The sequence below is a fragment of the Coenobita brevimanus genome, chromosome 45 (assembly GCF_032717465.1).
Source record: "Coenobita brevimanus isolate Jiangsu-jjx chromosome 45, ASM3271746v2, whole genome shotgun sequence".
Taxonomy (NCBI): Eukaryota; Metazoa; Arthropoda; class Malacostraca; order Decapoda; family Coenobitidae; genus Coenobita; species Coenobita brevimanus.
This window is the reverse complement of record NC_136998.1, coordinates 27,781,998-27,926,176: the sequence shown is the minus strand read 5'-3', so window position 1 is coordinate 27,926,176 and position 144,179 is coordinate 27,781,998.

The following is a 144,179-nucleotide window of genomic DNA, read 5'->3' as shown; positions in this document are numbered from 1 at the left end:
GCTATAGAAGGCATCCCTCACTGCTTGGTTTTGAACTTCCATATTATCCTTCTAGGAGCATAGGTTCTCTTGTTCATCAACCACTCCTTAAGTACCATGTCACATTTTAATAATTTGTGCTGCAGCAAACACTCCTCATTCCCTATAACTTTAACATCCCTCACTAACCTCCTATCAGCCCCCCTGACCAGAAAATAGTCTATCTGGCCGCTATTTCCCCCAAGACTCATATGTAGTCAACCTACTCTCTCTCTTCCTAAACTGTGTGTTGCACACAATCATGTTCATTGCCTCCCCAAACTCGAGTATCCTTTCCCCTTCCTTATTACTTGTACCATATGTACATCTCCATGTACTCCTTTATATCCTTGAGCTGCTTCACCTACATGACCATTTAAGTCCTATCCCAAAATTACAGTCTTACTACACGTGTTAGGTCATCCCGGAATTTATCCCACTCTACCTCATCCAAGCCTGCCTGTGGAGCATACGCCGATATAAATGCATATATAATCCCACCGAGCAAAATTTACACTATTATCATCCTTTCACTGATTCTCATTACATTCATGACATATTCCACCCATTTTTCCTTAACCAACACACCCACACCACCATATCCATCTGCCATACCCTGCCAAAACAACTTGTAACGTCCATCCCTCCCGGTAATCATTCTGGCTGATCCTTCCCAATACTTGACTTCCTGCACATATCCCACATCCATCCACCTCCTACTAAATGCCTTAACTACTTCCCCTGCTCTACCCCTCAAACTTCCCACATTCCACGACGCCACTCTGATCCCCTTGGGTGATGTAGTTTCCTGGGGCTTGCCTAAGATTTCTTTCCTTCTAGTCACAATTTGGCAATAAATAATGTGAAGAGAGATACCACAAGCCCCATCCATCTGCACGATCCTAGGCCTAGGCATGAGATCTAGGATCCATAGCCCAACAGTTGTGACCAGTGGCTGTAGCAGTGGCCGCGAGGCACCCTGCCAGGACAACTACAGGGACACCAAGCTTGTCTTGTAACTGCCTCGCCATTATACACTCGTTGACAGGGCAGCCTCCTGGGGCACTACTCCCAGGCTTGGGGCCCTCTCTATTGGGCGGAAACGGAAGCCTGGGAACCGCAATGCCCTGTACGCTCTAACATAAGTTTTGAACCCCAACCCATCCCGGCACCAAAATCTATGCTGGCAAAGCCCTCGTCAAGCCTCTCTACAATACAGTAAGTCCGCCACTAGGTAGCAGGGGCAAAGTTTTCTGGCCACATGCCCTTCTTAGCCTCAACCTTTGTAATGTTGTTGGATACACTGGGGGGTAGGGTTTTTTTTTTCAAGAACACTCCCCCAGTATCCCTGCTTGTCGTAAAAGGCGACTAAAAGGGTTGGCAGAGGGTTAGTGCCCCTCCCAGGAAAACAACTAACTAAAAAGACAAACAATAAGCCTCGGACAAGGACTGACCAAAAGATGACGACCAAGGACCGGACAAAGGACATGGTAATTGGAAATTGGAATGTAAGGGGAGCGAATGATGTGGTGAAAGAGAGAGAGATTGTCCAGGTGCTTGAGGGTGCGAAAGTGGATGTATGCGGAATAACTGAAACTAAATGGCGAGGTGAGAGTGTGAGAGAATGGGAGTATGGATGGGGTATATGTGCAGGAGTAGGTGAGAATGAGAGGGCAAAGGAAGGTGTATGTATAGTTGTGAGTAAAAGATGGAAGAAGAACATAAGAGAGTATGGATCAGTTGGGTCAAGGATTGTGTGGGTAAGATTGAAAGTTGGAATACAAATGTGGGCGATTGTGTGTGTGTATGCACCAACGCAAGATTGTGCAAGCAGAGTGAGAGAAGAGTTCTGGACAAATGTGGAAGTGTGCATGAAAAAGTTTGGAAGGAATGAGAGAGTGTTTTTGATTGGTGATATGAATGGTAAGGTAGGGAATGTGAAGGTGGATGGAATAGTTGGCGAGTGGGGTGTGCCTGCTGAGATAGATGAGAATGGCAGTGCATTAGTGGACATTTGTGCTGGGAGGGAGTTGGTGATAGCCAATACCCTCTTCAGGCACAAAATGATCCACAGGTATACATGGCGAGTGATGAGAAGGGTGGGTGGTGAACTGAATGAAAGGAAGGCAATGACTGATTATGTGTGCGTGGATGAAAGGATGCAACAATGTGTAATGGATGCAAGAGCTTATAGAGGCTGGGGGAGTGGACTTTCTGACAACTACTTGGTGGTGGCCAGAATTAGGATACAAGTAAGATGGAGGAATAGAAGAAGGGAAGGACGGGAAGAAGGAGTATTTGCAAGGAAAGTGGAAAGATTACAAGAGGATGAGAAAAAGGCAGAGTATAAGAGAGAAGTGGAGGAACGATTGGGCAAATATGAATTGGAGCAGATGGGGGACATGGAAGGTGTGTGCAGGATATTTACAGAAGAAATATGTACAGCATGTGATGTGGTGTGTGAGAGGAAGAGAAGACGGAGGAGGGTGCAAGGAACAATGTGGTGGAATGAAGAGGTGAGACAGGCTGTGGCACAAAAGAAGAAAGCATACAATGAATAAATGAGAAATAGGGGCGTGGAAGAAGTTGAGAGGCGGAAGAGAGAGTTATATGTAGAAAGAAAGAGAGAGGTGAAAAGATTAGTAAGAGAGAGTTAGAAGAGAGTGGATGAGGAATTTGGAAGGAACTTGAGTGTAAAGTGGAGGGACTGTAAGAAAATGTTCTGGAAAGAGGTGAAAAGAGTAAGACAGGGTGGAAGTGAAGTTAGCAGGGGGAGTGAAAGATAAAAATGGTAGATTACTAGTGGAGAAGGGAGAAAAAGTGAGCAGATGGGAAGAACACTTCAAGGAATTGTTGAACAAAGAGGATGGAAGTAATGCAAGTATAAGTGGCTGGGGAATGGCTGGGAGAAGGAGGGAGGTGAGAAGACAGGAAGAAATCAGTAGGATAGAAGTTGTGGAAGCAATGAAGAAAGTTAAATCGGGGAAAGCCCCAAGAATTGATGGAGTGTGTGGTGAAATGTTGAAGCATGGGGGAGAGATAGTAGTAGAATGGATGTGGAAGATGTGCAGATTGGCCTGGGAGGAAGGTAGAGTCCTGGAGGATTGGAAGTCAGGTATAATTATTCCCTTGTACAAAGGAAAAGGGGAAAAAGAAGTGTGTGGTAATCATAGTGGCATTTGTCTTCTTAGTATAATAGGAAAAGTGTATGGTAGGATACTTATTGACAGAGTTAGAGAAAGAACAGAGAAATTAGTTGGAGAAGAACAGGGAGGCTTTAGGAAGGGAAGAGGTTGTGTAGATCAGATATTCATTCTTAGATTTTTAGTGGAAAAGTTTCTAGAGAAGGGAAAGAAGTTGTAAGCGGCTTTCATGGATTTGGAGAAAGCATATGACAGGGTGGATAGACAAGGATTGTGGAAAGTGTTAATATATGGAGTAGATGGGAAGTTGTTGAATGCTGTGAAGAGTATGTATGATGGTGCAAAGGCTGCAGTGTGGATGGTGAACTAAGTGAATTTTTCTCTTTGAAAGTTGGGTTGAAACAGGGATGTGTCATGTCTCCATGGTTGTTCAATCTGTACATGGATGGGGTAATGAAAGAGGTACAAGGTAGGGTAGTGGATGTTGGAGTGGCCCTGGTGAGAGAGGATAGTGTTTGGAAACTCCCTGTACTGTTGTTTGCAGATGATACTGTGTTGTTGAGTGAAGACGAAGGGGAGCTGCAAGGCTTGGTGGATGAGTTTGGGAGAGTGTGTAAGAAACGGAATCTAAAGGTGACTGTAGGGAAGAGTAAAGTGATGGTGTTTGAGAGAGGTGAAGTCAGTGAATGTACAGCGAGGCTGGATGGTGAGGAATTGGAAAATGTGACTGTTTAAGTACTTGGGTAGTGTGATGAGTAAGGATGGAGATTTGGAGGGTTAAGTGCTTGAAAGGGTGCAGCAGGGAAGAAAGGTTGCTGGTTCTTTGAAAGCAGTGATAAGAAACAGGGAAGTGAGCACGGAAGTGAAAAAGTTACTACATGACAGTATTGTGATACCAACTCTAACGTATGGAAGTGAAGCTTGGACGTTGTTGGAAGGACACAAGTCAAGAGTGAGAGCAGTGGAAATGAGTTATTTAAGAGGAGCCTGTGGAGTCACATGGAGAGAGAGGCTGACGAATGAGGATATAAAGGAGCGTTGTGGTGTGGACGTGGATGTGATATGAAGCATTATGAGGTACACACTGAGGTGGTTTGGCCATGTGGAGAGGATGAAGGGTGAAAGACTGACGAAGAGAGTGTACGTGAGTGAGGTGGAGGGGGAGGCCGAGGATGAGATGGAGGGATGGGGTGGAGCGGTATATGAGAGAGGGGTGTGTGAGTTGGGAGCAGGGCAGTGAAATGGCGGGGGACAGGGCGACTTGGAGGCAATTTGTTTGTGGCCACCCCAAACGGGATTGAGGCGTCTGGCAATAGATAGATAGATAGATAGACCTCATAAGTATATACTGTTATGAAACTGCAACTTACGCATATACAAGGAAACATTGTGGTTTATTCCGCAAACCTGTTGGAGGCTCCACAACGAGTGAACCCAAAAGAAATAAAAGAATCGCCGTCTAATGCATATTTTCATCAAAATTTTAATATCAGATGCCCGATGTAATATTGCCGACTTAACTAACACACCCTTTTTAGATAATACCTCACGTTCATTTAAATAATATTATACCCATTATTGAACCAAACCATCACTCACTGGACGTTGATACTGTATATTTGTTCCTTCTCCATAGATATTTTTATTCATGTCATTCTCACAACACTCGGCATCTTCACATTTTTACTTACTTCCGATTTCAAGTAGGCGCGTGGTGAGGATGCCATCAGTTAGCCCTTCATCCGATAACGTTTCTTATTCTTTATTTTTGTTGCCGTCATACACATTTCTCCACTCCTGAATATACTACTAAGAGTTGTGTAGAGTGGATTTTCCAGCCAAACCATTCATCACATTGCAATTTCTAAATATTCTCAAGATATTGTATGAGGATTTGAATTGAGCATGCTGTGGAAGCTCGTGGGCTAGCATGGTAACTTGGTAAGTCTCATGGTGTTGCCTGTGGCGGGAGAAAAATGTAAACAGCGTCCATCCATGTGTGGCTGATTGTGTTGTAGTGGGTGACTGCCTAATATAAGCAGCTATGTGCCTCTGTTGGAGGTGCTGTTTAAAGGGAAGGATGTAAGAGGTACTATAGAGTAGGGTGTTAATGATGAGTGGTGGTAGAACTGTCATGAGGCTGTGTCGACGGGAGTTTTGGGGGGTGGCGAAGCAGACGTGGGACCGACAGATATATGGTTGTGCTGAGGCATCTCCTTTGCTCCGGGGATTTTTATCACTGAAGGGTAGGAGCAGGTTCCAGGCATCTTGTGCCTCCAGGAGCTGCCTGGGTGGAGCATAGTCCTGTGAGCCAGCGCAAATGGGCTCCTTGCTGGTGTAGTGGACACTAAGTGACACTGCTGATAAAACGGTGAAAGCATGAAGCCGTGGGACCTTATCAAGCTGACATAAATGTGATGGAGCCCTGAAAGGGGGGTGGGGGCTGTAGTGTGTTCATAATGGGGGCTGCGAAGTTGCTACACGGAGGCATAGCCTGTGGGTGAGGCAGATTGGGATGACACTTGCGGTGCACTGAGGGCAGTGCTGCGACAGTTTGGGCTGACTGGGTAGGGAATGGAAGCATTTCTGTGTTATTGTGTTTATGTTCAACTGAGTGTACGAGGGTTTGAATAGAGCATGCTGTGGAAGCTCGTGGGCTAGCATGGTAACTTGGTAAGCCTCATGGTGTAGCCTGTGGCGGGAGAAAAATGTAAACAGCGTCCATCCATGTGTGGCTGATTGTGGTGTAGTGGGTGACTGCCCACTGAGTGTATGGATCAACATTAAATTGTGAATTATTGCTTGGCATAGTTTATGTTAACCTAAGCAGGAGGTTCAGTAAAATTAGGGGAAGAGTTAGTTGTGTTTCGTTTTTTGTGTGTCTTCTCTAAGTGGGCTATAAGACTAAGACGAGCCCTACGCTAAGGGCAGCTTGGACTGCCTCATTACAGAACTGGTAACAGAGCGAAGTTTTTGTGCCCTTTTGGGTTTTGTGAGAAAACTTCTGCTTGGGTCCAGCTGGGGCAGTTATGGAGAATCTTGTGCTTCCACCAGACTGAGATGAGGGGATAAAAGAGGAATTGAACATAGAAGAGAACAGAGATGCATTTGTGAGGCTGCTAACTGGCAGCTGCTGGATGCTGTGGAATGGTTGTACCTTGTAGTGAATAGCTGTAGGCAGCTCCTGAGTTGTGTGGTCTCATTCGCCCCCTACAACTGCAAATTTTCTGGCAGGTTAAGGAGGGGCAATGAGTTGGAGTGGGTGAAGGACACAGAGGAGAATATAGACTGGTGGGGTTGCAGGGACAGAAGGCTGTGACTTAAAGTGCATTTTTGGAAGGGCCAGCACTTACCAGGGTCAGGAGCAGCCAAGTGGAGTCGGTGCCTGATCTTTTCAAGCGGTTGGAAAGTGCCTTTGGGAGGAAGTTGAGTTATGTGGATTTGGGAAAGCAGTTACATGCCAGGGTACAACAGCAGGAGGAGGGTGTGTGGGAATCTGCTGAAATGTTGGTGGATATTGAGCAAAGGATGCAGAAATTGCAACACGGGGAAGAAGAGGATTGCAGGTGACTTGAATACCTTGCTTTGCAGAAATTAGAGAGAGAAGAAAATTGGTGTGAAGTTACAGAAGTGGTGGGAGGAACATCCACATGTGCAGTGGCAATAGCTGGTGCAATGCACAGTGGAGAAAGTTAATGACGTGTAGCAGATCCACGGGAGGAGGCAGAGTCGAGAAGCTGGCAGAGACCTGAGAGAGTCATGAGAAGAGCCTCTTCCCCCATTCCTTGTTCCATGTGTGGTCAACGGGGCCACTTAGGGTTCCAGTGTGAGAAATTTAAGGACAACGGGCGGGGACAGTCGCAAAACTGGCAACCTTTGAGGAAGAATGGTCAGTCCTCGAGGTCTAGAGCAGACAGTTAGGAGCACAATAAACTCTCAATTATCCATTGTAATTCAGCCAATCCCTATGCCGGTTAAAGCAAATGCCAGATATTGCATACCTGGCTCAACATTCTGCTCTGAGCCGGGTACTGTGATTCTATCCATCTTGACTTTCGATCCTAAACTCTTTACCATGAGTACAAGATGAAACTGTGCATATAAAACAACAGAGTATTGATACAGTACATTAATACAGTACTGTACAGTACCGTACACAGTGTACTATTGTTTGTACTCAAGCATTGGCATCAATGGGGAAAAACAACACTCGGGGGTTCGCACTTGTAAACAGTACAGTACACAATTTATTGGCATTAATATAGTCATAGCACTATATGTAATAGCTATAGGCATTATATAATCATAGCACAATATGTAACACTAGCACAATATGTAATGTCTGGTGCATCAAGAAAAGAAGACACATACATCCCCTGCTCCAGACTACCAACATACGATTAGCTCACGTGTCAGAAGCTTGCCAGACACTATACACACAGGTCAGCCAAGCCAGAAGCCACACCATACTATATACCTAGTATCAGGTGTAGAAAAGTCAGAAACAGAGAAGGAGAGGACGGCAAAAGGAAACTGGGAGGCATTAGAGAAGATGATTGGGCAGAGAAGTAGTAGGAGACTGGGGAGAGTAGGATTAGCTGTCCTTCTGACAATCATGGTCACGTCACTGTCCATCACAAGAACAAAATGACTGTCACAATAAAACCTCTCAGCCCCAGAATGGCTTCACCTCGCCTTCTCTTACGGTACAATCTCTATGTTATCCAATGCCTCACGACTTTATAGTCGTACCAGCCCACATTACTAGTGACAGAGGTACCTCGCCAATCTACAACTACAATCCCACCTCTTATGTTACGACGATTTTCTACATTGGCAGCAGGAGCAGCAGGATTAGTCTATGATCCTCTACAATACCCAACATTGGTGGCAACGATTCTCTACAATACCCACGTTACTGACACTGGTGGCACCTACCTACCTACCTACCTCTCTATCTGCCTATAGACAAATACAGCAAAGGGGTAGTTTACCAACTACAGAAGAGCTCTAGGACATGAGCACTGACAGGCCATTAGCCTTGCACTACCATACAGTACAGTAACTTGAACATAAGATGTCACAGAGTTAGTCAAAGCACCAAAATTTTTGCAACTACATTGTCAGAAGAGTGGGAGTGCACAGACACGTCTCGACTCTACGATATCCACGGGCGAGAGTGAGAAAGCAGGCGTATTCTTGGCTGGCTCGACAAGCCACGCTCATGACGAATTCTGATTAGCTGGCACGTAGCAGTCGTTTTCATTGGCTCCCGAGTTTTGGGATTTTCCCTGACGCCGATTGGCTACCATTAACGAGCCGGTTGAAACCCTCAGTGCCAGATATTGCATTGGACCGCCGGTTATGTCCCACTTCAGTGCTGGATGTTCCATAAAAGTTGCCGGATATTGTCTTAATAGAGCCAAGAGGTGCACTGGATATTGCATTGGGCCAGATATTGTGACACCAAATGATTTAGAGTTTACTGTATAATGAGTGCCGGAAAGACAGGTGGTGAGGGAAGTAGTCAGGTGAAATTGTGTGTAAAACTTTCTCTACTGTGATGTTTATTGGTGGAGTTAAAGTGGAGACTATCACTGAGGTTAGCTTGGTGATCGAGGAGTGGTACACTCGGCATGTGGTGTCAAAGCTGGTAGTGCTTAATGGTATGCAGCTGCAGATTACTGATGCAAGTAGAATGGGAATCCCATGTTTCGGGTATGTTTAGGTTGATTTAGAAGTGGAGGGAAAGGTTATTAATGATTGTGAAGCATACAGCTGGGAAGAATGGTGTGGTCCAGGGATTGATTGATTGATTGACTGAATACAATTTAATCTGGCAACACAACTTCCAGGGTCATATGCGGCCGGACAACAAGGTATAGGATGCCGCAAATAAAATGTGCATATTCAAAATCAAGTTCATCATCATCATCATCATCATCATCCAGACCTCCTTTCCCACCAAAAGGCAGGGTGAGGAGTAGCAATGTCCAGACAGCACAAACTTGCCCAGTCCAAATAGGCCACAATTCCATTCACTCATCATTCAAGCCCCAGGAATCCTGGCTCTACCGGATATGCCAAAAAACATTCACCACATTCTGCAGCTTCACAAAAACATATCCGAATGAGTCAATCCGGACTCTACCATGCTCGCGAGGGGTGCCAAAATCCCAGATCATGCATTTCTCCTCACAACATTCATCCAACCAGCTTGATCTCTTGTCAGTTCCCTAGCCTCACCGACTTCCACACCTCTCTTCCTCAAACACTCATCCACCATATCTTTCCACCTTCTCCTTGGCCTACCTTGCCTCCTCCCTTCTTCAGATTCGCTCAGATATACCTTTTTCACAGCTATTGTTATCCATTCTTTCCACATGACCATACCATCTCAGGGCACTCTCTTCGATTCTGGTGTCCACCGACTTCCTCACTCCACACCTTTCACGAATCACATTATTTCGTATCCTCTCCACTCCCTGTACTCCACATACATTCCTCAACAGTCCCATCTCCATTGCTCTTATTCTTGACTTTGCATTTTCATGCCACACCATAGTCTCACACCCATATGTTAGAGTTGGCACTAACACTCCCTCATGTAAGCCTCGTGCAGCTGCAACACTCAAGCCTCTGTTTCTTATCAAGGCCTTCATTGCACCAGCTACTTTTCTTCCTTGTGTCACTCTGCTTTCAACTTCTTTTGCACATTTTCCTCTCTTTTCTATCACTGTACCCAAATATTTGAACTCTCACACCTATTCCAGTCTCTCTCCATTCACTGACATCACACTGGGAGTCACCTTCTCTCTCAATAACCATCACTTTTCTCTACATTTACTCTCAAGGCACAATGCTCACAGACATCAGCAAAACTCTGCACTAGTCTACCAAGTTCCTGTCCGGTACTTGTAAGCAGTTCTGCATCATCAGCATACAACAAATTTGAGATATTCCATCCAGCACCATTCATTACCACACAGTCCCTCTCTCCATTACTCTTGTTTTCACTTCTCTCATCACCCATCGATATATACACTGAACAACCATGGGAACACCACACAACCTTGTCGCACGCCCACACTGATCGTGAACCATTCACTTAGATGCCCATTAACCCTTGCACATACTTTGCTACCATCATAAAAACTCTTGACAGCACCTAGCATTTTACCACCTACACCACACACACCGAGGCACCGAGAGAGAGCAGATGCATGTCGACACTGCTCTATACCTGGCCAACTTGGCCAGCGGCATTACCTAAATAAGTATCTTTATAAGAGTCAAGTTCTGTACAAGGTTAGACTAAATGGTGTTCTAATATAAAAAAGAAGTTTTAAGTAAGACTTGGTCAAACAGAAAAGTAAACAAGCAGCGCACAATCAGCTGATCGTTCTTTAGTCTACAATCTGCCCCAGGGAATGTAAGTACTATATGCACTTTTAGTACTGCAAAATGACCACATACTTTAGTAAAGCAAATTTGGGAAAGAAAAGGGATAAAGGTAGAAAGCAGGATGATGATTTCTACCAAGAACTGGTTGAAATGGAGACTCACAATAAACTGGTTGAATGAGTACACAGGTTAGAGACAGCTTTTCAAAATGAGATTGATGAAATTAAGAAACAGATGCACTTGCAAAAGGAAGAAATAGAAAAATTAGGAAAGGAAGTCAACAAGAAAGACACAACCATAGATGAGCTAACAGTTGAAGTGGGTACACTTAGGAGGAAAATTAGTGAAATGGCAAGTACAGTAGTCAACCACGAGAGTATTATGGAAGAGTTCAAAAATGATACAGAGACAATTGGGCAAGTAAGCAGTCTGATAGATCAGAGCAGTGATATTGAGGAGAAGATAACACAGGTGAATGAATGATGTGGAAACCACTTATGCTGAAATGGTGAAAGTAATGAAAGACTTGGAAACAAGGGCGGAAGAAAAAAGCATTAAAAAGGAAGTGAAAAGAATAATTCAAAACAATCCTAAGTTAGTAAGAGATTCAGTAGATATTAACAAATCTATAGTAATCACTGGTATAGAAGAGGAAGAAGTAAAAAACAAGATCTCGAGAGACAAAAAGGAGATGGCAAATGTAATGGGCATATTGAAAGATGTATCAGAGGAAATCTGTAGTAAAGACAGAGGAACACAAAAGATTAGGGAAATACGAGAAAAGAAGTCAAGACCCCTAAACGTAACCTTCCAGAGTGTAAACACCGTGGAGGAGATACTAAAAAATGCAAAGAATCTTATGGAAAAAAGAGGAGTTCAAAAATGTATGGATAAAAAGATGCCTAACACACGAGGAACTGGAATTACTGAAAGAGAAGAGGGAGGAAGCAAAAACAAAAAATGAGGGAAGATCAGAGGAGGAGGAGAACACATTTTTTTACAAAGTAATTGGATTGCAGGTACGAAAATGGTACATAAACAGGAGGGAATAAAAAGGAGGAAGGTAGTAGAACCAAATCATGACAAGTATATAAACAAGATGATTAACCCACCCCATCCCGACGTTTTTGGACCTTTTTTTTTTTTTGGCCCAAACATCCTCTTTTGGTGAGAAACATCGAAAATTCATAGAGAAATCGCTCACCTGAGGTTTAAAATACGCGATTTAGGTACGAGTACTTCCTTACCTGACTGGGTTTTCTAACAGGCTGGCACCAAAGAAAACGAGTTCTATGGGAGGGTAACTATTTTATCCACTCATAAACAGTATTTATTTATTTCCTTGGTACGAATTTATATGTAGTACAATAGTATATTGATTTTCAAACAGTAATATGGGCATTATAAGCATTGTTTCACTCACTAACTCATCACCATTCATGACCTTTTTTTTCCCACATTTCCTGATCGTCATTTCTGACTGTTTCTTCCTCTAATGCTATGTAAACTTTGTCCTCCACATTGTCATCGATTGGGGAATCACTCTGGCCCTGAATGTCTTTATTGGCCAGGTCACTGGTAACAGGTGAATTGCCGAGACAATGGCGTGCAGGGGGGGGGGAGAGATTATGCGGTGTAAGGCATTGTTCCTGCTTGGCATCTTGTAGAGGAATAGAGGAAGGTCTCCCATGTATACATGCCAAAAATCACTCGCAAAATCACTCGCAAAAATTGAAAATTGTGCAAATTAGGGACCTTGCAATGTTGCCACGTTAATTCACGTCGCAGGGACGGCGCAGGTTAAGTTGATGTACTCAAATGTGGATGGAATGGTATCTAAATTATTAGAGATGAATGATAATGTCAGGGAAAATGAACCACATATAATATGCCTAACTGAAACAAAATTAACACAAAGGATATCGAATGACATCCTAAACTTAGAGGAATATAATATATGGAGAAGAGATAGGAACTTAAAAAAAGGAGGAGGAATTATAATATTAACTAAGAAAAACCTAAAAGTCAAAGAAATAGAATTGGATATACCCTCACAAGTAGAACTGATTGCAGTAGAGATAAATACACCTGAAGGGAAAGTAATTGTAGCCAATTTGTACATGCCACCCAGATCAAACACATGGGAAAGAGACGAATATGTGGACCTGGCGGAGAGTATAATTCAGAGTTTAACCCGTGGCATCCCATCGACTTTCTTTAACGTCCACATGTTTTGTCACTGCCAATCCCGTCGACATACATAAATGCGAAAAAATTGCAAGGTCTCTAATTTGCACAATTTTCGCGAGTCATTTTTGGTATGTATACACGTGACACCTTCCTCAACAAGATGCCAGGCAGGGACAATGCCCTACCCAGCATGACCTCCTCCCCCCCCCTTCATGCCATTGTCTCAGCAATTCACCTGTTATCAGTGACCTGGCCAGTATAGCCATGTCATGCCACGGTACGAAATTCAGGGCCAGAGTGATTCCCCAATCAATGACAATGTGGAGGACAAACTTTACATAGCATTAGAGGAAGAAACAGTTAGAAATGATGATCAGGTAATGTGGCAAAACAAGGTCAGGTATTAGTGAGTGAAACAATGCTTATAATGCCTATATTACTGCTTGAAAACCAATATACTCTCGTACTACATATAAATTCGTACCAAGTAAATAAATAAATACCGTTTATGAGTGGTGTGAAATAGTTATCCTCCCATAGAACTCGTTTTCTTTGGTGCCAGCCTGATAGAAAACCCAGTAAGGTAAGGAGGTACTCCTACCTGTAATCGTTTTCGTTTTTAAAGGCTCCAACATGCTTGCATGTGTCGGCCTTGGTCACCTAATGGCGGCTCTCCACGCTGCACAATCCATTGCAGCCTCCCTGTTCAGTCCCTTAACCCTAAGGTCACATTTAATGACCTCGTCCCATGTCTTTCTCGGTCTACCCCTCATAACCCCACCCCCAATATTAACACTTCTCACCCCCCTCACCCAGTTATCATCCTCCATCCTTTCCACATGTCCAAACCACCTCAATCTACCTCTCCTCATCACAACATCAATACACTCCAGTCCCATCCTACCTCTCAACTCTTCCATTGTAAACCCAGCCCCTCCAGGCCTTGGACGCAGGGACGCACTGCACATCCACCTAATCATTGTCATTTCTGTACGTCTGAGCCAGCGAATATCTTCCTCCTTCACTGCCCAGGTCTCACTGCCATACAGCATTACACTCCTAACACATGCTGCATACAAAGACCCCTTAGCACGTAGGGAGAGCCCTCTCAATGTCAGGAGAGGCAAGAGCTCCCTGAACTTCTTCCAACCACTTCTCACCCTAGCCACGGAGCTAGCTCCAGCCCCACCTCCAGCACACAACATGTCTCCCAAATAACAAAACTCTTCCACACACTCAAGAGATTCACCAGCAAGTTCAATCTTTTCATGCCTGACAATCTCCACCTGCTCACCCTGGCACGCCGTACACATAAAATCAGCATTATCTCGCAGTCTACCTCTGATACCACTACATCTCTGATACCAATACATCTCTTAAGCACCCATTTATCACACACACCGCACAAGATGGAATTACTTCCCACGCCCTTGTGGCAAACTGCACATGGCCACTCTCCCTCGTCTTTGACAGTACCGCCACCAACCCTAGATATCGTCACTTTTGTTTTATCTGCATTTACCCTTAAACCCTTTTGCTCCATACCATCTCTCCACTTCCTAAACCTTTCCTCCACCTCCCTTTCATTCTCTGCAATCAACACCAAATCATCAGCATACAACAACTCCCACGGGAGTCAGTTTCTAAAGTCACGTGAAAGGGCTTCAAGTACCATGATAAACAACATGGGACTCAAGATTGACCCCTGATGCACACCAACATTCACGGAAAACTCATCACTCAAATCTCCATTCACTCTCACCTGGGTGTGAGCATCCACATACATGGCCATAACCACCCTAACCAACCACTCCTCCAAGCCAAGCTTTCTCATTTGCCCACTTCACCACCTCTTTATGGACTCTGTCAAAGGCCTTTTCCAAATCAACAAAAACAAAATAAAGATCCCTTCTCCTACCAATATATTTTTCCTGAAGCTGTCGAACAATGAATATGGCATCAGTGGTCCCCCTATCTGGCATAAACCCAAACTGCATCTCATCAATATTCACTCTTTCTCTAATCATACCTTCTAAAACTCTCTCCATTACCTTCATTAGCTGATCTAAAAGCTTTATACCTCTATAATTTCCTCTTTCCACATTCCTCTATACACATTTACAATTACACTCTTCAGCCAATCATCTGGGACAACACACTCATAAATAATCCTATTTATCAGGTCAGTGACTAAACTCACCCCTATATCGCCTGAGGCCTTCAACATTTCGGCAGTCAACCCAGACACACCTGCTGCCTTCCCCACCCTCATCCTGCCTATTGCCTCACTCACAGTAGCAGTATCAATCAAAGACCAAGGGCCAGACACTGGATCTGCTGGCTCCAAACCTTCCCTGTCCCAGTCAAACTCCTCATTCAACAACCGGTTATAATGCTCTCTCCATGCATCTTTAATATCCTCACTGTTCACCCCAGATGAGCGATTTCTCTATAAATTTTCGATGTTTCTCACCAAAAGCGAAGGTTTGAGCCAAAAAAAAATTTTCCTAAAATGGTTGGGATTGGGGGGAGTCAGTGGTGGAAAAGTGGTCGGGATGGGGCGGGTTAAGAGCATTACTACATAAAATGGAAGAGAAATCGAAAAGAATTATACTAACTGGAGATTTTAATACAAATATAAATTGGAATACTCTAGATATAATAAGCCAAGAAAGCTGTTGGGACCAAAAGCTCCGGGATCTTGTGCAAGAGTTTTTCCTAACGCAACATGTAAAGGAAAACATCAGAAAAAGAGGACTATGTGCCCTCAATGCTAGATCTCATATTTACTAGGCAAGAGAACGATATTGACAATTTAGTATATCACCCTCCATTCGGCAAAAGCGACCATGCAATACTAAATTGCAATTTCAGGATTGCATATGACAGATAACAGCAATGAAAGTTACAAAAAGAGCCTAACCTATAAAACGGGAAAGTATTATGACCTAAAGAAGTACTTCTTAGAAATTGCTTGGGAAAAGGAGCTTAGAGGACAAGATTTAAATGCTATATATGAAAAATTCTGTGAACTTTATGAAATAGAGTCCAGAAGTACATCCCACAGAACAATGAAGCAGAAAAGAAAAAGAAATGGTTCAATACAAAATGTAAAAAATCAAAGGAAAAAAGCGATTTGTTGTGGAATAGATACAGAAGACACAATAGTGAAAGGGTATAAAATAATTACAAACAGGTAAGAAACGATTATACAAGAATAAGGAGGGAAGCCCAAAAACAGTTTGAGGAGGATATCATAAATAAAAGTAATGATCAACCAAAGCTATTTTACAGCTACATCAGAAGCAAAACCAAAGTAAAAGATAAAATACAATCCATTACGTACGATGGAATCACCGATACACAAGAGAAGGATATTTGTGACGCACTAAACAAGAATTTCCAATCAGTTTTTACAGAGAAAAAAAATTTGAGAGGGATTATGTGGAACATGCATGCCCACACATACTACCAGATATACTGTACAAACACCAGAAAAAGAAATACAGGAGGAGCTAAGTATATTATACAAAGGAAAAGCAAATGGTCCTGATGAAATTTCATGTTGAGTGCTACGTGAATGTACAAAGGCATTAAGTAAACCATTATTTTTAATTTTCAAGAAATCCTTGAGTCAAGGTAAACTACCTGATATTTGGAAGAAAGCAAACATTGTTCCCTTAATCAAGAAAGGGAATAGACAAAATCCGCTTAACTACCGACCAGTATCACTAACCAGTGCTGTAAGCAAGTATTACAAAAGCTTATAAGAAAAGCTCGGGTAAATCACCTAGAAGAGCACAGTATGATAACAAAGACAGTTTGGTTTCAGAAAAGGAAAATCATGTGTTACTAATCTGTTGAGCTACTATGAGAGAGTAACAGACACATTACAGGAAAGAGAAGGATGGGTGGACAATATCTATTTAGATTTCAAGAAAGCATTTGACACAGTACCACACCAAAGACTTTTATGGAAACTGTACCATCAAGGAGGAATTCGAGGCAAACTGTATTGTTGGATGTAAGATTTTCTCATGAAAAGAAAAATGAGAACAGTACTAAGGGGAAAGTACTCATCATGGAAAGAAGTGACTAGTGGAGTACCACAGGGCTCAATGCTGGCACCAATCATGTTTTTAGTGTATATAAATGATATAGACAGTAACAATGGAAATGAAAGCTATCTAAATATGTTTGCAGATTATGCAAAAATACAAAGGATAATTGCTAACACAGACTATTGTAAAGAGCTACAAGAAAAATTAAATAAACTTCATGAATGGAGTAATACATGGCAAATGGAATTCAATGTGGACAAGTGTCATGTAATCAAGTTTGGTAAAAGTGGATATAGACCTGATTGGGATTATACATTAGGAAATAAAACCCTACACACATCAGAAAGAGAGAAGGACCTAGGTGTGATTGTCAATAACAGACCATCTCCGGCTAACCACATCAGTGAGAAGGTACGGAACATGTATACACTGCTTGCCAATATGAGAATAGCGTTTACATACATAAATGAAGACATGCTAAGAAAGATAATAACATCATTCATCAGACCAACCCTGGAGTATGCATCAGTAGTCTGGAGTCCTTATCTCAAAAAACACATAGACAAGATTGAAAACGTTCAAAGGGCCGCTACAAGATGGGTACCAAGCTTAAGGGATCTAAGCTACGAAGAAAGACTAAATAAACTGAATCTACCAACACTACAGGAGAGAAGGAAAAGAGGTGACATGATTATGCTATATAAATGCATGTCAGGGAAGGAGAAAATAGTCATAAATGATTACTTAACGTATGGGGAAGCATCAGCAAGAGGACACTGCAAAAAATTGCATAAAAGAGAGGTGATAAAGACGTAAGGAAATTTAGTTTCCCAAATAGAGCAACTGATCAGTGGAATGCTCTTCCGAATGAAATAGTGTGTACCAAAACAATTCACAAATTTAAGGATATGTACGATAAATATGGTTTAAGACACGGGACAGTACGAGCTTGACTCATTCCTGTAAAGATAAAATTAGGTAAGAACCATACATGCGCAAAACTTTCCACAATCCCTCTCTGTCTACTTTGTTGTACAGTATGGTTTTTCCAGATCTATGAATGCCATAAACACCTTATGGTCCTTCTCACAAGCCTTCTCTGCTATCTGTCTGCAAATACTTGATCCACACATCCTCTGCCACTCCTAAAGCCACCCTGTTCATCACTCACTAGGACTTCTAACATCTCCCTTACTTTCTCAAAATAAAGTTAATATCCATTATTAGATATAAAACACGGAAAATAAAAGAATAGTTTAAAAAATTCTAATTACTTATAAAAGTGGAAGGAGGCCCGCCTCCTGAAAAAAAAAAAAAAAAAAAAAAAAAATCGCTAGAGGCTCCCCCAAGCATCAAGGACAGACAGTAGGCACCATCTGCCCCCTTATACCTCCGGAGGAATCTCTGACATAGGTCCCCCAGACTTGGACACTCGATCTGCAAGTGACGGGCAGTAAGGGGAACAAGGCAATCGTCACAGTATGGTTGAGTCTCACCACTCATCAAGAGTATATGCGGTTAACCACCAGAGGACCTGGGCAAGGGTGACTCCAGGACGACAGGAGCCACCAGGCCCCCCAGTGCCCACTTGACCCTAGCCAACGCATGACCAGCCGATTGATCTGATCAGGCCCAACCAGGCCGCCCGTCTAGACAGAATAAAGGACCAAACAGGTGTATTGCTAGCTGCAGGGCTCATCTTGCAGCATTGCTCAACCCCCAGGACTCCCGTCTCCCAGCATTATGGGACGCCACACACGGCAAACACGTGGGAAGGCAACAGTCCCGCCCTAGATGGCAAATGGGCACGGACTAACATCACCAGCAGGCCTCCTCCTCCAGTGATGCAGGGGGTGTTTGGTCCACGTGGCCGACAAATGCCGAATCCTACAAAGGTAGGCATGCCTCCAGAATAGGTGGCACTACCAGCCTTGCTTCAAGCCCCGCCACCACGTCAAGGTGACCCCCATCAGAAGGGCAAAAGAGAATGAAATGATAATCTTGAAACAATCAGAGGAATGTATGATTATGGCATTACCGATAAGGAGGGATACAACACACGGAAAAACCAATAGCAACAATACACCTGAAAGAAAATATAAAGAAACTAGAAAATAAAGTGGCGGACGGGACACGCAAAAACCAGAGTTATATAAAATCCAAATATAAAGTGTCAGGATAATGGGCACAATGACTGTTTCAATGAAATAATAAGTAAAGGAAAATTATCAAAAGAATGGAAAGTCTAGAACTATTATGGTGCCACAAGCAAGCAAACCAAAAGCTAATGAATTAAGACGAATAGCGTTAACTATCTTTAAATTATTTATGTCAACTGCCATAAAAGATAGAACATCTAAGGAATAATAATGAAACTGAGGAAAATAAATGGATTTACTGAAGGAGGAAGAATTGAAAATAACCTTTCCATATTGCAAGACTGTATACACAAAATTTATGAGCAGAAAGAGACATATCAATAAACTTTGTGAAAGCATATGACTCTAAAAAGGAAGAAAATGATTGAAATACTAAAAGAATATAAGATACATGAAGATATAATAGACGTAATTACATATACGGGTGACTAACAATAGGCTATGGTAAAGAAAATAAAACAGCAATAAATATTAATAGTTGCATAAGGCATGGATGCATAGGCTCAACTACAATATTTAAAATAACCTGCTTTGTAGTAAACAGATTGGAAAAAGAAGGCACAGGGTATAAGGAAATATTTAAAATAGCAACATTATTCTTTGCAGATGACGGGCTTCTACTAGCCCATATAATAGAAGAGGCAGAAAAAATAGTAGACAGTTTAATAACAATGGAAGAATGTGGGCTTGACAAACAAAAAAAGTAAAATCCTAATTAAAAAAAAAAAAAATCAGTGTTTAGGAATTACAATTAATAACCAGAGAAAATGCTTTGAGTACACAAAAGACAGATAATTCAAAAAGCTAAAAAGATGACAAACACAACTTACACAATTATTGACCAAAGTAGTAACAAGGGGCTAAGAGGAAAAACATACTGGAAAAGTGTGGTACTACCAACTACATTGTACGGGACAAATATATTTGAACTGAAAAGAAACGACAGAGAAATCACAAAGAACAGAAAAGAGTGTTTACCGATAGTGAGGCACCAAGATAAGCCCAGACACCAACACTGATAGGAGAAATAGGAGCCTCAAGAATGCAGAGCAGAATAATGGAAGGGTACATCAAATACTTAAAACAGGATTACAAGTAAAAATGACTTAATTAAGGGAATACAAATGATGGAAAATGGAACAGACCAGTGAATATGAGCAGTAAAAACACACATTAGAGAAGTTGGTTTAGAAAGTAAACCAATCAAAAATATAAGTATTAAAGACATCAGTGAAATTAAAATAACTGAAATTCTAATCAATGGAAGAAAGAAATAAGTGAAAAGAAGAGCTTTGAAATTAAAGGAAATTATTAATCAAATGTATGTGCAAAAATATACGATAATAACGCAGCATCCATAACGTTATGTTCAAGTAGAACAAATAATTTACCACAAAATGAGAAAGAGATTTTCAGGAGACAATGTTAAATGTGGTTTGTGTGGGGCACCAGAAGACAAAGCACTATATAGTATGGTGTCCATCCTATCAAGAAGACAGGAATAAGGACGTGTGCTTACAACAGCCTTATATAGAAAATTAAAATTTATTACGACAATTACTGTTTAGTGAAGAAAATACAGGAGGAAACGCGTGAAATTAAGGTAAGAAAAAGAATTAACTTAACAAAAAGCAAAGAAGAATAAAGAAAAAGTAGCACACACGAGTATAACGAGCATCCAATGTAGTAAACCTGATAAGTCGACAAGAGGAGTGCCGATGCTAAGGCAGTACTCCTCGCCTATCAACTGAACTGAACTGGAAATGAGTTATTTGAGAGGAGCATGTGGTGTTACTTGGAGAGACAGACTGCCAATGAGGAAATGAAGGAGCGTTGTCGTGTGGATGTGATAGAAAGCGTTAGTATAAATATACTGAGGTGGTTTGGCCATATGGAGATGGAGAGAGAGACTAACGAGGAGAGTGTATGCGAGTGAGATGGAGGAGGAGGTCGAGGATGAGATGGCGAGATGGAGTGGAAAAATTTAAGAGGGGTGTTAGCTGGGAGCAAGACAATGAAATGGCATTTGACGGGGCAACATGGAGGCAATTTGTTTGTGGCCACCGCTTACGGGAAAGAGGCGTCTGGCAATATAATTATAGTCCAAGGAGTTCTTTATTTTCCTTTATTTCATCTCAACTATTTCCTTCCTGATGGCAATACTCATGTCAGGAAAGTCCGTCTGGTTCACTGGTGGATTCCCCGGGGTCCCACCTCCCTGAATGCAGGTTAAAGTAACTTGCTCAGTCAGGGCCCTAAATGAGGCACAAAGTGCCTCGACTGTCCCGTGTAATTGTTAAATTGCACCATAGCCACCAGCAGGTTTAATTTTTCTTTGTTGGACCCACGTCCATCAATTATTTCAGTGTGCTGTATGAGATTATACCCCTAAATTATGGGAGGGGGTCTTCTCTAGGGCATTTCTGTCACATGTGTATCTATATGGAGATTTCAATTTTGTCTTGTAGCTAAGCATTTTCTCCGTGATGCACGACCTTTCCTCCGTGATAGCTCACATTCTCAGCAGTACCGAGGTGGCTAAAAATCCTAAACTACACCTTCTCCCAAAGGTAAGCTGCTTCTCAAGGTTTGAATGGCTTTCAAGGCTAGATTAAGTTTGGGTTAGTTAATGACACTAACCCAATTAGGTTAGGTTTAATGTGATTATGGTAAATTATGGCAGGGTAGGTTTGATTCGGGTCGATTTTAGCATATTTAGATCGATTCGGATTTTTACTCCGTATCTGACTTCAGGCGACATTGTAATCGATTTTACATTTTTCCGTATCAGACTTTACACCCCTGTAGGGGTAGAGTACTTTGCCACAAAATTAAGTCTCAAAACCGACTGAAATAGGTGAAAAATCGTTATTTAAAAAGTAAAAAACACGGATGCAATAGGGTAAAGAAAAAAAAAAATCCCACCAGCAACCTCACCACCACCACCACTAACCAGAGGCTCTTCGAGATAGCGTCACTCTCAGGTGTACACTCGACAAGAGTTCCACCTGGACCACCTAGCGGCGGGATGTGGCTGACGTGCCGCAGCGCCTGTGTGTGTGTTCGTGTGTGCATGCCCGAGAATTTTTCGTTTCGAATGGCCAAGCGTCATCCTCTGTGTCGTGATGTTATTATGTGGTCATTGTATTATGCTCTGATATTGGCTAATAAATATTGTGTGACTGTTTGGGATAAGGAACTGTAGTGAACTATGCTATTTATAAAATCTGAGTTAAAATAACTCATTGTGTTGCGTGACACGATACAGGTTGAGTTGATTCAGAAACAGTAAGCAAGTTCACCCACAAATGGCGCGATGTAGGGGAAAGGGGAAAGTATGGGAGTGAGCGGGAGCTTGGCAGGTGAAGGGAAGGGGGATGAAGTGGGAGTCACGTCGTTTACTCCAACAGTTAAACATTCTTTGTCATTACAGTATATTTATTAAGGTGTCAGTGATATCCTGTATCCTAAATGATAAACCTATTCATTTTTATTATTATTATGGACAACTGATTACACATTAAATTACACCAAAGGTAGGATACCCCTCTTGTTAACGGACAACATGCATCTTACTCCACCACCTCGACTCTCTCTCTCTCTCTCTAGTCAGCTGCCTATCAGTAGACACACACACTTTATCAGTTTCTGCTGATGAGCAATGACAGCGCATATACTGTAATATGTTTACCCACAATTTAATAGTGTGTCAAAATACAAGTGCAATACATCAACAGCTCACCTTATGGATTACGTTCAGCCTATAAACAATACTTATGTGCATAGCCTACGTTTCAGTAATGGTCATGGGGTAGCCATACTTAGTGATGTTTTTGTAAATGTTTTAGATAATTATGTATTCAGTGGCGGATACCAGTTATAGGGGAGGTGGCCGCTGGAAACCTCCAATCCCAGTAGCTACCCTGGTGCATTACAGTGTCACTGTAGAGGTTCCTCTTCCTCCAGTTATGTCAATTATTAAGGTTAATCTACCGATGGTCAGCCATTTCTTATGAAAAATACAAACAGCCTGTTATGAACTCTCAAAATATATTATGGAGCATATTGTGGGAGCATTGCAGCTCTCACGCACCTGTCATAGTCCTGGTCCGTTTGTTTCAATATTGCCAACCTGACAGTGTGGTGTCAGTGAACATGATATTAATGTTACAGCTCTATATGCATATTTTCATTAGGAACAACAGAATTCATAAAAGAATTTCATTCAGTACACAGATTGTCAAATACAGTATGTTTGTGTGTGAATGAATGAGTGCGGGGGGTGGACAGTACTTGTGGTGGGGGTGGGGGGGAGTGTAGTATGTGATGTAGATGTCATAATGGTAACGTGGCTGTGCATACGTGGCTAAGGACGTCCACGACTGATATGAGTAATCTGTGCCTTTAACACTTGATGACACACACCTTAGTAGTAATTAGATTCTATTTACAAGTTTGTAGCATATTACATAATTATGTTATATATGATTAAGTATTCGGAGTGGAACCTGAAACATCGTATAAAGACAAACACTGAAATATCAGAAAAATACATTATGAGTGGCATAATACGTGAATAACAACATTTCAAGAAGAAATAATACCGTATTATAACATCCATTTAAGAAATAACGTTGTAGGTGCAGCGTTTCTTCAGCTTAGCTCATCGGATTTCCTTTGATCAGTATATTACGTTATATTATAGCTTCGAGTTCAGTAATACATGTTTTATAATAAGTGATGTCACGGTGGCTCACCCAGTGGATGTTCACTTAAAGCTACATCGAACAAACAGCAAATGCAGTTGTTAGTAGTTTACCAATAGGCCTCTTTGTTATTGATCACACACTGACCAACTTATTCCTCAGCAGTTTGATTAAATCTTTATCACGATTGGGAAGCAGCAGCTCAGGCATGTCAGCAGATGGCAAGATGTCTAGCGAGTTGGCGAGATGTCTAGAGTTGTCATTGTGCCAATCAAGGAAGCATCATATTTTAAGGGGGGGGGGGGAAGTGCCATTGTAACTAGAAAGTTCCGTTAAGAAATTCACATGAACGCGCCTAATTCCTGTATATGTGCCCTTAAATACAAAGCATGTCAGTGAGCAAAATATATAATACAGTGATGTATCAGCTGTATTCGCAGATAAGCTAAATTCCTCCATACAGTATAACAACATAAGTGACTTTAATAACTTAGGATAATTTATCTGAGAATATAGCTGACACATCACTGTATTATATATTTTGCACACTGACATGATTTGTATTTAGGGGCACTTACACAGGTTCATGTGCATTTCTTAACGGAACTTTTCAGTTATAATGGCACTTCCCCCCCCCCTCTTAAAATATGATGCTTCCTTGATTGGCACAATGACAACTCTAGACATCTCGCCAACTCGCTAGACATCTTGCCATCTGCTGACATGCCTGAGCTGCTGCTTCCCAATTGTGATAAAGATTTAATCAAACTGCTGAGGAATAAGTTGGTCAGTGTGTGATCAATAACAAAGAGGCCTATTGGTAAACTACTAACAACTGCATTTGCTGTTTGTTCGATGTAGCTTTAAGTGAACATCCACTGGGTGAGCCACCGTGACATCACTTATTATACAACATGTATTACTGAACTCGAAGCTATAATATAACGTAATATACTGATCAAAGGAAATCCGATGAGCTAAGCTGAAGAAACGCTGCACCTACAACGTTATTTCTTAAATGGATGTTATAATACGGTATTATTTCTTCTTGAAATGTTGTTATTCACGTATTATGCCACTCATAATGTATTTTTCTGATATTTCAGTGTTTGTCTTTATACGATGTTTCAGGTTCCACTCCGAATACATAATCATATATAACAATTATGTAATATGATACAAACTTTTAAATAGAATCTAATTACTACTGAGGTGTGTGTCATCAAGTGTTAAAGGCACAGATTACTCATATCAGTCGTGGACGTCTTTAGCCACGTATGCACAGCCACATTACCATTATGACATCTACATCACATACTACACTCCCCCCCACCCCCACCACAAGTACTGTCCATCCCCCACACTCATTCATTCACACACACACATACTGTATTTGACAATCTGTGTACTGAATGAAATCCTTTTATGAATTCTGTTGTTCCTAATGAAAATATGCATATAGAGCTGTAACATTAATATCATGTTCACTGACACCACACTGTCAGGTTGGCAATATTGAAACAAACGGACCAGGACTATGACAGGTGCGTGAGAGCTGCAATGCTCCCACAATATGCTCCATAATATATTTTGAGAGTTCATAACAGGCTGTTTGTATTTTTCATAAGAAATGGCTGACCATCGGTAGATTAACCTTAATAATTGACATAACTGGAGGAAGAGGAACCTTTATAGTGACAGTGTAATGCACCAGGGTAGCTATTGCGACTGGAGGTTTCCAGCGGCCACCTCCCCTATAACTGGTATCCGCCACTGAATACATAATTATCTAAAACATTTACAAATACATCACTGTGGGTATGGCTACCCCATGACTATTACTGAAACGTAGGCTATGCACATAAGTATTGTTTATAGGTTGAACGTGATCCATTAGGTGGGCTGCTGATGTATTGCACTTGTATTTTGACACTTAAATTGTGGGTAAACATATTACAGTATATGCGCTGTCATTGCTCATCAGCAGAAACTGATAAAGTGTGTGTGTCTACTGATAGGCAGCTGACGAGAGAGAGAGAGACTCGAGGTGGTGGAGCAAGATGCATGTTGTCCGTTAACAAGAGGGGTATCGTACCATTGGTGTAATGTAATGTGTGTAATCACTTGTCTATAATAATGAATAATTAAAATGAATAGGTTTATTATCATTTAGGATACAGGATATCTCTGACAAATTAATGAATATACTGTAATGGCAAAAAATGTTTAACTGTTGGAGTAAACGACGTGACTCCCACTTCATCCCCCTTCCCTTCACCTGCCAAGCTCCCGCTCACTCCCATACTTTCCCCTTTCCCCTACATTGCGCCATTTGTGGGTGAACTTGCTTACAGTTTCTGAATCAACTCAACCTGTATCGTGTCACGTAACACAATGAGTTATTTTAACTCAGACTTTATAAATAGCATAGTTCACCACAGTTCCTTATCCCAAACAGTCACACAATATTTATTAGCCAATATCAGAGCATAATACAATGACCACATAATAACATCACGACACAGAGGATGACGCTTGGCCATTCGAAACGAAAAATTCTCGGGCATGCACACACGAACACACACACAGGCGCTGTCGCCATGTTAGTCATATCCCGCCGCTAGGTGGTCCAGGTGGAACTCTTGTCGAGTGTGCATGCAATCTGTTCAGACACAATGTATTACCTCACCCAGCCACGTCCTTAAAGGCCTGAACAGCAGAGTGAGGTGGGCCCATGCAAAGCCGGGTATCACGGAACCAAAAAGAACACCTTTCAAACCCAACACGATCATCATCAGTTTCATTTCCTCACGTTGCACAGCACTAGTCATTGTCACTATTATTACCGTTCCTGTTATTAATAGTAGTAATCTGTGAAATATTGAGAATTGCTGGTTTTACTATTGACCCTCCCCCCCCTACCCTCTTCCACTCCCGCGACCGCGAGTCATTGCTATTGTCTTGCTTTTTACTTCGAGATCTGCCCGTGTCAACTAGAAAGGTACACTCGCTCCAGAAAGTATCGGTGCACTGTGGGTCCGATGTCATCCGGAATGATTCGACCATGTGGCAGTGATAGCCCGTTAAGACCTGTATATATTATAACATTTACGGCCATTCCCTACTCATTATGAAGGACACAAGAGCTATCTGATATAGCAGTCATCTATCGTCAGAGATGCCTGCGTGTGGGAGGACAGAACCGCAATTTCCAGTTTCCTTTGTTCAGTGTGTCACAATATTTAACACATATTCTGCACCGATACTTTCTGGAGCGAGTGTACTTCAGCTGCAGTTGTCCAGAGCACACTTGCCAGAACTTTCATTACTTGGCACTGGAAAATGTACACAACCATTATCACTACAAGTAAGAACGACATGAAACAATGCTGTATTACCTTCAACCTGTCGTCACAACACCAGCTGGCTCACTGGACGGCGGGCGCTTGGCGGTGCGGCGGCCGCGGTCGGCACCGCTGACTCCGCCCCTTTGCCCAACCCTTCTTTCACTGCTTGTTCGAAACATGCCGCCTCCAAGACAACCCGGAATATTTTTAACATATACTCATTTAAATTATTGAAATATTAGTACTGTTTACCATTATTTTTGTAATAATGTCGAACTTACATCCCATGACAAATATATTAGATTCCTAGGGTACAAAAATACGTATCCTTCTAGACTGAGGTTCATTTAGGTACCGGCACAGGAGTTCGGACCACCAACCGAACGACCTCAAGTAGTAATGCTTAGTGTACCACCGTGGTTACCACCCATGACTACGGTGTACAGTATACGCGATGACAAGAAAGCTCTAAAAGAACCTTTAAGCCTAACTGGAACCTCAAAGTATGATAGTGTAGTGTAACGAATGTAATTAGCGTTGGCGAACCTTGTCATCAGCACTAAACGAAGCACACGTCTGAGAAATAAATGTTTCGCCATGACCATACGTCGGCTGTCGCCATTTCACCTTTTGTATCCCTGAAAAATAGCAGTTTATAACTCGTGAATCCCCATCAGCTACATGTATGGGAATATGTACCGGTATGTTTCAGTCAGAGTATATAGCAATGAAAGGATGAATAAAAAGGAACTGTGGCTGTAATTTTCCAGTAAGTGTGTGAGACTAGTGGCTTTTTCTCACGTGCGCAGGATTTTGAAAGCAGGAAAATGTGGTCGGGCGTTCACAATATGAAGGACTTTCGTTATGCCATATGCTACCTAACTGGAGAGCCTAACTCGATCCTAGGCCGAAAAAGTAACGTAACTATGGTGACTTATCTCTATGTCTGCGTAAACTTCTGTAATTTAGCAAGACTATAGACCATTCAAGCCATTAAAATACTCGTTGATAAAAAATATCACTCACATGCATGAATACTTTTAGCTGGCTATGGAGCAAATGTGAAAATTGGTCTTCCATTCGGTAATCCCTTACACACATTCATTATATAATGAGCTCAGTGGAACTGGCTTTTATATCTACATTTGTATCGTATTTCTGAGTTAAGATTAGTGCTTTTGCTGAAGGTTGTCACTGCCCTAGCTTTCTGAAATTTAATATTTACCAAATACCGCCACCTGATATTTGTAACCACGCGTCATATGCGACCATCCCCAAGACAGAATAACCTAACACAGGGCTCACTTTTCACTTAGCTCTCAGTGGAGGTGGAAGTGCATATGGTTCAATTAGGAGACCATTGTAGTCACTGATCAAGGTTTTTGTGTCTTATGATGCATCCTGATTTATACAATGAGAGAGAGAGAGAGAGAGAGAGAGAGAGAGAGAGAGAGAGAATTACAATTTAGCCTAGTGCGGTGATTCTTAACTTTTTTTGTCGCTGTTACTCCTTTGACACATTGAAATAGGCTGTTGTTACCGCCATCCTATTGAAATCGGAGAAAGAGCTGAAAAATATGATAGTACACTTTTTCCATGTGCTTATATAAGTTACAGGAAGAAATCAATGCTTTCGAGTACATTAGACAAAGGCTTGCATTCTCGTCGGTTAAGGGAGTTCCCCAACACCTCTTCCTTAGCCATTTATTTTTGGATATGGCTGATTAGTATTGTTTTTATACCTTATTATATACTGAGTAGTGAGTACGGTGATATTGGGTGGATTTATGTAATAGAAAAGCAAATTAAGTTGTAATAAATAAATCACGTAGGAAAAGGTGTTGGGGAGCTTCCTTAACCGACGAGAAGACGGGCCAAAGTGTTATCAGCAGGACATGCACCTGGCTGTATTGGTGGTGTATTGGTTGAAACTATTTCTTTGGTCAGTTTTCTATGTGTCGCTCTGATAGAGACAATGCGCATCGCTCCAAGTTCTGTTACATTTAATTTATCAGTATCCTAAAAAATAAACGGTATGAAAAATCGGCGAGCAAATATATACCGATATCACCCGCCGCAAATACAAACTTAACTCTTTGGGGGTAGTTACCCCAGGTTAGGAACCACTGACCTAGAGCGTGAGCTGCATAATGAGCTTGATTAAACTACTTCCTTCACCCCGAGGACGCAAATTTTATTCTTTATCCCAACGATTTTGTTCGCCTCTGAGGAGACTTAACTGGATGGTGATATATCCTTCATTAATCCCCTTCAATATGAGGGTGTAATCTAACTAGTAAAATCATCTGGTAGCAAAAATAAAACTATGGGTATATCGTGGGACTGAAAGTTAGGCTCCTGACGTCATTTGCATTCAAAGGCTCAAAGTGGGTCTTACCTGATCTTCATTTGGTACATACTTTCTGATTTATCTTACCATCCCATCCATAAACATGCATGATTCTGAATGGCACTAGAGACTTGGTTCAACTTCTTTCTATATTACACATTAATATTTCTTATACGTTAAAATGATCCAAAATGTCGATATTAAAATGTTATACACACATTTTATTTCTTCAGGTTTCATTTTTTTCTTATCTTTTTCTGGTGATTTTTGGTTGGGTGCAAGGTATTATTTAATTAAAATTTGGCCAGGTCATGTTGTTTCGTCATAAATACAAGTCAAAGCGTAGTGGCAATGGTTAAATCAGTTGTAACAATAGTCGCTGTATAGGCACTTCCTTTTTTTTTTTTTTTGTGCACCGTTCATGTTAAGGTGCAGTCATAAACAGTAATAGAGGGACAAGGTAATCTGCCACCAGAGATCAAGTTAATCGCACACGTCCACCCTCTAATCCCCCCTCCTTACCCCCACCAAACCATTGATTTGTTAGGCGGATGGATCGGAGATTTGAAGCTTCGGCCACCCTCACGTCTTGCTGTATTTAATGTTACTGTTATTAACCCTTCTATTAGCTGCAATATTACGTGCCTAGATGCACCTACAGTTCCATGAAAAATTACTATATTGAAGTTTTGATAGAATTCAATGGAATGACCGTAATGTATTGAGTCTGGTTTCCAAATATTTATCTAGCATCTTCTAAACGATGAAAAAAAATCCAAGTAACAACGACAAGTCATATGTTTACTAGTGCAGTCCCTCTCCTGCCGTGCCATCTGGACAGCCACACATCCACCCACGCACTCATCCACCTACCCACTCAACCCATCCAACACAACCCATCGACCTCACCTCGGCCACTCATCCTGCCCAACCACCTGGGCGACCCACCTATCCCACCGATTCTGGTCATCCACCCTCCCTACCCAAGAATACCACCCACTAAGCACACCTAACATTGCCACTCAGCACATTCACCCACACACCTACCCACCAGCCACCCAACTCACCAACCCAACCAGCCCTCTAAAGCGCCCCTGCCACCCATCTTCTCAGCCACCCAGGCGACCCACTGTGCCCATTCACCCTGGCGACCCACTCTGCCCACACATTCCGACCCATCTGGCCCACCGACTTCGGCCACCCGCCCTTCCCACCCATTAATTCCAAATACCCTGCTCACCCAACAGTGCCATCCATCACATCCACCCACACAACCCTCCTACTGTATCCACCCATCTCTCCCTGAACACTCACCCACCCTGACCACTCACCTCACCCTGGGAACCCACCCATCCTGTCCAACCACTCCTCCCACTGACTCACCCGCCTATTCACATATCCAACCACTCTTCTTACCCAAACCTATTCACCCTGCCATCCCATTCACCCATTCCAACACGACTCATCCACCAAACTCATCCCATCCAAACATAGCTTTCGTACCCCTACTCTATCTATCACCGATCCAGACCCTCACACTCCCAGCCCACTCCACACACCCACATACTAACCCATCTACCCCTACAACCCACCCCAAGCCACTCCACACACCCCAACCAACAACCCTCCCCACCCTTACCAACCATCCTGCCCACCCACCCTGGCGATGCACCGAACCACCACACCCACGAATCCAGCCTCATCCACCCCAACCACCCACCCAACGGACTCCAACACACACACACACACACACACACACACACACACACACACACACACACACACACACGAGAGAGAGAGAGAGAGAGAGAGAGAGAGAGAGAGAGAGAGAGAGAGTACGAGTAGTTCACAACCAATTCATCCACCTATCATCGTCTATGTTTTTCCCCGAGGAAGACTGCTCCCAAATCTAACGAGTTACTATATGCTGGTTGACTGTATAATCATTCAACAGGATGAACAGCAAGCACTAATGAAAATAGTATAGTTATGATATTTAGTATTTTACCAAATTATTCTTTCAGATATACTATTCCCTATTGGACAGAATATCATAGAATTCAAATGAAAATACTTCCATACCATAGCTCCAATAAAGGATGTATGTGGAAGAGACAAGAGTTTGTATACTATGCAAGCTGCTATTACAACAATACCCCACACTTCCTCCTCTCATCCTTCCCCTTCACTATCCCCAACTCTTTCCCCTTCTCCCTCCCTCCTTTCCCACCCCTCCCCTCACATCTTAATCTCAGCTCGTCCTACGGAACATTATGCTTCACAATGTCTTCACACGCTTTATTCTCAAGTTTCCATTCTTGCCTTACATAGGGAGGTAACAGTCTTGTATGTAATAATCACTGACAATTATGTCCATTTATACCCTCTCATGTATGCTTTACATGATCATTAAAAGTGGATTTATTTATTTTTTTGTCCGATTTGGGCATAGACCAAACAATCTCTTGCCTTGAGCCCAGCAGTCTTACATGTCACATACCGATCACCCTTTACGTCTCGGGATATTATCGTTACTAGAGTGGACACCTTTAATAAATTTAGTCATATATTAGCATAAATTTGTATAACCTTTCTGTCGACTCAGTGAAATGCTAAACTATCCCAGCATGGTATAAGAGCTGGCATGTCAGTAGAAATTCAACGGTTATCTGATGCTAATTCCTTCAAAATACTATCCAGTATGGTAGCAGTCAAGCACACACTTGATAGTAGCCTGTAGCACTGACCACATAAGCTATATTCCCTTTCCAAACACAAAGTTACTAAACACAACTCCCCATCAGCAATCTATTTGCTCGTAATATCCCTTATAAAAACGAAAGCGTGAACGAAATATTATTTTGCTCGACGTGTGCGAATGTGTGTGTGTGTGTGCGTATGTTTGTCTATGTGTATGCTGGTGTCTGTGTGCGTGTGCCTGTACGTGTGTATGTCTGTGTACACGTCTGTATGTGTGTTCGTATGTTTGTGTCTGTGTGCGTGTGTGTGTGCTTGTGTGCCTGTGGCTGTGTGAGTCTCTGTGGTTGTGTGCGTGTCTGTGTGTGTGCGTGTCTCTGTGCATGTGCGTGTCTGCCTGTGTATGCATGTTTTTTAGTCTCTCTCTCTCTCTCTCTCTCTCTCTTTCTCTGGTGTGTGTGTGTGTGTGTGTGTGTGTGTGTGTGTGTGTGTGTGTGTGTGAGTCAGTTGGTTGGGTGGGTGGAGTTGATGAGGTTGAGCTGGTGGGTGTCTGCGCATGTAATGCATACTTTCATTTACTCATATCCGACTATTAGGTGTATTATCAAATTATTGGCCCATCTTCAGGTCCATGAGAAGTAATTATATTGAAGTTTTAGCAGATTTCAATACAGACCCTAATATAGAGTTTGGTTTCCAATTATTATCCAACGTGTTCTAAGCGATATACTAAAATCCAAATGACGATGACGAGGTCTATGGCCACATCAGTCCCTCTCCTGCCTTGTCATCTGGGGAGCCACATATCCACCTACCCACTCATCCACCTACCAACTCATCCGCCTACCCACTCAGCCACCTACCCATTCAGCCACCTACCCACGCAGCCACCTACCCACTCAGCCACCTACCCACTCAGCCACCTACCCACTCAGCCCATCCAACACAACCCACCGACCTCACCCCGGCCACTCACCCAGCCCAGCCACCTGGGCGACCCACCCAGCCCACGGATCCCTGCCATCCACCCTGCTAACCCACGAATACCACCCACGAAGATCACCCAGCAATGCCACTCAACACATTCACCCACTCATCTATCCACCCTAAACCCATCCAGCCACCCAACCCACCAACCCAACTACCCACCCAGATCATCCCGACCACGCAATCGTCTCAGTCACCCTGGCGACCCTGGCGACCAACAGTGCCCACTCACCCTGGCGACCCACTCTGCCCACTCATCCTGGCGACCCATTCTGCCCACTCATCCTGGCGACCCACTCTGCCCACTCATCCTGGCGACCCACTCTGCCCACTCATCCTGGCGACCCACCGTGCCCACTCACCCTGGCGACTCACTCTGCCCACACATTCCGATAACCTATCTTGCCCACTGACTCCTACCACCCACCCTTCCCACCCACGAATTCCACTCACCCTGCTCACCCAACAATGCCATCCATCGCATCCACCCACACAACTCTCCCACCTCTCCCTGAACACTCACCCTGCCCACCCACCCCACCCTGCCCACCCACCCCACCCTGCCCACCACCTACTCCTCCCACCGACCCACCCGTCCATCCACATGCCCAACCACCCTTCTTCCCCAACCCCATTCACTCCGCCACCCCATTCACCCATTCGAACCTGACTTATCCACCAAACTCGTCCCATCCAAACCTTACTTACCGACCCCTCCCCGACCACCCACGTATCCAGCCACTCACCCACCCAGCCCGCCAAATGCATCCACTCACTAACCCATATACCATTATACCCCACCCTAAGCCACTCCACACACCACACCCAACCCCCTCCCTCCCCCCCAACCTTTACCACTGCCCACCCACCCTGCCGATGCACCGAACCAAGAAACACACCAATCCACCTCAACCACCCACCCAACTGACACACACAGACACACACACACACACACACACACACACACACACACACACACGTTCACCAGAGAGAGAGAGAGAGAGAGAGAGAGAGAGAGAGAGAGAGAGAGAGAGAAAAGACACGCATACACAGGCATACACGCACACGCACACAGACACGCACACAGACACACACACACAGCCACAGATATGCACACAACCACAGAGACGCACACAGCCACAGACACACGATCACACACACACACACACACACACACACACACACACACACACACACACACACACACACATACGAACACACATACAGACGCGTACACAGACAAACGCACGCATAGGCACACGCACACAGACATGCACACACAGACACCGGCATACACATGGACAAACATACGCACACACACACACATTAGCACACGCCGAGCAAAGTAATATTTAGTTCACGCTTTCGTTTTTATAAGGGATATTACGAGCAAATGGGTTGGTGGTGGGGAGTTGTGTTTAGTAACTTTGTGTTTGGAAAGGGAATATAGCTTATGTGGTCAGTGCTACAGGCTACTATCAAGTGTGTGTTTGACTGCTACCATACTGGATAGTATTTTGAAGGAATTAGCATCAGATATCCGTTGAATTTCTACTGATATGCCAGCTCTTATACCATGCTGGGATAGTTTAGCATTCCACTGAGTCGACAGAAAGGTTATACAAATTTCTGCTAATATATGACTAAATTTATTAAAGGTGTCCACTCTAGTAACGATAATATCTCGAGACGTAAAGGGTGATGTGACATGTAAGACTGCTGGGCTCAAGGCAAGAGATTGTTTGGTCTATGCCCAAATCGGACAAAAAAAAAAAAAAAAAAAATCCACTTTTAATGATCATGTAAAGCATACATGAGAGGGTATAAATGGACATAATTGTCAGTGATTATTACATACAAGACTGTTACCTCCCTATGTAAGGCAAGAATGGAAACCTGAGAATATTTAAACCGTGTGAAGACATTGTGAAGCATAATGTTCCGTAGGACGAGCTGAGATTAAGATGTGAGGGGAGGGGTGGGAAAGGAGGGAGGGAGAAGGGGAAAGATTTGGGGATAGTGAAGGGGAAGGATGAGAGGAGGAAGTGTGGGGTATTGTTGTAATAGCAGCTTGCATAGTATACAAACTCTCGTCTCTTCCACATACACCCTTTATTGGAGCTATGGTATGGAAGTATTTTCATTTGAATTCTATGATATTCTATCCAATAGGCAATAGTATATCTGAAAGAATAATTTGGCAAAATACTAAATATCATAACTATACTATTTTCATTAGTGCTTGCTGTTCATACTGTTGAATGATTATACAGTCATCCAGCATATAGTAACTCGTTAGATTTGGGAACAGTCTTCCTCGGGGAAAACATAGACGATGGTAGGTGGATGAATTGGTTGTGAACTACTCGTACTCTCTCTCTCGTGTGTGTGTGTCTGTGTGTGTGTGTGTGTGTGTGTGTGTGTGTGTGTGTGTGTGTGTGTGTGTGTGTTGGAGTCCGTTGGGTGGGTGGTTGGGGTGGATGAGGCTGGATTCGTGGGTGTGGTGGTTCGGTGCATCGCCAGGGTGGGTGGGCAGGATGGTTGGTAAGGGTGGGGAGGGTTGTTGGTTGGGGTGTGTGGAGTGGCTTGGGGTGGGTTGTAGGGGTAGATGGGTTAGTATGTGGGTGTGTGGAGTGGGCTGGGAGTGTGAGGGTGTGGATCGGTGACAGGTCGAGTAGGGGTAGGAAAGCTAGGTTTGCATGGGATAAGTTTGGTGGATGAGTCGTGTTGAAATGGGTGAATGGGATGGCAGGGTTTGGGTAAGAAGAGTGGTTGGACATGTGAATAGGCGGGTGCGTCAGTGGGAGGAGTGGTTGGACAGGACGGGTGGGTTCCCAGGGTGAGGTGGGTGAGTGTTCAGGGAGAGATGGGTGGATACGGTGGGAGGGTTGTGTGGGTGGATGTGATGGATGGTATTTGGAATTAATGGGTGGGGAGGGCGGGTGGCCGAAGTCGGTGTGCCAGATGGGTCGGAATGTGTGGGCAGAGTGGGTCGCCAGGATGAGTGGGCACGGTGGGTTGCCTGGGTGGCTGAGAAGATGCTTGGCCGGGGCGCTTTGGATGGGTGGTTGGGTTTGTGGGTTGGGTGGCTGCATGGGTTCAGGGTGGGTAGGTGTGTGGGTGAATGTGCTGAGTGGCAATGTTAGGTGTGCTTAGTGGGTGGTATTCTTGGGTAGGCAGGGTGGATGGCCAGAATCGGTGGGCTAGGTGGGTCGCCCAGGTGGTTGGGCAGGGTGAGTGGCCGGGGTGAGGTCGATGGGTTGTGTTGGATGGGTTGAGTGGGTAGGTGGATGAGTGCGTGGGTGGATATGTGGCTGTCCAGATGGCACGGCAGGAGAGGGACTTATTTGACTAGTAATCATATGACTTGTCGTTGTTACTTGGATTTTTGTTTATCGTTTAGAAGACGTTGGATAAATATTTGGAAACCAAACTCAATACATTACGGTCATTCCATTGAATTCTATCAAAACTCCGATATAGTAATTTTTCATGGAACTGTAGGTGGATCTAGGCACGTAATAATACAGCTAATAGAAGGGTTAATAACAGTAACATTAAATACAGCAAGACGTGAGGGTGGCCGAAGCTTCAAATCTCCGATCCATCCGCCTAACAAATCAATGGTTTGGTGGAGGTAAGGAGGGGGGATTAGAGGGTGGTGTGTGCGATTAACTTGAACTCTGGTGGCAGATTACCTTGTCCCTCTATTACTGTTTATGACTGCACCTTAACATGAACGGTGCAAAAAAAAAAAAAAAGTAAGAAGTGCCTATACAGCAACTATTGTTACAACTGATTTAACCATTGCCACTACGCTTTGACTTGTATTTATGACAAAACAACATGACCTGGCCAAATTTTAACTGAATAATTCCTTGCACTTAATAAACATCCCAACCAAAAATCACCAGAAAAAGATAAGAAAAAAATGAAATCTGAAGAAATAAAATGTGTGTATAACATTTTAATATCGACATTTTGCATCATTTTAACGTATAAGAAATATTAATGTGTAATGTAGAAAGAAGTTGAACCAAGTCTCTAGTGCCATGCAGAATCATGCATGTTTATGGATGGGATGGTAAGATAAATCACAAAGCATGTACCAAATGAAGATCAGGTAAGATCCACTTTGAGACTTTGAATGCAAATGACGTCAGGAGCCTAACTTTCAGTCCCACGATATACCCATAGTTTTATTTTTGCTACCAGATGATTTTACTAGTTAGATTACACCCTCATATTGAAGGGGATTAATGAAGGATATATCACCATCCAGTTAAGTCTGCTCAGAGGCGAACAAAATCGTTGGGATAAAGAATAAAATTATTTGGGTCCTCGGAGTGAAGGAATAGTTTACGCAGCTCACGCTCTAGGCCAGTGGTTCTTAATCTGATGGAATTACCCCCACAGGGATAATTTTGTATTTTCGAGGGGGAGATATCGGTATACTCGTATATTTGCTCGCCGATTCTTCATTCCGCTTATTTCTTAGGATACTGAAAAATTATACGTAATCGCGCTTGGAGCGATGAACATTCTCTATATCAGAGCAACGCATAGAAAAACTGACAAAACAAATACAGTTTGAACCATTACACCATCAGTACAGCCAAGTGCATGTCCTGCTGATAACACTTTGGCCCGTCTTCTCGTCGTTTTAGGAAGCTTCCTAACACCTTTTCTAAGTGATTTATTTACTACACCTTACTTTGCTTTTCTGTTACATAACTCCATCCAATATCACGGTACTCTCTGCATAATAAGATATAAAAAAGTAACCAGCCATATCCAAAGTAAATGGCTCAGGAAGAGGTGTTTGGGAGCTCCCTTAACCGACGGGAGTGCAAGCCCTTGTCTAATGTACTCTGAAACATTGATTTCTTCCTGTAACTAGTATAGGCACTTGGAAAACTGTACCATTATATTTTTCAGCTCTTTCTCTCGATTTCAATAGGATGGCGGTAATAACAGCCTATTTCGGTGTGTCAAAGGGATATCAGCGGCAAAAAGGTTAAGAAACACAATGCTGAACAAAGACCTCCCCCAAACTTCACGAATTCCTTGACTAAGCCAATCTCTGCTACGTTTTGCCTGCATGCCTCTCTATCTCACCTCTCCATCTCCTGTCTGGGCTTTTTCTGGTACGCCTACAGTCGCTTGCTGTCCAGTCAGTCAGCCTCTTGCTCCATTGGTTATCCCTTATTCTTGCTATATGCACCTGCCCACCTGCATTTCTGCTCATCTGTAATTTCAGTAATGTCATTTAGTCTGCTCTCTCACCCAAGTTGATCTTTTCCTGTCTCGTAAAGATTATTCCCAACACTGAACTTTCCATTGCTCTTTGAGAACGAATTAGTTGATTTCCCATCAATTTTGTCAGTGTCCAGGCCTCACAACCGTACGTCATAGCTGGAATTATACATTCGTTATATACTTTTTGTTTCCTACATATTGGCAAATTATTTTTCATGATGTCTCTATGTTTACAGAAAGCTTTCCATTCAACTGCATTGCGTCTTTTATATCGCTATCATGGTCTTTTGTTACTTCAGTATTTACCCCAAGTAATTGTTCTCCTCGACTTCTTCAAGAATTTCTTCGCTTACGCTGATGATGCTCTTTGGTGTATTTGGTTTAAACATTAGTTTGACTCTGGTTCATCTTCAGCCCTACTTTAAGACTTTATTTAGGTCATTTAACACTTCTTGCAATGTCTCTGTTGATTCTGAGCTAAGGACAATGTCATCTGCAAATCTTAAATAATTTAGGTTTTCTCCATCTATGTTTACTTCTTTTTTCTCCCAGTCTAGATTTCTGAAAATACTTTCTAGGCATGCTGTAAATAATTTTGGTGAAATTGTATCTTTTTCCTAGTCTTTACGCAATTTAATTAAAGCAGTTTCTTCTATATTATGTTTTCGAGCAGTTTTACAATGTTCTCATTCACTTCTTGTTCTCGCAATGAATTTATAATTGCTATGTGCTCCACTGAGTTAAAAGCCTTTTCGTAATCAACAAAACCTAAGCACAGTGGTTTATTATATTCTGTAGTTTTCTCAGTTTGCTGATTCATTGTGTGTACTCGTACATGATCAGTGGTCGAGTACCCGCATCGAAGGCCTGCCTGCTCACGAAGTTGGTTTTCTTCCAAGCTTCTTGTTACTCTGTTTGTCAGGACTTTAGTGAAGAGTTTGTAAATAACTGGTCATAAGCTAATGGGTCGATAGTTACTAAGATCTTTTGAGTGGCTTTGTTTGTACAGCAAAATAACTACAGTATTGCATTACATCATGTTAAGGGAATTTTCTTTTTCCTTATACACGACAATATCCAGTCGTCAATATATATATATATATATATATATATATATATATATATATATATATATATATATATATATATATATATATATATATATATAAGTGGTAGGTGGGGGCGCTCACCATCCACTCACTCGATGTAGTGCTGCCCTCGGGTGTCTGCCCTATCCTCTCAATCCTTCTTTCCTGCCATTCTCTTTTGTCTTTCGTTCATTCTTTCCTTGTCCTTCTGCCTACGGGTGACTTTACACTCCCTCTTCTGTCTTTCTTTCCTTCATTCTTTCCACTTCCTTCTGCCTGTGGGTGACTCTACACTGAGTGACAAGCCAAATGGTTTCCTGTACACCAGGAAACCATTTCCTACGCTGGGTGGTAACCATATAACCAAATTTTGGCGCCTGGTGGTTTAGTGGGTAATTATTGCGCTCCAATCAGATTGAGCCGATGAAGGTTTATATCCAAGGGATGGTTGGGGTTTATTGCTCACGTAATGCCATTCAGGGATGAGTGAGGCTGGTCACTCTCATCTTAAATGTCGGGACCAACTGCCTAGCCCCGGGCTCCTACGCTCCTCATAGGGCAATGTAGGATTGGATGATGGATGTTTATATATATATATATATATATATATATATATATATATATATATATATATATATATATATATATATATATTTACTGTATCTATCTATCTATCTATTGTCAGACGCCTCAATCCCGTTCGGGTGGCCACAAACAAATCGTCTCCACGTCGCCCTTTTCCTCGCCATTTCACTGCCCTGCTCCCAACTCACACCCCCCTCTCTCATATACCTCTCCACCCCATCCCTCCATCTCATCCTCGGCCTTCCCCTCCCTCTCCCCCCCTCCACCTCACTCACACTCTCTTCGTCAGTCTTTCACCCTCCATCCTCTCCATATGGCCAAACCACCTCAGTGTATTCCTCCTAACTCTTCCTATCACGGTATATATATATATATATATATATATATATATATATATATATATATATATATATATATATATATAAAAGCAGTGCCCTATGTATTACAATGATAAAAACTTCCAAGAATCTATATTATCCAAGGCAAGGGAGCAAGTTTTACACATACACTGTATTACCAGCAGCGATTAAGACCCACACCCAGTGACTGCTGAGGTAGACTCTCGCCTCAGATAAGATATTGTGAAGTATCCTGAGATTAGGTTTGATCAGTCAAGTTCAGTTAGTAATATATCATTTAACGCGCAATATCCTTATTTTTTAAATTTTATTTTATTTTTTTAATGTAAGCGGTAATTTAGGCAGGGAAAGACACAGATCACGAAATTCTGGCACTGGAATCACAGTCCACCATAAAGAAGTTCTTGTTCTCCATCCCCACTGACATTAAATATTATATCCAGTTACTAGGCACAGCAACACACCATATTCTAAACAAGACAATACTAGGAAGGGACGAACATGATGTTTCTCTGGGCTAGCGCACGCAAGGGTGAGGAAGGAATGATCATTGGTATTATGATGTAGCCCAAACTGTCATTGGTTACCTTGCTACTTTTAAATTCCTGTTAGTGTTGAATACTCAACGTGGGGCATGCCATGTAAAGAAGTTTATATTTGTAAGATTGTATACGAGAAATTTCTTATAAAAAAAGTATAGCTGATGTAGTTTATGCGACCATATCAGTGACAAATTACCTGTAAGAAGTTAAATCCTTCTTAAATCTATCTATCTATCTATATACCTAGGCTGCTTCCCCCAAGGAAAGGGAGGTAGCCGAGACAGGACGACACACTCCCCATTTACTCATCCATTCAAACACATTCATTCGCATCTTAGCCCCAAAGGGGAGAACGGACAGATCCTCACCGCACCACACCGCACAAGGGTCAACTACGCAATGCAATCAGTGACATCCGCAGCAGGGCCCGACAGCAGAACTGGTTTACCCCTGCCACATCATAACAGACCCATCCCCTTACCCGCACCTGACCTGACTAGCTGATCAGACCAAATGCGGGAGAATATCCCCTCAGGGCTGAGTCATCACTTATTCATTCACAATTTCTCTCCATTTATTTCTGTCACGCACAGCCACTCTTCCTTGCTCAACAGACATCCCTCTTGCATCCAGCGCTCTCTTCACACTGTCCATCCATCCTATTCGTGGTCTTCCTCTCAGCCTTACACCTCTCACATTAGATCTAGTTATCTTTTTCACCAATCGTTCATTATCCATTCTCTCCATATGCCCAGACCATCGCAACACCCTCTGCTCAACTCTACCAGCCATCTCCCGAACAACTCCAGTTCTCCTTCGCATTTCATCATTCCGCACCCGATCCATACGCGTCACTCCACACATACTCCTCAGACACCTCATCTCCATTACATTCAAACTTTTCCTCTCTGCTACACCCATATTCCATGTTTCAGCCCCATATAACGCAGTCGGTACCACAACACCCTCATACAGCCTTCTCTTTACATCCATTCTAAGCGAACGACATTTAAACACTTTTTTCATTCCTCCCAGCACCTTTCCTACTTCAATTATTCTAAACTTCACTTCTGCATCTATTCTTCCATCCACAGCAACATGTGACCCTAGATATTTAAAACAATCTACCTCCTCAAGCAACTCACCATTCAAAACTATATTCATCCCCCTACCATCTATGAAACTCGTACACTTCATCACTTTACTCTTATTCTCATTTACTTTCAATTTCCTCCTTTCACACACCCTTCCAAACTCCTCTACCAACTGTCTCAATCTCTCCTCTGAATCAGTCACCAGTGCAATATCATCTGCAAACAGCAGCTGCTTCAGATTCCTCTCTCCACCATCAACATTCACCAGACTCAGACCTCCACCTAAAACTCTTGCATTCACCTCCCCTACAACACCATCTATATAAATATTAAACAACCAAGGCGACATCACACATCCCTGTCGCAGCCCCACTCTCACGGGAAACCAATCACCCACAGCATTTCCCACTCTTACACACGCTCTACTATTTACATAAAAACTTTTCACCCCTTTTAGTAACCTACCATCAAGTCCATACAATCTTAAAACAGTCCACAAAGCCTCCCTATCAATTCTATCATACGCTTTCTCTAAATCCATAAATGCCCAAAACACATCCTTGCCTTTCGCTAAAGACTTTTCACACACTTGTCTCACAGCAAACACCTGATCAACGCATCCCCTCCCTCTCCTAAAGCCACACTGCTCATCATCAATCACTCCCTCTGTACCCTCTCTAACTCTCATAATTAACACTCTACCATACACCTTACCTACAACACTCAACAGACTTATACCTCTAAAGCTAGTACATTCATACTTATCACCCTTGCCTTTATACAACGGGACCACACAAGCACTTGCCCAGTCAATTGGCCGACAGCCAAAACTATCACCAGTCTGATAACAGTATCTTATCTGGGTTGAAATTTCCGTCATCATTCACAGGATGTGCGTCTTGTCACTAGTGTTCAAGTATACTGGATACTGGTATTTTTTTCACTATTTGCCTATCGACCATTGGGGCCGGAGCCCCTGGTCATTAAGACAAAATATATATATATATATATATATATATATATATATATATATATATATATATATATATATAATATATATATATATATATATATATATATATATATATATATATATATATATATATATATATGAACATATATATATATACATACATACATATATACACACATCCATGCATTTGAACGTACACACTTTCATGCACACGTACATAAATATATAATAATTTTTATTTTATTATTTTTTTGTATTTTTATTTTTTTTTTATTTTTTATTTTTTTTAACCTTATACTACTTATAAACAAAAATACCTACTCTAAAAACCCTAAAACTAATCACCTAACAGACAAATCGCTAACCTATACTAAATCCTAAGAGACAAATAACTAGACCTACACTAATGGTGAAAATGCCTCGACCAAGAGAACACCATCGACTGCAGATATGTAATGCCTTTCTACATTATATACCTGCACTCATCACCTGGTGACTGTCAGTCGAGGCACAACCTAATGTAGGGGACATCAATATATGAAAGAGAACCAGACGAGTCAGGAACACTTCCATATACGTCAGCTGTCGGCCCTGATTAGTAACTTCAGGAACATGGTATAATGTATTTACATAATATGAACAAAAAGTGAAGAACCTCGCCCAACAGAGCACCATCGACTGCAAGTGCCCAATACCTTTCTATATTGCACACTTGCACTCATCAGCTGGTGACTGTTAGTCGAGGAACGGGGTTTAATGTAGGGGACATCAATATTAGAAACAGATCGGTGGGAGGAGGAACTTCAAATACGTCAACTGTCAACCCTAATTAATAGTACAATATATACATAATTACAGTCGATAAAAACCATAACCATTTAGTAAAAAAGTCACATCACTCTGATCAGTCCGGTCTCTCTCAAGAAAGCCATCAATTTATCAATCATAACAATGTCCCCATCACCCAGGATGGTGGAAAGGGTGAAGGGGACGTCTACTGCGCAGCAGTAATTTATAAGTGAAACACGTTCACAAATAAATCGCCGACAGCGCAGGACGATATGACTGATAGATAACACCGCATTACAGTTGTCACAGTGCGGTGGGAAGCGTCTTTCCATATATGGTTTCATGTGAGTTAAAAAGGTGCATTGAGCCGTATTCTCGCCAATACTTTTTCTTCCAGGCGACTGGGGCGGTTGGCGGTGTCCCAGTCGCCCAGGTGCGGCTTACAAGTTGGAATATTTAGTCTGGTCCACTGACCTTGCCACAGAAGATTTATTGATTTCTTTCCGAGAGAGAGACTCGACCGTAGATCACGAGGAACGTCCCAAGTCTCCTCGAGCTCTACAGCCGACTTTGAAAGTAAGTCAGCCTGCTCACTGCCGTAGATACGACAATAACCAGGCACCCAGATCAGCGTGAATGACTTGTTGCATGAATGCAACTTATTAATGATGCGGCCCTGGATCTCGTGAGAGTCCGTAGTGCAAGATGCAATTGCCTGAAGGGCTGATTTTGAATCTGAAAATATGACAAAATGAGTCCATGCCTAGAACTGAGAGCATAGTCTATGGCTTTGTCAATAGCAAAAAGTTCGGAGGTAAACACAGATGTATGAGGCGGCAACCGATACCTGAGGGCACATTCAGTTGACCACACAGTTGCACCCACATATTCACTCGACTTGGAGCGTACAAGTGGTGGGACCCCAAGTGACGAATGATGATGTTACGAAACAAGTGGTGGACCTCCGCCTCTGGCGCCTTGGCCTTTGGTGCTGGGAGCCATGTAACATCAACAGTAAAGCCAGGTGGCTCCCAAGGTGTTATGTTTTTTAACACCAACTTGTCACAGTCACTGGGGTCCACACCAAGCTCCTGAGTCAGTAAGTGGAGGCGAACGGCAAGTGGCCGACGCACCCCCGGCAGAAGGTGGTGGTATAGACGCAGGGGGGTACAGGCCACATTGCCGATATTACTTTTCCTAAATGTTCGAAGTCCATAGGACCAAGCCAGGTGGTCATGGCGAATACGGAGGGGAGGCACATTCGCCTCCACTTCCATACAAGCTACACGGGTACACCGGACGGCTCCAAGACACATTCGCAAACATTTATTCTGTAGCACATTCAATCCTTTCAGCGTGGCATCGGATGCCGAGCCATACACCTGTGCGCCATAGTCTAGCTTCGATCAAATAAGGGACTTATACACCACTAATAAAGATTTTCTGTCGGCACCCCAGGTAGTACCCACTAGGTACTTGAGAACATTTAACGGTTTATCACAACGAGCAAGCAAAGTATTAACATGAAGTTTAAAATTCATTCTACGATCAAAATATATTCCTAAAAACTTTACAGAATTTTGAAAAGGTACTGCCTGATTATCCAAAGTTTAGCACAAATTAGGTACGTTACGATTAGTGAAGACTACAGCGGTACACTTACAGACGGAAAACTTAAATCCCCACTGCAAGGCCCGTAGGTGGACGGAGTCAAGCGCTGCTTGAATCCGCCCAGCCGAAAATTGTGCATTACGGGAAGAGTGCCATATTGCACAATCGTCAGCATAGAGCGAGTATTTAAGATTCCTCGGGATGGGAACTGATGACAGAATATCATTGATCATAATACTAAATAAAGTAGGACTAAGCACACTTCCCTGTGGCACCCCGTTTTCCTGGATAAATATATCCGATGTTACGTTACGGGGCAATTTGACAGAGAAAGTCCAGTCCCTTAAGAAATTTGAAATAAAAATAGGCAAATTTCCTCTTAAACCATAATCATAGAGTATACCGTGTCGCCATGTCATGTCATAGGCTTTATGGATGTCCAAGAACACCCCTATCATGAATTCTTTATTGGCAAATGCCTCTGCAATACAATGCTCCAGATTCATTAAATGATCTAGTGAACTTCTGTATTTACGGAAGCCACATTGTTGATCATTTAACAAATTCTTTGACTCTAAAACAAAAAGAAGCCTATTGTTTACCATACGTTCCATGACCTTACATAGACAAGAAGGCAACACAATAGGACGAAATGAAGTGGGATTCATAAGACGACCAGCCTCTTTGGGTATCAGTATGATGTGCGCAAAGTGCCATGAGTTTGGGAACGTTCGAGACGCCCAAATCTCATTGTACAATGCTAACATCTTAATCGGGTTGTCCTGATTAAGATGCTGGATCATACTGTATGTGATGATGTCTGGTCCAGGGCTGGTGTCTTTACAGGATTTAAGGGCAAGGAGCAGTTCATCTAGCGTAAACTCTTGGTTGTACGGGGAGTCTACGTCTTCTGTGGCAAAGTCTAATATCTGCAGCTCAGCCGTGCATTTATGGTGTTGGAAATGCAGGTCATAATTGGCCGAGCTACTTACATGAGAAAAACTCCTGGCGAGGATGTTAGCAACGTCCACGGGCTCGTCATAGATGTTATTATTAACATGAAGGGTGGTGACAGGGAAATATGGGCCTTTATTATTTAATATTCTTATAGTGGACCAGACTTTACGTAATGGTGTTGTACGAGTCACCGTGGACACAAAGGACTGCCAGGAGTCACGTTTGGCCCTTCTTATTATTCTCCTTGCCTCAGCCCGTGCCTGTTTGTATGCAATAAAATTTTTCTCAGTGGGCTGACTATAAAAAACCCTGTATCTCCTATTGCATTTTCTTAATGCTTGTCGGCAATCCGGCGTCCACCAATGCGCTCTATGCTTCGCATGAACTGTAAAAGTCTTGGGAATAGCAGCCTCAGCTGCATGTAATATGGAAGTAGTTATATTTTCGACCTTAACATCCATGGTCTCCCCAGATATATCTAAATTGGCGATCCTTGAGAAGGATCCCCAATCTGCTTTCTTATAGTTAAATTTTGGAGGTGGAGGGTCCAAAATGATGTCGCGTGTATAAGAAAGACAGATGGGTAAATGATCACTTCCCAAGGAGTCGTCGTAAGGGTCCCATGAGAAATCTTTATGTATACCAGGGGATGTCAAAGATAAGTCAATGGCCGAAAAGTTACTAGTATGATCATCTACACGAGTCGCTCTACCATCGTTCAGAAGACAGAGGTTGGACTGTAGTATAAAGTCGGCTACTTGCTCCCCACGACCATCAATCCTCAAACTACCCCATTGATAGTGATGGGCATTAAAATCGCCCAACACTAACTTATTTCCAGGAAGATGTTCAAATAGTGAATTTAAAGCATCACTATCAATGAGACCATGTGGATGACAGTACAGAGAGCAAATAGACAGATACGTGTTATTAAATTTTACTCTGCATGCGACAGCTTCCAGAGTAGAATTTAGAATCACTTCCGTTTGTGGGTGTGATTTGTGTGTGTATATGGCCACTCCGTGACCTTCATATCTTCTATACAAATGGTAGTGTTTTAACTGTGGAGGATCAGGGTGATCCTCCAGGCGCATCTCCTGTAAACAAACAACGTCTGGCCTGTGTATAGAAAGCAAGATTGCTATTTTGTGTAACTTATTTCCAATACCTCTACAATTCCACTGTAGTATAGTGAATGCAGCGGTTTAAGATTTTCGTTGGGGGCCTGTGTGCTTTGTCTTTTTTTGTCGCCCGCCAGCAGGCGAGCGACTACCATGGGACCTATCCCGGTGCTTGTTTGTGGAGATCTCCATAGTCTCATCAATAACGAGGCTCCCAGACTCCACCGAGGAAGAGCTATTCTTTCTCTCCCTCGCTGGACCAGGAGCAGGAAGGACATGAGAACGTGACTGTTTAGTGAGGGTGGTCAAATTAATTTTTTCTGACTTGTCAGGTTTCTGTTTTGGCCGCACTGACTGCGAAGGAGCAGCGGCAGCCTGGGAGTAGGAAGTAGCAACAGGGATATCCGTCATAGAGTTGGAGCGTACAGGAGGCTTAGACTGAGAGGTAGGGCATGGGGCATGAGGGGCGAAGGTAAGGTCAGTCTGTGTCTCAACGGTGCACATTACAGGACGGGACACAACCGCCGATGCATAGGAGATATTAGGCTTGGGAGTTGCATGCAACTCCTTCACCTTCCTCCTTGCATCGTAAAAGGAAATGCCCTCAGTTGCCTTCACTGTGCAGACCTCTTTCTCCTCCTTCCACTTGGGACAAACCCTCGAGGAAGTGGAGTGAGCATCCTTACAGTGAAAGCAGCACTCAGTCTCGGATGTACAGTTGTCAGCAGAGTGACCTACAGCCGCACACCTGCCACACACGAAGTTGGAAGCCCGACAAGCCTTTTCGTGGTGTCCATAGAGATGACGCTTTGCACAACGAAGGGGGTTTGGGATGTAGGGTCTGACGTTGATAATTTCGTATCCTACTTTCACATTAGTAGGGAGAGATACTTTGCCAAAAGTCAAGATAACTGTTGCAGTCTTCGTCCTGATGCCTTCTGAGAATCTGGTAATGAACCTTGCCTCTATTACGTCTTGCTGAGAAAGTTCCTGTACAATTTCTTCTTCCTCCAAAAGCACAAGATCCCTGCAGGTGATAACACCCTTGCAGGAATTCATGGAGTGGGGGATCGTTGTTTGGACATCATAATTGTGGAACTTCCTCAATTTAAGCAAATCCTTGACCTGGGCTGAGTTCGTGGTTGTTACGAGGTCTCCACTCGCAAGTTTTGTCACTTGTTCCACCTCTCCTGCACACCCATCAATCACCTTCTTGATGATGAAGGGATTGAGGCTGGACAGGGGAGTGGAACCAACCGCATGAATCTGTACAAACTCGGCGTTTTTTACATGAATGTCAAGGCGGGTACGTGTCTGGGGCCATTCAGTTTGGGGGCAGTCCGTCAGTGCAGCAGTCGGGGGTCGGTCAGGACTACCTCCCCCCCTTAGGCAGTAGTGGTGTCCGCCATAGTTAGCACGTCCCCCGTGAGGGGGAAGTGGGAAGAAAGAGAAAAACGACCAAGGGAGAAATTGCCCGGGGAAAACACACCTAGTCTGAGATTACCCTCTCAAACCACTCTCGGGAGGACGCGCCTGTGTGTAACTCACACCCCAGAGCGATCAGTGGGGGGTACACTCCAGAGGTGAGTAAGCAAAGGTGATCTCAGTAATTGGATATAGACACCTACTGTATCTGCTAAGGCCTGGGAGGAAAATGAGATCTAGCTAACCTAACTTTATTGGCCTATGTACAAAACTATTGCCGGTGAGGCAGTCCTATAGCGTTAGAGGAGAGAACAACGAATACACGTCCGTGCTTTCCACGACCATCCATCAAAGTCCCCTTACACAGCTTATACTGTTGTAATGTGGGATTTTATGACTGAGCCCTTGATTGTGATAGGACTATCATAGCACCTATATTATCGACACAATCTCATTATCTAGTTGCAACTATTGTCAGATAATCTCGTCTCATTATTATTACTTCATATATTATGTTCACCCTTGGATGCTGCCAGTCATTGTTTCAAATGTGGATACCAATTTTAAAGACCTTTCTATATATTTCCTCGTTTAAACCTTTCGGCATATCCAGGAGTTCAGACAACCGTTTCATAACAAAACACTCACTTTAGGCATAGATCAATGCATGGATGAGAAAAAAGGAACATTTCATAAAACTGTTTGTAGCACTGGTCGGCCTAAACAGCTTATAAGAGTGCAGCTGTTAACAGTGTTGGAAGCATACCAGAACAATGACACCAGACGTTTTAGTATACTGTTGATGCCAGGATAGCTATATTAGGACACTGTCTATCTATCTATCTATCTATTGCCCGACGCCTCAATCCCGTTTGGGGTGGCCACAAACAAATCACCTCCAAGTCGCCCTGTCCCCGGCTATTTCACTGCCCTGCTCCCAACTCACACCCCTCTCTCTCATATACCTCTCCACCCCATCCCTCCATCTCATCCTCGGCCTCCCCCTCCCTCTCTCCCCCTCCACCTCACTCATATACACTCTCTTCGTCAGTCTTTCACCCTCCATCCTCTCCACATGGCCAAACCACCTCAGTGTGTTCCTCATAACGCTTCCTATCACATCCACATCCACACCACAACGTTCCTTTATATCCTCATTCGTCAGCCTGTCTCTCCACGTGACTCCACAGGCTTCTCTTAAATAACTCATTTCCACTGCTCTCACTCTTGACTTGTGTCCTTCCAACAATGTCCAAGCTTCACTTCCGTACGTTAGAGATGGTATCACAATACTGTCATGTAGTAACTTTTTCACTTCCATGCTCACTTCCCTGTTTCTTATCACTGCTTTCAAGGAACCAGCAACCTTTCTTCCCTGCTGTACCCTTTCAAGCACTTCACCCTCCAAACCTCCGTCCTTACTCATCACACTACCCAAATACTTAAACGTACTCACATTTTCCAATTCCTCACCATCCAACCTCGCTGTGCATTCACTAACTTCACCTCTCTCAAAGACCATCACTTTACTCTTCCCTACATTCACCTTTAGGTTCCGTTTCTTACACACTCTCTCAAACTCATCCACCAAGCCTTGCAGCTCCCCTTCGTCTTCACTCAACAACACAGTATCATCTGCAAACAACAGTACAAGGAGTTTCCAAACACTATCCTCTCTCACCAGGGCCACTCCAAAATCCACTACCCTACCTTGTACCTCTTTTATTACCCCATCCATGTACAGATTGAACAACCATGGAGACATGACACATCCCTGTTTCAAACCAACTTTCAAAGAGAAAAATTCACTTAGTTCACCATCCACAAGCACTGCAGCCTTCGCACCATCGTAGATACTCTTAACAGCATTCAACAACTTCCCATCTACTCCATATATTCTTAACACTTTCCACAATCCTTGTCTATCCACCCTGTCATATGCTTTCTCCAAATCCATGAAAGCCGCATACAACTTCTTTCCCTTCTCTAGAAACTTTTCCACTAAAGATCTAAGAATGAATATCTGATCTACACAACCTCTTCCCTTCCTAAAGCCTCCCTGTTCTTCTCCAACTAATTTCTCTGTTCTTTCTCTAACTCTGTCTATAAGTATCCTACCATACACTTTTCCTATTATACTAAGAAGACAAATGCCCCTATGATTACCACACACTTCTTTTTCCCCTTTTCCTTTGTACAAGGGAATAATTATACCTGACTTCCAATCCTTCGGGACTCTACCTTCCTCCCAGGCCAATCTGCACATCTTCCACATCCATTCTACTACTATCTCTCCCCCATGCTTCAGCATTTCACCACACACTTCATCAATTCCTGGGACTTTCCCCGATTTAACTTTCTTCATTGCTTCCACAACTTCTATCCTACTGATTTCTTCCTGTCTTCTTACCTCCCTCCTTCTCCCAGCCATTCCCCAGCCACTTATACTCGCATTACTACCATCCTCTACGTTCAGCAATTCCTTAAAGTGTTCTCTCCATCTGCTCACTTTTTCTCCCTTCTCCACTAGTAATCAACCATTTTTATCTTTCACTCCCCTGCTAACTTCACTTCCACCCTGTCTTACTCTTTTCACTTCTCTCCAGAACATTTTCTTACAGTCCCTCCACTTTACACTCAAATTCCTTTCAAATTCCTCATCCACTCTCTTCTTACTCTCTCTTACCAATCTTTTCACCTCTCTCTTCCTTTCCACATATAACTCTCTCTTCCGCCTCTCAACTTCTTCCACGCCCCTATTTCTCATCCATTCATTGTATGCTTTCTTCTTTTGTGCCACAGCCTGTTTCACCTCTTCAGTCCACCATGCTGTTCCTTGCACCCCCCTCCGTCTTCTCTTCCTTCCACACACCACATCACATGCTGCACATATTTCTTCTGTAAATATCTTACACATACCTTCCACGTCTCCCATCTGCTCCAATTCATATTTGCCCAATCGTTCCTCCACTTCTCTCTTATACTCTGCCTTTTTCTCATCCTCTTGTAACCTTTCCACTCTCCTTGCAACTACTCCTTCCTCTCGTCTTTCCCTTCTTCTATTCCTCCATCTTACTTGCATCCTAATTCTGGCCACCACCAAGTAGTGGTCAGAAAGTCCACTCCCCCAACCTCTATACACTCTTGCATCCTTTTCACATCTTCGCATCCTTTCATCCACACACACATAATCAATCATTGCCTTCCTTTCATTCAGTTCACCACCCACCCTTCTCATCACTCGCCATGTATACCTGTGGATCATTTTATGCCTGAAGAGGGTATTGGCTATCACCAACCCCCTCCCAGCACAAATGTCCACTAACGCACTCCCATTCTCATCTATCTCAGCAGGCACACCCCACTCACCAACTATTCCATCCACCTTCACATTACCAACTTTACCATTCATATCACCAATCAAAAACACTCTCTCATTCCTTCCAAACTTTTCCATGCACACTTCCACATTTGTCCAGAACTCTTCTCTCACTCTTCTAGCACGATCTTGCATTGGCGCATACACACACACAATCGCCCACATTTGTATTTCAACTATCAACTTTACCCACACAATCCTTGACCCAACTGATCCATACTGTCTTATGCTCTTCTTCCATCTTTTACTCACAACTATACACACTCCTTCCTTTGCCCTCTCATTCTCATCTACTCCTGCACATATACCCCATCCATACTCCCATTCTCTCACACTTTCTCCTCTGTCACTTGGAAGTAATTTTATGAAAGATCTGTAAAATCTAATAAATATTCCTTAGCAAATGAATGTAGTCATTAAACTGGCAAATATTCATTACCTACAAGCATAACATAAGCTGTAATGCATCGAGTAATATTATGCGGTAATATCCAGCAGTTCAAATGCCTCACAACACGCTTCATAAACCTCAGCAGCTATCTGGGGAGAGGGGAGGAGGGACGGGGTGTAGAGAGGGTGAATGCCATGTGCCAGATTTATCAAATCACCCACTGGGAAAGGAACGAAACTTCTGTGGCCAGTAGTACGTGCATCAGTTGCGGCAGCTGACAGTAATGAAACAGTACCCCCATCCTCACTCAGGGCTGCTGTTTGAACGTGAGCCAACCTGATGCACTCGTCTATAACTCTCTCTCTCTCAGAAGATTTTAATACACTTTCATCAGCCATCTAAGTACCCCCTGGACAACCTCCTGCGAACCCCTGGGGGCTCGCGAACCCCAGGCTAAGAACCCATGATAAGAAAGGCGGACCGAGTCACCCAACTCAGTTTAACCCGCCCCGTCCCGTCGACGTATGGGTACGTTGCAACGATTTGCATTTGCCGGTCCCGACGATGTACCGGTATGTCGTGCAATTGCAAAGTGCATAATTTCGACAATTTTCAAATTTCGCGCTTGATTTGCAGTACGTATCCTCGCATGACCTTCCCCTACCTGCTACCAGGCGGGGACACTCGATGACCCTGCGCGACCCGCACTAACCCGCCATTCATTCACTCACCTGGTAGCAACGGTCCTGCTCAGAGATGGCTAAGAGAGGTCTCTCAGAGGGCGAAATTCAAGCCGCCCTGGACGCCTTTACAGGAGACAGTGATTCCCCACTGGACGACAAGGTTGTGAATAAAGATTATGTGCAGCCAGAGGAGGAAGAAACCACCAGCAGTGACAAAGAAGTCCCGTCTCCCAGGAAGCGGCAGTACGTGACTTACCGTGCTGCTAGAGAGGGGCAGCCGACCAAGAAACCACGAGGAACATTCTATGCCTATCCCCAACATGACTTGGAACCAGATTTCGATGACGATGATGATGACGAGGACGGAGTCGTGGGACGTGCTGCCACGTGGTATGGACATGAGGTAATCACTCATCATGGCCCAGAGCGCACACCACGTTGGACGAGCAGGTATGGGCCTATAGTCGTACTCACGTAAATGTGTGCCTGTGGTGTGGCCCACACTTGTGAACAGTGTTGCCATGTTTTCTATACCGTTATTTCTCTCTCTCTCTTTCTCTTTCTCTCTCTCTCTCTCTCTCTCTCTCTTTCTTTCCTGGCGGGAGATGTGAGCCACCCTGAGTACTTTTGATTCTTTTATAAGTTATTTATAATTGTGCTTTCATTTGTTAATTTGGTTTTGTTATATTTAGTGATATTTATCATTTTTTGTATACGGCAACAGATGACCCATTATTGCAGTACCATGATTGATTTTCATTCAGTCATTCTCTTTCCCCTTCTTCCATCTCTCTCTCAGCCTGACAATGCCTCCACCACCACCACCCCCCATCATGCCGACAATGCAATCAACCTTGCCCCTCTCCTGCCTGCCTCTCTCTCTCTCTCTCTCTCTCTCTCTCTCTCTCTCTCTCTTATTGCAAGAGACATTTTGGATATTTTCTTTTACATAATATTGTATATTATGTAAATTTGACATCATTTCCACACCACCCTTGAGGTCAAGGCCACCGACTGGGTCTGAAAGTGTTGCCGCTCGCGAGTGAATAATGTTTTTTTTTTTTTGTATTGGCATATACCTACTATTTTGTCCTACATATTAGCTTATGATTATAAATGTGATTATTCGTCGCCCTTAAAATTACGGTAAAAGCCAGTAAATGTGAGCATTTTTCCCTAGCAACACCTGTACAAGCTATGCTTGGGTCTATGGAGGTACGTACTTTACCTTAGGCCAGACTGGGTGCGTCAGTGTTGCCACTCACAAGAATTATATGAATTATTTCTTTTACTTTGGATATTGGCATATTTCTTCTTTTTTCAGGCTCATTATCTTATATCCATAACTGTGATATTATTACTAAAATGCATGGCTTGAAGAACAGTGCCCCCGAAGAATACCATAGTACCCCCGACGACAGGGCAAGCCAAACACAGCTTAGTATGCCCAAAGATGCGCCGACACCCCCACACGGACCCCACAGGGTAGCCGCCACCAGTCACCACCACTCCCGGCAACAGCGACATATGTCAGCCTGGGCCATGCGCCCCTGTGTCTTGCAGCCACCACGCCGCCGCCACCATAGGAGAAGGACACTACCTTTGCAGAGTGGAATTGTTGAGCCAGCTAGGGGTGGAGTTAGAAAAGATACTCCAGACGGCGCCCCTCTGGTAGAGACGATCTATGGTCGCTCCCAAAGTGTTCCGGTAGAGACGATATATGGTCGCTCCTAAAGTATTCCGGTAGAGACGATCTATGGTCTCCCCCGAAGTGTTCTGGTAGAGACGATCTATGGTCGCTCCAATCCTCGTGAGACGATCTATGGTCGCTCCGAAAGTGCTCCGGTAGAGACGATCTATGGTCGCTCCAAAAGTGCTCCGGTAGAGACGATCTATGGTCACTCCGAAAGTGCTTCGGTAGAGACGATCTATGGTCGCTCCCATCTTCGTGAGACGATCTATGGTTGCTCCCATCCTCGTGAGACGATCTATGGTCGCTCCAAAAGTGCTTCGGTAGAGACCATCTATGGTCGCTCCAAGAGTGTCTTGGTAGAGACGATCTATGGTCGCTCCCATCCTCGTGAGACGATCCATGGTCGCTCCGAAAGTGCTCCGGTAGAGACGATTCATGGTCGCTCCCATCCTTGTGAGACGATCTATGGTCGCTCCGAGAGTGTCTTGGTAGAGATGACCTATTGTCGCTCCCTTCCTCGTGAGACGATCTACTGTCGCTCCAAGGGTGTGCAGAGAGAGGTGAGTGGAGAGACGTCCCCACGGCAGGAGACTAGAGCCCAGGCTTCCTGTCCCAGAGTGACCCAGACGGGCCTCACAGCCTCCCCTGGTCTCTGTTCCCTACGCCTGGCTCTAGAGCAGACGCATCTGATGGACCCCAGTGGAAGTCGCTGCCGCAGCCCTCCCCTGTTGGCGCCCCTAGACGCTGGAGACCACAGCCCACAGTCTCTCTCGGTTCTCCCCAGAACACCCGGGCGTGATCTCTTTACGCCCCCACGACGCCGGGACTTATCACAGAGGTTCCTGGAGCTATTCAGCCCCAGTCCTGAGGGCCACACACCTGAGCCAAGTCCGGAAGCCACGGAAAGCCCAGGACGCGAGAGGACGCCCTTACGAGTTATCCTGTGCCCTCTCGGCACGCCTCGCATTGGCGGTGCCCCTAGCCCGGCAGGATCGCTGACGACATGTTCCTGCCTATCCCTCTGATGAATACGTGTGATATTGTAACACGAGTGATTTAGGTTAAGTGTGATTTCCCCTAATGAAAGTATTGTGCAGTGATTTCATATAGTGAATATCGGGGTAAATAAGATCACAGTGAGAAGTTAAAGGACGAGAGTGTGGAACAAGATCTGATTGACTATACGTGTGAGTGACATCCCTGTTATACAATTAATAAGCCTGTGCCGCCGGGAGATTCCCCTATAAAGACATACCCCCATTACTGTGAAGGAATATTGTGAAAGGAAGTATTAATGGTATTCTCTCCCTCCCCCACGCTACCCATAAATCTTGTTTACCACCCTCTCTCACTCCAATAACTCGAGTAAGTGTAAATCAAGAATAAAATCAATTACCAAAGTCTTTTGGCTAGTGGAAACCATATAAACTTCACGGCTAATATCTGCCGCCCTCCAGTATTACCATAACTTTCCCCTAGCCGCCACAAGTCACTCCCTGCACCTCCCCTATCTCCTCCTAGTGAGACTCAACCCTCCTCCCGCGCCCCCGCACGCACCTATATTTACTGCACTCCTGATACACTAGGATTGTTTGTGTTGTCATTACTATCAGAGAAGCAAGTATCCTGCGAGATACACATATCCTAGATAAGGTTTTATATTGCTATATATTGTGCTGTAATGTCTGCTGATTTGTCCTGTGTCTGACTGTGGTAATATACGTGTAAAGGTTGTTGCCTAGAGTTTTTGTGTCCTACCTCTCTTTATTGCACTAAGCTCCGGTCTCGAAAGAGGACCCAGCTCCACGTTAGGTGAAATGGGAACGAGAAGTCGAGCCTAATTTCACCTAGCATTACACTGGTGGCCAGCGGTGGTTCTAGACCCGGGCGTAAGAGAGAGGTAATCAGGAAATATTTGGCAAAATGGCAACCAAACTGCACGTTCAGTTACCCAAGTTTGACCCTGACCAGTATGATATACACACATATCTGGCAATAATTAAACCCTTACTGGATATTGGCTTTGAAAATGACCAACAAAAAATTGCAGTCACACTACCACTATTGGGTAAAGCGGCGGCGAACATAGCGCCGAAAATCGTCCCAGAACTCACCTGGCAGAACTTTACAAAGTTCACTGTACAAGCCATCACCCCATCATTAGGGAAAGTAGTGGCTCTATCCAAATTGGATAGTTTTGCATTCGACAGAGATTTAGATAATACCCTGATACAGGCAAGACGCCTGGTTACTGCTGCCTACCCGGAGGCAGATGAGGAAACCCGGGATCAGCATACGTTTAATACTCTGCTCAGAGTACTCTCAAGTGTTGTGAAACAACACTTCGCTATCCATGACCCAACAGGAGACATGGATAGAGATATACAGTTGATGCGGTGCCTCCTGACCACCTGCCCTTCTCCACAACAAATTAACGTTGTTATGAAATTCCCCACCTGACCCCCGGCTCCCCCAGCCACACCGCTTCCACCTCTGCCTCACACCAGCCCGACCCCGACGCCTAGCCCGCCCAGGGCACACCCCTCCCGTCGGCGCCCCGCTCCGCGAGAAAACCTGAACCTAATTCTTATCAACCCGTGGGAATTCACAGCCTGCAAGTCCCGCTGCCCCCTTCATGACATACGGGACCAGCTTAAAGCTGCTCGCCGCAGAATCACAGCCCCGGATTCGCATAAAGTGTTTGCTTTAGAAGGCGAGGCCCCAGGGGACGAGCTGACACCCGTGGATGAGCCCCATCCAGGAGAACTAGAGCAGGAACAGGAGAACGAGAGCCCTAGCCAGCTGGATTTTTAGGCCCGCCTCCACACCAACCCACGGTGGTGGGGGCCACCACCCCTAAGTATCGCCCCCCAGTATACCACAAGATGAAAATAAACGGCGTGAAGGCCAGACTACTAGTTGATACGGGAACGGCCAGGTCCTGCCTTTACAGCCACTATTTCTCCTGCTACAAATCGCGGTTTGGCCCACTCTGCCCTACTACCACTCACCTTGTGGACGCGGGGGATGGCCCCCTCCCCATCCGTGGGGAAACTCGGGCCCTACGGGTCGACACCCACCAGCCAGTGTCCGCCCAACATCCATTCATCATTTTTTATTCCTCCTGCCGGAGTTATGACGGGTATTTAGGGCCAGACTTGCTCCAAAAACTCGGAGCCACGATCGACTGTCGCCACCGACAACTCCAGTTCCGCCCCCCACCCTGTTCCATCCCAGCCGTTTGCACATGCATGCCGTGGCCCCGGCCGGAGGATTCGCCCTCTTCCTCCCCCCAGTGCCCCCCTTCTCCCCCCCCTCTTCCACCTCCCTCTCCTCCCCCTCCCGTGCCTTTCCACCCCACTCCTGCCCCCTCTTTCCCTGCCACCATCTCCGCAGCCATTACCATCCCCTCCCACCCTGAGGCATGGGTGTGCCTTAACAGGCCCTCAGGTCCATCCGTTTTGTTCTCCCCCCACTTCCCCTCCGGACCCCTTTCTGCCTGCCTTGTGTCCCCCACCTTCCTCCCTCCCCACCACGCCGCCATCTACATCGCCAATCTCGCCCCGTCCCCTCTCACCCTCCCCAAAGGGCTTATCATCGGAGAGATGGAGGAAGCCGAGCCCTGTGCCCCATCCTCCTCCCACCACCCCACCCCTCTACCCCCCATCCCTGACCATCTCTCCAACCAGTAGTCAGACACCTTACGCCGGCTCCTCCTGGATTTCCAGGATTTGTTTGCGACAGGACCAGCAGATATAGGGCATACTACGTACCTGTCGCACGAAATCCATACGACAGGCCCACCTATACGACGACCTTCCCGACGCAAGAACCCCCGACAGAGAGAAGAGGAGGACCTCCAGGTGCGCGAAATGGAAGAGGCAAGTGTTATCTCCCCCTCCACCAGCCCGTGGTCCTCCCCCGTCGTTCTAGTAAAAAAGAAAGACGGCATGATGCGGTTTTGCATCGACTACCGCCGTGTGAACGACGTCACCATTAAAGATGCCACCCCCCTCCCCCGCATTGACGATTCCCTAGACTCCCTCTACAGGGCGTCTTGGTTTTCTACCCTCGACCTCCAGTCTGGATACTGGCAGGTCCCCGTCCACCCGGACCATCGAGGCAAGACGGCCTTTTCCACCAGTAATGGCAAACATTACGAAGTCAATGTTCTGCCATTCGGCCTCTGCAACGCCCCTGCCACTTTCTCCAGACTAATGGAATCTGTCTTGAGCGGCCTCACTTGGGAAATATGTTTAGCTTATCTTGACAACGTCATTGTTTTTAGCCAGACCTGGGCCGACCACTTGCAGCACCTCCATCGAGTTTTCACCAGAATTCGCCAGGCAGGTCTCAAGCTACATCCTTCTAAATGTGTCCTGGCCACTAAGACTGTCTCATTCCTAGGACATACTATTTCCCAAGCAGGAATTTCCCCAGATCCCGACAAGCTCCATGCCATAGCGGACATACCACCTTCGCAGGATGTCCACGGCGTCTGCGCCTTCCTGGGACTCACGTCTTATTACCGTCGCTTCGTGAAGGGATTTGTGCAGATCGCTAAGCCTCTTCACGACCTGACACGAAAAGGGGAACCTTTCCTCTGGACCAAGGATTGGCGAGCTGCTTTTCAACAGCTAAAAGACAAGCTTGTCTCGGCCCCCATCGTGGCCTTCCCCGACTATGCCCTCCTTTTTCACCTCTACACGGATTTATCCCTTACCACGATAGGTGCCGTCCTAGCCCAGGTACAGGCCCGCCGGGAACACATCATCGCCTGCGCCAGCCGCACCCAGCCGAAAAAAATTATGCCGCCACCAAGCGAGAGTGCCTCGGCATAATCTGGGCCCTCCAATATTTTAGGGCTTATCTTTCCAGGACCCAAGTCACGATAATCACCGACCACCAATCACTCCAGTGATTGTGCCAATCAGACTCCCATAACACCCAACTCGTCTGGTGGCGTGACACCCTAGAGGGGTTTCAGTACGAGATTTCATACAGACCCGGAAAGCTCCACACCAATGCAGATGCCATCTCCCGCCTCCCCATCCACGCGGTACAACCGGACCCCGACCTACTACAACTCTGGCACCACAAGGAACGGACCCCCTGGATCCCTGCTCACCTATTCCCCAAGCTGTGCCGACAGGGCAACCACCTTCTAACCCCGTCCGGACACATCCTCTTGACCCCCGATGCGGCACGTGACACCCTGCGTCACCTACATGTCCACAACGGCATCCACTTGGGCACCGAAAAATTACTACAGGTGTTCAATGATATTTACTGGGTCCCAAATCCCTCCACCCTCGCCAAGGAAATTATCCAGACGTGCCGTGCCTACGCGCTTGGGAAAGATATCACCCGGACCGCTGGGTCATCTGGCCATATCACTGCTCACAAGCCCTGGCAACTCCTGGTGATCGACGTAGTAGGCCCTCTTCCCCCTAAATCTGGATATAAATACGTGATCACTTTTGTAGACACGTACTCCAAATTCGTAGTAGCCTGCCCAGCTAAGGAACATCATGCCGTCGCTGTCGCCGATACCCTGCTCCGACACGTGTTCCCTTACTTTGGCATTCCTCAAGCCATCCATTCCGATAAAGCCCCCGAGTTCTCTGGAAAAGTCTGGGAAGAACTAGCCAGGATTTTCGGGTACAAGATCTCCCATTCCTCACCATACTGGCCACAAGGGAACGCGATATGTGAACGTAGCCATTGTACCCTTATCAATCTGCTATGCACCAGAATCGAGGCTACAAAAGACAACGATTGGCCAGCACATGTAAAAATTGTCCAAAGGGGCATGAATTCGTGCCTCCGAGAAGACGGGGTTTCCCCCCACGGAAGAATCTTTGGCGAAACCCCCCTCCTACTACCCCTACGCCATCACCTGCAACCGCCCGCTTCCGCTCCCACTACAGACCCGCTACACCTGCTAAAAGGGCGGATATACCACCTACAAAAGAACCTAGACCTTGGACCCGACACAGCCTCCAACCCTTTCAACCCGGGTGACACAGTCGTCGTTGCCCAACTTCCCACTTCCCACAAGCTCGCCCCCCGTTTCACGGGGCCCCACACAATCACCAAAGTCCCCAACCCATACCAAGCAGTAGTAGACTATCACGGCACTCCCTGTACCCTCCGCAACCGTCACGTGCGGCCTTTCTGCACGCCCACCTCCCCCGCTCCGGCCCCACACTCCCAGCCCCCTCCGGCTCCCGCACCACCCCCTACAGTCACAAATGAGTGCTATGTTTCCTCCTCACCCTCCCACTCCGCCCCCCGTACCATCTCCACCTCCCCGGCCACCACCACCCCCAGCACCTCACCTGATGCCTCCCCCGCCACCCCTCCCTCACCCTCACCCCTACCTTCCATGGCCTCCCCCTCAATGCCCACTCCCACATCTTCCGCCCACGCCACCACACCCTCACCACAACCCACTACCACCCCCCCTCCCCCACCCACCATCCGTACACCCACTCTGCCAACACCGCGCCCCACCATGCCCACAACATGCAAAACAACCCGCCCATCCCACTTCTCTCCCCACCCTGACCCTCAAGACCACCACCACCCGCTCGGGCCGCCTCTCGCGCCCGCCTGCCTGATACTCACACACCCCTACACCACCGACCTCTCCACGACTTCACACCGTCAAGCTACATCAGGCCCAAATCTGCTCTACCTGTACTCCCCATAGACTCAATGCCGCATTACCACGGCACAAAACCTGGCCCTTACCTGCAGTATCCAGCATTCAGCCCCCAACCACACTGACAGCCACACCAAGCAAGATGAGAGTGAAGTGGGCCGTATGGGCACCTACCCTTGGCAGGAACCACAGACTCCACAGGCCACACCACCTGCTAAACCTCCTCCAGTCTACCACCGCCACCTCCACACTCTTCCTCACCTGCGACCCAGCACAAGAAGAGAACCCCTACACTGTCGCCTGGCAAACTACACTGCAACACCTCCAGCCCGTCTACACCACCTCCAACACACAAGCGTTCCACCTCCAGCCACGAGGACGTGACTTTTTACAGGGGGAGAGTGGTAAAATGTGTGGCTTGAAGAACAATGCCCCTGAAAAATACCATAGTACCCACGACAACAGGGCAAGCCAAACACAGCTTAGTATGCCCGAAGATGCACCAACACCCCCACACGGACCCCACGGGGTAGCCGCCACCAGTCACCACCACTCCCGGCAACAGCGACATATGTCAGCCCGGGCCGTGCGCCCCTGTGTCATGCAGCCACCACGCCGCCGCCACCATAGGAGAAGGACACTACCTTCGCGGAGTGGAATTGTTGAGCCAGCTAGGGGTGGAGTTAGAAAAGATACTCCAGACGGCGTCCCTCTGGTAGAGACGATCTATGGTCGCTCCCAATGTGTTCCGGTAGAGACAATCTATGGTCGCTCCCAAAGTGTTCCAGTAGAGATGATCTATGGTTGCTCCCATCCTCATGAGACGATCTATGGTTGCTCCCATCCTCATGAGACGATCTATGGTTGCTCCCATCCTCATGAGACGATCTATGGTCGCTCCGAAAGTGCTCCGGTAGAGACGATCTATGGTCGCTCCGAAAGTGCTCCGGTAGAGACGATCTATGGTCGCTCCGAAAGTGCTCCGGTAGAGACGATCTATGGTCGCTCCCATCCTCGTGAGACGATCTATGGTCGCTCCGAAAGTGCTCCGGTAGAGACGATCTATGGTCGCTCCCATCTTCGTGAGATGATCTATGGTCTCTGCCACCTTCGTGAGACGATCTATGGTCACTCCCATCCTCGTGAGACGATCTATGGTCGCTCCGAAAGTGCTCCGGTAGAGACGATCTATGGTCGCTCCGAAAATGCTCCGGTAGAGACGATCTATGGTCGCTCCCATCTGCATGAGATGATCCATGGTTGCTCCGAAAGTGCTCCGGTAGAGACGATCCATGGTTGCTCCCATCCTCGTGAGACGATCTATGGTCGCTCTGAGAGTGTCTTGGTAGAGACGACCTATTGTCGCTCCCTTCCTCGTGAGACGATCTACTGTCGCTCCAAGGGTGTGCAGAGAGAGGTGAGTAGAGAGACGTCCCCACGGCAGGAGACTAGAGCCCAGGCTTCCTGTCCCAGAGTGACCCAGACGGGCCTCACAGCCTCCCCTGGTCTCTGTTCCCTATGCCTGGCTCTAGAGCAGACGCACCTGACGGACCCCAGTGGAAGTCGTTGCCGCAGCCCTCCCCTGTCGGCGCCCCTAGACACTGGAGACCGCAGCCCACAGTCTCTCTCGGTTCTCCCCAGAACACCCGGGCGTGATCTCTCTACGCCCCCACGACGCCGGGACTTATCACAGAGGTTCCTGGAGCTATTCGGCCCCAGTTCCGAGGGGCATACACCTGAGCCAAGTCCGGAAGCCACGGAAAGCCCAGGACGCGAGAGGACGCCCTTACGAGTTATCCCGTGCCCTCTCGGCACGCCTCGCATTGGCGGTGCCCCTAGCCCGGCAGGATCGCTGACGACACGTTCCTGCCTATCCCTCTGATGAATACGTGTGATATTGTAACACGAGTGATTTAGGTTAAGTGTGATTTCCCCTAATGTAAGTATTGTGCAGTGATTTCATATAGTGAATATCGGGGTAAATAGGATCACAGTGAGAAGTTAAAGGACGAGAGTGTGGAACAAGATCTGATTGACTATGCGTGTGAGTGACATCCCTGTTATACAATTAATAAACCTGTGCCACCGGGAGATTCCCCTATAAAGACATACCCCCATTACTGTGAAGGAATATTGTGAAAGGAAGTATTAATGGTATTCTCTCCCTCCCCCACGCTACCCATTAATCTTGTTTACCACCCTCTCTCACTCCAATATCTCGAGTAAGTGTAAATCAAGAATAAAATCAATTACCAAAGTCTTTTGGCTAGTGGAAACCATATAAACTTCACGGCTAATATCTGCCGCCCTCCAGTATTACCATAACTTTCCCTTAGCCGTCCCGCGCCTCCGCGCGCGACTATATTTACTGCACTCCTGATACATTAGGATTGTTTGTGTTGTCATTACTATCAGAGAAACAAGTATCCTGCGAGATACACATATCCTAGATAAGGTTTTATATTGCTATATATTGTGCTGTAATATCTACTGATTTGTCCTGTGTCTGACTGTGGTAATATACGTGTAAAGGTTGTTGCCTAGAGTTTTTGTGTCCTACCTCTCTTTATTGCACTAAGCTCCGGTCTCGAAAGAGGACCTCGCTCCACGTTAGGTGAAATAGGAACGAGAAGTCGAGCCTAATTTCACCTAGCATTACAATTACCCACCCTACAACTACGCTAAAAAAACATTAAAAGCGACTACAATTTCTTTTAGCAACATCGTACAATATGTATGCCATGTTTCTGTGTTACTGTATAAATATTTTATGCGTAATAAGATTACTGTTGATTCATCCATCAAAATACACAAGTGTAAGTTTTATTCATCTGAATTTATCGTATTTGTGATGCCTTGTACATAAATAGCTTCCGTTTCACATCGCAAGTTGGGGAAACGTGGCACCATTGTACACAGGTGCGGGCCACACCAAAGCCGCAAATTTACGCGAGTACTACTATGGTATTTTGTTTGGCGAGTTAGGAAGTGCCGTGGAGGGAGTGGGGAGTGAAAGGGAAAGTACAGGGAGGATTAGGGAAAGTGAGAGTGACGTGGGTGAGTCATTGCTCTCCCTAGGTAGTGTGAGGCGGCGTAGTGTATCACGTGGGCGAGTGCGGGTGCGTTCAGTATCATGTGGGGTTGTGATGGAGGGGGAAGGTGGGGAGGAACCACTCCCCAGCACGTCTTCTGCTCCCCAATATTCCACTACTTCATCCCCACAGCCCCCTAATGTTCCTCAAGGCCGTAAGGGTAAGGGAAAGGGAAAGGGTAAAGGCAGAGGGAAGAGGAGTGACGGTGGGGAAGCCCTCTGCACTCCTCCCCCACCTCTCCAACCAGGATCTCCTCCCCACCCAGACGAAGGCGGTGATGGGGATGATGGGGACGAGGGATTTGTGGGATGGAATTGGGAGGATGGGAGTGATTTTTCTCCCCTCATTCACCCCTTCACTGAGCAGGGGCGCTCTGGCTGCATTGCTCCCGGAATTCACCTTAATTCCACCAGGTTGGATTTTTTCCACCTGTTTTCTAGTGAGGCATTTGTGGAGCAGATTGTATACCAAACCAACCTTTTTGCAAGCACCCAGCGCTTAGAGAGTGAAAGATTGGGAACAAGGAGTAGGCATTCTATCATCTATGATTACCCTGTCTCCCTACCAGAAATGTTCCTATTTTTTGCCCTGGTCCTTTTGATGGGTATTATACGAAAGAACAGAATTCCTGCTTACTGGACAAGGGACCCTGTTATGTTTACCCCAATATTTGGGCAAGTGATGAGCCGCAATCGGTTTCAACAAATTCTAAGTTGCCTCCATTTCTATGATGCTGATGATCCTGCAAATGCGAACAACACTGATAAAATGAGGCGAATTATGTTGGTCTTTGATCGCCTGAGGCAAACCTTTCGTTCCTCATTCTATCCCTATAGAGACCTCGTCATAGACGAGAGTCTCGTGTTGTGGAGAGGCAATATTTCATTTAGGCAGTATATACCCAGCAAAAGGCACCGTTTTGGGTTCAAGATCTTTGTTATTGTCACGGGGTTTTTAAATAACACGGTAATTTTGAAATAAAATGCTTAAATATTATTTAAATTGATATTAATATTCAATAATATTGAAGAGCAGAGACAATGATTGTCTTGATACATCAAGCAACGATTACTTTACGCTGACTTGCTACGATTCTCTAAGAACGAAAATTTATAAACTTTCTCAACAGTACACAGCAGAGACTAATTACTCACAATTGCTGAATTACTGTACTGTTAGCCTCTGGAGAAAGTTACTTCACCCCTGACAATAAATAACTAATACTAATAATAATAATCAGGTCCTTGCTGATGCTTAACTCCTATGGCACAACGGATTTTAAGTTAATACAACACGACTGGTCCAAGTACCAGTTATGAATAGTAAAACGTTTATGCAAGCTAGGAGCTATATGGAAAATAAGCTTAATTTGGAGAAATGAAACAAGATTTTACTTTACATTAAGCTCAAGGAAAAGAACTGTTAAATTTATTGACTACAAAAAATAAATTTAACGTTACAATTCAAATCAAATTAATGAGATGCACTCACTCACACAAAAGCTAAATACTTACGCCTAGGAAAAAAACACCTTAACTAACTCTTAAGACTACAAAATACAAAAGGAAATACTATAGTCGATGAATGCTTTGTATCACCAAGGTGGGAGTTTGAAGAAACCGTACTCTGTGGAGCTTGGGCACTAGCGACCTCTTCTCTCGCACTTCTGGAACACAGGACCTCTCTCCGTCAAAGCAACAACTAGACTGAATTCAAAATACATTGTATGGGCAGGACGCACAAGCCACCGGAAGAAGGCGTGGCTAACGGTTTAGGCAAGCAGAGACGAATGATAAAGAAACAATTGTATCGCTCAGTAGAGCACTTAGTGACGTGCATTAAATCGGTCACTTTTGAAAGTGACGAATGTTTTGAAAAGTATACTCCGAAATGGAGGGAGAAACGGTTAGCTGTGCGATACACAGTGAGTTTTCCACTAATAGTTCGTGGCTTCTCACAAAACGGAAATGTTGCGAACTGATTCGTGACATTACGCCCTTACAAAGTTAAATTTTTTCCTTATGGGAAAAAATTTGTGGATATATATATATATATATATATGTACACATCCTAAGTCATTCGCACAAGATTCACACTGTGGTGTGTGTGCTATCCTGCTACAGGAGAAAGTCGCAGTCGCCAGTGAGCGAAAAAACCTCGTATTTACGTTAATAGAAGCAAGCTTGAGGGAAAAAACTCCGTGACGACGGTGAAAATCCTGTACTCAGGTCAAACTGAGCGAAAATTCGCTACATTTACACTGACAACTAATTGTTGTGTAGCGTGGTGTATGTAATACACGATGTAGGTGTGACAGTTGTAGTGTGACTGTACCTATGTGTAAAATGACACAATAATAATAATATGGCGACGACGAAGGCAGAGGAGAAGATGCGGCAGCGTGCGGCAGACGATCAGCTGGCCCGCACAGCAAAACTGCTACACCCATTGCTGAACCTGCAAAACCAATTGAGGTGGAGCATCAAAAGTGTCAATGAGACAAAATTTTATTATGTTACAATTACTCTCTGCCTAGTAGTCAGTGCTACGACGTACATTCGAGATCGCCATTAATTATAGCACACAATTATGGTCGGCAAGTTGAGAATCCTTGTGCAAACTCGGGTCTTCCATAGCCTCGAACTGCACACGGGTCCTCAACCTTTATTCCTAAATTTCCGACAGAGGATGCCTATCCTGGTGAAATATTATTCGCCCATCACACTAAAATAGAAAATAGGATGAAATGCCTTAATCTACGGTACTTATATTAGTATCGGAGAGCTGAGAATCCTTGTGCAAACTTGGGTCTTCCATAGCCTCAAGTCGCCTCTGCGGAGTTCTCACTTCCCCCTTAACCTACAATTCTTATATTAATATCGGGGAGCTGAGAATCCTTGTGCAAACTCGGGTCTTCCATAGCCTCAAGTCGCCTCTGAGGAGTTCTCTCTCGAACTTCCCCCTTAACCTACAATACAATACTTATATTAGTACCGGGAAGCTGAGAATCCTTGTGCAAACTTGGGTCTTCCATAGCCTCAAGTCGCCTCTGCGGAGTTCTCTCTCGAACTTCCCCCTTAACCTACAATACTTATATTAGTATCGGGAAGCTGAGAATCCTTGTGCTAACTTGGGTCTTCCATAGCCTCAAGTCGCCTCTGCGGAGTTCTCTCTCGAACTTCCCCCTTAACCTACAGTACTTATATTAGTACCGGGAAGCTGAGAATCCTTATGCAAACTCGGGTCTTCCATAGCCTCAAGTCGCCTCTCAACTTCCCCCTTAACTTACGGTACATAATATGCATGTACAGGCCCTGGACATACTGTGTCCTGTGGGGCCAATGGGCAAGACGTCAGGTCTGCACCCACTTCACCACTACCCTCTCTCAACTGACTCAGAGATTACAGGTGTGGTTACAAATGGCACAGGAAGGACATGACCCTGATTAGTGGTGTTACTTTGACACACACTGCAGGAACGGACAAAACTGTTTATGTCCCATCCCATCCCTGGCCAGAAAAAGTCAGCTCGGATACGGCCCTGGGTCTTCCTTTTGCCCATGTGACCTCCTGAGGCTGAACAATGACCCCATTGTAACACTGCTAGGCGGTATTTGGCGGCAACGACAAACTGCAGTCGAACCTCGCCCTCGGGTGTTCGTGACTCATGGTAGAGCCGTCCTTGTTTACGAAGGAACTTGGCTCGACCTCCCCGTGAATACTTAATCACTCGACCCTTTTGTTTGTTCCGCACGGTAGCAAGTGTCGGGTCAGAATGTTGTTCTTGTACAACAAGTTGACTACACATCAGATCTTGCGGCGATTGAATGATCACTGGGGTGACACAGTCTGGAGCCTCAGCAATGACTCGTGTTACCGCAGCAGCCGAAGTCTGAGTAGCGTCATCGGAGCAACTATCCTTGACTCCATTAATATTTCCAATGATGAGTTCAAATAAAGGTTCTGGCATGACAACTGCAAGTGTCGTACCAGTATAAAATGGAGATGCCACCTGGATACATGCCTCAGGGAACAATCTCACTGATCCATCAATAAGGCTTGCATGGATCTGTCGACCTGTATACTGCTCAGGCCGAACTAGGCTCTGCTTGACAGAGCAACCTGAGGAACCATTGTCTCTCAGGACCTTCACAGGAATGTCTCCCACAAACCCTTGCTGAACAAGGAAGGTACTGTCACCTGTGGGAGGGCCTGTGGAGGAAGCAGCTAGCCACTCATGAGGCTGCTGAATTGATGCGGCAAACATTGTGTCTTGTGAATTATAAGGAGATGGAACATTGGCCATCTGTGGAGGGGGGTTCACTGTCACTGTGGGACTAGTGAACTGTGGGGAAGTACCCACACTGGTAGGGACGTGACCACCGTGCTGCTGCTGAGGAATGAAGGCTGCGTTCGCTTCCTGCCTCTTTTGAGCTGGTGGTGAAAAAGTTTGTTCCGACGGTCGGTTGCGTGGCTGATACTGCTGCTGGTTAGGGTACTTGTTGTACCTCTTCCACTCAGGTTTCAGAGTGTTTTGCCCCTGGTCCTTCTGCGATTTGCTTGGACCTTGGCCATTACTCTGAGAACGGCCTTGTTGCTGGGGTTCAATCTGAGACGGCTTCCCAGACTTGGCAGTATCTTTTCTGCACCAGGTGTTTTGCTTACGAGTTTGATACCCGTATGCAGTAAAGAATGCGTCAGCCTTCTCTACCATTTGGCTGGCATCTTTCACCTGGCAGATCTTAAGCTGCGCTATGAGCTCAGCAGGCCACGACCTCTCTAGCTGTGTACGCAGCATAAGGTCAATTATCCCCTCATGCGTGGAAGGAGTTTCATCTTTCTCCATCCACTCATTTAAGTAAGCTGTGAGACGATCAAGGAACTGAACAGCTGTCTCCTTGTCTTGGAGACGAGCTCGCATGAACTGAACTTTGGTGTCGTCTACTGTGAGACCATACGCCTTAATGAGTGCAGCTTTCATCATCTCATATGTGAGATTGTCTCCACGAATTCTGTGGAGAATATCGAGGGCAGGGCCCTCAAATAGGCTAAGAAACTGAAGCCGCTTAGCTGCCTCATCCAGTTGATATAAGTCTGCCATGTCCTCAAAACGAGCTATGTACGGCTCGATTCGCTCGCTTTCCTTGTATGAAGGAAGCTTGATGCGTGGGGTCGCCAGGACATGTGCAGGGAGAACGCTCGTGGAGCTTGGACCAACTGCACCAGACGTGTCTGAAGCCAAGGAATCTCGCTTGAGCTTCAACACTTCAAGTTCATGTTCTCGTTCTTTCTCTCGTTCCTCACGCTGTTCTCGCTCGTGTTCCAAGTCGAGTTCGCGCTGTTTTTGCTCGTGTTCACGCTGTTCTCGCTCGTGTTCCAAGTCGAGTTTGCGCTGTTTTTGCTCGTGTTCACGCTGTTCTCGCTCGTATTCGCGCTGAATTCTACGCTCTTCACGAGCATCTTTCTCACGTTCATGCTCGTAATTGAACCGTGAGAGTATGTATTCTTTAATTTCAGTTGGGTCCGTAAGACCCATATCTTTGGCTTCCTGTAAAAATACAGCTGTAGCCATGATGCTAGCTCAATTTACTAAGTAACCGAAACTGAGTACTGACTGCTTAGCGACGAATACTAATAAACACAAGTAAAGAATACAGACACAAGCTAGTGGTGACCAGTCTTATCTAGTTAATTGGCAAAGATTAAAGCAAAAATGCAAATAACTGAGAACTCAATAATTAACACAATGGGTACAGCGACTACCCAGGAGCGAATAAAATCGTCTGGCGTTACCAAAAATAAAGTACTAAATAGAGTTAAGTACTCTACGGATTAATAAAGCAAAAATTCACTTGCTAAATTAACGGTAAACACCAGTAAACTTGTGCCTATAAACTTTAATTATAAATACCTAAATATGAATGAGTGAGCACTATCTCGTGAATAGCTTTAGAGCTAGGAGTTAATATCCTGGAATGAGGTCGCCAATTGTCACGGGGTTTTTAAATAACACGGTAATTTTGAAATAAAATGCTTAAATATTATTTAAATTGATATTAATATTCAATAATATTGAAGAGCAGAGACAATGATTGTCTTGCTACATCAAGCAACGATTACTTTACGCTGACTTGCTACGATTCTCTAAGAACGAAAATTTATAAACTTTCTCAACAGTACACAGCAGAGACTAATTACTCACAATTGCTGAATTACTGTACTGTTAGCCTCTGGAGAAAGTTACTTCACCCCTGACAATAAATAACTAATACTAATAATAATAATCAGGTCCTTGCTGATGCTTAACTCCTATGGCACAACGGATTTTAAGTTAATACAACACGACTGGTCCAAGTACCAGTTATGAATAGTAAAACGTTTATGCAAGCTAGGAGCTATATGGAAAATAAGTTTAATTTGGAGAAATGAAATAAGATTTTACTTTACATTAAGCTCAAGGAAAAGAACTGTTAAATTTATTGACTACAAAAAATAAATTTAACGTTACAATTCAAATCAAATTAATGAGACGCACTCACTCACACAAAAGCTAAATACTTACGCCTAGGAAAAAAACACCTTAACTAACTCTTAAGACTACAAAATACAAAAGGAAATACTATAGTCGATGAATGCTTTGTATCACCAAGGTGGGAGTTTGAAGAAACCGTACTCTGTGGAGCTTGGGCGCTAGCGACCTCTTCTCTCGCACTTCTGGAACACAGGACCTCTCTCCGTCAAAGCAACAACTAGACTGAATTCAAAATACATTGTATGGGCAGGACGCACAAGCCACCGGAAGAAGGCGTGGCTAACGGTTTAGGCAAGCAGAGGCGAACGATAAAGAAACAATTGTATCGCTCAGTAGAGGACTTAGTGACGTGCATTAAATCGGTCACTTTTGAAAGTGACGAATGTTTTGAAAAGTATACTCTTAAATGGAGGGAGAAACGGTTAGCTGAGCGATACACAATGAGTTTTCCACTAATAGTTCGTGGCTTCTCACAAAAGGGAAATGTCGCGAATTGATTCGTGACAGTTATGTGCGACAGTAGGACTGGATACGTGCAAGACATAGTCTTGTACACCGGTGCACAGACAGACATAATAGAAGATCGAAGTATTGGACTGTCGGGAGCAGTGGTAAAGACGATGATAGAAGACTACCTTCATCGTGGTCACGTCCTCTACCTGGACAACTGGTACACTAGCGTTCTTCTCGCTCGTTATCTTCACATGCATGAAACGGGAGTCTGTGGTACCGTGAAGGTGAACCGGTGTCACGTGGCCAAGGTAGGGCGGAAACTTGCAAGGAATGAGGTTGTCTTCTTCAAAGCCAACAACATCCTTGCAACTGTGTGGAACCACAATGGAGAAGTAAGCCTCTTGTCAACGGTTCACCGCCCCTTGATGCACCATACTGATTCCGTAGTTGTTCAATCTGTACATGGATGGGGTAATAAAAGAGGTACAAGGTAGGGTAGTGGATGTTGGAGTGGCCCTGGTGAGAGAGGATAGTGCTTGGAAACTCCCTGTACTGTTGTTTGCAGATGATACTGTGTTGTTGAGTGAAGATGAAGGGGAGCTGCAAGGTTTGGTGGATGAGTTTGAGAGAATGTGTAAGAAACGGAACCTAAAGGTGAATGTAGGGAAGAGTAAAGTAATGGTCTTTGAGAGAGGTGAAGTTAGTGAATGTACAGTGAGGTTGAATGGTGAGGAATTGGAAAATGTCAGGACGTTTAAGTATTTGGGTAGTGTGATGAGTAAGGATGGAGGTTTGGAGGGTGAAGTGCTTGAAAGGGTACAGCAGGGAAGAAAGGTTGCTGGTTCCTTGAAAGCAGTGATAAGAAACAGGGAAGTGAGCATGGAAGTGAAAAAGTTACTACATGACAGTATTGTGATACCAACTCTAACGTACGGAAGTGAAGCTTGGACATTGTTGGAAGGACACAAGTCAAGAGTGAGAGCAGTGGAAATGAGTTATTTAAGAGGAGCCTGTGGAGTCACGTGGAGAGACAGGCTGACGAATGAGGATATAAAGGAGCGTTGTGGTGTGGATGTGGATGTGATAGGAAGCGTTATGAGGAACACACTGAGGTGGTTTGGCCATGTGGAGAGGATGGAGGGTGAAAGACTGACGAAGAGAGTGTATGTGAGTGAGGTGGAGGGGGGAAGAGGGAGGGGGAGGCCGAGGATGAGATGGAGGGATGGGGTGGAGAGGTATATGAGAGAGGGGGGTGTGAGTTGGGAGCAGGGCAGTGAAATGGCGGGGGACAGGGCGACTTGGAGGCGATTTGTTTGTGGCCACCCCAAACGGGATTGAGGCGTCTGGCAATAGATAGATAGATAGATAATAATTCTATTACCTATGTATAAAGTTTCAATACACACTAGTATTTGCTCCAGCCTCCCTGTGCCTCAATGACCTTGAACAGCCTGCTTGGAAGAGAATCTGTCAATCTACTGCAAACGTCTGGCTGCCCTCTCATCTCTTCCCATCTCTCTCTTGCCCTCATTTCCACACACGCCCGCGTCTTCTCCTCCACTTCCCACCACTGCACTATAATTGCCCAAAGGTTCTCAATGGGATTGAGATCAGCACCTTTACTAGGCCAGTCGATCAACAGAATTTCAGGATGTGTATTGAACCAATCCCTCACAATGTGGCTGGTGTGAATTGGTGAGCGATCCTGAACTAACCTAATTAGAAGGGGTTCTGGAATTGCATACATACGAATTGCTGGTAATAAAGAGGTCTCCAAAATATTTACATACTGCTGTCCCGTTAAATGGCCCTCTATCGGCACTAGTTCACCAAGCCCTCCGTACCACATCCACCCATGAAAGGACACAGCAACACGGCCATTTCTGCTTTGTTCCTGAATGTTCTGGGCCTCATACCTTGTGCCAATGCGGCGCCAACAGTGACGATTATCTGCCGAAACTGATGAAAAGGATTTCTCATCTGTGAAGATCACACTGCGCCAAAATTCAACTGGTTCATTGACAAACTGATTAGCAAATCGTAAACGATGCATTTTGTTGACTTCAGACAACTTTTCCTTCCGTGCTGGCACATGACACTGCAGCTCGGCTTCTTTCAGTCGTCTCCGTGTTGTTACTATGCTGCAAGGCATCCCCGCATCCTGAGTCAAGGCAGTAGCCGTATTTAATGGATTCTGCTCTGCAGCCTCCACCACTCGCCTGTCATCATCAGGGGATGTCACCCTTGGCAGTCCACATCTAGGCCTGGTTTTGACTTGACCTTCCTCCTGATACCGTCTCACCCATTTCTGTACAGTTTTTCTGTTGATGCCCATACTATGGCTTATCTCATGTATGTCTTGCCCAGCCATGTAGCGGCCAACTATCATCATCCTTCTCGATATCACTGCTGGCCTGTTGTCCCGGATACTTGGCTGCCGAAGTGGAGGTATTACCATTTTCCTGCAGATAAAGTAACATTTAATTTCAACACTGTATTTGTGATCATCATTATCATGCACCCACTTTTACACAGAGCAGACGTTTGCAGATATAACATCATAACAATGTTGCATGTTATGTCCTACAATAAAAGTAAGTTGCTACCTGGTGGATGCACTGGAAATATAGAAAAAGCACCCAATGTAATGGGTTTTCTTTTTTCAACAACTGTAAATACCACTACTTACGTAAATATCACATGAAGCGCTAGGATTATGCTGAAGCAACACAAGAGAGACCAGGAAAGTGACGAAGGTCCCGTAGGAGCGTTGCACGTCCAGCTGGGAAGGGAACAAGACATTGCAATGACCTTGTGTGAAGACGCAACAAAACATTAAATGCAACCAGTGAGCAGGAATAAATGTTTTGGGTTATGGTTTTCGCATGTATGTAAACAGATGGCTTAATATATTACTCAAACAAGCATGTCTCACTGCTGCTTACCTTCCCGTTCTCACCTCTGACGCCTTCTGAGGCCGCCGTGATGACTGACAGTATGTGGTAAGTTTGATAACGTCTCGAATATGAGAACGATTCTGAGATAGCATGATCCGAGATCATCGTCTACTACTATATTGGAGGGAGATGTGTTCGGACGCGCAACCCTGTTACGGCGCTGGCTACGGCGGTCCTGGGGTATTTCCTTTGGGCGGTGACTGTACGTGGACACACATTGCAGGAACGCACAAAACTATCTATCTCTCGTCCCATCCCTGGCCAGAAGTCAGCTCGGATACAGCCCTGGGTCTTCCTTTTGCCCAGGTGACCTCCTGAGGCTGAACAATGACCCCATTCTAATGCTGCTTGGCGGTACTTAGCGGGAACGACAAACTGCAGTCGAACCTCGCCCTGGGGTGTTCGTGACTCACGGTACAACCGTCCTTTATTACGAAGGAACTTGGCTTGACCTCCCCGTGAATACTTTATCACTCTACCCTTTTGCTTCTTCCGCACGACAGCAAGTGTCGTGTCAGAATGTTGTTCTTGAACAACAACTTGGCTACACATCAGATCTTGCGGCGATTCAATGGTCACCGGGGTGACACAGTTTGGAGCCTCAGCCATGGCTCGTGTTACTGTAGCCGAAGTCTGAGTAGCGTCATCTTCAGTGCAACTATCCTTGGCACTGGGAAAATTGCCTATGATAAGGTCAAATAAAGGTTCTGGCATGACAACTGCGAGTGTCGTACCAGTGTAAAATGGAGATGCCACCTGGATACGTGCCTCAGGAAACAATCTCACTGATCCATCTATAAGGTTAGCTTGGATCTGTTGACCTGTATACTCCTCAAGCCGAACTAGAATCTGCCTGACAGAGCAACCTGAGGAACCATTGTCTCTCAGGACCTTCACAGGAATGGCTCCCACAAACCCTGGCTGAACAAGGAAGGCACTGTCACCTGTGGGAGGGTCTGTGGAGGAAGCAGCTAGCCACTGATTAGGCTGCTGAATAAATGATGGGGTAAACATGGTGCCCTGAGAATTAGATGCTTGAGGGGTTGCACTCACTGTCTGAGGAGATGGAACGTTGGCCACCTGTGGAGGAGTGTTCACTGTCGCTGTGGGACTAGTGAACTGTGGGGAAGTACCCGTACTGCTAGGGACGACACCACCGTGCTGCTGCTGAGGAATGAAGGCTGCGTTCGCCTCCTGCCTCTGATACACTGGGGCTTGTGCGGAAAAGGTTTGTCCCGATGGTCGATTGCGTGGCTGATACTGCTGCTGGTTAGGGTACTTGTTGTACTGCTTCCACTCAGGTTTCTGAGTGTTTTGCCCCTGGTCCTTCTTCTGCGGTTTTGGACCTTGGCCATTATTCTGAGAACAGCCTTGTTGCTGGGGTTCAGTCTGAGACGGTTTCCCAGATTTATCAGCTTTCCTGTTCCAGGTATGCTGCTTGTGAGTTTGATACCCGTATGCAGTGAAAAATGCATCGGCCTTCTCCACCATTTGGCTGGCATTCCTTACCTGGCAGATTTTAAGCTGAGCCATAAGTTCAGTAGGCCATGACTTTTCTAGCTGCGTGTGCAGCATAAGGTCAATTATCCCCTCACGTGTGGAAGGAGTTTCATCTTTCTCCATCCACTCATCTAAGTAAGCAGTAAGGCGGTCAAGAAACTGAACGGCAGTCTCTTTTTCCTGTAAACGCGCCTGCATGAACTGACTCTTGGCGTCGTCAACTGTAAGACCGTATGCTTTGGCAAGTGCTGCCTTCATCATCTCATACGTGAGATTGTCTCCACGAATTCTGTGGAGAATATCGAGAGCAGGGCCCTCAAACAAGCTAAGGTACTGGAGCCACTTAGCTGCATCATCCAGCTGGTAAAGCTGAGCCATGTCTTCACAACGAGCTATGTATGGCTCGATTCGCTCGCCTTCCTTGTATGGAGGATTTACTCCAAAGCAAGAAGTACCATCTCTGGGGAAGGAGAGCTAACCACCTTTGGAAGTTGAATCTTGGAAGGTACAGTTGGAGAAATTTCCGCACGGAACACTGTGTAGAAGGCAGCAGCAGCGACAGACAGAAATGATCTGGTAACAGTGCTGGGGGTGAAGCAGGGGGTGGGAGTTACGGGGAAGGTGAGTGATGGGGGAGAGGAGAGGTGGTTGTGGGGGTAGGTGAGTGTTAGGGAGAGGTTAAGTAGCCATTCATTGTGTCGACAAACTCTGTGCAGATAATCGTTCAAATATGATTTTTGTATTAATAATAAAAGGTAGTGTCAACAAGCTGCTAATGATGGTTCAGTATTTGATGGAATAAGTTCAATACCTAAGCAAACACGTATCGCCAATATGTAACCTTATCTTTCGCCTCCGTCATTCCGTCCTGTCATGAGTCGGTGCGATTTTCTATTTAAATAAACTCGTGACATTGAACTTGGTGGGAAACTGCGAATTCTAGTGGAATCCCAGTATGTATCACTCAGTCAACCGCCTCGTATTCACACGATCGGGAGTGTTTTCAGAACCATTTTTCACTGTTTCATAAGTGATCGTCTTTGTGCGCGACGTTAGCACCTCCAAGGAGTGATTTATTGTGAGTGTGTATCGCTCACACCAAATTCGTTAGCCGTTAGCAAGTGCGGCCGCTCTCGCCTCTCTCTCTCACAATTTGAACTCAGTCATGATTAGAGCACCGTGGAACTAGGTCGTTGGCCCAGCTTAGAGCAGCTTGTGTACAGCGAGTTCCTGATCCCCACCTAGTGTGAGCTGGTGAGAGGTTCAGCGAGGCAGCGTCCTTCCTCAGCAACGACGCCGCGTCCTTCCTCAGCAACGACGCCCAGTTCCCGCTTAGCCCACTCTCTGACCAGTATTTTCTTTTCTTATTTTCCTAGGTTTAAGAGCATAGCTTTTGAGTAAGCGAGTGAGTGTGTTCTCCTTATTTTTGATTTCATAATGAAACATGTAATGTAAATTTGTTTCATTGTAATCGATAAATTAACAGTTCTTTTTCTTGAGCTTAATGTAATGTAAACTCGTGTTTTATTTCCCCATTAAGCTTATTTCACTTATAGCTCCTAGTTTGCATAAACGCTTTGCATTATTCACAACTGGTACTTAGGCCAGTCCTTTTTATTAACTTAAATCCGTTGTGCCATCTAGGAGTTAATTGCACCAGCAAGAACCTGTTTATCATTAATAGCATTAGTTACCGGTATTGATTATCAGGGGTGGAGTCACTTTCTCCAGAGGCCAACAGTACTAATAAAGAGCACGTGTGAGTAATTATTCTCTTCTGCGTACTGTTGAGAAAGTTTATAAATTCTCGTCCTTAGAGAATCGGCGAAGTAAGCCGGCATAAAGTAATCATTGCTTGATTTTCACAAGTCAATTCTTTGTCCCTGTTCTCAAGCATTATTGAATATTATTCTTTAATATTGAATAATCACAAAAACCCCGTGACATTTGGCGACCTCATTCCAGGATATTAACTCCTAGCGGTAACGCTATTCACGAGATAATACTCACTCACTCATACTTAGGTATTTATCATTAAAGTCTATAGGTACTATCTTACTGGTGACTATTAATTCAGTTCTATTAATTTACGTAATAGTTTTCACAGTCAGTTCTTTGTTTAATTTTCTTTCTTTATCAGTTTAATTAGATAAAACTGGTCACCACTAATCTGTGCCTATATTCTTTATTCTCGATTATTGGCATCTTTCTCTAAAAAATTGCAGTCAGTACTGAGTCTCTAGTTCACTTAGATTGACTTAGCATCATGTCTACCAGCGTCTATGTACAAGAAGCTAAAGATATGGGGCTTACTGACCCCGAAAAAATAAAGGACTATGCCCTCTCTCAGTTTAATGACAAGCAGCAATGCGAGAATGATCCTCGTGAAGAGCGTCGAATTCAGCGTGAGGAACGCGAAAAAGAGCGGGAACATGAGCGAAAACAACGCGAACTCGAGTTAGAACACGAGCGAAAACAATGCGAACTCGAGTTAGAACATGAGCGAGAACAGCATGAGGAACGAGAGGTAGAAGGAGAACACGAACGTGCCGCGCGAGAAGCACGCGAAAAACATGAATTTGAAATGTTGAAGCTCAAGTGAGATTTCTTGGCTTCAGACACATCTAGTGCAGCTGGCCCAAGCTCCACGAGCGCTATCCCTGCACATATTATGGCGACCCCACACATCAAGCTTCCTCCATACAAGGAAGGCGAGCGAATCGAGCCATACATAGCTCGTTGTGAAGACATGGCTCAGCTTTACCAGCTGGATGATGCAGCTAAGTGGCTCCAGTACCTTAGCTTGTTTGAGGGCCCTGCTCTCGATATTCTCCACAGAATTCGTGGAGACAATCTCACGTATGAGATGATGAAGGCAGCACTTGCCAAAGCATACGGTCTAACAGTTGACGACGCCAAGAGTCAGTTCATGCAGGCGCGTTTACAGGAAAAAGAGACTGCCGTTCAGTTTCTTGACCGCCTTACTGCTTACTTAGATGAGTGGATGGAGAAAGATGAAACTCCTTCCACACGTGAGGGGATAATTGACCTTATGCTGCACACGCAGCTAGAAAAGTCATGGCCTACTGAACTTATGGCTCAGCTTAAAATCTGCCAGGTAAGGAATGCCAGCCAAATGGTGGAGAAGGCCGATGCATTTTTCACTGCATACGGGTATCAAACTCACAAGCAGCATACCTGGAACAGGAAAGCTGATAAATCTGGGAAACCGTCTCAGACTGAACCCCAGCAACAAGGCTGTTCTCAGAATAATGGCCAAGGTCCAAAACCGCAGAAGAAGGACCAGGGGCAAAACACTCAGAAACCTGAGTGGAAGCAGTACAACAAGTACCCTAACCAGCAGCAGTATCAGCCACGCAATCGACCATCGGGACAAACCTTTTCCGCACAAGCCCCAGTGTATCAGAGGCAGGAGGCGAACGCAGCCTTCATTCCTCAGCAGCAGCACGGTGGTGTCGTCCCTAGCAGTACGGGTACTTCCCCACAGTTCACTAGTCCCACAGCGACAGTGAACACTCCTCCACAGGTGGCCAACGTTCCATCTCCTCAGACAGTGAGTGCAACCCCTCAAGCATCTAATTCTCAGGGCACCATGTTTGCCCCATCATTTATTCAGCAGCCTAATCAGTGGCTAGCTGCTTCCTCCACAGACCCTCCCACAGGTGACAGTGCCTTCCTTGTTCAGCCAGGGTTTGTGGGAGCCATTCCTGTGAAGGTCCTGAGAGACAATGGTTCCTCAGGTTGCTCTGTCAGGCAGATTCTAGTTCGGCTTGAGGAGTATACAGGTCAACAGATCCAAGCTAACCTTATAGATGGATCAGTGAGATTGTTTCCTGAGGCACGTATCCAGGTGGCATCTCCATTTTACACTGGTACGACACTCGCAGTTGTCATGCCAGAACCTTTATTTGACCTTATCATAGGCAATTTTCCCAGTGCCAAGGATAGTTGCACTGAAGATGACGCTACTCAGACTTCGGCTACAGTAACACAAGCCATGGCTGAGGCTCCAAACTGTGTCACCCCGGTGACCATTGAATCGCAGCAAGATCTGATGTGTAGCCAAGTTGTTGTTCAAGAACAACATTCTGACACGACACTTGCTGTCGTGCGGAAGAAGCAAAAGGGTAGAGTGATAAAGTATTCACGGGGAGGTCAAGCCAAGTTCCTTCGTAATAAAGGACGGTTGTACCGTGAGTCACGAACACCCCAGGGCGAGGTTCGACTGCAGTTTGTCGTTCCCGCTAAGTACCGCCAAGCAGCATTAGAATGGGGTCATTGTTCAGCCTCAGGAGGTCACCTGGGCAAAAGGAAGACCCAGGGCTGTATCCGAGCTGACTTCTGGCCAGGGATGGGACGAGAGATAGATAGTTTTGTGCGTTCCTGCAATGTGTGTCCACGTACAGTCACCGCCCAAAGGAAATACCCCAGGACCGCCGTAGCCAGCGCCGTAACAGGGTTGCGCGTCCGAACACATCTCCCTCCAATATAGTAGTAGACGATGATCTCGGATCATGCTATCTCAGAATCGTTCTCATATTCGAGACGTTATCAAACTTACCACATACTGTCAGTCATCACGGCGGCCTCAGAAGGCGTCAGAGGTGAGAACGGGAAGGTAAGCAGCAGTGAGACATGCTTGTTTGAGTAATATATTAAGCCATCTGTTTACATACATGCGAAAACCATAACCCAAAACATTTATTCCTGCTCACTGGTTGCATTTAATGTTTTGTTGCGTCTTCACACAAGGTCATTGCAATGTCTTGTTCCCTTCCCAGCTGGACGTGCAACGCTCCTACGGGACCTTCGTCACTTTCCTGGTCTCTCTTGTGTTGCTTCAGCATAATCCTAGCGCTTCATGTGATATTTACGTAAGTAGTGGTATTTACAGTTGTTGAAAAAAGAAAACCCATTACATTGGGTGCTTTTTCTATATTTCCAGTGCATCCACCAGGTAGCAACTTACTTTTATTGTAGGACATAACATGCAACATTGTTATGATGTTATATCTGCAAACGTCTGCTCTGTGTAAAAGTGGGTGCATGATAATGATGATCACAAATACAGTGTTGAAATTAAATGTTACTTTATCTGCAGGAAAATGGTAATACCTCCACTTCGGCAGCCAAGTATCCGGGACAACAGGCCAGCAGTGATATCGAGAAGGATGATGATAGTTGGCCGCTACATGGCTGGGCAAGACATACATGAGATAAGCCATAGTATGGGCATCAACAGAAAAACTGTACAGAAATGGGTGAGACGGTATCAGGAGGAAGGTCAAGTCAAAACCAGGCCTAGATGTGGACTGCCAAGGGTGACATCCCCTGATGATGACAGGCGAGTGGTGGAGGCTGCAGAGCAGAATCCATTAAATACGGCTACTGCCTTGACCCAGGATGCGGGGATGCCTTGCAGCGTAGTAACAACACGGAGACGACTGAAAGAAGCCGAGCTGCAGTGTCATGTGCCAGCACGGAAGGAAAAGTTGTCTGAAGTCAACAAAATGCATCGTTTACGATTTGCTAATCAGTTTGTCAATGAACCAGTTGAATTTTGGCGCAGTGTGATCTTCACAGATGAGAAATCCTTTTCATCAGTTTCGGCAGATAATCGTCACTGTTGGCGCCGCATTGGCACAAGGTATGAGGCCCAGAACATTCAGGAACAAAGCAGAAATGGCCGTGTTGCTGTGTCCTTTCATGGGTGGATGTGGTACGGAGGGCTTGGTGAACTAGTGCCGATAGAGGGCCATTTAACGGGACAGCAGTATGTAAATATTTTGGAGACCTCTTTATTACCAGCAATTCGTATGTATGCAACTCCAGAACCCCTTCTAATTAGGTTAGTTCAGGATCGCTCACCAATTCACACCAGCCACATTGTGAGGGATTGGTTCAATACACATCCTGAAATTCTGTTGATCGACTGGCCTAGTAAAGGTGCTGATCTCAATCCCATTGAGAACCTTTGGGCAATTATAGTGCAGTGGTGGGAAGTGGAGGAGAAGACGCGGGCGTGTGTGGAAATGAGGGCAAGAGAGAGATGGGAAGAGATGAGAGGGCAGCCAGACGTTTGCAGTAGATTGACAGATTCTCTTCCAAGCAGGCTGTTCAAGGTCATTGAGGCACAGGGAGGCTGGAGCAAATACTAGTGTGTATTGAAACTTTATACATAGGTAATAGAATTATTATCTATCTATCTATCTATTGCCAGACGCCTCAATCCCGTTTGGGGTGGCCACAAACAAATCGCCTCCAAGTCGCCCTGTCCCCCGCCATTTCACTGCCCTGCTCCCAACTCACACCCCCCTCTCTCATATACCTCTCCACCCCATCCCTCCATCTCATCCTCGGCCTCCCCCTCCCTCTTCCCCCTCCACCTCACTCACATACACTCTCTTCGTCAGTCTTTCACCCTCCATCCTCTCCACATGGCCAAACCACCTCAGTGTGTTCCTCATAACGCTTCCTATCACATCCACATCCACACCACAACGCTCCTTTATATCCTCATTCGTCAGCCTGTCTCTCCACGTGACTCCACAGGCTCCTCTTAAATAACTCATTTCCACTGCTCTCACTCTTGACTTGTGTCCTTCCAACAATGTCCAAGCTTCACTTCCGTACGTTAGAGTTGGTATCACAATACTGTCATGTAGTAACTTTTTCACTTCCATGCTCACTTCCCTGTTTCTTATCACTGCTTTCAAGGAACCAGCAACCTTTCTTCCCTGCTGTACCCTTTCAAGCACTTCACCCTCCAAACCTCCATCCTTACTCATCACACTACCCAAATACTTAAACGTCCTGACATTTTCCAATTCCTCACCATTCAACCTCACTGTACATTCACTAACTTCACCTCTCTCAAAGACCATTACTTTACTCTTCCCTACATTCACCTTTAGGTTCCGTTTCTTACACATTCTCTCAAACTCATCCACCAAACCTTGCAGCTCCCCTTCGTCTTCACTCAACAACACAGTATCATCTGCAAACAACAGTACAGGGAGTTTCCAAGCACTATCCTCTCTCACCAGGGCCACTCCAACATCCACTACCCTACCTTGTACCTCTTTTATTACCCCATCCATGTACAGATTGAACAACCATGGAGACATGACACATCCCTGTTTCAAACCAACTCTCAAAGAGAAAAATTCACTTAGTTCACCATCCACACGCACTGCAGCCTTCGCACCATCGTACATACTCTTCACAGCATTCAACAACTTCCCATCTACTCCATATATTCTTAACACTTTCCACAATCCTTGTCTATCCACCCTGTCATATGCTTTCTCCAAATCCATGAAAGCCGCCTACAACTTCTTTCCCTTCTCTAGAAACTTTTCCACTAAAGATCTAAGAATGAATATCTGATCTACACAACCTCTTCCCTTCCTAAAGCCTCCCTGTTCTTCTCCAACTAATTTCTCTGTTCTTTCTCTAACTCTGTCTATAAGTATCCTACCATACACTTTTCCTATTATACTAAGAAGACAAATGCCCCTATGATTACCACACACTTCTTTTTCCCCCTTTCCTTTGTACAAGGGAATAATTATACCTGACTTATTGCACCAATTATTATATTGGTGCAATATATGACATGTTTTCAGTACCACATGATTGTAAAGGATCCTTATGAGTTTGTGGCAATTATTACACAATACTTTTTGATTGCTGACATTGTTCACAAAAACTAGAGTTTGTGATAGCGGAACTAAATAATCATTTACTTAATTATATTACCTCCCTGCATCATTCCTTCCTTTCTCTGGCTTCTAGAAATAGCTAAAATAGTCTTATCGTAATTATCTGCCATGCATTATACACCCATGAAAAAAAAAAAAAACTATCCCCACTAAGGATAAACTGGCTTATGTGGCACAGGAGACTAAAACATCCAGTCCATCACCACTCTTACTCATCACTTCTAGCCGTTAATTGAGAAGGATGCACCTCAGGGAAATATGACCTATTAACACCCACATCGGCCACCATAGAGCGACACCACTACCCATTAGTTCGTTCACACCTTATTGTTTCAGCGTGGTATACACATTATGTGTTTTGTTAATTAACAGCTTTCATAATTACAACACTCCTGAGACTAATTCCAATGAGCACTTCGTTACACATTCCGAACCAAGTGGCGCCATACGGATGAGAGAGAGACAGAGACAGAGACAGAGAGAAAGGCAGAGAGACAGAGACAGATAGAGACAGAGACAGAGACAGAGACAGAGAGACACAGAGACACAGAGGGAGAGAGGGAGAGAGAAGGAGAGGGGGAGAGAGAGGGAGGGAGGGAGGGAGGTCGGGGATGTATAGCAACCCCGTTATGGTGCTACCCGTTCTGACATCTGACGCCTTCTGAGCCCGTCATGATGACTGACGGATTGTGGTAGGTTCGATAACGTATCAAATATGAGAACGATTCTGAGATAGCACGATCCGAGATCATCGTCTACTATTATATTGGAGGGGGATGTGTTCGGACGCGCAACCTTGTTACGGCGCTGGCTACGGCGGGCCTGGGGTATTTACTTTGGGCAGTGACTGTACCATTATTCAGGGACATGTCCTTCCTGTGCCGTTTGGAACCACACCCGTAATCTCTGAGTCAGTCGAGAGACAGGGCAGTGGTGAAGTGGGTGCAGACCTGATGTCTCACCCGTTGGCCCCACAGGACACAGTATGTCCAGGGCCTGTACATACATATGTACCATAGGTTATTTGGGAAGTTTGAGAACCCCGCAGAGACAGTCCGAGGCTGTATATGAATTACCTTGTGGAACGTCTCGAGCTGTGGGCCTCTCTGAGGATTCCCGGAGAATGCACATTATCCACATGAATGTTCACACCCATGGTGGGTGTTAAAACATGACCTGCCCGAGATTGTGTAGTGATTCTCAGCTTCCTGTCATTAATTGTAAGTGAAGAGTTAGGTTAACCAGTAAACTGCCTGTTCTGGGAGATTTGAGCAATTCAAGAATTGACACGTTTCCTGGTTAATAATGTTAGGTTAACCAGTAAACTGCCCATTCTAAGAGATTTGAGCAATTCAAGAACTGTCATGTTTCCTGGTTAATAAGTTAGCTTAACCAGTAAACTACAAGAGTCCTGAGAGATTTGTAAATCCAAAGACTACGTTTCCTGGTTAATAATGACATAAGTACTGATTGCTAGGTAGAGAGAGAGAAATGACACTTTTGATGCTCCACCTTGATTCCTTTCGCAGGTGCAGGTGGCGGGTGCAGCATTGTCGTACAGATCAACTGGCCGTCCCTGCTGCATGCTGCCGCCTCTTCTCTTCTGCCTCGTCATCAATATTTACCATAAATTTGTATTACATGATTTTACACATAGGTACAGTTACACCACAGCTGTCACACCTACACCATGTATTACATACATCACGTTACATAACAATTAGTTGTTAATGTAAAGGTAGCGAATTTTTCGCTCAGTTTGACCTGAGTACAGGATTTTTCACCGTCGTCATGGAGTTTTTTCCTCAAGCTTGCTTCTATTAGCGTAAATACGAGGCTTTTTCGCTCACTGGCGACTATGACTTTCTCCTGTAGCAGGATAGCACACACATACCACAGTGTGAAATCTTGTGTGACTGAGTTAGGATTTATATGTATGTATATTAATTTTTTTTTTTCCTGAGAAACAAAAATTCATTTTGATGGGGTGTAATGTCACGAGTCGGCGCGATTTTCTATTTAAATAAACTCGTGATATTGAACTTGGTGGGAAACCGCGAATTCTAGCAGAATCCCAGTATGTATCACTCAGTCAACTGCCTCGTATTCACCCGATCGGGAGTGTTTTCGGAACCATTTTTCACTGTTTCATAAGTGATCATCTTTGTGCGCGACATTAGCACCTCCAAGGAGTGATTTATTGTGAGTGTGTATCGCTCACACCAAATTCGTTAGCCGTTAGCAAGTGCAGCTGCTCTCGGCCCTCTCACAATTTGAACTCAGTTGTGATTAGAGCGCCATGGGACTAGGTCGTTGGCCCAGCTTGGAGCAGCATGTGTACAGCGAGTTCCTGATCCCCACCTAGTGTGAGCCGGCGAGAGGTTCAGCGAGGCAGCGACCTTCCTCAGCAACGATGCCCAGTTCCCGCTTAGCCCACTCTCTGACCAGTATTTTCTTTTCGTATTTTCCTAGGTTTAAGAGCTTAGCTTTTGAGTAAGCGAGTGAGTGTGTTCTCCTTATTTTTGAATTCATAATGAAACATGTAACGTAAATTTGTTTCATTGTAATCAATAAATTAACAGTTCTTTTTCTTGAGCTTAATGTAATGTAAACTCGTGTTTAATTTCTCCATTAAGCTTATTTCATTTATAGCTCCTAGCTTGCATAAACACTTTGCATTATTCACAACTGGTACTTAGGCCAGTCCTTTTTATTAACTTAAATCCGTTATGCCATCTAGGAGTTAACTGCACCAGCAAGAACCTGTTTATCATTAATAGCATTAGTAATTGATTATCAGGGGTGGAGTCACTTTCTCCAGAGGCCAACAGTACTAATAAAGAGCCCGTGTGAGTAATTAGTCTCTGCTGTGTACTGTTGAGAAAGTTTATGAATTCTCGTCCTTAGAGAATCGGCGAAGTTAGCCGGCATAAAGTAATCATTGCTTAATTTTCACAAGTCAATTCTTTGTCCCTGTTCTCAAGTATTATTGAATATTATTCTTTAATACTGAATAATCACAAAAACCCCGTGACACGTTCCCTCATCGGAAAACTTCTATTGTTGACCGAAAATGTACAAATATTTAGAACGATTTCAGCTGCTTCTCACGCAAGTTGCTTAAGAAAGATATTGTAACTTTCATTGCAACTTGTATTGAATACCTAATCTAACATCCTGTAATAGTCCATTTTATATTTGTATAAGTCAACTACTGTTAAGATGGAACGCTGCTGGCAGAATAAGGAAAATACATCCTTTAGACTGACGGCGTAATTTGTTATCCTTTCATAGTCATAGGCACTTACCCTGCTTACAGATGGATGAGCCTGGCCTTCATACCAGACTATAAATTTAAGCATACTGCAGTCAACACTTTCTTAGGGCCAATCCCTCATATCTTATTTGGCCTGTATAACTTTATGCTTATGTGCATACGTGCGTGATTGTACGAGTATTAAACGTGCATAATCTCTCTCTCTCTCTCTCTCTCTCACACGCAGTAGATTACCTTACATACAGTCACATTGGTAACCTTTCGGTTGGCATGAATAAGATACAATCAGACTATTTTTCAGTTGTCATCTAAAGTGAATACAGACATAATGTCGCTATTAAAAATGGTGATATATTTGACAAAATACACACAACACTCACACAAAATTACCAGCACTATGTAAGACTTGCATTGCTACAAATTGTGCATGCACCTAACGTTTTACGAAATTTTCGTTATGCAATATCTACAAATGTGCTAGCAGTAGCGGTCGCCCCGTCCACACAATTGTTCTAACCAGCCTCCACACACACACACACACACACACACACACACACACACACACACACAACTGGCGTAGTGGTAATGCTTTCGCCTGCCATCTAGTAAGATGGGGGTTCGCGCCGGATCGGGTGCGAAAAGTTTCGTAAAGTAAGTGGGAGGTTACTGTTCCTCTTCAGGGAAGGAATGGTTGTGTGCGTGTGTGAAGGTCACAGCATTGCCCTAGATCGGACTCAGCTCTCTTCCTGGAGGGTAAGGAGCTGACGATCACGCCAATCACGTTATCCTGACCGACCCGGTGAATTACACACACTCACCCAAATGCATTAACTTCTGGCAGGCAGTTCTCTTTTCCGCCCACTCCTTCCACACACACTAAGAGATAATATCACATACCTATTGTTTCATACAACTCACAGTTGAAGAGAATATAGCTGAATAATAATTTTTTGGGGGAATTAGGTCGAAGGAAGGACTTATTTGTCCCATTACATTTAAACAAGAAGCGTTTCTCAACCCAGCTATTCTGTTCTACTGAGTTTCTGATAAACTTCATGCATCAATCTAGTACTTCACGTTCTAACATTTGTCTGGATAAACAAAAATTAACTGAACCAAGAGCAAAAAACGTCACTGATAGAATGTGTCAATACCAATGACTATGTTGGGTTAGCACTCGATTGGCATTGTTCTTGTAAACCAGTGCTTTCCAAACTGGGGAACGCGCCCTCTTTTGGGGTGTGTGAGGTAGATGGAAGAATGACCTGAAGCCATCTTCCTAAAGTTGTTATTATATTGCTGCATGGCACAGAAGCCTGGGCGTTGAGGAAGAATGAAGAGAAACAGCTGGAGAGGACAGAGATGAAGATGCTGCGATGGCTAATGGGAGTGTCACAGAGAAAGGAGGAGGAATGATGACATCAGAGCAGAGGCAGGAGTTGTGTCAGTTGTGGGGAAGGCAAGAGAGGCACTTTGGAGGTGGTGTGGGACTATATGACCAATGAATGGAGCAAGTTGATCCTGTGAAGGTGGCTTGAAGGGGTCAGGTGGAAGGTAGAAGAACGAGGGGAAGACAAAGGATTAGGTAGAGAGATGGAATTGAGAAAGAAATGAGGCAGTTAGGCCTGGAGGAAGAGGACGCAGCGGACAGAAGTTACTGACGACATATAACTGCGGCCGACCCCACCAGGGACTAAGGCAACGATTTTATATATATATACATACATATATATATATATATATATATATATATATATATATATATATATATATATACATAATATTAGTCACAGGCCATGCATGCGTCTCAGACTCTGGTGAGTCAAGTGGTGATACACGAATCCATCTCATTCAGCTGTTTACTGACCATCAAGTCACGGCCTTCCCAACCACAGCCAATTAAGCAGTATATATTTCACAATGATCTAAAGGATATTATGACTTTAAATATTATTACAGGTTGAAGAAATTATAATACCCAGGAAATTTCAAAGAATATGCAGTATAATTAAAAAAAATTAGGAATATGCACTTAAGCTCATAAATGGCTAGAATATGTATTTACATATGCAAATGCATGATTATCCTAAGCCTATTTATGAGTCTTTGAGATAAACTGAGAGAGTTAGACAGCGAGAGACCCAGTATTATACACTGCTCAACACACACACACATACACAGAAGCTATAGACTGACCTGAAAAGGTCTAGGTCTGGTTTATGCTTAAATGAGCTTGTGACAAGCAGCCAGCATGTGCTTACGATATAGGAAATATATCAAATTCACATTGACAGCTAACAAAGATGCATTTGTCTTAAAATCTGACATACTTTAATGCATTTTGGGGTAAAAAATACTAATGGTTGACTGAAACAATGAAGAAATAGAATATTATATGTACTTTATTTTCCATGCACTACATGTCTACGTTACAATTAAGAATGTATGAGAAGTTTTTCTGAGATGTATCTGAGGTAATCGTCTGATATTAGTCTGTCTTACAGTAGCGATGATATAGATACCGAAGGGAGGCAAGTCATATAAGGTTACGTGTTAGTTCTGTGTGTTTATATCAGCCTTGCATGATCACTGAACTGACCATTTTTCATCATGACATGAACCATCACTTTACAGCTTGTTACTACTCTGTGTGTTCCCCCATCACAAAAACATTCATTTAAAAGCACAACAAATTATGTTACGACATGAAATGGTTACTAAGCCTCTCCTCAACACTCCGCTACCCCCACTCCCATCCCTCCCACCACACAGCTACCCCCACTACCCCCGCATCCCTCACGTCCCACCCCTTCCACAACACAGCTACCTCTCCACTACCCCCCACTCCCATCCCTCCCACCACACAGCTACCCCCACTACCCCCGCATCCCTCACGTCCCACCCTTCCACATCACAGCTACCTCTCCAGTTACCCCCACTCCCATCCCTCCCACCACACAGCTACCCCCACTACCCCCGCATCCCTCACGTCCCACCCCTTCCACAACACAGCTACCTCTCCACTACCCCCCACTCCCATCCCTCCCACCACACAGCTACCCCCACTACCCCCGCATCCCTCACGTCCCACCCCTTCCACAACACAGCTACCTCTCCACTACCCCCCACTCCCATCCCTCCCACCACACAGCTACCCCCACTACCCCCGCATCCCTCACGTCCCACCCCTTCCACAACACAGCTACCTCTCCACTACCCCCCAATCCCTCACCCACCCCTCACGTCCCACACCTCATTAACCCCCAACACTGTTACCAGATCAAATAATCTGCCGCTCCTGCTGCCTTCTACCCGGTGTCCTGCGCGGAAATTTCTCTAGCTGCGCATTGTCCAAATTTATGTTAGTGAAATTAATTTAACTTTTCTTCTTGAAGAACTGAGATAAAAGAATCTGGATATCATAGGTCTTCAGGAGGTATTAAAACCGGGTAAGCCGTGACCACGTGCAGTTTGTAGTGTCTGCTGGAGACATACACAGCATCTTACTAGGAATGTCAATCCACATTTTGTATATCCACAATCCTGTTGTCCCAGATCATCAAGAATGTCTTAACACATATATCAAACAATCTCTTTTTAGTCAAGACGATACAAGAATTTCATGATACGAGAAGGTTAACCAGACTGAGCCAGTTACCTGACGTCATGGAAACTAACCATGGAAATCTACGAGACAATACATCCCCCACCAAACCGTGTATATTCTCAGATTTTGGAGAGCATAGTCAGAGAGCCCAAGAGTTCGATCCAGGGCAGAATGCAGGAGATAGGGTCAGCTAGGAGGTTTGCTATCACGCTGTGCTATGCTTTCAATCACTCTTCGATATAACTGTGTACAATAAATTCCGTAAACCAAGAGTGCTCTGTAACTCAACTCGCTTAAAATACACAAAGGGGGAAGGTGAGAAAGAGAGAGACCTAGCCATTCACTCTACTCAACGACGCACCATTTTACTAAGCAGCGGCCAACGTTACACTCCACTGGTGATAGAGGGGAAGCCATTAGTCTATGATACACCTACAATCTCTCCATCTGATCAAACTCCTCGTCTACGTTCATCGATATTGGTGACAGCGGCAAGTTAATCCATACGACGCCTTACGACTTTATACTGGCGGTGCTTCGACGATCTACAATTACAACCAACCTCCCTATCTCTCTACGTCTGTCTACGGCGATGTCATCGATATTGGCAGCAGCGATGAACAACGGTAAACTACGATAAACTACGTTCATCGATACTGGTGACAGCGGTAAAACGAACTACACTCAAACCACGCCTAAGGAGTTTATACAAAGCAGACGACTCTCTTGAACCGCTACAACGGTAAACAACGGCGGTAAACAAAGTCTCATTCAACAATCAACGAACAAATTAAGAATCAACTTCACAATCAAAACAATTTACGACTGCTCTACAAGCAACAAGCATCAAACTACAAGCAAATACAGTGAAAACAAAACTACAGACCAAGTGAGAAACGACAAGGAACAACAAGCAATGTGAGAAAGGAGGAAGTGCATCTGTACTGTGCTAATAGTGTTGACCCAGCATGCTGATGTATCATCAACACATGTGACCTTTCCTCCCTCCTCCAGTCTCCACCCCTTCACCACGACCTCCACCACTCCTCCCCACCACCACCATCTTCTCCACCACAACTACCAGAGTGAGGCAACTACTCAGCAGTGTGTCATCATTTGCTGAGTGGGGACATCGACACCACTGACCTACCTACTTATTAACCTACCTACCGCCCTACCTACTTACCCACCTACTTAAGTATCTACCCACGACGCAGTGAGAAGGCGTGGCACTGACAACGATAACGCAACATCTGCTAGTCATCTGCCCATCCCTCCTCCACCAGCTGACATCATCATCAGCTCCCTAGCCAGTATTCCCACCTATCAGTGAGTCGAACATTTACTTTATTAGTTTTTTTTTTTTTTTTTTTTTTTTGGTCCGACTCTGGGCAAAGGCTTCAGGGCCTATATCTCGGGGGCAGTAGCCTATCCCAAGGCCCAGTAGTCCTCCTTCACCTCCACATATCACCACTTAGGCGCTAACACCCACCGTCCATATTGAATACATGCTAGGGCTGTCTCATACAGGACTGGTGTATTGGTATTAGCGGGGGTACTTTTATGACATGTCGGCGGGTCATCTGGTAGATCAGGAAAGTCTGCTTCTATGAAATTCAAATCCTTAAACTGTTCCCTGCCCCAGCCGGGATTCGAACCTAGGTCCATCAGGACTGCAGGCCGCCTCTCTACCTACTTCATTTATATACAACCTTACCTATATACACGGTGACAGACAATATATATCCTTACACCAACATACATATGAAAATATAGGGAGAACAGAAAATTAAAATATGAGTACAGTACACACATATCCTTCGTATTACAGTACAAGAAAAATCAAGTGAAAATGCCTAACGCAAATGGAGCTAACAACAGTATGCTATACTCAACCACACACGCGAGTACTTGCAACCAATACCTCAAGATGAATTTAAAAATGAGCAGACATATTGTCTTCACAGCCACTGGAAAACTACAGTATAGTACCAAGTGATGCGTGGTACAGTACAAACGAAACAAAGTGAATACCGTACGTACTGTAAGTATTATAAATATAATTTCATATAAAATAACAAAATATAGGGTTACATATATCATTTAAATATAAACTGTGCAACATAACTAAGCCAGTACACCTATGGTGTCTCACATAAACAAATAGCAATTACATCACATATGGCTGATTCATGGTACGATTGACTACTGTAGACTTACCATTGTATTGCTATTATTGTATAAATTATGTACATATGTATCAGTTATATAGCTACAATGACTCCACTTACGATTCCTGCAGTTATGTTACAACTGTTACAATTATGTAACAAAAAACACTAGCATTACTGCCTTTATCATTCTTTTTCTGTGCCTGTCCTCCTCTCTTCCTATTTCTCACCATCATCCACTCACTTGATGTAGTGCTGCCTACTTCTTCCTTAGCCTTTATCATTCTTTTTCTGTGTCTGTCCTCCTCTCTTCCTATTTCTCACCATCATCCACTCACTTGATGTAGTGCTGTCTACTTCTTCCTTAGTCTTTATCATTCTTTTTCTGTGCCTTGTCCTCCTCTCTTCCTATTTCTCACCATCATCCACTCACTTGATGTAGTGCTGCCTACTTCTTCCTTAGCCTTTATCATTCTTTTTCTGTGCCTGCCCTCCTCTCTTCCTATTTCTCCCATCTTTCCTGTCACTTCTTATTGGTTTTCTTTCCTTTACAGGTGGCTTTACATTGAGTGACAAGCCAAATGGTTTCCTGTAAGCCAAGAAACCATTTACAACGCTGGGTGGTAACCATATAACCAAACCATACGTGCTCCCTACGTGTCAACAAGTGGGTTGGTGGAGGGTTAGTGCCCCTCCCCGTAAAACAAATAACTCAAAGTCAAATGGCCACCTCTTACGGGATTATGGCGTCTGGCAATAGATAGATAGATAGAAGTTACAATTGCTACGATTCTGTAACTTCAATTTGTTACAACCACAGTTTGTGACACTGACATTAACCTGATGTAACTACAATTTTATTACAACCACAATTGTGTAACAGGAGGAGAGGAGTCGAGAGGACCGGACGACCCCCCCCCCCAATCTGCCTAAAGGTTCACTGTCATACGGTTTGTTTTTTAATACCAGTGCAGAAAGAGTTGTCCAGCAGTTTTGTGCTGCTTCTCAGTGCCGCTTATACATACACCCAGACCCCACTGCAAGCATGCAGAAGACCCATGACCAGCCGGCTGCTATGCAAGTCCGGATTCAGCAGAGAAGACCACCCCCCCTCACCCTTCGAAAAGTCTGGCTACAGGTCTGCTCCTCTTCTGGCTTCTCCACTCAGTGTTATGCGATTTCAGTGTTCAGCACCATCTTTGGCTGTCCTTTGCATTCAATGATTCATTTGGTGAGCAACTCTACATCTCTTCGGTCATTAATGACCCAGAGCAGCTTGCACTGCACCTTACCCGTATCCCTGACCGCCTGGAAGAGAGTTCAGACATACTTGACCCTTCCTTACATCTCATCTTTCAGCTTACTTTGTCAATCTTTTATTTTCATTGGGTTATCACTCCAGAAAGGACTGCAAACTCTCCCGACAAGGGGCGTCTGTAGTATTTTGATGTTGGTGTTTGAGATGCTCTCAGGCATTACTTCTTTGATTTTCCCCTGGAATTATCACTATTATTATTTTCACGACCAAAAGCCATCTGAGTGGGCTTTGTGCTTGACAGGTTATTTTCTCAGACATGGAAATTTATATTCCCTTTTCATACCCTCTGACCAATGGAAAAAAAAAAAAAAAAACTTGGCAACGTCACACTTGGTCTAATGCTGTCCACAGCATGGAGGTGGGTCATAAAAATTACCAGCATCAACTTATTCTGAATCTTGATTTTGCCCGGAATTTTGCTGTCTGTTCTACGTCTTGTAAAAAATAATTTCACTCACTCCAAGTGCTCTCAACTCCCCAATTCAGTTTCTTCCGACGCCTTTCGGAATCTTATCAATAACCTTAAATACATAACGTTGCCAATCCTACTTCCCTCCTTCATCCATTCCTATGATTTTGTAGCAGTTTCTCCAACTGATAAAGCAGATCTCTTTGCTCAGATTTCTCTCCACTAGTTCCACTTTGGACGATTCTAGTCCTCATTGTCCATCTGACTTCCTCATACCTGTCTTTAAAATTTCTTAAAAGGATATATTTTCTGCCACCAATGGTCTTAATCCTTACATGGCATGTGAACCTGACGAATTACCGGCAGCTGTTTTCAAAACTGTTCTTCTATGCTGCTCCATTTGGTAAATTCTTTCGCATTTATGTCAACTTATTCCATTCCTTTTTACTAGAAGTTTGCACACATTTAGCCTGTCCCAAATAAAAATGGCTCCCAACCCTCTAGCAATGGACTAATTACTCTATCTTGTATTTTTAAAGTCTTTGAATCTCTCCTTAACAGAAAGATAACGGAACACCTCTCTCATTTCCTTCTTTTTCGCCACCAGTATAAGTTATACCAGTAACGCCCAGCTGGCGAGCTTCTCACCATCTCCTCTGAATCTTGGTAATTCTCATTTCGAGATTTCAGTGAAACCCCTGCCCTCTCAAAGGATTCTGCATAAAAATGACACAAATCCTTAATTTCTAAATCGTCTTCTGGTTTTTATCCTGTCTGTGTTTTTATCGCAGGCTTCCTTTCAGGTCACTGCATATCAACTGTTGAAAATGGCCACTATTCTCTTCTGAAGGTTTGTTTGCTGTCACCAACTCTCTTCCTGCTATTAATCAATGACTTATCCTGCACATCTAGTCCTATCCACACATATACTGATGACTCCTCCCTTCACATTTCCACCGTGTCTCTTGGCATACATCACAGCAGTTGTTTCATCAATCAAGAGGCTATGTCACATCTAATTTCTGACCTGATAATTATTTATGTTTGAGGCAAAAGAAACATGTTATTTAACTCGTGGTGTACGGCGTATCACATAACGAGGAAACTCTGGAAATGCAATCTACCTCATACGTGCAGGAATTTTCTTAACGCCCGACGAAGATTCTTTTGAGAGCAGTGTTACTCAAAGTTTTTGTGGGATATTAGGCTTTCTCTTATCTCTCATCCCCACCTCCCAGGTTAAGTCCAGAAACAAAGTAACAATAGTTACTATGAACGAAATTCATGCACTTTCTGTTCCATCACCATGGAGCTAGCACCCGTTTTTTTTTTTTTTTTTTTTTTTTTTAATGTTCAAATCGAATGCAAGCTATACAGGCTATGGAAAAAGAGGGAATCATGAAATGAATTATCGAAAGTAGCACGTCACGTCATGCCCAAGTTTTTGGCTCATTTGCCTAACGGCAACACACAAAGGCTTTGATGGGAGCGAGTCCCACTCGTGTGGTTGCCGGTTTCTTTGCCAGCTGGGAATTTCCGACCACAACTCCGTAACTCTGATGAGTTGAGCGATAATATTTTGCGGATTAGTGTGACATACTATTTCTAAGACGATGATGTACATTTGAAATAATTTTGCAATGGCTGCTAAAATGGACTCATTGCCGCACTACAGAGTCTGCTTTGCAACTGCCCTGCAGCTGTGGACGGGCTAATGCATAAAAAACTCATATTCTACATCTTTGGCCAGTCAGCGTCATCCACAGGAATATCCCTTGATACCCAGCAATATACACCAAAGTCCTTCATCAATGCATTTATTCCTTGGGGTTTCCTTCTCTCGAGACGTTATAATGAAAAGATCTTTTCATCTTCATTGCAAAATCTATTGCTCAAGAGATGAGAGGACAAAGCTGACTCAGTGCTTTCTTTACTCCTGCGCTGCTGTTGATTTTGTGCGGGGGCTATTTCGTCACTACGTCAGGTACAACTCGCATATTTGGGGAACTTCCTACATACAGCTCTTCTGAACAGGGTGGAGTCAAAAGTTCTCATCAACTACCCTCCTCTCACTGACTTCTTTCAATCTTTTTATGTTTGCCGCAGTATTGCATCTCTATCTCTTTACTGTAGCAGCATCAGTAACCACTGTTCTGAACTGTCTACTTGCATCCTCTTCTATTACGACGCGTGGGTAGCACCTGACTGGCAGCTCACTTACCCCTATTTTGTTCAGCTTTCTAATGCAAGATTTACCCGATTCTCTCAGTCATTCACATACGAAACAGGTCAACCCTGGAACTGTCTTCTCCATCCCGCATTTTTCTTTGCCTATGACCCCTCATCTTTTAAATGCAATTGTTCAGACATCTCGAAATTATTGGATCATGAAACTGGTTTTGTTTAATGCTGTTTTTCTGGAAAGAACGACAGAGCTTTCAACCTTAGGTTAATTCTTCTTTTCGAAAAGAAAAAAAAAAATGCCTGCGTGAGTGACAAGAGCCTTATTATTAGTGGGCTCCATTATCACTCCATGGCCGGGCCATCAGTCGTATTGTGTTGGAGCTGACTCCAGACGATTATATTCGTCTGAGAGTGATCGTTATAAGCTGACAGATTTTAAACGTGTATCGGGATTGTATAGAGACAAAAGCTAAGGAAATCCGGGAGGGTGGGTGAAAATTAAATATTTATACACCCATCAAATAATACTAAAGAGCAATTAGAGACTGCAGTAACAGCGCCAGTCACACTAGTCTAAGGGACGAATATTTTATTTTTGCCCTGTGGCCTTGACCTTTTATCGACTGCACTCATAATTGATTTTCACTATTCTTGCCTGACCCTTGACCCTTCCAACATGTTAATTCCAAATCTACCCAAAGCTGTTTGAGTTTACCTTGGCCTGTGACCTTGAGGTGACCTTTTCCCGTTATCTTGAAAGTTGACTTTTCCTTTTGACCTTGAAATTTGTTTTTTTTAAATCATATCCCATTATTCTTGCCTTGTCAATAACCTTCCCACAAAGTTTAGCCTAAATCGGATGAATATTATTTGGCCTTGCACTTAAACCTTCGGCTTTGACCTATTGTTCTACAATACAGCAGTTTAACCTGTTAGCTGCTCGTCAACACTTCTACCAAGTTTGGTTCAATTCAGATCAAAATCAGTTATTCTGTTCACACACACACACACACACACACACAATGATTTTTGAACAAATCGTGACCTTGATATCTGAATGTTCTCAAGTTTTTTTTTTTTTTTTTTTTTTTTGCCATACCCTCAACGCTTTCAAAAAGTTTGACTTAAATATAACCAAAAAAGTTTAAGCTGACCTTTTAAGGTAAACCTTTGACCTAAATTTGTAACCATGATCTTTGGTCTATTGCTGTCAAAACCATGAAGTCAGTCCCTTGGTTGACCCTATACCGTTCCATCAAGTTTGATTAAACTGAGATAAAGTTATGAGGGGTTATTTTCTTCACACGTAGTACTCTTGTCGAGAAAAACTTAATGCCCCCACTCACAGGTAGCTAGGGGTCTACCTGACTGATGACTGGATAAGTAACAATATGATCAAGAAATGAGCTAGATTTTTTATTACTGTACCCACACAAGAGTGGGTATTATATTTTTTTTATTATAGTTTTGCTGATACTTTGTGTGTGTGTGTGTGTGTGTGTGTGTGTGTGTGTGTGTGTGTGTGTGTGTGTGTGTGTGTGTGTGTGTGATTTCATGTTCCACAGAAACCACCTCATCATGGAGGGGGGGTTGCATGCCCAGTAAATCTGGTGGGCCATACCAGTGGGGAAGATCCCTCCTCTCCCAGACTCAGCAGGAGGACAGGGTAACCCACGCTAGAAAGGTCATCAATGAGGGGTCAGACTAAGTGTTTCCAGGACCACTGCTTTGTAAATTGCTCTTGGACGGGTTACGGCTGTGGAAGTAAACCCCGAATGAAAAATCTGTGCGTGGAGTCCCACGGAAGGCCAGGCTCGACAGACAGAGCTTCTGGCAGACTCCTGCAACCCTGCACAGTAGATGGTTGTCGTGAATCTTCATGCCACCATCACAGGCTGCGAAGGGCCAAGTCATGTGGTGGTAAGGACTGTGCACCGTTACCATCACACCAGATCCATTCATTGTGCAGGCCCACTACTATGCTTACCTCCCACTTCATCCTTTCATCTGAATCAATAGACCTATGGGGACAGGATCGGGTGACAGTGACGTGTCATGGATGTGGCTGGATATCGCTAATTTGAGTCCTGCTTATAGTCAGCATTGGCCCTGTGGTCACTGGCATGATGGCCTAGGAGCAGGTCATGCCTGTGTCAGCATCCAGTGTGACTATGCAACCAGAAACGGATGCCCAGCAGGTAACCCCTGATAAGGAGGGATTTAGGAAAGGTAACCTAAACACTTGCTGCTCCACACCACCTAGGCAGATAACAACGTCTGTCAAGGCATCCCTCGTTGCTACCTGGAATATTCGAACCATGCTTGATACTGACCTTGACACACAACCACGCCGTAGAACTGCCCTTTTGTCCTTAAAGTGAAAAGTTATAAAACTGACACTTTGCTTTGTCTGAAACTCGCCTCTCAGGAGAGGGCAACCTAACAGATGCAGGGGAAAGGTATACTTATTTCTGGAGGGGACACCCAGACAATGTAAGAAGAAATTATGGTATTGGCTTTGCAGTCTGAATCAACCTACTACAGAATATCCATGAAATGCCTGTGGGTATATCAGAGAGGCTGATGTTTTGGTGCATACCTTTCTCTAAAGGCCAATATTCAACACACATTAGTGACTGTGCTCCAACACTTATTTCTTACAGCACCATCAAAGATTCCATTTATGACTCTTTGGATGCTACCATTCACTCAATACCGCCTCATGACAGACTGATCCTGCTTGAGATTTTAATGTCAGAGTAGGAAAAGATAATTACCTTTGGCAAGACATTATAGGCTGCCATAGTGTGGGAAACATGAAAAACAATGGCCGTAGACTGCTTTCTTTATGCTCAGAACACAGTCTGGTCATCATCAACACCATTTTTCAAGTTAAGAAGAAACACAAGACCACTTGGATGCACCCATGACCTAGACATTGGCACCTAATTGACTACGTCATTGTAAGACAGTGAGATCGAAGAGAAGTTCGTAAAACCCGAGCTATGCGAGATGCTGAGTTGTCAACCGACAGTAACCTTATAGTAACCGAACTGCAACTAGTCATACACTCACAAATGCATTGCAGACCATTCACCAAGAAACTAAACTATAGTAGCTTAAAGGATGTGGCAACTTGTTACACCTTCCACAGCATTATTAGAGGCAAGCTGTCTCAATCCCTACCACTTGAGTCAAACAACAATGCAACAAACCTAAATGCAGAGTGGTTGAACATTATGTCACCGCACCCAAGCACTGCAGAAGAAACCCTAGGCTTCTCCATCAGCCACCATAAAGACTGGTTTGATGGAAGTGCTGAGGGCACACATGACTTTCTTGCATTGAACAATAAAGCACATAACATCTGGATAACTTATCCTCGCTCCCTAACCCTAAAGACTGAGTTCCAGAATCTCAGAAGTGAAACCCAGAGAAAACTGCAGGACATGGAGAACAAATGGTGGACTGAACAAGCAAAAGAGCTGCAAATGCCGACTGATATTAATGACGAACATGGGTTCTACAAATTCATGAATATAATCTATGGGCCAACCAAAGACAACATAAACCCTGTTCGATCAGCCAAAGGACAGCTCCTGAAAGACAAGCAAGCAATCCTAGAAAGATGGGCGCAACACTTCAACACTTTACTGAAACGAAGAAACCCGGTGGAGTAAAAACATCCTTCATAACATCCAGAATGCCCCCCAAGTGGTAGATCTCCATGTCCCACTTACACTTGCAGAAACTGTTCAGACCATCCAATCTCTAAAAAATAACAAAGACCTGACCCTGACGGCATACCATCTGAACTCCTCTGAGAGTGTGGCCAGTTACTTCGCCAGCACCTCCATAATCTCTTACTGACTATCTGGAACCAAGAACAAATTCCATCTGAATGGCTTACTTCTGATATTGTAACCCTCTACAAGAGGAAAGGGGACTGCTTAAATGGTGACAACAGTAGAGGTATCTCCCTCCTTGTGAATGCCAGCAAAGTACTAGCCAAGATAATCCAGAATGGCAAAACATTTGACCAAGCTAGGATTTCCTGAAACACAGTGTGGATTTCGGAAGGAACGAAGTACCTGTGATATGATATTTGTTGCCCAACAGATACAAGAGAAAAGCGACGAGCAGAATCTTGACTTACATATTGCATTCATCGATCTTGCAAAAGCATTTGACACTATCAACAGAGAACTTTTATGGAATGCTCTTTAAAATATGGAGTTCCACACAAATTTCTTACCACTCTAAAGATTCTGCATGACAACATTAATGCTCGTGTGCCCTCAGGTGGGCGAAAATCAGAACCCTTCAGTGTGAATGTGGATGTAAAGCAGGGACGTGTCCTGGCTCCTGTCATTTTTAAAATCTATCTCACTTCAGTCACCGTTTTAAGTCACCAATAAATGAACCCCAATGATGGAATAAAAATCCATTTCCATCTAGATGGTAACTTATTTAATATCAGACGTTTTAAAGCACAATCAAAGACTGAAATAACTCATTTTCTAGAGCTGCAATACACTGATGACTGTGCTGTCCTTGCACATACCTCAGAAACCTTACAACAGTCTCTTACAATCATTTCCAACATATACCATGCAATGGGTCTCTGAATAAATATCAATTAAACAGAAATAATATCTCTGGGAAACAATGCAGCAGAGTCTCTTGCATTTCATATAAATGGCGAAAATGTAAAACAAGAGGAGAATTTTACCTACGTTGGAAGTGTGCTCACAGATACGCATAACATTGATGCAGACGTCCTTGCACGAATCAACCACGCGTCAGCCTCTTTTGGCCGTCTCAGATCCAGAGTCTTTGAAGACACCAACTTGAGTATCGTGACGAAGGTATCAGGTTATACAGCTGTATGCCTCTCCACTCTCTTGTATGGTGCTGAATCCTGGACTACGTACCAGCTTGACATCAAATAGCTTCAGTTTTCTCACATCTGATGCTTACAGCACATCCTACGATTCACATGGGAGGATAAAGTCTCTCACTCACAAATTCTCCAGTAGGCAAAGTCAATCAGCACAGAAACCATGCTGACTGAAAAACAACTTAGATCGGTCAGACACAAGTTCCGCTTGCATGAGCACTCCCTTCCCCACCAGGTTCTATATGGCCAACTAGCTGCAGGATGTTCCAATCCAGGTGGACAGAAGAAGAGATATAAATACTGTATCATGTAAGGACAGCTCTGAAGAAATGCAACATCCGACAAAGCTCGGAAACTGGCCAGAGAAGAGCGTAGACAAAGGAGGCACAACTAGAACAGAGTTTTCCCCATCAAACCTGGACTGGAAATGCCAACTGTGTGGCAAAGTTTGCGGATCCAGAGTTAGTTTGCAGAGTCTCACGTTGGCACCAAAAACTGAGAAACACACTGTCTTAGTGAATGGAGTGCAGTAGGACAGTTTTAATTAAGTAAAGAGTGCGTTTGTGTGTTAACAATAACTGTAAAAGTTTACCTCCAGTTTCAACCGAACTTGTTCATTTCAGAGTAGACGAGGTGAAATGGTTCAGGATAGTGCAAGAAGGAAACAGGTATTTTTTTTTTTTTTTAAATAATTGTTCAGAGGTCAAGGTCACAGGGCAAGGGGATAAATCGTTCAGTGGGAGTGATGATTAATGAAGTAAATTAAAGTTTTATCTGATTTTAATTAAACTTGGTGGAAGGGTTGAGGGTTAGTCAGTGGGTAAACATACCGTATTGTTTCTTAGACCAAAATATGGAAGGGCTTTTTTTTTTTTTTTTTTTTAAACTAAACTTTGTAGAACAGATCTGCATAAGGCGAGAATAAAAGATTTCGAATTTGAAACCAGTCAATCAAATGCCAAGGTCATATGGAAAGGACAATGGTTAAGGCCACATGGCAAGGTCAACTTGAACAGTTTCAAGCTGATGCCTACCAAACTTTTTGGAAAGTTTCAAGGCAAAACAAGAATGAAGGGAATCGATTCTTCAGAACAATCAGCGAAAGTCTAGATCACAGGGCAAAGTCAAATGTGCAGCTATTAGACCAATTGGTGACCGAGTGTTTCTTGCACTCTTTGAGTGACTGACTGTTTATATTCTTTAACTGTCCTACAGGACACGCCTCAACATTCTTGGGAACGTTATCGCTCAATACGAAGAAGGAATGGGACATAATTGCAAAGGGATACAATGACTTATTTATGGTCTGAATGTTAACGAACTGCTTTCAGGTGAGGACACAGTAAGGAGACATGTGGGAAATTTAGGAGTGAACAAGTTCAGCACAAAAATGTATAATACACGAATGTTTAATCAGGCATGGGAGAATCTCAGTAGAGTTTCCAGGGTGTAACAACGTTTGAGGGATTGAACTTACCACTTTTAACCACTTTCGATTCCAGGTAAATTCACTCCTGTTTACTGGCAAGTATAAAAATGACTCATCTCTGGAACAGAGTCATGCTTGGTGAAGTCGAGTCTCTCGATAACAAGGGATAAATTCGGACATGCCTTGTGGGAACATGTTGGGTCAGTAGAATTGCATCCAAGTATAGCTCTCTGTTATGCCGCTTTCCACACATAGAATGTGGACATTTAAAATGGTGGTGGTTCCGACTCGTCCGAGCTGCCGCTTACCACTTTAATGATTTACTGATTTAAAACTACGGTTAATTACTTCATGAAATTATATGAAAACTACTTCCCATTTTAGTATTCATGTTATTGGACCTCTTCCCATTTTTTTACTGGAAAGTTCCACGTCCACAAACGCTAACTCATTAATTTTAACGCATGGATTGTAACATTCATACATTATGATCATTATTTCATCCCGTTTTATACAAATTATATACATTGTATTTACAATACAACTGTCTGTGACGACAGATGCAAGAGACTCATAGCAGTGGTCAGACTTTTCGAGGGGGTCTTTTCTGCTGAATCTGGACTCACATAGCTGCCGGCTGGTCAAATGTCTCTTGCATGCCTGCTATAGGGATCTGGGTGTATGCATAAGCGACGCTGATAAGCAGCACAAAGCTTCTGAACAACGGAAGGTAGCTCTTTTTGCACTGATACAAAAAAAAAAAAAAAAAATACCGTGAGAAAGTGCACTTTTAGGCTGGTGGGGGGGGGGGTCCGACCCTCACAACCCCACCTCCTGTTACGAGTCTATGCCGTAGCATTTTACTTAATGATATTTATTTGGCATCATTAAATTATTTTTCGTGGTTCTAATTTGTTTCATTATCCTTGCAGCATTAACTTTGTCATTTATTATTTTTAGCATCAGCTGAACAAATTAACAGTTTGTCATTAATCTCCAGTCTATAATTCCACTGTGCAAACTTACGAGTGCTAGTGTGTGCACTTGGTGAATTAATAATAATTACTTTTTAAATAACTGTGTAAACAATTCAGGACAAACAAGAAAATTCTAAAGTCGAAATTGTAGTTTATTCTAGTTTCCACCTGCGATTTACCTTTTGCGAGATCTCTCGAAGTGATGTGGAAATGAAGGTAAGATGTAGACTCTCCGGCTCTAAAAGTCTTGCCAAGGCTAAATTAAATTATCCGGTGATACGAGGAATATAATAAAATCTGACTGTTGATATTAATTAACGTTGTTCTTCTATCTGACAGAGAGTGAACAAGTTCCTGGGTACAATGAGGAGCTACAATGAAATCAGGGACTGTCAAATCCTGCAAGAGGCGACTTTTGTTAAATGCGGCAGTGCTTATGAAGGCACAGCAATCTCGAAGGCCACAAGCTATGACATCAGGGTGGTGCTGCCACGCCCTTACATTGCCGAGAACTTTAAGGTAGGCTGGACTTTTGTCTTATGAGATATATGAAGCTTAATCACTTCAGCAAGAGAGAGAGAAACAAAATGTTATTACTGTTGCCTCCAGACGATTTTATTCAGCTCAGAAGTCGTGCGGTGGTGAAGTGGTTAATGAAGGCCATAATAACCCCTTCAGCTCGCAAAGTCTCTGGTAAGTTCAGTACAATTGTCTACAGAGGCCACTAAGAAATGAAAAATACGTTTCAAGAGTGAAGGGGTTAACTGAAAAGAAGCCATATCTTCCGAGGCGTTTTTGTTGGGCCAACCAGAATTAACTTTGGAATTAGGGGTCGTAATGTAAATTAAAACTGAGGATGTGGTAGTGTACGAAGGTCCCTAACTTTAACAGTATTTATGTAATACAATAATTTCTTATTAGATGTGATCAGCCTGCTTGCGACCATATAGTGCTGTGAGCAAAAATATGGAAAGGGTAGCTATGTTCAATCAGCTTTGAGTGCTTTAGAAAAGTTATCGTTAAAAAAATGACAAACAGTCCACACCTTCGTGTTATGTCTTAATAATATTTCACAGTATGAACCAGTATCACTGTTTCGTCCACCACCCAAAATCATGGAACAATTGATAAAGAACATTACAGCTCACATCTGTATATCTGGCTCCCAACATGGATATCGACCTAAACTATTCCAAGTTGACCCAACTCCTCTACAATGGTTTCAGAGAGAAACAACTATCGTTAAGATCTACACTAACGGTAGTACAGATGGCAGATCTTTTGGTATAGTACCGAGACATAACCTGATAAGAAAAACTTAGGCAGAAACTTTAGGGACGGATGCAGCACTTAGGGAAAGAGGGACCTTGATTCCTAACGGAATTATCACTTAATCCACTTAAATAATCAGATCAAAATGCACTTTTAAGTTGCTTATTTCTATCGAAACGAATCTGTGATGACATTGACGGAAGATATTTATTGCATCTATTTTAGGAAAAAACATTTTTCTTAAAAGTATTCATTGATTTACTGGAAACTGGCTGAGGGGGTGGAGCTCCCCTATAAATCCGTATTTGACCATAGAGACAGCGATACGAAATGGCTGGTTAAGCTTTCTGGCAGACAACCCCAGATATTCCACCAACACTATATGTTCCAAATTCAAAATACGACCCAGTGGTGTTCCACAGTATGCAGTCCATTCACTCTAGCTTTTCAGACATTTCCTGCAGGACCTGCCTACCACCCAGTCACCTCTTTTCAATAATAGTGCTGTCTTGTGCCAATGACCTGGCAATAATTTCAACACTTCAAAACTCAGCATGCAGCGGGCCCACCCTATCACTGTCTGTTCTCTTTCGAACACTAGCTTAGACAAAACATAATGACCATCAACAATTATCACTTCCTCACCCCAGACAGACTTGAATCTTAAATACACCCGCAACTTCACACTTTCCCAGTCAAACGCACTGGAAATAAACCTTATATTCTTTGAACACATATAATTGTTCAAGTGAGCGAAGCGAGTGAGAACAGCGAATTTAGTCACAGTATGGACCCCCGACATAAGTACCCGAGCAAAAGATTTACTCGTATTGCATCAACAAGAAATGGGGGCAGGGGTCGGGAGGAAAACTCTGTAGTATAGTAGCGAACTTTTTTGGATATCTCAGCCCATTTTGAAGTTACAATAAAGTTAGACACCAATCTGAAAATCGCATAAAAATCCTCAATTATTTTCATTTCATAGACAACCCGTAATTCCCAATAGTTTTTCCGTAAATCGAGGAAACGATTTTTCTCATAAGGCAGATTAGTGTAACAGCCGGCTGCGCAAGAAGTAACGGTCTAAGGTTGCGTGAGTAGCACAGCAGTATTTTCCGACGATTGCTGAGAGAGTTGGTTTTAAGAAGCATGAGGGAATATTTTTGGTGTAAAACAGTTTTTAATAAGGCAGATTAGCGTAACAGCCGGCTGCGCAGGAAGTAACGGCCTAAGGCTGAGTGAGTAGCGCAGCAGTATTTTCCAACGATTGCTGAGAGAGTTGGTTTTAGGAAATGTGAGGGAATATTTTTGGTGTAATCTAATAAGTTATTTTTAGTATTTTCAGGTCAGGAAATCAGAGGAAGATGATGAGCCACATGGGACAATATTCAGTACTGCCTGACTTGCTAGCTCTCTCGCTCGAACATGTTCCACACTTTTCAGTGTGGAAGCCTATTAGGCTACATGTTACTTTTTCAGCATAAGAGTAACATCAGTGCAAAGGCATCTCGTAATGTCAACTCCTTGAAACACTCACAGCCATTATCTTCTGAGGAGTAGACTGTAGCACCAGTCGAGCAGGGGAGTACTCCCAAGGCGGATGTAAAACTGATGACAGGGAGTGCTGGAGCTCCCGTTTCATCAACCTCGGGACTAGTTCCTGACCATCCCCCTTTGCTGCACTTTTTCAGTGTCTCAGTAACACAGAAAGTAGGCCAGCATGCTCTCTAATACATGTTTCTCTAACTGTCAGAACCAAACTACATGCACAGTACACACTACACTTCCTTTTCAAAACTGAAAAATTAAAAATGGCGCATGCTACTGATGCCTTGGAGTCCCCAGGGGTGGAACCATAAATTCCCCCACCATCCGCCCTTTTCCCGGTAACGACTCTAAGAGCTGCCTGCAACCACTGTCTGACTCACTTCTTCATTTCTGCAACATTCACGGCCTTTCCTCTAACTTTCTCTCTGTTAAACCTCACCTTTCCTCTTCTAAACCTCACCTTTTCTTCCTTACCGAGACTCAGCTGTCTGAGGCAACTGACAGCAAACCCTTTTCTGTATCCTCCTACTTTCTCTATACTCATTTCAAAGCTAAAGGTGGCTTTTGTGTATATGTACTCAACGACTTATCCTGCTCTCGTGTTCCTGAACTAGATTCTTCTGAATTCTCTACTCTCTGGCTTCGACTATCCTGTCATTCTCTGACTAAATATATCTGTGCTGTTTACTTATCTCCTAATTCTACTGACTATCAAAAATTCTTCGACTATCTTTCTTCTACGATGGAACACATTCTATCCATTTCTCCTTTCACTAAAATCTCCATTCTAGGAGATTGCAATGTTCACCACCACCTTTGGTTCTCCTCTCCTTTCATTGATCCACCTGGTGAACAAGCCTTTGTCTTTTCTATCCTTAGTGACCTAGAGCAGCTTGAACAGCACCATACCCGTATTCCTGACCACCTTGGAGAGAGCTCCAACATACTTGACCTGTTCCTTACAACTAATACTTCTGCTTACGCTGTTAATCTTTCCTCTTCGTTGGGCTCCTCTGATCACAACCTTATCACCTTATCCTGTCCTATCGCTCCAGTACGGCCAGCGGACCCTCCAAGGAAAGGTCGACTGTGGCACTTTAGAGCGGCAGAGTGGGGGGCCCTCAGGCAGTACTTCTTTGATTTTCCCTGGAATGATTATTGCTTCTGTGGCCGGGAGCCATCTGAATGTGCCTTGCGCATTACGGAGGTTATTCTCTCGGGCATGGAAGTGTATATTCCTTTCTCATATCATTTGACTAATACAAGAAGGCCTTGGTTTAATCACGCTTGTTCTAATGCTGTCCACAATAAGGAGAGGGCCTATAAAAGGTACTAGATCCAACCCACCCCTGAATCACATCTTTTTTATGTTTCTGCCCGGAATCGTGCTAAGGCTGTTCTTCACTCTGCTAAAAATAATTTCATCCGTACTAAATGCTCTCAACTCTCCAACTTGAATTCTTCCTGCTCCTTCTGGCACCTTTGCCAGAAACCTTTCTAACAACTTTACCTCATCATCCTTTCCTCCTCTTTTCTACTCTGATGGCTCTATAGCTATTTCTTCTGCTGATAAAGCAGATCTCTTCACTCAGACTTTCTCCTCTAAATTCCATCTTACACAATTCCGGCGCTGTTCCTCCATCACTTTCTCCCTCTGACTTCCTCATGGCTGACATTAAAATTTCTTCATCTGATGTGTTTTCTGCCATCACTGGTCTCAGTACTAACAAGGCATATGGGCCTGATGGAGTCCCTCCTGTTGTCCTCAAGAACTGTGCATCCGTGCTTACACCCTTCCTAGGTAAACTCTTTCGGCTTTGTCTGTCAACTTGTACCTTTCCTTCTTGCTGGAAGTTTGCTTTCATTGAGCCAGTCCCAAAGAGGGGTGACCACTCCCAACCCTCTAACTATCGTCCAATTGCTTTAACATCCTGTGTCTCAAAAGTTTTCAAGTCTATTCTTAACAAAAAAAATTTAAAGCATCTTTCCTATCACAACCTTCTTTCTGATCGTCAGTATGGGTTCCGTTAGGGACGCTCCACTGGCGATCTTCTCGCCACCTTTCAGACTCCTGGTCATCCTCCTTTCGGGACTTTGACAAAAGCTTTGCCATCGCACTTGACATCTCAAAGACTTTCGATCGAGTCTGGCACAAATCTTTAATTTCCAAACTGCCCTCTTATGGCTTCTATCTTTCTATCTGTGTCTTCATCTACAGCTTCATTTCTGGTCATTCTATAGCTACTGTTGTAGACGGCCATTGTTCTTCTCCTAGATCTGTCAATAGTGGTGTTCCTCAGGGCTCTGTCCTATCACCAACTCTCTTCCTTTTATTCATCAATGATCTTCTAAGCTGTACATCTAACTCTATCCACTCGTACGCTGATGATTCCACCTTTCACCTTTCCATTCAGTTCCCGCGACGTCCATCCCAGCATTACTTCAGCAGACAAGAGATGAGGCTATGGCACACCTAATGTCTGACTTGGTTCGTATATCTGACTGGGGTAAAAATAATCTTGTTGTTTTTGATGCATCAAAGACTCAGTTTTTACACCTATCAACCCGACAGAATCTTCCACAGGAATACCCACTAATGTTTAATAATATCCAGCTCAAGCCTGCATCATCGTTGAACATGCTTGGGGTTTCATTCACTCGGGATTTATATTGGAAAAATCATATTACATCTCTTGTAAAATCAGCTTCCAAGAGATTAGGTGTGCTAAGCCGTCTCCGTACCTTCTTTACCCCTGCACAGTTGTTGACTTTATAAACGGGTTTTATTCGCCCCTGTGTAGAGTACAACTCTCATGTGTGGGGAGGCTCCTCACGTACAGCTCTTCTCAACAGCGTGGAGTCAAAGGCTTTTCGTCTCATTAACTCTCCCCCTCTTACTGGCTTCCTTCAACCTTTGTCTCTTCGCCGCACTGTTGCCTCTTTATCTCTTTTCTATCGTTACTTCCATGGTCACTGCTCCTCTGAACTGTCTGCATGCATCCCTCCACATCTATGACGGGCGCATAGCATCCATCTAGCAACAAACTCTCATCCCTTTTCTGTCCAACTCTCCAATGCAAGAGTTAGCCGTTATTCCCAGTCCTTTATTTATGCAACGAGTCAACTCTGGAACTGTCTCCCTCTGTCTGTATTTCCTGCTTCCTATGATCTCCAGTCTTTCAAACGCAGTGTATCCAGGTATCTCAAAATGAACAGATCTTGAATTTGGCTCACTTTCGTATTGCTTTTGATTTTTTCTTGGTAGGAATTGTTTGCGGGCTCCTAGCCTTTGGTTCCTTCTTAATCGCATTAAAAAATATATCTGTATTTGGAAACGGTATAGAAACAGTTCATTAGAACAACAGCAAACTACGTTTGCCCAAACTGGGTCCCATCCTAACAGCCACAAACACGGAACAGCTTGAAAAGACACAGAACAAAACCTTGAAAATAATACCAGGAAATAATGACACAAATACAAATAACCTGAACCACCAAAAAACAAAAATGCTTCAAAACAAGGATCATATGAACATGAACGGCTCTCAGTTCATCTCTTCAGTTCAAGACCCATCACACACATGCAATTTAAGGTTGCATCACTCTCCACCACAAACTAACTAATCCGAGCATCTGCCCAGTAATGCACACAGTGCCGTAAAAGCATCACTGCTCTCAACCCACCACTACACATCACAAACGCATACACAGACACATGGCCATCTAAAACTCTCTGTCAAGTATCACCCTCCATGGACCACCACCAAACATCCACCCTTTATAACCTACCCTACCCAGTGAGACATCAGTACACCTAATCAAAATGTGATGGGGTCCGCCTTTCCTTACTATAATACATACAACTCACAATCTTTTATATCTACACTGCAGTGCAGCCTCCCACACCACAACACACACTCATAACACTGGCAGTCTTTCAGCATAACTTCAACAAAATATCTAAGTTGAAGTGACCAGTTTCCTGCGGTTCACTGGGTTCACGCCAATATGAACCAGGGGTTGCAACAACAACAATAACAACAACAATAACAACAACAACAACAGTTGTAATACGGCCCAAAGTGTTAGGTAAGAGACACACCTCTTCAGTCTGACGTGTTTCTTTTTCTCTTTGTTTTTTGTTTTTGTTTACTTATATGGCTATCAGAAATCTTTTCAGGATTAAGGGTGATTTTCCGAACTGGAGGGGTTATATAAAGCCTTCATTAATCAGATCAGAATACGAGATCTACACAGCTAAATATCAGTGTTTGCAGGTAGTAAAAATATAGTAATCACATCATGGGTATCAAGACGTTAACCTCTTGAATCTGATGACTTTTTTTCTTCTCTCTGCAACCGGACAATTTTACTCAACTTGGGAGAGCCCAGATTAGTGAATGAGGATAATGAAGGCTGTTTCTCTTCAGTTCAGTTCGAAAAGTTAGCAGCAATTTATTGATCACCTTACTACCACCAATCCTACCTCATTTTACCCTACGACGGTTGAAAAAGTTAACAGAACTGTATTTATCATTTTACCATTTGTTGGTTTAAGAAGTTGTTAGCAGTATATGTGTCACCTTAATGACACGGAGCTTATCCCATCTTACCTACAGCTGACTGAAGTTAACCGCAGTCTATCGAATACAAACTGACACTAAACTTGCCTTTCCCTGCCCTCAGCTGGTTGACAGTCACGACCCAGGATTGTTTAGGCTACAGTGGGACAGCTATAGTCCACGACCTCGCTTCATCAACAAAAAATTGTTCCTGCAAGTCAAGGAACTGCGTGAATATGTTTTTGACAGGTTAGATTTCTTTTTCATCTCTGTGACTGTCTCTTTGGCTGGTAAGATTTCTTGCTTTCATCTTTTATTATATATATATATATATATATATATATATATATATATATATATACTGTATCATCTCAGCCCCATTGTAATGATTTTATATATATATATATATATATATATATATATATATATATATATATATATATATACCCATATGTATATGATATTTATATATATATATATATATATATATATATATATATATATATATATATATATATATATATATATATATATATATATATATATATATATATATCCTCTGTGCAGTGGTAGAGTGTCCGTTTCGCACGCTCGTGGACGAAGGTTCGCCTCCCGCCAGAGTTGGAAAAACTTTGGCAATCGTTCACCAAGCCACTTGCTACTTTGGCAGACATAAGGGGTGCTGTGGTTGAACCAGTGTCGCATACTAGTATACTTGCACCCAATCGTCTTAAGGCGGGCCGATTACACTTGGTTCACAGACTACACACACATCCAAAGCCACTACAGTTACATTTACAAGCACTTCTTACCCGACATACAGTCTCTACCAGACAGCCTAAGCCACTGGGTAGAGATACATTGGCTGTATCATCCTTGCTTCGGTAGGGATAGGCCAGTCCTGCAGTGGACCTCAACGGCTGCTGCTGCTGATGATATATAAATAAACAGTAAGAGCCCATTAATCCGAACACAGAAAATCCCAATAATCCGAATTTTTGAAGAAGGCTGACAAAAACTCCAAGAGAGAGAGAAAAAAAAAAAACATCAAAATTTAAAAATTCAAATTGGGTGCCAAATGCACCGAAGTGCCGAGCGGTGTGGTTATGGATCAGGTAATGCATGGACTGGCAACTCCTCGTAAACAACCGACCACTTTTGGATCTGCGCATACAGAGGAACTGAGTGATGATAACATAATGAAAAGTGTAATTAACCCAGACAAGCCAAAGGATGAAAAAGATTAGGAGGAGGAAGAAGTAGAAGAGGCAGTGAAAGTTTCATGGAAGGAAGCTTCTGTATACTTTGATAAACTGGTGCATTTCGTTGAACAAAATAATCATTACAATGGGGCTGAGATGATCAATTTCCATATCTTGCCAAACGAGTTCTACAAGAAACGTGCGCAGGCTGTCAGGCAGGCTGATATCCATGACTGGCTGAAGCGCATGAGCAACCAGGCAGGCAAATCCACTGATGACGACCCAAGACCAGCTACTCACACTCCAAAGAAGGCACCTCAAGGAAGCCTAGAAGAAGCAGGTAGTTCTGAGCCAATGCTCGAGGATAATGAGTGAGAGTGACAAAGTGAAATATAGTGTAACGTAGTTTTAAGGAATTTTCCATAGTAATACATGTTAAGTTTTTGTGCTTTTACAATATGTGCATATTATTATTAACCCTGGACTTTCTCTCTTTAATTGGAATTACCTGCCTGCAACTGCTGTTTTCAACACTATGCATTACTGGCGAGTTAAACAACCCATAACATCTCTTAATTTACCATTTACTGTACAGTTCGTGTCTTCAGTAATAAATTATTAAGTAAAAAATTTGTGTAATACGTAATGTTAATATGTGCCATGTTGTATTTTGAATGAATGAGAAGTGATCCATTCGGTAAAATTTCGGTTAAAACGTAAAATTAAGTGTCTTAGGGGTCCCTCCCAAAAATCCGAAAATCTGATAATCCAAATGATTCTCGGTCCACTGCCATTCGAATTAATGGACTTCTACTGTATATATATATATATATATATATATATATATATATATATATATATATATATATATATATATATATATATATATATATATACAGTATATAATTTATATAAATAGCCTCTTTCTAGGCCCTTCTGGCGGATTGACTGATTGTCACTTAGCCGTGTCGATTAATTAGCAGTATTCTTGAAAATGCGTTTTTCACAGACATACAGGCACACAATACATAATAAAATTGTACATTGACAGTCAGTATGACTTCCATTCCCACCCATGAGGCGTCTTCCAGGGTTTTTTTTAAGGAAATCCCCTTGGCCGAGACATTAGCCATCAATCCGATAAATTTCTGTGTGATAGCAAGCTGTTGCCTGGTGCACTTTTGGAACACTTTGATTGCTCAAAACTCAGGCTGGTCATAGCAAGCTGTTCTGTTTGCTTGTAATGCACCATAAACGAATAAGTTATTTGCATGCACTGCTTTTGTGCTCAAAACTCATCACACACAGATAGCCATCTCTGTTGGCTCGGTTACTAATGGTGTGTAATGTGACTGCAGGCTCTCTCTCTCTCTCTCTCTCTCTCTCTGATGCAGGATTTGGGGGCCTGCAGCAGTTGCAGCAGTAGCAGCCCAGCAGCAGCAGCAGTAGCAGCCTAACCGTACTGTAAGCAGCAGCAGCAACCCACAAGCGGCAGCAGCCCAGCAGCGGCCCAGCAGCAGCAGCAACAGCAGCACCCTTCCCCCCCCCTCAACATCGCACCTAATTCGCCTATTTCCCAGACGGGCTTCATCTGCCCGTGTCCGTACTAAAATTTTAGATGGACGAACCTAAACCAACCAACCAACCTCTCATATGCCATGACAATTCTCGAAACACCTAATGCGTTTTCTCTATGCATTTTCTTAGAATTTCGGTCACTGCGCTAGCCACTGATTCTTCATACACTCCATTACGCTTGGATTTATTCTTGAAACACATATATTGTGTTTACTATATACTGGGAAAGTCAGACTTCCATTGTTTCAACCTTTAGATGATGCAATAAGTAATTTGTCATAAATTGTAAAAAAAAAAAAAAAAGAAGGAAAAATCGCTAAATTAGAATAGGTATGTCCTGAGCTGAGCTGGCAAGAGGCCAGTAGCTTTACGGGGCAGCGGACGCTGTTAGCCGGAGGAATATTGACCTAAGCGGCGCAGCCATTGGCTGCTTTTATTGAGTCCTGCATACTTATGTACAGGTATAGCTGCTCTCTCATACTCACCACATTCGTGAGAGTAAGCCGTTTTCTATGTAAGGTATACTCAGGTATTTATGCTGGGAAGGTATAGCAATGTTCAGTACACTTTTCTGATTACTTATTACTTCAGCATCTATCACAATTTGCGTGTCTTTCTTACTGTGAATGCATTATCTTACACTTACTTAAAGACAGGTACAACCTGACTTCATTACGTACAGTCCTTACACTTACAAGAAAATATTTAAAACTTACACTTACATGAAAATATTTACAAAATGCCTTCACTATGTACAGCACTGGGTGAGGCACACAGGCAGAGTGAGGCAGAGAGAGTGTGAGGGGGGGAAGCAAGTGAGTATGGCCTTGACAGCCTGGGGGATGGTAGAGGAACAGTTACCTAACATGCCTGCCAATTTTTTACCCGTGAATCTTGAATAATGCTGTCACAGTGAAGTTTTTTATTTTAAACCGTTTTAAAACGACACTGGCACTGGCCACAGAATTGTGTCAGACCGTTTTAAAATGGCACTGGCATGCGGCAGGTTAAAAAAAGAAAAAAAATGCTCAAAGTCAGTAGTGTTTAATGAACGTTTGCATTCAACGTTTTTGGCGCATCTGGAGGCATGTGCAAAATATGGCGGAAAACAACTGTTTGGGGACAGCTGGAGGCACCCCTCTCTCCCTCTCAGATGCCAAGCTGCTCTCACCAGAAATGGTCAACCGCGTGAATCGCTTCCACCACGTGAACATGGATACACTTGTTCAAGGTACTGCATTAGAAAAAAATGGAAAATAGAAAGCTCTAAAGATAAATTTGAAAATGGCCTCAGTGGCTAACCACAAATCTGGCCTCCTAAAGGCAGTTCTAGCCATAAAGGCCTCATGACCATTACCGTAGTGGCTTCAAAATGGCCTCAGAGGCCAATGCAACTATGCTCAGTTACCCCTGTACCCTAACTTTCAGCCTCTTGGGTGCTCCATTATGGACAGTGACAGAGAATTTTAGTAGTACTGGTGTATATATATATATATATATATATATATATATATATATATATATATATATATATATATATATATATATATATATATTGTGTGTGTACACACACACACACACACACATATATATATATATATATATATATATATATATATATATATGTGTGTGTGCATAGCACCCTTCTAGCAGCAAACTCTCATCCCTTTACTGTCCAGCTTTCTAATGCAAGAGTTAACCGTTACTCCCAGTCCTTCATTTATGCAACAGGTCATTTCTGGAACTGTCTCCCTCTGTCTGTATTTCCTACTTCCTATGATCTCCAGTCTTTCAAACGCAGTGTGTCCAAGCATCTCGAAATGATCGGATCTTGAATTTGGCTCTCTTTTGTATTGTTTTTGCTTTTACTTGGAAGGAACGGTTTGCGGGCTCCTGGCCTTTGGTTCCTTCTTTCTTGCATAAATTATATATATATATATATATATATATATATATATATATATATATATATATATATATATAAAATGCGTGAGTCATTCTTTGATTGGGCATGTGAGTTGATATGGGTTCAAAGCTTGTAGTAGTGGATTAAGTTACTTGGATGTTGACTTACCATACATGGCCTCTCGCACTTAGCAGTATAATTGGTAGGAGCATTTTGTGTGTGTGTGTGTGTGTGTGTGTGTGTGTGTGTGTGTTTTGGATTTTAATCATATTAATTTTAATTCTGTTTATAAGGTCACTATTAAAGTTGAAGATCCCTGATATTAAATAACAGGTTTCTCGTACTGACATTTTTGGACAAAAATAAAATACACCTAAAGATAGCACTGTGATCATCTGATTAGTGCATTGCTAAAATGTTACTAATTGCCATATGCTGCAGTATCGAGCTGGCGAGTAATAATTTACAAGGGGATGAAATTCTGCGGCCAGATGTACTAATGCATTTGTGTTCCTGTAACTCGCTGCGGCGGGGAAGACAAGAGCTGCGGTCGGATGATAATATTCACTAAACACTTTCAGAGACCTTACTGGAGGCAGAGATACGGTTGCCGCTAAGGTGGAATCCGATGTGCACCATAGGGGTTCCCGTATCTTTAAGCCACACGAAAATAATCCGAATTAAGCATTCCGTGTCATGTAAATCGAACAGTTCCACATACTGGGTAGCTGATAATGGTGCTGTACAACAGTGTGCAGTGTAGTGTATTCCACAGTAGTGTTAATTAGCGTTGTACAGTATTAGAACGTACATCAGTATTTAGCATACTTTGTGCATCAGTGTTGTATAGCACAATATTACACAGTGTCATGTACGTTGGTGTTGTACAGTATTAAAGTGTGCTTTAATGTTGTACATGATTATACACTGTGCATTAGAGGTGTACAGTAGTGTACAGTGCACAGTAATGTTACTGTATAATAGTGTAAGGTGTAGTGCTGTACAGTAGTGTAGCGTGTCGTTTAGTACAGTACAGTTGTGAACACCATGACCGGACAAAAGCCCCTATGACAATAACCCCTAGAACAAAAGCCCTCTACATCTCAAGCTTCTCAAGACATGTTAGATTAGATTAGGTTAGTTTAAGTTAGGTTAGGTTTAGATTAGATTAAGTCTGGGTTAGTCTATTTTTTAGTTGTTAGATTAGTTTAGGTTAGGTTAGCGTAGTTTTTTTTTTAATCAGGATCGGTTAAGGTTAGTTTATTTTAAGTTAGGTTAGACTACTTCAAGGTTAAGTTAGGTTAGGTTAAGATGAAGGTTGGTTTAGGCTAGGATAGTTTTAGTTCGGCTTAGCTTTTTTTTTTTATAGGTTAAGTTAGGTTAAAGGTAGCTTAGCTTAACCAAGAGTATGGGTTCCAGGGTTCCCAAATGGTGGGAATTACTGAGGGGGGGGGGGAGCGACTGGATATTCCAAGGGGGAATAAACAGAAAAAAAGCCAAAGTGGCCAATGAAGCCTTTTTGTGTATTGGTTACAGACTTAATATATTATGTTGTCAAATGCTTTTTGACTCTTAATTTGTGCATTTTAATAGTAAGGAAAAAATTTTGGTCCAGAACTAATTGATATGCTACAGAAAATCATTACATCTTGATTATGTTTTTGTAGAGGTCTCTAAAATACCGCTAAACTTCACGCAATTACGTTTTTAAAACAGTTGCTAAAGAGAGGCAAATAAGTCTAGAATCTAGGAATTTAATATAACTTTCAAAAGAGGAAGATGTAATTCCCCATCCTTGGGAGTGGGGCGGGGATCATCGGATTTTCTGGCAAAAGTGGGGAATGACCGAGAAAAGTCTGGAAACCTCTGACCTAAGGTAAGATTAGATCAGGATAGGTTAGATAAATCTAGCTTTTTAGGTCATGATAAAGTTAGGCCTTTCAGTTAGCAGAGGTTACATTGTTCGGCTAGTTTCTGTTAGGTTGTTTGGCTTGCATTGGTTAGGGTTTTCAGTAGTTTAGGTTAGGTTATTTTAGGCTAAGTCACGGCAGGATTGGTTACTGTAAATATATTAGCAATAATAACAAAAAATAATGACAGTTGGGGCTTTTGTTCTACAGACTTTCACTCATTCTAGTGTACAGAACTACATTGCACAACAGTGTCAGTGTAGAGCTGTGCATCATGCACAGTAGTGTCGTAGCAACGTTGCACAGTTGTTTGTTAGAATATAGCTGTACAGTTCTGTACAGTAAAGTGCAAGTGGTGTACACTATTATTGTTGCTGATCAGCCCCAGCCTGTCTGACCGAGCAGATCCATCAACTTTACACCAGTTGTGTGTGCTTTGTGAGCGCGTGTCGACCGAGTGAGCACTTGAACAGAAGCCTATCATCTTAATTTCATCTTGGTGTAAACTTTCAAATGACAGCGGAGGAGACGGCCTTGGTGGAGTGACGCCGCGTGGGAGTGCGAGGAAAGTCTTTTATGAAACCAAGGCTGTTTGACTGGGTCGCGTGTCAAATATTCTGACAAAAATGTTCACTCGCGGTCAGAGAGAGGGGAGCGCGACTGAGTGGTATTTTTTATTTTTTTTTTTAAATTTAGGTTCTTTATTTGCTATTCAGTACAAGCCCCAACACTCCAGGAAACATTGTTGTTGAAGGCCAAGCAGGGAAGGCTGCGTGAGAGTAAAGGGTTACATCAGGGTTGGAAAAAATCACAGATTAAAAATGTAAAAATAAAAAAAATCGATTTTTTATTTAAATCGGATTTTTTATCACGATTTTTTAAAGATCTGTGATTTTTTCCAAACCCTGTTTGTGCCTTTGGGAATTCTGTTAAAAGAGTACCATACTGGATCTTTTTTCCTCCCACTTGCTGCAATGCGTCCATTAGGCATTGCTGTTCAAATAAACAGACTTACAAAACTGAAAATAATTGTGTGAATGGGAAGTGGGAGCAAGGCAGTGCACCACAGGCTAGCACTTCATGGTGTGGGGGAGGTTTTTCACACTCAGGGTTGGAAGAAATAGCATATATATATATATATATATATATATATATATATATATATATATATATATATATATATATATATATATATAATCTGTAGTATTTTATTTAAATAAGATTTTTAAAATTATATTTATTGTTTTACTCAGTTTGATTTTTTCAAATTAATTATTTTCACTTTTGTGAAGATTTTATTTTTTTGTACTAAGCCTTGATCAGTGTTAAATGTTATATATTTTGTCAAATTAGGATCATAATCATTAGACTGACTCATGATACTGTTTATTCAAAGAAGATTTTACTTCATATGTTAACACTGAGTATAATCACATTTATTGTTATCAAAGAGCCTTCTTTCCTCTGTGTTTTAATATTTGCCTCGTAACAAAAGGCAATCACTGATGCCTGACGTGATCAAGATCAGTACAGGAAGAGTAGCCTACAGGCCAAGCAGACTTGATGCATCTGTACGATAAACATCCATCACAATCTCTGTCGTCTTCATTTTTGCTGTACTTATATTATAAAGAAAATCCATTTTGATTTAAATCATGATTTTTTCACTCTAAATTAAATCGATTTAAATCACATGATTTATATCATGTGATCTAAATCATAACAACCCTGGGTTACATTGACACATATATGACATAAAAGGTACAGAAGTAATTATCATTACAAGCACAGTAATGAACAGGGAGATATGATGACACATACATGGTGCAGAGTTGATGCAGTAATTACCATTACAGAGATACAACGACGCATACATGGTACAAAGTTGTTGCAGTAATTACCATTTTAGGAATGAGCAAAGGGATACAATGACACACACATACATACATACGTATGCAGAAAGAGGCACATACACATATACGTATATATCTATACATATTTGTATATATTCACACACATGTAGCTATAGACAAACTGTAATTACAGGACAGGTACACATGTAAAAAGATATGGATATGTGAACAGACGACCATACATAAACATATGTAACACGAGCATATATGATATAATATATATACAGGGAGAAATATATATACATATGCACTCTAAATAGATACATAAACAGTCACATACACATGTAGATGGATAGACTGAAACGATACTCATTATAAAGTTATCTCTTGATTCAAAATCCAGCACAAGGACAATACATGTACATGCACCTGATGTGTACGTGTGTGGACAACACACACACACACACACACACACACACACACACACACACACGCTTGCATATATAAATATACCAAAATCTCCCGTCATTGTCCTAGCACCAGGGCATCACAATGAAAGGAAGTCGGGGTGAAGGGTGAGAATGTCTTCGAGTCCATCAAGATGTGTGATGAAGTAGGTACAAAAGCAGAAAACAATCATCCAGGGGTTCTGAAGGGGGCAATAACTGGGCAGTTAACGATATGATGGGATATGCTTCATCCATGGCATTGTGGCAAAGTTTACATGGCCTGTTGGAGGTCGGTCGTCCGGTAATTTCCTCTGGAGAGCGATACCCCAGGCGTATGCGGGCGACGGCCACATCACAGCGGCGGATGAGGGTGGTGTGCTTGTCATAGGTGTGTCTCACGCCACGGTAGGTGTCATAGTGCTGGATGGTGACACTGGTGGGACGTTCAGCATCGGTATGCGGGGCTAAGTCCTCCCTGGACTTCTCGAGAAGGATTCTCTGGACAATCGTCGTGCACACAGGGAGGCAGACGGCAGCCAGGGTAAGGTTACAGGCAGCTCGGGCCAGGCGATCTGCCTGGTCGTGGCGAATGTGACCAACATGGGCTGGGATCCAAATGAAAGAAATCCTGAGACCAACAGCATGAGCCTGATGGAGGTGGGAGTAGAGGGAGGCTAAATAGGGCAAGGGCAGCTTGGGAGTCACTGATGATGAGACCTGATAGGTGTTGAGAGAGAAGGAAATCAAGGGCAGAGCATAATTATAGCAGATAGTTCACACTGGGCACTGCTGGCCCAGCTTGGAAAGCGGTGGAAGGTGAAGATGGAGGAAGCGAAGTTAGTAAAGACAATGCAAGCAGCTCCCGCCCAGCCGTTAGCGAGGACAGAACCGTCAGTGTAGACGTGAATAGGATGGGAAGGGTAGGTGCTGGCTACAGATTTAAGGGTTTCAGTGATGGAGAGCTGTGAAGAGATTGGCAGACGGTCAGAAGCAGTGGCAGGAGGTGTGTAGTGCACAGCAGAAGTTGTACATGTCCAGGTAGGGGGCAAAGGGTCAGTAGGGATGGGGATGACAAGATCAGCATGGATACTGGCGGGATTGCGGCCAGAAAGCTGGAGAGGACAGTTGAGTGCCGAACGAATTCTTTTTAGCCACAATGCCAAGCTTGGCATTTGAGTGTGCAGGATCTGGTCGAGGTGAGTGATATCTGAGAGAATAGCAACCAGTCAGGAGGAGAAGGATGGAGCAGGAGATGGAAATGTGGTCAGACACTGTGTGCCAAAGCAGACTACAAGCATATGATTGCGATTGGTGATGGGACACAGATTGAGTTCGGGGGGCATGTTGACTACTCTGGCGGACCTGGGGCAGCGAAGAATGAGGTGCGTTGCCCGATTTTGTACCACTTCGAGTAGTCAGAGCTGTACTGGGGGGACAAGAGAGAGACAGAGAGGGAAAACATGATAATCAAGAAGGCAGCGAATATATAACAGGTAAAATGATCGAACGATGGGGATGCTAAACCCTATGCGAGTCACAAGTGAGTGTGCCGAAGAGTTTAAGTCTGTGGTGGTGGTGGGTGCAGATAGTGAAGACATACTGGTAGGGGTTACAGAGCGAAGAGAGAGAAATTCCAAGATATGTATAATCCTGGACTACCTCAAGAAGTGAGCCGAGGAGGGTTATAGTTTTGGCGGCAAGCCTAGGAGTGAGGAACTAAGTAAACAGTTTGGTTTTGGCAGTGTTGATAATCAACCCACGAGCAGATGTAGCTTGGCTGAACTTAACTAGGAGACATTGAAGAGTGACGGGGAAAGGGGAGTGGATGCAGGTATCATCGGCATAGGTTAGGATCAGAGAGGAGCCAGGGATAGGACCTAAAAGATGGAGGAGTCTATTCGTGAGTTGATTGCAGCAAAAGGGGTTAAGTACCTCACCCTGAGGTGTGCCAAGACTGAAAAGTTGGTAATCACTGACCACCCCACGAAACAGAATCCGAGAGGGGCGATGAGACAGGTAGCTTTCCAGCCAGCACAACAGGCGGCCAGAGACACACAGTTGGGCAAGTTCGTCAAGGATGACGTCACGGTTTGCGACGTTGAATGCAGCTTTGAGGTCAGTGAAAGCTGTATAGGAGGAGGATGTGAGGTGAGTGGGTAATTCTGCAAGGTAATGTTGTGTGCTTTAGCCTGGGGAGAAACAAAAGAGATGAGGAGAGAGCTGGTCCTGAAGAAGATCGCGGAGCCTTGCTAAAAAAAAGTCTCTCGAGGACTTTGCATATGCAGGAAGTTAGGGAAATGGGACAGAAATCAGAGGAATTAGACTTAGGAATGGGAATGAACGTGCTACGGGTCCAGTCTGCATGGAGACTGCCTTCAGAATGACTCAGGTTGAACTGTGTAGGTAAGGGGATTGTCTGGGACTTGAGCTATGAGTCTTCGTGTGGTATAGGTGATCCCGTCATCACCCGGGGCAGTTGCTGCGCCTTGTAATAGCGCAAGGCACAACTCATCACTGGTGATGGGGTGATCATCGAGGGGAGAGGGCATGAAGCAAGCCTCTGCAGTGAGTGCTAGCCTGTTTCCTCTAGCAGCCGAGAGGCAAGCCTTGATGGGGGAAGGCAGGGATGTCAGTTGAGATTCGGTGGGCCCTTTACCATCTAGGTTGTTGGCATATTTCACAGGATTTTGGTGGAGAGGAGGGGAAGGGGACTCACGTGACTGAACAACTCTGTTAACAAGCCGCCAAGCCCTAAATCGAGGAGTGTGAACATTAATATACTGGAGAAAATTATGCCAGTATTCCTGGCGTACACTGTGTTTGAGGTCATGGGAGGACCTGGCTGCAGTGAGATAGGAGTGGAGGTTGTCAGCAGTGCAGTCAGCGCGGTGCAATACCTCCGTTCGCTACAAAACCCTGCTCGCTACATGTCCTCCTTGCTCCCATGTAGATGGCGATCCTGTACACACTCCCCAGCCTGGAAGGCAAAGGATTTCGTGTAGTTGACTTGCAGCACACAATGATCATAAAAGGTCTGTACTACGGTAATAATGGAGATGTAAAGGTCAGTTGCTGTGGTCAACGAATGACTGGCAAACCAGGTGGCTAGCATGTCCTCGAAAGTGGGGTTGCAGCGGAATAGGAATATTAATCTTTTTCCTGACACGGCGGTGCCGAGAGTGTAAGACAGGTATGGAATAAGTGGCAAGGAAGGCATTGTGGTCGGAGATAACAGTAGGGACAATGTCAACAGTGAGAGCATGTTGTACCACGTTGCTACCATGCACGAGATCGAGATAACCCCCCCCCCAACACGAACGGGTTGAGGAGTGGGGAAAGGATGCAGATGATGGTTATTGGCAAACTCATGGAGCCAATGACCAGCAGGAGAGACACGGGAACCGCCAAATGATGGATGAGAGGCATTAAAATCGCCCAGGTAAAAGATAAGTGAGGAGCATTGAGTAGGTAATGTGGTGGGGTCACCCTCAGTTGGACTGAGATGGACATTCCATATATACAAAGAGGCATCATTGACAGTGAGGCGAAATAAGCGAAAGAGGGAAGAGTAAGAAGAGGCAGGTGATTTGGCAATGAGATTGTGTGGAATAGAGTGACGAATGTATGTAACCAGGCCTTGGCCAGAATGGGTATGATAGCGGTGGTATCCCCGAAGCCTGGGTGGGGGTCTGGGGCGACGAGAGTGAGGGAAAGCCTCCTGAAGGCAGGTAACAGCAGGGTGATGAGATGAAGCATAATGAGAATGGTCAGCCAGGGGGCAGTGGACGCTCTGTATGTTCCAAGGTAACATTTTGTACTGTCTGGGTTTGGGAGCCATTAGGACAAGAGGGGAGGTGGGGAATTGTCATGAGAGGGTTGGGGAACTGATAGTTGGGGGAGTGGGGGAAAGGAAGAGGAGAGTAGGTGGGGAGGTAGTAGAGAGGGGGTCCCACATGTGCGCTTGTCGTGAGAGAGGGAGGTAGGGGGAGAATGGGGGAGGGGAGGGGGTGGCACAGAGGTGAGGATGTATGGGGGAAAGGAGAGGGTGAGGGAATACAAGTAGAGGAGTCTTGTGTAAAATGGTGAGGCTGGGACACAGGCGAAGAGACAAGGCTGGGTGGTGGTGAGATGGGAGGGAGGGAAGGAACAGTGATAGCAGCAGGGGGGATAGTTACATGTGAGTTGGTCAGTGGGAGCTGTGAGGTAGGCAGAAAAGAAATATTAAGGTGAGAGAGTACATACAAAAGGAGACTGCGTAGTTCGTCGTACTGTTGTTGCAGGAGTTGCAGTTGATGGTCTGATGGGTGGGGCAGGGGATGAGGGGGAGAGGGATGAGCAGCCTGTTGTGGGGCACGGACTGAGGAGGAGGGATTAGTGGGGCATAATATAAAACCAGCGGAGGGAGGGTGTATTGGTGTATTGGCTGATGATCAGGAGCAGAGGTGGCAGTGGATGCAGGAGAAGGGGTAGGAGCAGGGCGAGCTGAGTGACGACTTGGACAGTCCAGGTGCTTCACAGTGACGCCCTCACTCACACTCCAGGGGCATCAGAACTGCAGTGAATGTAGGAAATGAGGTTGGGCAGCCATGGGGTCAGTGGGGGCTGGCCGTGCGGGTTGTAGGGGCAGTTCCAAAAACTCAGGTAACTGGAGATCAAGTGCACATGGATTGCGAGTGTGAGTGGTGGCGGAAGTTCCTGACAGGGCAGGTTGTGTTTGAATGGGGGCCACTGCACAGACCACATCGTTCTGCAGACCGGCAGTAGCGTGGAATATGGCTGGACTCATAACAGCGATAACACAAAAGGCTGTGATGGCGTGGTTTCTACAAACCTTTTATGAGCGTAGCTCATAGCAGATTTCGGGAGGGGGGAGTCCTCTCCCTTCCATACAACAAAGATACAGTTGATGGGTTCGCCCAAAGAGTTGTGCAGGTGACGTGCACACTTGATACCTGTAGTGGTATGTTGTGTAGGACTGCAACAGAATAGTCATCTGCCAGGCGTTTGACTAAGTACTTCGTGAGTTTGAGTGTTTGAAGGAGTGCATCATGCAGTACAAATCTGATGCCAAAAAGTCCCTCATTTGTTAGGATTTGATAAGATTTGGATAATTCCAGTCGACATAGATGTTAGGAGGTGCAGTAGACATAAGGTGAACAGCTTGAGGGTGTTGAGTGATGAGGTGGAGGGTGGATGGATGACGGCGCCATGCTCCACGAACAGCATGTGAACATGTGGAGTGGAAGGCCAGGCGTAGCCCACATATCGGTAGTATGGTAAGACAGGAGGAAGCCAGGGCCAGGGAGGGGGGTGTGGGTCCAAAGGAGGGGTGCTGGTGGTGGGGACAGAGGTAGAGTATCAGGGCTGGAGGGGTGTGAGTTATGGCGGAGGGTCGTTGTGGGTGGTTGGCACTCAGCGCCTGGGTGCTGAGGTCGACAACCGCCAGTTCATTACTCCCCTGTTGGGAAGCACGAGGCACTATCGTCATCATCATCATCATCACGGGCACCATCGAGCTTGATGCGTTTAATTGTTCCAGTTGTAGGTTCGTTGGATGCAGAAGCATCACCAACAGCCGGGGCTGAAGTGTGGGGGGGCATCATTGTCCAGAGAGGAGTGTGTGCCATGGCGTGCAGCAACGGGAGGGGGGGGGGGAGCACTGGTTGTGGTAGCAGTTTGTCCTGTGGTACTAGGGGGGCAAGTACCATGCTTGAGTTTGCTTTGCGCTTACTCTTACCAACAGTAATGATCTTGCTGGGTATTAATGATAGTTACACTGCAGAACGAGGCGACAGGATAACCCAGAATGCCACACTATGTCCGGGTTAGGGCGAACGCACATGTCCGCTCTCGACCAAGGCGGGCCTAGGTCTGTTGGGTGTTAGGGGACTGAACATATATTTTATTATAGTGTATAACAAATTTACTTTCTTTCAAGTGCAGTACAACTTACAAAATATCTCGCTCACAAATAGCAGGCTAACTGGCAACGCTGACACGTCACGAACTACGAAAAACACTGAGAAACGTCGAGACTACTCTAGCACTACCTAACTGGCGAATCCCGCTGCTTAACAACAGTATACTGTATCTATCTATCTTATATATATATATATATATATATATATATATATATATATATATATATATATATATATATATATATATATATATATATATATACAGTATATTGTTTTTTCACACGCATGTGTGTGTGTGTGTGTGTGTGTGTGTGTGTGTGTGTGTGTGTGTGTTGTGTTGTGTGTGTGTGTGTGTGTGTGTGTGTGTGTGTGTGTGTGTGTGTGTGTGTGTGTGTGTGTGTGTGTGTGTGTGTGTGTGTGTGTGTGTGTGTGTGTGTGTGTGTGTGTGTGTGTGTGTGTGAAGCCCATTCCTTACTGGTCAGCATCATTAACTCCAATGTGCTGGACCCTTTAGTCAGCAGACGTGTTCCACCCACTGGTACCATAATTGTCCTTGATCCTATAATTGCAAAAGACGCACCGTCTCTCTCTCCCTCTCTCTCTCTCTCTCTCTCTCTCTCTCTCTCTCTCTCTCTCTCTCTCTCTCTCTCTCTCTCTCTCTCTCCCTCTCTCTCTTAAAACGAAATGGTTATTTTTTCGTCTAGTTGAGGTGAAGAGTACAGAGTTTGCTTTCTGAACCTTGTGGCACTTCACTTGTAACATTCATCCAATCTGACTCATTAATACAGATGCTTTACGAACTAAGTTTCACAAGACTGCCTTTTATGCAGAACTCTATGAAATGCTTTGGAGAGAGAGAGAGAGAGAGAGAGAATGATTCTGACCAGTAAGGAATGGGCTTCACACACACACACACACACACACACACACACACACACACAAAGAAGCGTGCGAGATGACACTTATTAGCAGACAGGCTCACACACACACACACACACACACACACACACACACACACACACACCTCGCTGGTGCAGTGGTAACGTTCTCGCTTGCCAACTGGTGGACGGGAGTTCGCGCCTTGCTCAGGTTGCGAAAAGTTTCACTGACGAAGTGGGTGGTTACTGCCCCCCTTGAGCAAGGGGACGGGTGTGTGCGTGTGTGAAGGTCACAGCCTTGCCCTTAGATCGGACTATATGAGCTCTCAGCTCCCTTCCGGGAGAGTAAAAGCTGACAATCACGACCATCAAGTGATCCTGACCGACCCGGTGAATTACACACACACAAAGCAATATATGTAGGGGCACCCACCATCCACTCACTCAATGTAGTGTTGCCTTATGGTCTTGACACTGGGTGACAAACCAAATGGTTTCCTGTACCCAGGAAACCATATACTACGCTGGGTAAAAACCATATAACCAGGGTGTCTGGCAGGGTTAAGTGTCCCCCAGATACCCCTATCCAAAACCACTTAATCATGGCAAATGTTTCAGAGAGCCTCGGTGGGCTCAATACCTGCCCAGGGCCCCAACCAAATGGGCAGATTCACATGGCCATGTGGAATGTGAGAGTTGTGAATGAGGAGAGTAAGAGGGTGGAAGTGGTGAATGTGTTCAAGAGTGCGAGATATGCTGTGATGGCATTGTGTGAAAAAAAGATGAAAGGGTGTGAAGTGGATGAGTTGGAGGGTGTAAAGTGTGTAAGGTCGGGCATGAATGGGCGAGGAAGATGCAAGGTCCTTGTTGATGAATGAAGTGTGGCAGAGTGGAATGAGAGATTACAAATGTGTCAGCTCGAGATGTATGTCAAGTTTAAGTTTGAGAAGATGAAAGTGGCGGTGACTGTAGCATATGCACTGTGCGATGACAGGAGTGAGACAGAGAAAGACAGGTTTTGGGATGAGCTGGATGAAGTAGTGGGAGAAATGCCCAGGAGTTATAAAGTGATTGTAATGGGGGATATGAATGGTAGAGTAGGCACTGGTCCTGTGAATGATATAATGGGTATAATGGAGTACTAGGAGAGAATGATAATGGGAAGCGACTGAAGAACTTGTGTCAAAAAAAGGGGTTGTTCATTTGTAATTCTTATTTTAAACACAAAGATGCACATAAATATACGTGGTATAAAGGGAATAGAGATCACGTTGAAAGGAGCCTGATTGATTACATGCTCATAGAAAAATCGATGCTGGGTAGTGCTGCTGATACGAGAGCAGTGAGAGGAAGATGTGGAGGTTTGTCAGATCATATGGTTGTGGTATGCAAGATCAAGCTGAAGGAGTGAGGTGGACCAAGAGAGAGAAAAGAGCTGTCAGGGAGAGAAACTGAAAGCTGGGAAGTTGAGGATCAAGGAAATGGCAGATGAATACAGGGCCAAAGTAGTGGAAGGAGTTGGAATCAGTGAATTGGAATGAAATGAATCTTGACAACTGGTGGAATGTATATAGGGATTGCTTAGTTAGGAATGCTAGAGGTGTATGGTATTGCAAGAGTAACAACAAAGAAGAAAGGTACAGCATGTTGGGATCAAGAGGTTAAGAGAGCAGTGGAGGAAAAATGGAAGAAACGGCTAGAGTGGATACAGCATAGGGGTTCATTTGAAATAAGTACTTAATATATTGAGATCAAGAACGTGGATTGGAGCAGATGGGGGACGTGGAAGATGTGTGCAAGATATTCACAGAAGACATCCGTGCAGCATGTGAGGTGGTGTGTGGGGTGAAGAGAAGACCAAAGGGGGTGCAGGGAACAGCATGGTGGAATGAAGAGGTGAGGGAGGCTGTGGCACAAAAGAAGAAAGCATATAATGCATGGATGAGAAACAGGGGCGTGGAAGAAGTTGAGAGACCAAAGAGAGAGTTGTATGCAGAGAGGAAGAGAGAGGTGAAAAGATTGGTAAGAGAGAGTAAGAAGAGAGTGGATGAGGAATTTGGAAGGAATTTGAGTGTCAAGTGCAGGGAATGTAAGAAAATGTTCTGGAAAGAGGTAGAGTTAGACAGGGTGCCAAAGAAGTTAGCTGGGGAGTGAAAGATAAAAATGGAAGATTACTAGTGGAGAAGGGAGAAAAAGTGAATAGATGGGGAGTACACTTTAACGAATTGTTGAACACAGAGAATGAAAGTAATGCAAGTATAAGTGGCTGGGGAATGGCTGGGAGATGGAGGGATGTGAGAAGAGAGGAGGAAATCAGTAGGATGGAAGTTCTGGAAGCGATGAAGAAAGTTAAAAAGGGGAAAGCCCCAGGAATTGATGGAGTGTGTGGTGAAATGCTGAAGCATGGGGGAGAGATAGTAGTAGAATGGATGTAGAAGATGTACAGATTGGCCTGGGAGGAAGGTAGAGTCCCGGAGGATTGGAAGTCAGGTATAATTAATCCCTTGTACAAAGGAAAAGGGGAAAAAGAAGTATGTGGTAATCATAGGGGCATTTGTCTTCTTAGTGTAATTGGAAAATTATATGGTAGGATACTTATTGACAGAGTTAGGGAAATAACAGAGGAATTAGTTGGAGAAGAAAAGGGAAGTTTTAGGAAGGGAAGAGGTTGTGTAGATCAGATATTCATTCTTAGATCTTTAGTGGAAAAGTTTCTAGAGAAGGGAAAGAAGTTGTATGTGGCCTTCATGGATTTGGAGAAAGCATATAACAGGGTGGATAGACAAGGATTGTGGAAAGTATTAAGAATATATGGAGTAGATGGGAAGTTGCTGAATGCTGTGAAGAGTATGTATGAGGGTGCTAAGGCTGCAGTGTGGGTGGATAGTGAACCGAGTGGCTTTTTCTATTTGAAGGTTGGATTGAAACAGGGATGTGTCATGTCTCCATGGTTGTTCAATCTATATATGGATGAGGTTATAAAAGAGATACAAGGTAGGGCAGTGGATGTTGGAGCGGCCCTAACGAGAGAGGGCAGTGTCTGGAAATTCCCTGTACTGTTGTGTGCAGATGATACTGTGTTGTTAATGAAGATGAAGGGGAGCTGCAAGGCTTGGTGGATGAGTTTGGGAGAGTATGTAAGAAACGGAATCTAAAGGTGAATGTAGGGAAGAGTAAAGTTATGGTCTTCGAGAGAGGTGACGTCAGTGAATGTACAGTGAGGTTGGATGAGGAGAAATGGAAAATGTGCGTGTGTTTAAGTTCTTGGGTAGCGTGATGAGTAAGGATGGAAGTTTGGAAGGTGAAGTGCTTGAAAGGGTACAACAAGGACGAACGGTTGCTGGTTCCTTGAAAGCAGTGATAAGAAACAGGGAAGTGAGCATGGAAGTGAAAAAGTTACTACGTGACAGTATTGTGATACGAACTCTAACGTATGGAAGTGAAGCTTGGACCTTGCTGGAGGGACTGAAGTCAAGAGTGAGAGCAGTGGAAATGAGTTATTTGAGAGGAGTATGTGGAGTCACATGGAGAGACAGATTGACAAATGAGTATGTGAAGGATCGCTGTGGTGTGGATGTGGATGTGATAGGAAGCGTTAGGAGAAACACACTGAGGTGGTTTGGCCATGTGGAGAGGATGGAGAGTGGGAAACTGACGAGGAAAGTGTATGTAAGTAAGGTGGAGGTGGGGGGAGGGAGGGGGAGGCCAAGGATGAGATGAAAGAATGGAGTGGAGAGGTATATGAGAGAGGGGGGGTTTGAGCTGGGAGAAGGGCAGTGAAATGGCGGGGGACAGGGCGACATGGAGGAGATTTGTTTGTGGCCACCCCTTACGGGATTAAGGCGTCTGGCAATAGATAGATAGATAGATAGAAGCACGTTAAGAGACAAGTGAAGAGAAAAAAAGGAGGTAAATGATGATCTAGGAAGAAAAATGCATGCAAATTACTCTGAAAATAGGAAGATATTCTGGAAAGAGGTACGGAAATGTAGAAATGACAATGGAAGGAAATGTGAAAGCGTGAAGGATGTAAGTGGCAGATTATTAACCCATGGGGATGAAGTAAGGACCAGATGGAAAGAATATTTTGAAAGTCTAATGAATGGGAATGGAGAGAGCAAAGCAACTGTTAACATGATTGGTTTGAGGAGTGTGCAGAGAAGGAATGCAGTGCCAGGAAACGTGACACTCGCAGATGTGAAGAACGCTTTGAAGCGGCTGAAAAATGTTAAAGCAGCTAGGGTTAAGGAGGTGTATGCAGAGATGATTAAGTGTAGTGAAGAGAGCGGAATGAAGTGCTTGTTGGAGATATGTAAGAAGGCATGAATGAGTGAAACTGTGCCAGCAGAGTGGAAAAAGGCAGTGATTGTACCCCTGTACATAAATAAAGGTGAGCAAAGTGAGTGCAAGAATTATCGTGGCATGAGTCTATTGAGTGTGGTAGGAAAGGTATATGGAAGAATTATTACTGAGAAAGTAAGAGAGATATCAGAAGTCCCAGTGAGTGACCAACAGGGTGGCTTTAGGAGTGTGAGGATGTGTGAATCAAATATTTGCAGTAAGACAGCAGAGAAGACGTGTGAGGACTATAAAGTGTGTATGGCATTTATGGATCTGGGAAAAGCATATGACAAAGTAGACAGAGAAGGACTGTGGAAGGTTTGCGCATGTAAGGTGTAGATGATAAGCTGTTAGGTGCCGTCAAGAGTTTTTATGACCGTAGTGAGGCATGTGTTAGGGGAAATGGGCATCTAAGTAACGGCTTCGCGATCAGTGAGGGCATGCGACAAGGATGTGTGATGTCCCCATGGTTGTTCAATGTATATATGGATAGGGTAATGAGAGAAGTAAATATACGAGTAATGGAGAGAGGGATGGCGTTGATAATGAATGGTGATGGATGAAATGTTTCAAGTTTGTTGTATGCTGATGATGCAGTACTACTTGCAAACACCGGACAAGAACTTGATAGACTAGCGCAGAATTTTGCTGATGTCTTTGATCGTCGTGCCTTGAGAGTAAATGTAGAAAGGTGTAAAGTGATGGTAATTGAGGGAGAAGGCGACTCACAGTGTGATGTTACAGTGAATGGAGAGAGACTGGAATTGGTGAGAGTTCAAATACCTAGGTACAGTGATAGAAAAGAGAAGTATTGGGACTCCATATTGTAGTTACAAATCATAATAGATAGATGGATAAATAGATAGATAGACAGCTCTATGCGAGCCTGGGAATGGGAAATGAGCTTGCAAATTACACTGAGGAAAGCTGACAACAGTGGCCAGTAAGGAGATGATGCAGTTAGTTGTCAGCAATCCACCGGTGAACAAAGCCTTAGTGACCATACACACACATACACACATACTCACACACAGGCTTCTAGAACTTTCCACCCACAAGGAACACACGTGATACGTCTCCTGTTACACCAGAATTTAGGAAAGAGAGCTCAGAAAGAAGCTAGCCATACAACAGACAGGTCGCAGGGAGAAGGGCTTAGCAACTTGAGAGAGAGACAGAGAGAGTGAGACAGAGAGATAGCTAGCGGGACTCTACCTTATACTCCGCTCTGTGTGAGAGACTTTGTTAATATTTCCAGGACAAATAAAAATAGTCCCATACTATTCTTTACCTCTCCTGTCACTACATGACAAATGGGAAAGAAGATCATCTACTTACAAAGCTACTCAAATATAACAACCGCTCGCCCACAAGTCTAATATATATAAAACTCCACTACAAGTAACTACAAAGTCCTTTATGACATTTGGTAGCAGCGAACGTATACGAACCTCGTCTACGAATCAACACTGAATTCCTACAAAATATCAAGAGTGAAAACAAGAATACCTCTTGTCACGAATCAATTCGCGACATTTCCCTTTTGTGAGAAGCCACGAACTATTAGTGGAAAACTCACTGTGTATCGCTCAGTTCACCGTTTCTCTCTCCATTTCGGAGTATACTTTTCAAAACATTCGTCACTTTCAAAAGTGACCGATTTAATGCACGTCACTAAGTGCTCTACTGAGCGATACAATTGTTTTTTATTGTTCGCCCCTGCTTGCCTCAACCGTTAGCCACGCCTTCTTCCGGTGGCTTGTGCGTCCTGCCTATACATCATTTGAATTCAGTCTAGTTGTGGCTTTGAGGAGAGAGGTCCTGTGCTCCAGAAGTGTGAGAGAAGAGGTCGCTAGCACCCAGACTCCACTGAGACAGTTATCCAGTACTCCCATCCTTAGTTCAGCTTCAGGTGATACAAAGCATTCATCGACTATAGTATTTCCTTTTGTATTTTGTAGTCTTAAGAGTTTAGTTAAGGTGTTTTTTCCTAGGCGTAAGTATTTAGCTTTTGTGTGAGTGAGTGAGTGCGGTCTCATTGATTTGATTTGAAATGTAACGTTAAATTTATTTTTTGTAATCAATAAATTTAACAGTTCTTTTTCTTGAGCTTAATGTAAAGTAAACTCTTGTTTCATTTCTCCGAATTAAGCTTATTTCCCACATAGCTCCTAGCTTGCATAGACGTTTTACTATTCATAACTGGTACTTAGACCAGTCTTGTTGTATTAACTTAATATCCGTTGTGCCACCTAGGAGTTTAAGCATCAGCAAAGAACCTGTTATTATTATTAGTATTAGTTACTTATTGTCAGGGGTGAAGTAACTTTCTCCAGAGGCTAACAGTACTAATTCAGCAATTGTGAGTAATTAGTCTCTGCTGTGTACTGTTGAGAAAGTTTATAAATTCTCGTTCTCAGAGAATCGTGCACAAGCCAGCGTAAAGTAATCGTTGCTTGATGTAGCAAGACAATCATTGTCTCTGCTCTTCAATATTATTGAATATTAATATCAATTTAAATATTTAAGCAGCAATTATTTTAAAAATATCGTGATATTTTAAAAACCCCGTGACAATTGGCGACCTCATTCCAGGATATTAACTCTTAGCTCTAAAGCTATTCACGAGATAGTGCTCACTCATTCATATTTAGGTATTTATAATTAAAGTTTATAGGCACAAGTTTACTGGTGTTTACCGTTAATTTAGCAAGTGAATTTTTGCTTTATTAATCCGTAGAGTACTTAACTCTATTTAGTACTTTATTTTTGGTAACGCCAGACGATTTTATTCGCTCCTGGGTAGTCGCTGTACCCATTGTGTTAATTATTGAGTTCTCATTTATTTGCATTTTTGCTTTAATCTTTGCCAGTTAACTAGATAAGACTGGTCACCACTAGCTTGTGTCTGTATTCTTTACTTGTGTTTATTAGTATTCGTCGCTAAGCAGTCAGTACTCAGTTTCGGTTACTTAGTAAATTGAGCTAGCATCATGGCAGCCAGTGCTTATGTACAGGAAGCCAAAGATATGGGTCTCACAGACCCAGAGAAAATACAGAGTTACGTTCTCTCACGGTTCAATTACGAGCAAGAACGTGAGAAAGATGCTCGTGAAGAGCGTAGAATCCAACGCGAACACGAGGGAGAACAGCGTGAGGAACGCGAAAAGGAGCGCGAACACGAGCAGAAACAACGCGAGCTCGAGTTAGAAAAAGAGCGACAACGGCGCGAACACGAGCAGAAACAACGCGAGCTCGAGTTAGAAAAAGAGCGACAACAGCGCGAACACGAGCGAGAACAACGGGAATACGAGCGAGAACAGCGTGAGGAACAAGAGAGAGAACGAGAACACAAACGTGCCGAGCGAGAAGCACGCGAAAAACATGAACTTGAAATGATGAAGCTCAAGCGAGATTCCTTGGCTTCAGACACGTCTGGTGCAGTTGGTCCAAGCTCCACGAGCGTTCCCCCTGCACATGTCCTGGCGACCCCACGCATCAAGCTTCCTTCATACAAGGAAAGCGAGCGAATCGAGCCGTACATAGCTCATTTTGAGGACATGGCAGACATGTATCAACTGGATGAGGCAGCTAAGCGGATCCAATTTCTTAGTTTATTTGAGGGCCCTGCCCTCGATATTCTCCACAGAATTCGTGGAGACAATCTCACATATGAGATGATGAAAGCTGCACTCATTAAGGCGTATGGTCTCACAGTAGACGACGCCAAAGTTCAGTTCATGCAAGCTCGTCTCCAAGACAAGGAGACAGCTGTTCAGTTCCTTGATCGTCTCACTGCTTACTTAAATGAGTGGATGGAGAAAGATGAAACTCCTTCCACGCGTGAGGGGATAATTGACTTATGCTGCGTACACAGCTAGAGAGGTCGTGGCCTGCTGAGCTCATAGCGCAGCTTAAGATCTGCCAGGTGAAAGATGCCAGCCAAATGGTAGAGAAGGCTGACGCATTCTTTACTGCATACGGGTATCAAACTCGTAAGCAAAACACCTGGAGCAGAAAAGATACTGCCAAGTCTGGGAAGCCGTCTCAGACTGAATCCCAGCACCAAGGCCGTTCTCAGAGTAATGGCCAAGGTCCAAAACCGCAGTGGAAGGACCAGGGGCAAAACACTCAGAAACCTGAGTGGAAGAGGTACAACAAGTACCCTAACCAACAGCAGTATCAGCCACGCAACCGACCGTCGGGACAAACTTTTTCACCACCAGCTCAGAAGAGGCAGGAAGCTAATGCAGCCTTCATTCCTCAGCAGCAGCACGGTGGTCACGTCCCTACCAGTATGGGTACTCCCCCACAGTTCACTAGTCCCACAGTGACAGTGAACCCTCCTCCACAGATGGCCAATGTTCCATCTTCCCAACATAATTCACAAGGCACAATGTTTGCCGCATCAATTCAGCAGCCTCATGAGTGGCTAGCTGCTTCCTCCACAGGCCCTCCCACAGGTGACAGTACCTTCCTTGTTCAGCCAGGGTTTGTGGGAGACATTCCTGTGAAGGTCCTGAGAGATAATGGTTCCTCAGGTTGCTCTGTCAAGCAGAGTCTAGTTCGGCCTGAGCAGTATACAGGTCGACAGATCCATGCAAACCTTATTGATGGATCAGTGAGATTGTTCCCTGAGGCATGTATCCAGGTGGCATCTCCATTTTATACTGGTACGACACTTGCAGTTGTCATGCCAGAGCCTCTATTTGACTTTATTAGGCAATATTCAAGGAGTCAAGGATAGTTGCTCCGATGATGACGCTACTCAGACTTCGGCTGCTGCGGTAACACGAGCCATGGCTGAGGCTCCAGACTGTGTCACCCCAGTGATCATTGAATCGCCGCAAGATCTGATGTGTAGTCAACTTGTTGTACAAGAACAACATTCTGACCCGACACTTGTTGCCGTGCGGAAAAAACAAAAGGGTCGAGTGATTAAGTATTCACGGGGAGGTCAAGCCAAGTTCCTTCGTAAACAAGGACGGCTCTACCGTGAATCACGAACACCCGAGGGCGAGGTTCGACTGCAGTTTGTCGTTCCCGCCAAGTACCGCCTAGCAGTGTTACAATGGGGTCATTGTTCAGCCTCAGGAGGTCACCTGGGCAAAAGGAAGACCCAGGGCCATATCCGAGCTGACTTTTTCTGGCCAGGGATGGGACGAGACATAGATAGTTTTGTCCGTTCCTGCAGTGTGTGCCAAAGTATCACCACTAATCAGGGACATGCCCTTCCTGTGCCATTTGTAACCACACCCGTAATCTCTGAGACAGTTGAGAGACAGGGTAGTGGTGAAGTGGGTGCAGACCTGACGTCTCGCCCATTGGCCCCACAGGACACATTATGTCCAGGGCCTGTACATACATATTATGTACCGTAAGTTAAGGGGGAAGTTGAGAGGCGACTCGAGGCTATGGAAGACCCGAGTTTGCACAAGGATTCTCAGCTCCCCGATACTAATATAAGTATTATAGGTTAAGGGGGAGTTCGAGAGAGAACTCCGCAGAGGCGACTCGAGGCTATGGAAGACCCGAGTTTGCACAAGGATTCTCAGCTCCCCGATACTAATATAAGTACTGTGGTTAAGGGGGAAGTGAGAACTCCGCAGAGGCGACTTGAGGCTATGGAAGACCCGAGTTTGCACAAGGATTCTCAGCTCCCCGATACTAATATAAGTATTATAGGTTAAGGGGGAGTTCGAGAGAGAACTCCGCAGAGGCGACTCGAGGCTATGGAAGACCCGAGTTTGCACAAGGATTCTCAGCTCCCCGATACTAATATAAGTACTGTGGTTAAGGGGGAAGTGAGAACTCCGCAGAGGCGACTTGAGGCTATGGAAGACCCAAGTTTGCACAAGGATTCTCAGCTCCCCGATACTAATATAAGTACTGTAGGTTAAGGGGGAAGTGAGAATTCCGCAGAGGCGACTTGAGGCTATGGACGACCCGAGTTTGCACAAGGATTCCCAGCTCCCCAATACTAATATAAGTACTGTAGGTTAAGGGGGAAGTTCGAGAGAGAACTCCGCAGAGGCGACTTGAGGCTATGGAAGACCCGAGTTTGCACAAGGATTCTCAGCTTCCCGATATTAATATAAGAACTGTAGGTTAAGGCACAGGTTGAGGACTCGTGTGCAGTTCGAGGCTATGGAAGACCCGAGTTTGCACAAGGATTCTCAACTTGCCGACACTAATCGTGTGCTAAAATTAATGGCGACCTCGAGTGTACTTTTCGTAGCATGTACTGATTGCTAGGCAGAGAGAGTAATTGTAATGTAATAAGAATTTTGTCTCATTGACACTTTTGATGCTCCACCTTAATTGGTTTTGCAGGTTCAGCAATAGGTGTAGCAGTTTTGCTGTGCAGGCCAGCTGATCGTCTGCCGCACGCTGCCGCCTCTTCTCCTCTGCCTTCGTCGTCGCCATATTATTTACTGTGTCATTTTACATGTAGGTACAGTTACACTACAACTGTCACACCTACACCGTGTATTACATACATCACACTACACAACAATTAGTTGTCAGTGTAAATGTAGCGACTTTTCGCTCAGTTTGACCTGAGTACAGGATTTTCACCGTCGTCACGGAGTTTTTCCCTCAAGCTTGCTTCTATTAACGTAAATACGAGTTTTTCTTTCGCTCACTGGCGACTGTGACTTTCTCCTGTAGCAGGATAGCACACACACCACAGTGTGAATCTTGTATGACTGAGTTAGGATGTGTACATATATATATATATATATATATATATATATATATATATATATATATATCCACAAATTTTTTCCCATAAGGAAAAAATTTAATTTTGTAGGGGCGTAATGTCACGAATCAATTTGCGACATTTCCCTTTTGTGAGAAGCCACGAACTATTAGTGGAAAACTCACTGTGTATCGCTCAGTTAACCGTTTCTCTCTCCATTTCGGAGTATACTTTTCAAAACATTCGTCACTTTCAAAAGTGACCGATTTAATGCACGTCACTAAGTGCTCTACTGAGCGATACAATTGTTTTTTATTGTTCGCCCCTGCTTGCCTCAACCGTTAGCCACGCCTTCTTCCGGTGGCTTGTGCATCCTGCCTATACATCATTTGAATTCATTCTAGTTGTGGCTCTGATGGAGAGAGGTCCTGTGCTCCAGAAGTGTGAGAGAAGAGGTCGCTAGCACCCAGACTCCACTGAGACAGTTATCCAGTACTCCCATCCTTAGTTCAGCTTCGGGTGATACAAAGCATTCATCGACTATAGTATTTCCTTTTGTATTTTGTAGTCTTAAGAGTTTAGTTAAGGTGTTTTTTCCTAGGCGTAAGTATTTAGCTTTTGTGTGAGTGAGTGAGTGCGGTCTCATTGATTTGATTTGAAATGTAACGTTAAATTTATTTTTTGTAATCAATAAATTTAACAGTTCTTTTTCTTGAGCTTAATGTAAAGTAAACTCTTGTTTCATTTCTCCGAATTAAGCTTATTTCCCACATAGCTCCTAGCTTGCATAGACGTTTTACTATTCATAACTGGTACTTAGACCAGTCTTGTTGTATTAACTTAATATCCGTTGTGCCACCTAGGAGTTTAAGCATCAGCGAGAACCTGTTATTATTATTAGTATTAGTTATTTATTGTCAGGGGTGAAGTAACTTTCTCCAGAGGCTAACAGTACTAATTCAGCAATTGTGAGTAATTAGTCTCTGCTGTGTACTGTTGAGAAAGTTTATAAATTCTCGTTCTCAGAGAATCGTGCACAAGCCAGCGTAAAGTAATCGTTGCTTGATGTAGCAAGACAATCATTGTCTCTGCTCTTCAATATTATTGAATATTAATATCAATTAAATAATATTTAAGCATATATTTCAAAAACACCGTGATAGTATAAAAACCCCGTGACACCTCTCACAACCAACAACTTACAACCAGCTCCTGACAGTTCTCTCCAACCAGCCCCCTCCGTCTCCCCGATCATCATGCTGATGCAGAGGTGAAGAGGTCACAGGACGCCTTGCAAGTAGTTTAACAAAATATTGATACGATCTTGCAATTCCTACGACGAACCAACGAACTGCAACCATCTACAATCAACTAAAAGTAACAACTCTACGAGTCGTTTGTATAATCTTCAACACGTACCTACAAGTAGCGGCAGTCTTCATCCTACAACGAGTAAATCACAAGGAAAAAGGACCAAGAAAACATCGAGGAAGAAAAACGGGACAAACAAACGAAGAGTGAGACACGACTCATAACTCATCTTACTCACTCGTCTTCACTCAAGTTACTCATCGCTACTCATTCACTCACCACAGCTACCAGTGTGGGAAGCCGACGTCACCATGTGCTGAGATGACATCACAACGCGAGTCTGCCATGCCAAGCAACGTGTGACTGACACCAGGCACCTCTCACCCACTACTCATTACTCATTATTCACATAGCTCCTACTCATACTCATTTATTTTCACAGTTAAGTTGGAAATTCGACGTTCTATGCTGAGGTTTGCCTGGGACAGCTGTTAACCACCACAAGCACCAGGCCATGGAATTTCCTGAGTAATATCATCCATCAACACACCACTAGAATTATCAAGAGATCTTCAATCAAACCTGTGTTTTTCTTCCGAGATCGACTTTTGTATCGACACACCTCTACGATCTGTATCAAGTGGGTAAAATTATACTTACTCATTTCTTCTCAGTGCTAAAATTAGCTATATTCAACTTATTTACTCATCTATTTTGTTAGGACATAAATAAACAAGAGGCGTATTTCATAACACCATATCTTAATGACAGGAATATTTTCGCCACCACCCACGTTAATACCAGATGACACACAATTTGCCACAACAACAGACTCACAATTAAGAGAGCCCCAAGGCAACACACCAGATGACACACAAATTGCCACAACAACAGACTCACAATTAAGAGAGCCTCAAGGCAGGCCACCCCTTGTACAAACCTCACCACACACTAAAGATCAAGAAACAAATACGGTAGTTTCAGATGATGAGTGGGAAACCACCTCTGACGTAGAAAGTGCGGACTTTGCCGCTGCCTTGCACACGTATGCCAATACACTTAACAGGGTTCACTGGTCCGGTCGTACCTATTCCACCATTCCCTCACACAACGATAAACACGTCCAAGTTGAATTAACAGAGCAAATAGTAAAAATGAATCAAGAAACAAATACCGCTTATCTAACAACCACACCTCACGTGTTTGTGTATCACGAGGATAAAACTGCCCCAAAATTCTCTGGCACAGACAAAGATCGCACTGATGTCATTTCATTAGTCAGTCAGTGCGAACAAATGTTCATCAAGCGCCACATACTAGATGAACAAGAGAAAATTGCTATTTTTTCATCTTGCATAAGCCAGGAAAGATGTCCAGCGAGCAACTTGCTTCGCTCCGACAAGCTCCATCGTGCTAGGACATATGATGAATTTAAAACTTAATATCTGAAGATATTTTCTGGAGGTATGAACTTCTTGCCAGGTATAATTCCGGAATTACATAAAATTGTAGATCTTGTAAGGGAGCACACTACAAACCATGTGCTCAGTGAAATAACTGCTGATGTCTCCACAATCAAGAGAACATTATTAGCTACTTTGGAAAATTCTAATTGGATAACAGATGATAGAAAGATGTCCCCAGACCTCGTCGTGGACATCATTGGTTATGTAGCTGCCTTGTGTAAATTACCTGATAGGACCCTGAAGATCGCCAAGACGATCGCGTACACCCCAGGAATGTGCTTGCTAGACTTAATGAACGAGGTAGAGATGCAGTGCAGTAAAGCAGGTATGGTCGACACACATGCACATTCTGGTAGAATGAGGGTACCTGAGACAGTATCAGCTGTGAAAACATCTACACCGACCCCAAACAGAGAACAAAATCGATCGCGACCAGAAATCAGGCAGGCCAAACAAGCAAACGTGACAAGGCCTCGTTCACAGACGCCTTCCTACAGGCAGTTTCATAAGTTTTCGCTCAGCCCGAGCAGGTCTCGCGCCATAAACAACACTTCTTATGGGAAATCACCTCGTAGGTCACAGTCAAGGGATAGGTTCATTCTTTGTCATTATTGTGCAAAATCAGGACACACAAGGTATGAATGCTTTATCAAGGCAAAAGAGGACAAACAAAAGACACAAGGATTTGGTTCTTACTGTAGGCATCATAGTACCAAGGGCACTGGACCAGTGATTGCAAAACAGTAGAAAAAATTGTGTCTATGTTCAAATCGGGGGAAGACCAAGTCATGACAAAAAACGAACAAACGTAAAGAAAAACAAGGCTAAACTTCACATAGGAGGCATGTTGGGAAATGAGTGTATCTTGATACCAGCTGTATGTGAGGATCAAAACGTTTCCTTATTTTTAGATACAGGCTCTCCAGTGAACTTAATAACACATGAAGAACTAAATAGAATTCTTAAGAATAAAAAGAAAGTAACTTTTCTGGATGAAGCTGATTTAGATTTATACACAGTAGATGGACAAGAGATTACAGTGAAGGGTATGATAAGATTAAATATCAGTTTCACAGAAACTACAAGACCATTCTCTGCATTTTTCTATATCGTTGAAAACTTAACAATTAAAGCTCATATGTTACTGGACTTAAGATCCATGAGAGCTGAGAACATAACTATACTCCCACAAATGAATGGAATAGACTTTGATAATGAATTCATAGAGGAAATAACTTCAGAGCCCTCACCGATTGGTAGAAGAGAGCCAAAAAGAATTGGTAATATTAAAGGCTTAAACAAACATACACAAACAGATGAGTGTATAGATCCACTCCCACCACCAACCCCATCCTCCAGAATTAGTGACCCAGATAACAGTACTGATTTATCAATTTTTCCAGCCCATCTCACTAATGATTTAGTTATACCACCTAAATCATACATGAAGGTTACCATAAAGAGCAAATTACGGAATAGTACTGTTCTTGTCTTAGAAGAATTATGTAAAGTAAAGGGATTGTCAGTAGAAAACGCATTATGTCATACGAACGACGAAGGGCAAACTCAGATATTCATAATTAATCACATGAATGGGGAAGTTCAGTTGAAAAGGGGAACTTGCATAGTTAATATTGAAAAATGTCCCGCCCCTATGAAGGAAATAGTTATAGCTGGAGTAACAAGTGAGATAAAATCTACAGATAGAGAAAGAATAAAAGAGAATTTAATTCACTCAGGTGAATTTGATGAAGAAAATGATTTGTTAACCCTGCTGGAAACACACAGGGACACCGTAGCATTGCTCGGAGAACAATTAGGGTGTACTAACTTGATTAATCACATGATTAATGTGCACCCAGAAACACCACCAATTTTCGTACCAGCTTACCGCATACCACACTCCCAACGTACACTTGCAAATCAGTATGTCGATGAAATGTTAAAACTTGGAATTATTGAGCCTTCAGTCTCCCCGTGGAATGCCCCCTTATTCTTCGTGCCCAAACGAAATGGAGAAATGCGTGCGGTAGTAGATTACCTTAAACTAAATAATTACACAATCCCAGACAGATTTCCCATGCCATTGCTAAGCGATGTTCTACAGAATATTGGTCCTGAGAATAATATATTCTCGACCATCGATCTCCTAAACGGCTACTATCAGATTCCGGTATCTAAGGAATCACGTAAATTCACTGCCTTTTCAACAAACAGAGGCCATTACCAATATACAAGAATGCCAATGGGACTGAGGACAGCCCCAGGCACATTCCAGCGTCTTATGAATTACGTATTGTCCGAAATTTTAGGACAAGGAATATTTGTTTATCTTGATGATATTATAATCGCAACGAAGAATATTAAGGATCATCTCAGGAAATTAGACTTACTCTTACAAAAGCTTAGTGATGCTGGTTTAAAAATTAAACTTTCTAAATGCAAATTTTGCTTTAAGGAAATAAATTTCTTAGGCCACAAATTAAGTTCTGATGGTATTCACACCACTGATGACAAAATACAGGCAGTGAGAGATTTTCCTGAACCCACTACGACTGACGAAGTTAGACAATTTTTAGGTCTGGCTGGGTACTATAGGTCATTCGTACCACAGTTCTCTCATATAGCCTTTCCTCTATTCCAACTACTCAAAAAAGATGCTGTATTCCAATGGGAAGAAGAACAAAAAAGGGCATTTAACAATCTAAAAATTAAACTAACAAATGCACCTTGTTTAGCATATCCAGATTACACAAAATCATTTCTTATTTGTACAGACGCATCAGTTAAAGGATTAGGGGCTGTACTGATGCAGGAAGATAAAAGAGGAAAGAATCAACCAATTGCATTTGCCAGCAGACAAGCAAGAGGTGCGGAGAAAAATTATTGCACTACAGACTTAGAGGCACTTGCAGTGGTTTTTGCATTACAAAAGTTTCGAGATTTGGTATATGGTTACGAAATCCACTTATTCACCGACCATAAACCACTGCTGGGTATGTTTAAAGAAAAACTCCTTTCTGGGAGGAGCGCAAGATGGAAATGTA